The sequence below is a fragment of the Trematomus bernacchii genome, unplaced genomic scaffold (genome assembly GCF_902827165.1).
Source record: "Trematomus bernacchii unplaced genomic scaffold, fTreBer1.1, whole genome shotgun sequence".
In the NCBI taxonomy this organism is placed as follows: domain Eukaryota; kingdom Metazoa; phylum Chordata; class Actinopteri; order Perciformes; family Nototheniidae; genus Trematomus; species Trematomus bernacchii.
The window spans coordinates 15,299,884-15,444,062 of NW_022987973.1; the positions used below are offsets into that span (position 1 = coordinate 15,299,884).

Sequence of the window (144,179 nt, forward strand, 5' to 3'; positions counted from 1 at the left end):
ATGTGGTAGTTCAGAGGTAGACCAGAGGACATGAATAAACAACATTCCAGATATTTCAAAGGAAAAACATGGAAGACCTCTTCAAGAACAACCATGTGTGCTTGCACATTCAAATCCGCTGTTTTCAGAAGAAAATGCCTCTACATAAATTATGTATAAACCTACATGTATACTAACAGATAGAAGTTGACATGATTGATATATACATTTCAACCTGCATAATTTAAAAACCCATAACACAATTGCCCCTATCCGACAGTCATTTTTTGTAGTAATAATCATCTTAAGTTGTTAGACAAAAAAGTAGCTAGAGGCCAATAAACTAAAGGACAGTCATCAGGTGATGTTTTTGACTCATCGCAGTGCAATGTGTGTCATACTGTGTTTCCTGTTATGGGTGTATTCATATGAGTGTGTTTTAAATCCAGCCTGACATTCCAACATTGAAAATGAAAAAAAAAAAAACATACTGCAATTTAAAATAGAATAGAAAATAATTCAAATGATTTGAATAAAAGGAAATAAATCATGCTGGGAATTTAAAAGACACTGGTCAATTGTGAGGGAGTGTAAGCAATGTGAGCCAACAAGTGTTTTGTTATTTGGCTCTGATGTAAATAAGATATTCAAATCCTCAACTGCACTTCCTCCCTGGTCAGTGATGAGCTGGTTTGTTTACTATGCAAAGCAGTCATTTGACACCGGTATCACTCCACAACTGCTTAGTTTTCGAGAATAAATTCTAACCATCTCAAAGTCACTTTGTGAAACACCAAGACAGACCACAAGAGAATGCAGCGCCAAGCTAATTACACGAGGTCCATTACCATTTTAAATCCTTGGGAGTTTCTTTTGAAAATATATTAAACCTGCATTAGAAGATGAACATTGTTTCTGCTGTAGGAAAATTGGTGTTTGATTCCATAGTGATGGTTCAGTTTATCCCAGAAGACATTTCAAGCAGGGAATTTGACTGTGTCCCGGTAGGTTGCTGCTCTGTTTCCGTTGTTGTTGTTCATCTTCTTCCAGCCTCCGAGTCTCCCTCGAAGGCACTGTTGTCATAGTGATGCTGAAGTCTCTCTGGGTCAGAGCTCGTTGGGTCAGTCAGTGGGACTTCGTACATGGGCTCTCCTCCCATCACTGTGATCACAGTGACCTCTGGTGGTGCATTGGTAGTAAGGCTCTCTTTTGTTTCCTCCTCAACTCCCAGGGCCTTCAGGATGTCGCACTTACACATGGGACAGGTCCTCCTCTCCAGCAGCCAGGGCTCGATGCAGGGTTTGTGGAAGATGTGGTCACACGTAAGCACTGTCACCACTTCCCCTGCCTTGTAGGATTCAAGACACACGGCACACATGTTGGACTCAGAGTTAGTTTCCTCATCCCCTGACTTGAGTTTGCGTACTTGTAGACGCCCGATTGCCTTTTTAGCTTCAGACTTTAGCTTCCTTTCAGAGCGCCGGTGCATATTCAAATTGTAGAGACGATTTGCAGAGATGAATACAAAGTAGGCGATGGAGGCTGCTGTCACAATGAAGAAGGAGATGGACAGGAAGTAAAGCCAGTATGTGTCCATCCAGGGTCCGTGATCTCTGCCTATAGCAATTATCATCTGCACAACTGTCCCATTCTTCACCAAATTAACAACTTCCATTCCCTGAGAATTGCCAATCATAATAGCCACTATGCCATCTCCTTCTGGGTGTGACATCTGCATGGTGTTGTTGCCAGTGCCATCCACATTATACACCACCACACCAGAGGCTCCTTGACGATAGGCAGCATTGATCTTTCACTGAAGGTGCAGTTGCCTCTTTTTACCAGGGCTATCCAGGGCAGGGAGCTGTTGTTTGGATTGTAGACAGGATCTGAGCTACAGCCTTTGGGGTCTCCCTTGGGAAGCGTAACAATGCCTGAGGCTTGCTCCAGGGGAGAGTTACGACCAAACACCCCACACTCGCAGATTTTATCCACAGTCACATTGTTGCTGTTAACATAGCTTATTTCCACTTTGGCAGTCCAAAACGAGAAGGCAGCGGAGTAGTGAAAAAGTCCTGACAAACACAGCAAAAGCAGCAAGCAGTGTTGTGTCTTCTTACCCATGGTAACGTTCTTCTTAAAACAACAGGAAGCCTCCGTTAGCTTCTTTAGCTTCTTTAAAACTCCTTTGTTAGTCCCAGTTCCTGGTTTGTCCGAGCAACAGCGGTCTGAATACAGCTACAGTTTCACCTAGGCTGCGGTCTACTGTAATCTGATAGCCTTTAGTAACACAACACCAGCTATGCGTCAGCCACTCACCTATCGTTATCTTCCTGAACCTTGAACACTGAGCACTCCCTGCAGAGGGCAGGCTGCTGGTATTCAACAAGTTAGGTTACACAAAACACACAGACCTGTGCTGTTTTTCGAGAGCAAAGGAACAAAATCCGAAAAGTCAAGGTGCGATAAGCATAACGATAAGGATAATTCCATGGACATAGGTCAATAAACAGAGCAATCTTGTGACAGAGCTCCGACTTTCCCTTGTGTAATGATGAGCAAAGCAAAACGACCAGTTTTTCAAGCTTGACTCGTTTCCTTCCCCTTCTGTGGCTGAGATCACCGTTGTGAAAAGCAAACTGACAAGAATAACTACTCTACCTCATGGTTATTTATTTATAAAGACAGACAGTCTGCTGTGACAATTCATTTTAACAAAGGCACATGAAAAGTCACATGAAAGTGTGAGTCAGTTTACATTTGTGCACATCATACAGTATAATAAAGTTGTCCCATGTGTTTAGAAACGTAGAGGCACTTCAGTTTTATTCCACACAGCTACATACCAGTGACAACTGAGATGGAACAGTGCATTGTTGAGTTTCCATTGTATCTTCTTACACACAAGTGAAAGCACACACACACACAGAGAGGCTTCCAATGACAAATGACATGGAGGTGTTTTTCTGCCAAGCTTGTTTTTCACCTTTGTTCTCCAAAACATACACACACGCAAACGTACACACAGCAGTAAATTGAGCACACTGTTAACCCCTTAATACCGTATTAACTGCAGAGAAAAGCGTTTTATTTGTGTACCAAGTTGGTGTGAATTTAGGAATCACACTATAAGATATCCTCTAAAATATATTCTCTAAGACTTTTTGCTTCAATACTGGCATCTACTGGTTGGATAAGAGTCTGGTCAATGACAATAACAAACTGCTACTCTCGCTCAGAAATACAAGCCAGAAAACTCACAATCATGAGAGCTGATATAATATGTGCATGCATTGCAATGAATGCAGATGGTATCTCCAAATATTTTGTAATTTAAAATCTAACAGTAATTGGGGGGGAAATGGTGTTGTTGAATAAAATAAACTTTAGAAAAACTATACTGTGAAATAAAAATGATCTATAATTAACTGATATTGTGAAAAGAAGCAGGATGAAATTTGTGCTTGAGTTTTTGAAATATATATATAGGGGACATTTAACAATTTCATAGTTATGTTACATATGTTGTCTGAATGTATATAGTGATCATTTATTTTATACTTAAATATTTGTATCGATTTGAAAAACTTCAGCATGACATCCAGGATGGTCACAAACAGCTACACATTTCTTTAAAGGTCCCATGTCATGGCCATTTCTACTGATCATCATAATTCCATTGTTGAGTAGAATAGATTTACATTGTTCAATGTTCCAAAATCACATTGGTTTTCTCATACGGCATCTCTGTATAGTATGTGTATTCACTCTGGGTGTTTCTCAATGTCAAGGACGCTTGGTAGCACATGTCTTCCGAGTCACTTGCTTCAGAAGCGAGGCAAGAATCCTTCCTAGCCTTGGAAAACGAAGAATTGTGGAACAGGCTAACGGGTGTGCAGGTGTGCGTCATATGCGAGGCCCCGCCTTAAAGGGGACCTATCATGCAAAATGCACTTTTGTACGTCTTTTATACATGAATATGTGTCCCCGGTGTTCCAGGGAACTCACCAAGTGTCAGAAAACACAACCCTCTCTATTTTCCTCCATACCCAAATCTCTAAAAAAGGGGCTGCAACGGATCTGATAAAAAACTGATCCAGATTGGAACACTGTCCTGACGTCAGGACGGTGGCGCTACGGCTTTTGGGCCAACTCCACCAATCAGGAGGAGACAGCCACGGCCATTGCCGTTCGAAAGCGCTGGAGACGCTGTAGTACATATGTCAGGCCAGTAGATGGTGCTGTTCTCAAAGAATCTGCCCTTGCTAAAACAGAGATAAAAAATGTCAAATTGAGCAAAATGAGGCATGGCTAAAATGCATGATCTGTTTGGTATTTTGAAGAAAAAAAAAGTATAAATATGCCTTATATAGGTATGGTCCTACACTATATTATTCAAATATAGCATGATAGGTCCACTTTAAATGGAGCGTGATTTCCGCCAAAGATTTGGAAATTGGTCCCTGCGCAAATCATTGTGGGGATTTTAAGACCGCGGAGTCTACACATGTGCAGCCTCGAAATTTCTCGCTACGAAGTACGCCGGGCTTGGTAGAATTCCAAGTATGCTGGACATTGGAACAGTCCTTCGGCGGCACTCGATGACGTAGTATGCTTGAAATAGTGGCTCTGGAGCAGCCTTCCTCAACATTGAGAAACACCCTCTCTGTCCTACACGCCTTGTTGGAGCTCCTGCCCCCCCCCTCCCTATGAGCCCACTGTGCTCGGATGTGTGTTTATGTGTTACAACGGCGTTTGTTAGCAACCAGAAAAGGACACCAGTAATGACAAACAGATGAGAATGCTGCGTAGGGTCTGGGTGCCGTGTTGGCGGGACGTTGCGGGGCTCGCTGCCCCGCCCTTTGAGGCTCGAGGAGCGGACAGTGTGAGCTGGATTACTGGTGTTGTTTCCTGGTTGCTGCGTGGGGTCTGCAAGACAGAGAGACACCGCGGAACTCAGCCTGAGCACACACACGTGAGTGTGTGGCAAACTGTGAGTGGAGATCCACGGAGCCAGGGCTGAGAAAAGATAAGGCTGAGTATGGCTCAATTCCAAACCACCCCCTACACACTATCCCTACACACTAGAGATGTCCCGATCCGATCACGTGATCGGGGATCGGAGCCGATCATGTGATTTTCAAAAGATCGGAATCGGGAGAAAAAAATCGGGGATCGGGATATTTTTTTTTTTTTTTTTATAAAATATTTTTATTTTATTTAATGTTACAATACAAAAATGACCATGTTCACGTCTTAAAGTCATCCTGAGGCCTTAGTTTTGGTTTAAAATTACACAACATCATGTATGTGTTGCTTCTTTTGGGCTTGTTTTCATAGACCTGGTTGCTTATTTCTCTCAAATCTGGCAACAGAGTGGGCGCAGTGTCTAATAGTAGCAGTAAGCTAACGAGAGGCTACGTTCAGCTGGTGACTCGGGAGTCGGGACAGAGAAAATGTCAGGAGTTTGGAAGTATTATAAAATTGAAAGCGAAGGCAGTGCAACAGCCAGATGCAATGTTTGCAAGCGGAGGTTCCGCGTGGTGGAAAGAACAGAGCTACGTTCAACACGACCAATCTAATACGCCACCTGAGAAACAAACACCAACAACAACACGACGAGTACACAGCGGCCACTCAGGTAACGGCACTGAAACAACCGACACTTTCAGAGACTTTTAAAAGGAAAGAGAAACTGCCCCAGAACAGTGAAAAGGCCAAAAAAAGAACAGCCCAGATAGCTGAATTCATCGCGTTGGATGACCAGCCGTTATCTGTTACCTTTTTTTTCTCTTAATGCATTGCATAAAGATCGGATCGGGAAATATCGGTATCGGCAGATTGTCAAAATCAAATGATCGGAATCGGATCGGGAGCAAAAAAAGGTGATCGGGACATCCCTACTACACACTATCCCTACACACTATCCCTACACACTACCCCTCCGTTTGCGGTCCGCCACATTAAGTGCTGTTCCAAACCAACAAGTGTGGAGGGGGAGTGGGTTATCCAGCCCTCAAACAGCGAGTCTGCATCGGTGCTGACTTGAGACCGGTCACTACCTGACCGGACTCAACGCTGTGTGTGTCCGTCATGAAACACGCTGTTTACAAACAGTTCCAGCAAACATCCACTGATAAATTGCGATGTGCATTTTATTATAAAGTTGTGTATATTTACAGACTGTTGCAAAAACTAAGAAGCTTATAAACATCAGGTTTAAAACTAAAAGAGCTTTACAAAAATGTAACACAATTAAAGATGTTTGGAGTTTTATTTGAGTTATTAATTTAAATGTTTTGTCCAAGAGATGCTTGATTACATACAGTTACGGCATTTCCTGTTTCTACCGGAGAGAGGGGAGTTTGTCCCAGAGCTTGCCGCTGTATTTACCACCTCCATCTGACAGGAGGGAGCCTCATTTAGCTGTGAGTGTCACTCCGACACGGAGTGGGTAGGGTGTGGTTTGGAATTGGGCCTGCACGTATGTGCGGGTGGGTGGATGTGTTTCCGAGACAGAGTGGGGGAAAGGGAGGAGGAGAGATGGGGAAGCTCTGAGAGAGATGGGGTGTGTGTGTGTGTGTGTGTGTGTGTGTGTGCGTATTTTATATCCACAAAGGCTAAAAACATGCTGCTCAAATGCATTAATGCTTAACATAGACGCACTGCAATATTACATGCATTTAACGGCATGTCATAGACAACATGTTTTGTTTTTGTGAGATTGAATGCTGGAGGAGAGCGCTTGTTTAACAGAGAAGTTCCTGAGATGGCCTGAATAGTTGTTAGAATACAGCAGTTACAGTACAACTGGTGTGTGTGTGTGTGTGTGTGTGTGTGTGTGTGTGTGTGTGTGTGTCCGTATCAGTCCGTGACGTCACTGGGCCCAGAAATACTTTTTCCCATTGACTAACATGGGGAAAGAGACTTCTGTAAATCAGCGGATAATTAACTACCCAGTATGAACTATTGTATAGCCCTTATTAGAATCATTAGGTCCTTAAAGTTGTAAAATGCACTAAAAGCTGAATCTAGATTTATTTTCTCTCTCCATTCATTCTAGTGAGCCCGGGGGGCGGGGCTTTAGGGGCGCATGCTCTATGACTGCACATACTGGTTCTTCTGCTCTGACAGCCAGGCATGACGGGTAATCTGTGAAGTTTCGCTCTCTCAAAAGTTGGGCCATTTTGTCCTCATGCGCCAATGAGCAGCTCTCATAGGAAAGAACGAGACCCTGTATCCAGTTCATATTATACATCCATGGGCAGCATAGACAGGTCTTTTCTGTGTTAGAGTTTTACTCGCTACAGGGTGTACTTTGAGGGTTTGTGACTTTGCAGACCGTTTATATGCAGAAAAAGCTACATAACACACAAGGGGACAGGTAATAACCAGAAAAGCATGACATGGGACCTTTAATGCCAAAACGTAGTAAAGAAGACAAACAAGTGTTTAAAAAAGCCACAAAACAAATCTTGTTATACCACATAGGGGCGCCATTTACTCACTAGTATATATTATTTGAAAGTATACAACAATGTTTTGACTCAATATTTGCTATTGCCAAAGCCACCAACAACAAGAGAAGCATGTTCAACCTTATGTGTTGAGGTAGTGGTGTAATGCAGTCAAAATGCAAAATACACTTAAGGGCATTCATGGGCTACAACTTGCCGATTTCAGCAAATGTAATCTTCACTATTCAGTGCCAGGTCATTGAAAAAAAAAAAAATAAGCAAACAACATACCACTGTTTCGCAGGTCCATTCCTGCAGTAAACACAGAGTATATATATCCATTTGTTGAGTCTCCCCTGAGCACACATGTCCCCTGGTCTGTGGATTTAGGGGAAACTTGGGGCATGTCCAAACAAGCCCGACCTCGTCATTCCACACACACCCCTGTCCCCATTTCATTCACAAAATGCCTCTTTTAAAGATTATAATAAGAGCCTTAATATAAGTAATTTAGTTGGAATAGGCTTTCAAAACAATGTCGCTGTAAAGTCACCTCGAAATCTACTGTAGGCTATATTGTTATATATTGTCATATCAATATAAAGTAAGCAGGGTTGGAAGAGTACTAGAATATTATCCTTAAGTAAATGTATGTTTAAAAAGATGAACTCAAATACAATTATTTTTTACTTTAGCAATGTAGCCTATTTATTAAAGTAAAAAAATAGGTCGGTTAAAATGTACTAAGCAAAAGGGAGGTGAGAATATAGTATATAATTATTTTACATGATATACATCCAGTCAATTGATTCTGAAATGTTGTAGAAATATTAATTTTAGCAGTTTTAAGGAATCATATCGAAAACAGCCGCTTCCATGCATGTGCAATGTAGTTGTGATGAATCACAATTAACAATGAAAGTAGGCAAAACAAAAACACAATTGCAAGGGGGAATGGATGGAACCCTCTATAAGGCAAAAGAAAGCAAACAAATACAACTGAAAGGTCTACATGCACATCATTGCACAATGAGACATAATAACAACAGCAGACTTCCGGATGCAACAAGCAATATTAAACCACATAAATTACACGAATTGTCAACTCTTAGAATCAACAGCAAAATAAACCATTGTCAGACATAAGTAATAAACAGTGTGGCACATGTTTTGCACACACACGCGCACAGACACAGCGCTACGTTGCCTAGCGACTCTGACGTTCCCCTGCCATGAATGTGTGTGTTGTTGTACTCACCTGTGTGTGTGTGCGACTGCTAGTCTCGTGTTGTGCCTTGCTAAATCCTCCTCAATATGCCTCCGGTCCAACTTCTCTGTTCGTTCATTCGAAGTGCGAAGTATAACCAGGCCTCTCAGCCTCTCTCGTCCCAACACAGCAGAAAGTCCTCACACACCTCACTGAAGGCAGAAGTTAGGCCGCTTGAGTTAACGTGGATATCCCCGCATGTTAGCATTTAGCATGTTAGCCAGGCCACCTGTCGATTCCCCGAGGTGTGTTTCATTTGGGCCTTAACCTTTTGACAGCGGTTTGAATTAAGTCACGGCTTGATTAAGGTGTGCACACATTTCCCCAAACTGCTAGTCACGGTTCGGTTGCGGAACACGATGTTTATTACCCCGATGAAGGTCATTGTTTTGTCTCGGTGTCTTTGGTTGACGAGCAGCAGGCTTACGGTCAACTACTGGTATGAAACTTGGTGAAAGGGTGGAGCACGGGCTAATACAATGTTGGTGCTGATCCGAATCAAGAGGCGGATACATGTGTGCTGCATGTGGTGTCGGAATTTAACCGCGACTTGGAAAATTCACGCACAATTCATTCCTCGCAGATTCTTCCATCAGTCCCAGTCATTGCATGTCTGTCAATTGGGCTTCGAAAAATGTGTCCAATTCAACTAAATGTTTTTTTGTGAGTGAAGGCCACTGGCCAGAGCTAAATTATAGATTGTTTGATTGTGTAATTACAAGGTGAGAGAAAATAAATCCACATCCTCCTACTAAACTTATTTTATTTACTTTTCCCTGTTATAATAATATACTTACTTGTATTACAACATTTGCATGTTAAAATATATGCTAGATATCTTTCCCAGCCTCAAGGAAATACAATAAAATAAATTGATTCATAATTTTAAAAAACTGAAGATTAGATAAAAATGTATAAATTAATAATGTTGTGTGTAATATTTCAAATTTAAATATAAAATGAGAAAAAAGTTTACTTTGGAAATTATTTGTCACAAAAACCTTTCTAAAATTTCTAAATTATAATAAATTATTTTAAAATGTTTAGTCAATAAAGGTTTCCTGCCTAAAATAGTTGAAATAGAACGTAAACTGATATTTTAATAAATATTGCAAAAAAGGGCTCCAAAAAAGGCATAATATAACCTGGTGTGTATTTTTTCAAGCACTACAAGATTCAGAGTTTATAAAGTACAATTCTTGGCCATTGAATGTGTTATTTCTCCAAACACATACAGTAAAAATGCCTGGTTTTGAAGCCTTCAAATGGTGCAGGAAAAGGACTTTACATTGTATTATACTTAAAGACAGGACTATTCAGTTAATTAAGAGAAGAGAAAAAAGGAAAGAACATTGTTATAATGGGTGATGTAACATTAATGACAGACATAATATGAGGTCCTTGGCACTCAGACTCTATATAGAGAGGGATCATTTTGTGATCATGGGGCATCACCCTTACGGCCGTGTGGACGCTGCGTTCATCAGGACAATATCATATGGAGTCAGACACAGGAAGTGTTGACTGGGACTGATGGAAGGATGAGGCTGATGAGACTGAAGAATCTGCAAGGTACAAACTAGCGGCAGAGGCAATAATCATATATTAAAAGACAGCAGCATCATAAGAGGCCAACAAGAGTGACAAGGCAAGGCTTCAAGGCTTTTTTATTGTCATGTGTGCATAGCTACAGTGTAGTTATGACAATGAAAATCTTAGGTCACAGGCTCCTCCAACAGTGCAACACAATAACACAGATAAAATAGTACAAGTAAATACAATATAATATAATAGAACAGAATATAATAGATCAGTGCAGAATAGTCAGTAATTGGGAGGGTGTGTCACTTTGCTGAAGCATAGTTTTTTACCAGCTATCCAGGCCAGTCTCTAAAGACTATCCAAGGGGTCGGCATGTAAATAGTAGCATGACCTTCAAGAAGTAGAAAGGGGTGGTGGCTGAGATCGGATTGAGGATTATGAATTAAATTTAACAATGAATGGGTTCCAGATTGCATCAATATCAGTGGTTTGTTTTTTTATGCCGGCAGATAATTTTTCCATTCAAATGTATTCCATAAGCAGGTTTTTCCAAATTGTGATATTGCTTGTGTCGTGATTTCCAATTCACGAGGTTAGTTTTTATTGCAATGATTAGGGCTATGGACAGAATTCTACTTGATGTAATGTTGATGTTCACATTGGAAATGTCTCCTAGTAAACAAAGGGATGGAAGAAGGGGGTTGTGGCAGTCCAGCAAAAGAGAGAGGTTGTCAGTGATGTTATGCCAGAATTGCTTAAATATGCATTCCCATGGTGCATGCATGTAGGTGTCTGTGGTGTTAAGTGAGCAATGAGACAGATGTCAGAATCCTCTCCCCCGTGTAGTGCACTCTGTGAGTAATCTTATATTGTATGAGGTGCATGTTGGTGTTGGTTGATATGGAGAAGATGTTTCTGCAGATTTGGGACCAGAAGTCGGCGTTGGGGGTGATCTGTAGATCTTTTTCCCATTTATTTGAAGGGATGGACATTGTTAAGTCTGCAGTATGAATTAATTTATATATTTTTGAAAGCACTGTTTTTTTCTTGATTTGATTTTGAATATTTCTGAGGGGGGGGATAAGAGTTCAAAGTTTTGCTGGACCCAGAGCCCCCCCCCCCCCCAACCAGAAATCAAATATAAACCCTATGGGAAACAAAATAAAGCCGCGAAAACTGGACTACCAGGTCCTCCAGGCTAAACATAAACACATCTGCAAAAATATGGCCTACAGCTCAAAATGGCAAAGAGGTAATGTAGGGAGGGGCCGTTTCTCAATCGCGAGGATATTGGCTTCCAAGCCAATATTTCAAGGATGCTACGTCATCGAGTGCCGCCGAAGGACTGTTCCAATCTCCAGCATACTTGGAATTCCACCGAGGCCGTGTCCTTGGTTTGGGGGAAATTTCGAGGCTGCAGATGGGTAGACTTTGCGTCCTTAAAATCCCCACAATGCTTTGCGCATGGACCAATTTCCCCAAATCTGTGGCGGAAGATGTAAGGCGGGGCCTCTCATATGACGCACACCTGCACACTTGCTAGCCTGTTCCACTCTTCGTTTTCCGAATGCCAGGAAGTATTCTTGCTTCTGAAGCAAGTGACTCGGAAGACATGTGCTACCAAGCCAGCATCCTCGCGATTGAGAAACGGCCAGTGTGTCTCCCGGCGTTAGGATAGGCGAGACATCCTTCTCCTCCAGCTTCTCTCTATATATACACACAGCTGAGTGGAATTTGGAACACCTGGGCAGAGGCGGAGCCAGGGGCAGACCAGGTGCACCTGGGCAACTGTGCCTGCATTGATTTCACTGTGAAATTCAAAATTACCTTATTATATCGTGAATATTACAGGTAAAGACTGTAAAGTGGTAAAACAGTAATTTATTGTAAAATATTACAGCTAAATATTGTGAAATCATGGTAATATTTTACATTGTGTCCAGTGATATATGTATTGTATTTTTTGTATTTCAAAGCAAAATACGTCCCTTTAGATAATGATTGTTACCAATACAGAATTATGAGAAAAGGCTCAAAGTTCTCAGGCAATTTTTAGGTATTTATTCAACTAAATCATGAACTATAAAACAAATTAATCTTGACATGTTGGCAGAAACCCATACTCACACACTTTACTGTTTCACCTTGGTTGCTGTTACGTTCCCTCCAAAATCTAGGGGTACGAAGGGGAGTAACAAAACACAGAACGACCAGCACGAGAAAAAAGAGAGGAAACTGATCTCTTTGTTCACACATGAGATTTAATTCAACAATAATGGACAACCAGGTCCCACACAGAGACCCAAGACGACGTGCTGCACCCATGCAGCCAGAGGAGAAAAGGAGACCCACTGCAGACTTCCTCAGGTCCTTTAAGGAAGACCCTGATTGGGGATTGGGAGCACCTGGGAGAGAGGCTGCACCTGGAGACAATCAGGCTGCACCTGGAGAATCAGAGGGAGAGAGAGAGAAAGACACACACACCCACACACACACACTACGGCACGTAACACCCCCCCCCCATAAAACCAAACAAGTGTTTGGCCACAGTTACCAAAAACACTCAGACCACTGGACATGAATCGTGACCCACTGCAATCGCAATCTCACCCACAGCACCGTACATCGGCCACCACCTTATCTGCTCCCCTCTTGTGCTTGATGACGATATTGTATTCTGGGTGCTGGTCTTTTGACTTTTCCGTAGACTGCTTGGAAGCTGCCACCTGCTGCTTCCAAGCTACACACCCTGCCACTAGATGACCAGGATCAAGACAAAAGAAACATAATCTCTTGGGACCTCGAGTTCTGGTCAAAACACAACCTGCAAACACCTTCGGATGAGTCTGAGCTAGGTCACCACCTGCAGCACCAGGAACTGAAACGTCTACAACCTCAGCAGTAGGATACACTTTACCCCCGGCTATATCGTTACCCATTATGAAATCCACTCCGTCGACAGGAAACTTGGGCAGCACAGCAACTGGAAAGAAACCAGTAGCCAGTTTAGACTGTACCTGGATCTTGTGAAGAGGTGCAGGCACACAACCCATCCCAATACCTCTTACCACCGCACTTGCCTCACAGGCAGACTCAGCACTCAAGGGCAGAACACTGGCAAGAATGAACGACTGTGAGCCACCACTGTCTCGTAACACCGTGACCTGCCGCTGGTCCTCCACCTTTCCTGACAGAGAGACAAAAGCAGTAGAGATGAACGGTTTCAAACACTCATCAGGCCCTTTGTTAACAGTGGCCCGTCCACTATGACACACTGCTGTAACCAATCCCACCCCTTCTGGGTGCTTGCCAGCCGCTGTCTGCTCTCGCTTCCAACCTGCACAGTCTGCTATCACATGACCTGGGTCATGACAAAAAAAACACACTCTGTTTAGCCTGGGATCTAACACTGGAGCACTGACACAGGGAAGAAAAGGAGACCCACTGCAGACTTCCTCAGGTCCTTTAAGGAAGACCCTGATTGGGGATTGGGAGCACCTGGGAGAGAGGCTGCACCTGGAGACAATCAGGCTGCACCTGGAGAATCAGAGGGAGAGAGAGAGAAAGACACACACACCCACACACACACACTACAGCACGTAACAGTTGCTTACACAAATCAATCGCTGGAACAAAGTCTCTCAATTAATCAAAGTGTATTTATATAGCCCAAAATCACACATTTTTGAGAGATTTGTCTCAGGGGACTTAACAGTTTGTACAGAATATGAATACGCAAACGACTCCCTCTGTCCTTAGACCCCGGAGAAAACCCTTACACACACAGCACTCCTAACCTATGGTCGATATTGTGAAGTTTCATTTAATTTCCATCTTTATTTCGAACAGATTAAAAAAAACAAATAACAAATGTGAAAAAAAGAATACCGTATTGTTGCCTCTTCGTCTCCATCTTCTTTGTTCCAAGATTTCTTCTCGACAAGAAGGTCCTTAATCTCCTCTATCTTATTTTCTAATTAATCCTTGTCTTCTTTAATAGTTTCCTTTAGAATCTTGTTTTCAGACTGCAGAGACTGTATTTTGAGGCTTTGTGAGAACAGCTCTTCAGCAAACAGCTTCTGCTTATATTTTGACGCATCTTCTTTCGCCTGGAATTTGCTGTCATACTCAATTCCCTCCATTTTGAGAAATGTGTCTAAATTAAACAATTTAGTTTCAGCAGCAAAGGGTTAGCCTTGAAATATAAAGCTGCCAACCTCCAGTTGCTGTTGTTCCTGGAGTTGGAATGTATTCAACTTTTAGCCCAATGTTTAAATTAAATAGAAAATGTTAACGTTTGTTTACTTTTCTTACTTGCTGTAAGAAGAGGGGGAGGAAAAGAGAGGCTCCGTTTATTATTCTTATATTATTATATAGAGTCGTTATCAATTTGTTTTAAAGCTCAATAAATAACAAAGAAGACCTCTGACCGGCACTTTTCTAATTTTGTCCGGAAGATTTAAACTTTAACGGACATGTTGAACGGCGAAAAAAAATGTTAACGGAAACTCTGCCGCACGGTCCCCTCGTCCTTTGGAAGAGGCGGAGAGGTGGGTGTTTTTCATCTGCTGGTGGACTATCGGAGAGATTTACAGCAGGAACACACGCCGTCCACCGTGGAGAATAAACAGAAGGGCAACCATGGCAACCATGCTCCGGGGTCTTCTTCGCTGCTTTTGGTGTATTTTGTGGCGGCAGCAGCGCCACTTACAGGCCCGGCATATGTACTACAGCGTTTCCAGCGTTTCCAGCGTTTCCAGCGTTTCCAGCGTTTCCAGCGTTTCCAGCGGTCTCGTGTGAACGGACACGTTAATTGAGCCGAATGCGTGTGAACGGAATACTTTTTTGAAAACGCATACGGTGCGTAAACGCAAATGTTCCCGTGTAAATGGGGTGTATCTTTTTTGTCATTAACCTTTTTCGGACTACTTATTAATTTATTTTGGTGACGATCCGACCTCCATGCTGCTACTCTGGTTCAAACAATATTATTTATCTCGACCTCCCCAAAAGAACCAAAATCTGACACGGTGTTTTTTAGCTGTTCTGTCGTAATTTCCTGCGATCTTCTTCATGCAGTCAATCAAAAATGAATATTAATACGGGGCGTTTCTTTGACTATTCATAGGCAAATATGGGCGCTACGTGAAGCCCGCAAAAGCTGCGCCACATTTTGAGTTGATTGTGATTTATAAAGGGAAACCGGCGTAGGACGTGCCGCAAGTCCTACGCCGGTACGCAGTGTTTTATAAATCGGAAAATGTCTGTGCGTATTTATTTGCTTTGTCCTACGTAAGCAACCTTCCCATGTGAATCCTACGCAAGGCTTTATAAATGAGGCCCCAGGCCCGTACCTAAATTGGATAATATATTGATTTCAAACCATGTCAGTGGGCATAAATGATATTTGAAAGTGTAATGCATGAGAATCAGTTGATTGTTACCTATAACGATCCACATTATAATCTGGACATGCAAAAAATAGTTTTATCCCTCAACAAAGTGGCTTGAATTTGTTCTCAGGAGGGGAGTTTGACAGAGAATAACTGAAAAGTACACAGTAAAGTAGGCCTACTTCATTGTATTGTTGGTAGCAGTCAAACTAGTACTGAGTCCAAAAGTGTCAGTTTTATTAAGAACTTATGGTAAAACATATTTTTATAGACGGCTGACTTGACTGCAGTGTTCTGGTGCACTCCGACAGCACTGAGCACTACATCGAGATTAAGATTAAACACATTTATTTCAGATTTGGGAACACACACATATACCTATGGAGTTGGCCAGATGTGTAAATTACTGTTCATGGTCATTTGAAAACAAATGCCAGTGTCGGACACACACAAACACACCGAACTTTTTTTATAACGTCTTCAATCGTTTCATATAGCAGAGTAAAAAAAAAATGAATGGAAAATATTTTAAGAGGCAGTAATAAAACAGCAACACGTTTCATTTGTTTACTAATCCTGACAGTTAATTTGTAGCCACAAATCCAAGAAAATCCATTTTGAGTTATCTCTATACTCTAGTGAGAGTGATAAGATCAAGCATCAATGTATTGTTGTAAGCTTTTGAAGATGTAGAGCTTCAGCCTTCAGGCCTTTAATTTTTTAGAATTATTCAGAGGGATGTAAATTGGTGTAAAATGTCTGTTACCAGAAAGAAAAGAAAATGTTAACAGTATAATGTGTGTTAAGGTGGTGTAGAATGAGGCTACACCCCTGACGCCCCTCAGGCTGGAGCATGTTCCAGTCGACTGGAATGAATCGCAACTCGTGATCCCCCATTCTCAGCAGCGCCAGGCCTTAAAAGATGCTTTCCCCCCAATAATCCCTCTCTCTCTCCGCAGCTTGTAGTGTAGTGTAGTGTTAGCTGCAGCTTCAGCCCATATTCACTATTTTGCAGGCATACAGTCTTAGAGTAAAGAAACATATGGGTCCTTGGAATAATTGCTAATTTAACTTCTTTTGTTTTTTTAACAAAATTGAAAATGAATAAGGTTTCAGCTCTGCAAAAAAAGAAAAGAAAAGATTTTATACCTTACTTTCTAGGATTTGTAATATTTTTATATTGCACCGTCCATCTTGTATCATTTACAGCTCAAACTGCCCAGGAAACCCACTCTACCAGAGTTCGTCGGGCTCTTGGTAAGAAAATCTAATATTTATATATATATTTGTTTAGCATACTTTTTTGTATTTTGAATGACCCTCATACTCCGGTATATCTTTGTTTTAGTTTTCTAATCTGTGTGTACTCACAAATGTCACGACTCATTTTCACATTTAAAAAGTGTGAGTAATCAATTTGTGCCAGGCAAATGTGAGAGTGTTTTTCTCTCTAGTCCTTTTGTGTTGTTGGCACTAAGTACCATGTAACTGCCATTAAGAGTTCAAACTATCTGGGTGCTGTACTCCAGCAACAAGCTAGTTGTTTTGGGTAACAGATTTTGTCAGTTATATGTGTGTTTCCTGCTCTTTTTTTTAGAGAACGAGACAGAATGTATCTCACCACAGTCCTCTGAGTTTCCTGAGGGCTTTTTCACGGTGCAGGAGAGGAAGGATGGAGGGCTAGTCATATATTTCATGATTATTTTCTACATGTTTCTGGCTGTAGCAATAATCTGCGACGATTACTTCTTGCCTTCCTTAGAAGTGATCAGTGAACGTAAGTGACATTAAAATAATTTCATCATAAATTAACTGTAATTATGGGAGTAATGAGGATTATAAATGATTACTAGGCAAACTTCACAGGATTAGGCTGCTCAAATATTCTATTACTCTAAATACGTGGACAGAGTTTGTAAAAGTCCATTCATGTTATATGCATATGTTTAAATGTTTGGACAGTGTTTTAGATTTGTATGAATGTTTTCATCATTAATTAATATGTCAATTATTTTCAATCAATCAGAAAAAATGTTTAGCCTATAAAAAGATTGAACAAAAAGTAAAAAAGGCCCAAAACAAGAAGGCCCAAAGTTCATTTTCTGTCTGACAAATCAAACTCACAGGAGTTGCAAATAACAATCCTGTACGATATATTGAAATACCATATACTTTAGACACAATACATATGCAAGCATGAAGCTTCCTTTATCATTGCCTGGTAATTTTTTAGCTTGTAGTTTGTGAATTTGTTGAATTACATTTATTATAATCAGGTATTTCTTTAAGTTTATACACACATGTTAATTGCCATGTATTCTTGGTGTTTCCTGCGTCCCTCAGGTCTGGGACTGTCTCAGGATGTAGCAGGAGCCACCTTTATGGCAGCTGGGAGTTCTGCACCTGAACTGGTCACAGCCTTTCTGGGTAATCGTGCAGTAATATAACAATCATTACAACCAGCATCATCTTCACTGTCACAATGTCATTTCCTCACCCAATGAACTGTGACTCCACCACCATATGTGAACACAAAGAGGCAGTGATCTTTTCATTATTTGTTTTACTTTCAGCAGCTTATTTGACACTTCTTCTTCTTCTTTTAATCAATGATCTGCATTGTTCCTGTCCTCAGACCTAAGTTGTGCTCTTTATGTTTGTTAGGTGTGTTTGTGACAAAGGGAGACATCGGGGTCAGCACCATCGTGGGATCAGCGGTCTACAACCTGCTAGGAATTTGTGCGGCATGTGGACTCTTGGCCTCTATGGTACATTCTGACACAATCACACACTCGCAATATTCAGACAGAGATTAGCTCAGCTATTACCACTTGTACATAACAGTGGCACCTTTACTGGGTCAAAGCGGAAGAGTCAATGTGAACATTTGTGTTGTATAAGCTGTTAACCATTTATTTTTGTTTCCGTTATCAGGCCGGACGCCTCACCTGTTGGCCACTGTTCAGGGACTGCCTAGCATATGCCATCAGTGTTTCTGCTGTTATTGCCATCATTTCTGATAACAAGGTGTACTGGTGAGTGTGCTCTACGATCTGGTTACATGATCTTCAGACCTTAACCCTACATGTCAGGTGGTTGTACAAGACAGATGTGTATTGCTTCTTGTGTCACTAAAAAAAACACATCAAAACAGATCACAAAACAAGTATAGTGAAGTACTATGACTCAGTGCCTTTTATTGACAGTACAGAGCAATAAAGGACCCTTAAATAGGACATTATTACATTATAAAAAGCAAACGCAGTATCTCGAGTGTTTATGAAACATTTCCACAAGTACTGGAATTACTTAATTGGTGTAGCACACAAAGACAGTGTTAGCTTACAAAAACCACACAACTCATGATATGGAGTTTCATAATAGCTGTAAAATAAAAAAATATATATATCAATACTAAACTGCAATAGACATAACCATAAAAGTAGATCAAACAAGTAGTAGACCCAGTAAACGACAAGCTAACAACTTTTAAAATAGAGACATTCTGTAACAACTTCAAATTTGATCCCTTTAATAATGTAATTCTTGTTATTTAAGATGTATATTTTTTAATCACCTGCTTTATTGGTTATTGCCGGAGCTTTAAACCACATTCCACAGCCCTCTTCAGCTGGTGGGACTTGCTCAGATGTTTAAGTCACATGACCAAGTTACACTCTCTGAAGAAGGTCATGGGTTTTTGTTTACCTCCTATACAGTAGCTGTCCCCAAGGTCAAGATTGAAAGTCAAAGCTGAGTGTACATTCTGTTTACAGGTACGACGCTGCCTGCCTGCTGCTGGTCTATGGTGTCTACATCGTGGTTCTGTGCTTTGACCTGCGCATCAGCGAGTTTGTCCTGAGGAAGCTGAGCCCCTGCTGCACCTGTCTGGGCCACGGATCAGCTGAGAAGACTGAGACACAGACTCTGCTGGGCTGGAGTAAAGACACCACTCTGCGTGTCCACAATCGCTCCAGAACTGACAGCGGGATCTTCCATGACGACTCGGGATACTCCAACTTGTCCCTCAGTCTGCATGGCCTCAATGAGATTCCAGAAGGTAAACACACTGCTTATTGCAATGTTTTTCACTGTTTTTAGCATGTCTACCTGGAGTCATCCACCTGTCGGTTTGACCTTCATGACCCCTGATGATCTGACATAATACGACTCATAACATTGCTTGTCTGCTTGGGTTCCAGCAGAGCATAAAAGCGTGTTTGCTGTGCCGGAGAGCGACCTGAAGCGGATTTTCTGGGTTTTGTCTTTGCCCCTCATCACGCTGCTCTTCCTGACCATCCCTGACTGCAGGAGGAGGTTCTGGAAGGGATGGTTTATGATAACCTTCCTCATGTCAGCTGTCTGGATCTCAGGTTTCACATACATTCTGGTCTGGATGGTCACTATTGTCGGTAAGATCATTGTTTTCTCTCTTTTATTCTATGATGAGCTTGTCAAAAATCTGTACCTTCCCCCAGTGTTTTCCCTTTAGTTGTAGGTATAAATCATTCGGTCACGCACCAGGCCTTTGTGGATCACAAGTGTTTGAAACTTGTGAGAAAAAACTGTCTGATTCGCAGAGTAGAATCACATGTTGGTCTGCTGGCTAATTCCTGAGATGCCATTGTCCTAGAAAGTTAAGAGGGGGGTTATTGTAGCTCCAGTGAGGCATGTGCGTAAACCGGGATTACTGCCTGCTTCACCCCTAAGGAAACAGTCATGTGAGCCATGGGTATACACAGAACAACCCACAGGCACAAGTCTAATAACATGTAACTGACCTAGAGTCAGGCTGAAAGGACAGCTCCATCATGTGATGGTGGTAGGTCTACTTAAGTATAAAGAGATTATTATCCCGTAGTTGTCAGATAGGCTCCTTCAAGGAGAATTCAGTCTTATGAATGCAGGCATGAGGCCAAAGTACAACTCGACCATACAGTACGTTATTGATAATATTGGGAACACTTTCCATGTCTGCAGTTACAGTAGATGTCAAAATGTGGTTAATATTTGGGTATTACTGGAGCATAGGAGTAACTAAAAAAAACATTACCCACAATGGCTTCGAATCATTTAAAGCTGCCATTGGAGATACAATTATATGTTTTTAAAAGCTCAAAACAAGTTAAGTTAGTGGCTAATTTTAATTGTCTAAATGTGGAGGGGATGCACTCATTCTCAGGTTATGCTTGGGGAATTTGGTCTTGTGACCTCAGTATTTCTAAAATCCTGCTATGACCCTGGCTCTAGATTATTGAATAACCCTATACAGTAGCAGGGGTGCCCACACTTGTTCAGCTTGGGAGCTACTTTTAAAATGACCATAGTAAGGATGGATGATAGGCTAACTTTAAAAAAAAAAAAAATGTAAAAAAAAGAAATGTTTCTTTTTCTTTTTTATGCCATGTGATCTACCCACACTACCTTTGCGATCGACGTATTGGGCACCCCTGCCCTATAGCAACAGTTAAGATCAGCTGATGTTCTCTCTTTAGCTTTATGTTGTTGGAGGGGGGCTCATTCTTATTGTGTTCTTTTTTTAACAGGGGAGACCCTTGGCATTCCTGATACAGTTATGGGACTCACTCTGCTTGCTGCTGGGACCAGTATACCTGACACCATAGCCAGTGTAATGGTAGCCAGAGAAGGTAAACATTTCCTTTCTTAAACAATTCTACACATGTAAATGGAAAGTATGGTTTAGGGCCTTTAGGCATTAACTTTGACCTTTCCCATCAGGCATTTTAGAACTGAAGAACATGTAAATACTTTCTATACATCCATTCTGTATGAAAAGAGACTTGAACTTGTTTTCTGTGTTTTAGGGAAAGCTGACATGGCCATGTCCAACATTGTGGGCTCTAATGTTTTTGACATGTTGTGCCTGGGCCTGCCCTGGTTCATCAAGACTGCCTTTGTGGATACCAACAACCCTGTAGAGGTCAACAGCAGCGGACTGCTCTTCATTTCCTTCACGCTGCTACTTTCCATCATCTTCCTCTTTGTAGCTGTTCACATTAATGGATGGAAGCTGGACTGGAAGTTGGGAATCGTTTGTCTTTTCTGCTATATCCTGTTTGCCACTCTGGCCATCCTGTACGAGCTGGGGATTATTGGGAATAATCCCATCAAACTGTGTGGTGACTGAGATCTGATCTCCCCAAAACTGAAGCCATATTTAATTACAGACTCAAACATTCCAGAAACAAAACTAATTTGAAGCAAATGAAGCATGGTCACATACTTTCAAAGATATTGTGCCATGGAAGACGTGTGCTGGTCACATCTCAAGAAGAGGATGATCTCCAGTAATAATATAATGTATTTTTAGCTAAAGGTGGATGTGTGCCAAAGATCATTTTGTTGTGTGAGCCTGTCCGATCCAGACCTGCTTTATCATACAAGGACCTGTTATCACGTTCTGAGAAGTCTTCTCTTACTCAAGGCCCATAAACAGAAAAGAGGCTGCACAGGAGTGGCAGCTGACCACAGTCAAGAAATAAAAGTATCAACTAAACTCATTTAGCCCTGTCCTTCTTTTTTAAGTGGGCGAGTTCAACAAAGAGGCAACATCTACACAACTCTGATAAGCTTCTATGAGCAAGCCTTTATTATCAACAAACCTTCCACTTGCCTTAGATTACCTAAAAAGTCAAACTACCATTATCTAAGTTTTTATCAGTTGTGTTTACAGCTAATCTACAAAGCCCACATGGACTTTAGACACTGATTTAAACTGTGTAACAATTGCAATATAATCAAAAGTGACTTCTATATACTGAAGCACCTATCATGGAGATCTGGGAATTTGAATAGCTTCCTGTGATTAGTGTTGGTATTCACGCCTGATATAATCCATGCCCATTCTGTTCTCACTTTATTCCAGTAGCTGCCTTTGTGATTACTGTGGAATTCCCCCACTGCATGGCAGTGTTGAGCAATTATGCTGAGCAGATTCAGGTTCATTTTACAGCTGTAAAGAATTTAGAGACTTTGATCTCAGGAGATTTTACAACCACCAGGTTTAAAAATTAAAAAGTTTATTTGTTCAAGTAACTGCCTGAAATTAAAAAGGGTTTACAAAACAAATACTAGAGCTATATAGTATATATAAACAAAACAAAAGTGGACACATGTAGATATGAAGTAATTGTGTTTTTAAAACAAAACAAAAAGATCATTGGCAAGGGGGCTGAATGTGGAAGTGTGTTAGCGGACTTCTACAAAAGCTTTATGCGTTGCGGTCGATACGGACGTCCACCTCTCGGCCATTGATCTTGGTTCCGTTCATCAACCTGCAGGCCTTCTCGGCGCTCTCTGGAGAGTCGAACCTCACCGTCCCACAGCCCTTTGACTTTCCATTCTCCATCTTGATCTCTGCGAACATTACCTGGCCTGCAGTAAAAATACAAGTTATTATGAAATCCATGTTTGACAAAGTGTTGATGTTTATCCTGTGATTTTTGCATTCATAATGAAATGTCAAAAAGAGTCTTTGAGTATCATGTAAATAATACAAAAGAGATTCAATTCCTTCTAAACAAAATACGTACCGCAGTGACTAAACTTCTCCTTCAGCTTTTGCCATGTCAGATCATAGGAAAGCTGCAACACACAAATAAACAAAGACTATATGTTACAAAATAACATATTTCAGCCTTGGAGAATCCTTCAAAACCTTCCTTTGAAGGGCAGCACCAGTCAATTCATCAACACACCAACCATGAACAACTCTTACAGCATCATTACCATTTATATTAATGCCCGGCAAGCATGGGCGGTTTGCCATTAGAGCATAGTCATAAAGAAAATGTATTATGTACATCAATGAAAGTTTCATTAAATAAGGGGTGAGGTTTAGAGATCTCGGTAATCCAATCCTATTTAACGGAAGTCTAATTCTCTTCTAGCAAAGTTCTCAATAATCTGACACACACTTACATTTCTAGCAAAGATCTGACAGCCTCCTTTAGACCCAGAGCCCCTGTCAGACATTCCTCCACCACCCATGTGGCCCGGCCCCCCACCTCCATAGCCACCAAAGGCACGATTCATGTCCATCCCTGACATGCCCATGCGGTCAAAGCCAGAACCCATCCGGTCCATCGACATGTTTCCCATTCCACCACCTGAAGTTATCAAACACACACAGGGACACACGTTCTGAGAAATTAAGGGAGCAATTTACATTCATGTAGTTGTATACTTTCATACCTGCATATCGTAACTGACATACACTCATCATGATGCCTTTCATCCACCTCACATTGGGCTTTTCATTCCTTTAATCCAAAGACATTTCACTGAAGTGTGTATAAACCAATATAAACGGAATTGGTATTTGATCACTTGAAAACATTAGTTGTCACAGAGTCCAATGTCACAGTGACACTGTTTGCACAAGAAAATCTGACTTTGGACCCATACCTATTAATAGTCACCAGACAACGCCTTAAAAAAAGGGTCCGATGAGAAATTATTTAAATGATCTTGTGAATGCACCATAAGAAGTTTCTCAAACACCGGTTATTTTGTATTATGTGTACAACTCCAGGGGCCGATTTTAAATCATGCTACCACAAATGCAAAGCTGCTTGTTTGGGGTTCACGACCCTTTTGAGCCTCCCCAGGCACACTTGCTACTTTGGATTATGCGCGTGAAGCAGTGCAAAGGGCCAAAGGGCTGGCTGAATCATAACAGAAATCTGGATTTTTTTTTTTTGTACAATGATGATATAAAAATAAATGTTTATGATTTAAATCCTGTTGTTTGCATGCATCAATCTAATACTATTCCGTTTGAATCCAATTGCATTCACACCATAAATGGTCACATTATATCATAATGTGAAACAGCATTATTCAAGAACAAACCATGAGAGTTCTTACACAAAAGACAGTTTGATTGATGTGTTGCCATCATCTGCATACACGACTAAATTAGATCTGTCTCATGCTTGTAGAAATGCAGTTCCAAAAGTATGTCTTCACTCTGTGCTCACACAACATGCACATTGTATTATCTCTCATGCCTGTTGTGATAGAAATCAGGATTTCTTTTTTTATTTGTACAATGATGATGTAAAAATATGTTGTCTTATTCAAAGTCTGTTGTATCCATGCATCAATCTGCCTGTCTGGTTGGCTGCCCACAAGCATGAATGTTTAGGCTTTCAGTGTGAAGGTATACAGTGTGTGATGCAGAAGACCATTGATCTTACTTCACTATGCACCGTACACCAGTGTTCAGGAACTTTAGGTTCAGTTTAAGAACAACACATGAGGAGAGTCAATCCCTGTACTGAGTTCATCAGTTTCTCCAGGTCATAGATGTAGCTTACAAGTAGCTCTAGGCCAGTGTGTATGTATAGTTTTAGGGGAGGAATTCATATCTAACAGATTTAGAAAAAGATGTGGATGGAATATCTCATGTACCTAATCCAGTCCCCATATGCCCCATGCCACCACTGCCCATGCCTCCTCCAAAACCTCCACCTAAAGAAGAGAATGCAAGTGGGTGCTGATTAGTTTAGATCATGACACAACATTTTCAAAGCAAACACAGAACCCTATCACCCTATATGAAGAAAAAAAACACAAAAGCAAACTAAACCACATCCACTCAAAACCAAACTTAACAGAATAACTTTTGTATTGCCTACCCATTGCTCCAAACGAATCACCAAATCCTCGACTCATTGGCATGTCACTGTGGCCAAAGTCTCGATCCATTCCACCCATTCCTGACCGGTACATATCTCAACACAGAGAGAAATGTAACATTAGACATAATGGCCAATAACACAAATGTACAAAGCAATGTTTGTAGAACAACATCCTGGCAGATCTCATCTCTGCTCAGTAGGAGTGAATATGCTCACTTACCTCCCATCCTGCCACCTGGCGCCATGTCCCTCCCTCCAAAGCCCCCTGTGTTGCCCATGCTCTCCATGCCCCCAAAGCCGCCACCACCACCACCACCACCACCACCACCCATTCCTGTTGAAAGTAAAACCAAGTTTCAGCATTGGTCTCTCCTTTCCTCTACAAAAAGATGACATTAGTCTTTCAGCAGAACCGTACCTCCTCCAAGTCTGTTCATTCCACCATAACCTTGAGCATCCATGCCTATGGAAAAAGATGATATCAGTCAGGCTATGCCAAAGCACATACTGTATCCATTTATATCCAAAGGGTATACATCCACGTAAAAAGGTACTGTGTGTACCCTGTAGTAGTGTTAAAGTCAGCTGGTAGGAGCTTTGCTCGTCTTATCGCTTTAACCCACATTGAGGTTGCTGCAGGGTCAAAAGATGAGCCATGAAAATGTCAACCAAGACTTGAACGGTGAAAAGGTGTATGTCGGATTGCCGGGATTTATTTTACAGAATGGTGTTCAAAATGCTGCCTTATGGCGTTTATGTGTTGGGCAGGTAGTGGAGATGCGTCTGATTGTCTATGATAAGCATTGTCTTAATAAACAGACCAGTTTGCAACACACTATGTCATGTGCATGCCAAAATATAAGTACAACATCTGAGAGATGACTGACCTCCTGGCCCCATGGAGCCCATTCCTCCTCCACCACTCGGACGGTTGGCATTAATAGGATGGCCTCCTGGTCCCAGTCCCATGCCAATTCCACCTAGGCCCCCTACAGACAAAATATACAAGAAAAAGAGGAAAGTTTGAACTAAGTAAATCACTAGTAACAATGGTACCTTACTTAGTATAAGAATGAATACAAAAACGAAATAATTAATCAATGATGCTAGGGACAAAACACATTGAGAATGTGGTGTTCTTAATACAACATTTGTTAAGTTAATTGTGCACAGATGTATCTTTACACGATCTGTTACTGCATCAGCAATGAACCAACTCTAAAGAATGGATGATGTACTGCACAGGGCATTTTTAATATCAAAAAAAGGTACACAGACATTGCTGTAAGGTAGAATAGATGTTATTTATTCACCTGTGTCAAGTCAATTTTATTTATATAGCACAATATCCCAAATCAGCCTCTGGGGGCATAACAATCTGTACAGCATTCAAAACCCTTTATGCATTTTGACCTTCACTTCGGTTAGTAAAAAAAAAAAGTCTGATCGAATATGAAAAACTCCTTAAATAAGGGAAAAGAGGATGAAGCCTCAACACGAGCAAATGAGGAAAAAATAAGGGGGGCTAAAAGCCATCATACTTCTTTCTCACATTACTGTGCAATATATATGCAATTTTACTTGCATCGTATTTGTTCCCAGAGGATATAATGGCGCGTTTCCACTACAGCCCGCAGCCCGGTTTAAGAGGGCTGTGACGTCAGCGGCCCGTCTTTGGTTGCGTTTCCACTTGGCCTAGTACCGGCCGGCGGGTCCTAATTCACAGTTTTTCTGGCCTCATAAAATCGTGGGGCCAGGGCCAGAGACAACGAGGCTGAGTCGGGCTGAGTATGCTAAACTAGAGAGAGCGTCGCTGGCAAGGGGGCAACAACTACAACAAGATGGACATATTTGACCGTGATTTAATTGTAATACACGTTTCAAAATGATGCCGAAGTAACAACATACTGATACCGGTTAGTAAAAACCATGAATTAATGCTTTGTCAAGTCTGCAGACAGACGGCAGGCAAAAAACCTTTTAAAATGCTTGTTTTCTAGATGGAGATTGGCTAAGCTAACGCAGTATATGCCCCGACCGTCCACACTCACAACAACGACCTATACAGACATAAATAAAGCAGCGACTGTATTCACCATGACACAGGCAGTCTGTGGTTTGTACTTGTTTAACTTTTGTCTAGTTTCTGAACATATATGAGGAGCTGTGAGCTCTGAGTGCTAACAGCTAACGGCTGTGTTGTTTTTCTGGGGTCCTCTGAAGATCACGTCACGGCTCCGCCTACACTGCGTTACTATAGATACTGCCCCAGTTCCTAAACTGTAATGGAAATGCGCCATAAAGTGAGCCAGTCCTAACGAGGCCCAGCCATACCGAGCGGGGCCGAGCGAGGCCGTGTAGTGGAAACGCGGCATTATACCTCTTACACTGACAATGCTGTGCGATTATGGCAAAAATCATAATCACGATTATTTGGGTCAATAATTGATATCACGATTATTAAATACGATTATTCATTGACTTTAAAAACATCCATTTATTGAACTTTAAAACAAATACAAATAATAATTTGAACAGTATCTTTTTAACTGTTGATTACCCTGAACGTATAATTCAACTGAAAAACCAATACAAAAATAAATGATACATTTATATTTACATTTAAATAAATAATATCAAAATAATAAATACCAATAAACAAGATCAACAAATATTTTGGAGCGCACTTCAACAAGCTACTAAACATATGTAAATATGAGAAATACAAATAAATTAGACTAAAATAAATTAGATCAAATATGTTGCAGTGCACTGTCACAACCAAGCAAAGCAAAATAATCGTTTTTTTCGATTATGTTGTTTTCGTAATTGTGGCAGGCCAAAATCGTAATTGTGATTAAAATACGATTAATTGCACAGCCCTAGTTTCTACTATACACAATTCACTGAGCATATTACTATGAATGTGTTTAATATCAACAACCGAAAGGGAGACAATGAATTACTCACGTGGTAACTGAGGAGTTTTTTCAACCGGGCGGAAATCATCTGGGGGGACAGATTTCTCATCCTGTAAAACCACACAGCACAGGTGTAACTTCATTTGTACAGAGGATGTGAGAATTAATTTTCACAAGAATTGAAAGAATCATACCATTTTCACATGCATCTGTCTGTCAAACAGCATCTGTCCATTGAACATGGCTGAGGCCAGAGTCAAGGAGGGATAGCGCTAAAAAATGTAGAACATTACTTCGATTTACTAGTGTGCCCTTGTGAAGGATACATATGGCCTGCACAGCCTCCAGAGACTGCTCAAAAGTAACGGTTCCCATCCCGCGGCTCTTGCCGTCTTTATCTTCCTTTACATCGGCTCGTTTCACCACACCACCCATCCCAAACACCTCCTTCAATTTCTTCCAGCCCACTTTGAAATCCAGCTGCAAAACATCAGATACGGATATTAGTACTCATCATGATTAATCATCACTATCTAGATTTGGTGGTTGTCTATTTCTATGTTCTCACATTGGCCACAAACACAGTGGTGCCCAGTCGTCCAGCCTGCAGTGCATGGATGATCTCAGGTGGGATGTTAGGGTTGTTGGCAATGGAGTGAGGGATGTTGACCCCCCCGGGCCCCATCTCCTGCCCACGCCCTCCCTGTTGAACTCCACCTATGCGCTGCAGCACACGCCGAGCGTGTTCACCATCAGGGTCCTTAAAAGAAAATACATAACAATTTATTTCCGTTCCTGGATATTCTGACAAATCCCAAATCAATCAAGAATCAATAAGGGTTTTTGTACTAATAATGGCGCATTTCCACTACAGCGGCACGGCCCGTTTTTGGTTGTGTTTCCACTAGGCGTAGTTCCGGCTAGCGGGTACTATTTCACAGTTTTTCTGGCCCCATAAAATCGAGGTTCTTAGCGGGCCAACAACCAGGCTGAATCGGGCTGAGTATGCTAAACTAGAGAGAGAGAATCGCTGGCAAGGGGGATACAACTACAACAAGATGAACATATTTGACCGTGATTGAATTGTAATACGCGTTTCAAAATGATGCCGAAGTAACAACATACTGATACCGGTTAGTAAAAACCATGAATTAATGCTTTGACAAGTCTGCAGACAGACAGCAGGCGAAAAACCTTTTAAAATGCGCGTTTTCTAAATGGAGATCGGCTAAGCTAACGCAGTATATGCTCCGACCGTCCACACTCACAACAACGGCCTATACAGACATAAATAAACCAGCGACTGTATTCACCATGACACAGGCAGTCTGTGGTTTGTACTTGTTTAACTTTTGTCTAGTTTCTGAACAGATATGAGGAGCTGTGAGCTTGAGTGCTAACAGCTAACGGCTGATGTTGTTTTTCTGTGGTTTGCATTGAAGATGACGTCACGGCTCCGCCTACACTGCGTTACTATAGTTACTGCCCCAGCTACTAAACTGTAATGGAAACGCAGCATAAAGTGAGCCTGGCCTAACAAGGCCTAACGGCCCGTCCACACGGCGGCGTGCGTTGAAGCTTCAACGCTTCTGCCCATTCACTTTGAGTGGGGTGACGTCACGCTTTGCCGAACTGCATTGTGGTTCCGTCGCTTCGCTTTGCTCGCGTTGCTCGCTTCAAAAGTTCAGCAATGTTCAACTTTTGAAGCTTCGACGGAAGCGTCAGGCAATCAAATCATATGCCAGTACAAGCTCTAGCCAATCAAACTGCGTGCTTGTGTGTCCGGGGCGGGAGATTCATTTGATTGGTTGTTGGTCGAGTTTCAGACACCCCCGCCGGCAAGCTGCAACGCACACCACCGTGTGGACGCTGCGTAACAAGGCCTAACTATACCGTACTAAGTCGAGCGAGGCCCTGCAATGGAAATGCACCATAAGACAATTGTTAAGTGCAACTCCATGGTTCACTGCATTATTTGGTGCAATTTCAGCGTCGTTAGATCTTCACTAAACATTTTATCAGTTTTTTTTTTTTAAACGTGTAGGGATACACGCTACAGAAAATCAGTAGAGTTTACAGTATAATGAAGTCAAGTGTCTGTGAAATGAGAACCTCAAATCAAGTAAGAGAGTAAAAATGATAAATAACACTATATATGTGCCACGACACTAAAAATGCATTTATTATTACGAAAAACAAAAGGATAGTTTCTTGTGGCCGAAACAAGACGTTTTTAAAGACAATAAAATAATCAGCGTTTTCTGTTTCGCAGAATCTGCTCTCACCTCCTTGATGTTGAGTGGCCTTCCACTCAGGTCATGCTTATTCATAGTTTCTATCGCCTTCTTCACAAACTCCTCATCTTTGAACTCCACCACACTGTTGAATCAGGGAAACAGAGGACTCAGTTAACTCCATGCAAGTGTAACAATGAAAAATACCATCTTTTAAAATGTAAGTTGATGTCTTACCCACAACCCTAACCAGGTGGCAGCATAGGAGTTCAGGGAGCACACGTATCCAAAGTTGAGGGAGTGAACAAAATACAGTTAAAATCCAAACAAAGCAGTGGAACATTATAAATCTGAAGTATCAACATGCTTCTAATATTTTTCTAAAGCGCACGTCAGCCATATTTTGCCCACGAGCTTGAGCCAGCAGGGGTTTGGTTGTGTTAAAGTATATTACAAATATTAAAAGGTTAATAAGATCATTTTCCAATGTTGACAGTTAATACTTTTTGGATAATAAAACAATAACGGTTTAAATTATTACGTTTTGGTAAAAACATTTAGCACTAATGCCTGAACACTTTTGATATTTTTGAACTGGACACAAACACAAATGTAGAAAAAAATACTTTAACATGTTTATTTATTGCATTGTTTAGGATTGAAGTTTTACCACTAGCGCTATCCACCTTTACTTCTATAGTATGCAATTTAATAGAAAAACATAACAATAGAAAAAACACTACAGGATCTTTCAAGAATGTTTTGTTCCTTTGAAGAGAGATCTGTGCCATATAACATAATTGTAAAATAAGATTTTGAGACATGAGGGTCAATAAATAAGACAAATCACACAACCCACATTTCCCTTTGGAAAATGGCCAAACGAACAAACTTTTACACCAATTGAAATAACAACAACAAAAAGCAAAGGTGCACTCTTAAATGAGTTCATTATGCTACTTTACCAAAATCAACAGGACATCTCCCTCTTTAATGAATATCAATCATTAGCCATCTATCAGGCTCTAAACACAACCCACAGTATCTCCAGTTCAGTAACTTAGTAAGACCCAAAGGATCAAAACCTAAAAGAACACTTGATTAATGAGAGCCTGCTGAGGGCATTTAAAACCTCGTGCAGCAAATTGGCCACATCACTTACCCTTGACTTTCCTTCTGCATCCTTAAAGAGCTCCACGTATGTAACCTCACCAACTACATGAGACATACAAAGGAAAAATACCAAAAGAACAAAGGAATTTAAGTCACCAAGTCTTCAAGTCGCTGTTGGCCTTGGCAATGCCGCCAAAGATGGAGATGTCCAATTAATGATCAACAGTCAGCCCAGACCAACATCCCACCAGACAACACCATGCCTTTCTGGGCAGTGACTGAGACACCATAAGGCCAAGGCCAGAGAGAAACACAGCTACATTAAACCTGGGAAATTCAAAGAGCTTCAACATGATCAGTTTCATCAACAGATTCCATTCATGGCATTAAGAGTTTTAAACTATCCTTTGACCTTTCAAAAGGCTTATTGAGGCCCCATAATTCAAAAATGTAAAACATTACAATATTTTCATTTATAATCAAGATTCACCTTGCAACAGATGCAACAAAATCATTCAACACTCAATTCTACTACTGGTGGTTTGAGGTTACATTTTGGAGCTGACAATGCCATAGAACAAGTGACAATGTAACTAATTTCATCTTCCATTTCTCAAAGACATATCAATCCAAACTAAATTGGTGTCCATCCAAATACATTTATTAAAACTCCAATACCTTGTGTCAAACTATGTTGGTTCCCTTATATATGCGATAAATACATCCAAAAAAAGCTACACACTAACTGACTACTGCTAGAAGCAGGATGCAACATCTGGTAATGGAGGGAAAGAGGTCAAAAGCTTCTGAAAACCTGAAAAGTGGAAAGAAGATGAGACATTATCCCCATAACTGGAGACATTACCTTTCTCACGCATTAGATCTTTAATTGCCTGCCACTTCATATCATAAGGGATATTGCTGATGAACACCCGATTCCTATGAGCCCCCTTCTTTTCTCCACCATGTTTGTCTTTGTAGGGATGGAAGCGGTTTCCTCTTCTACTCCCAGAGGACTTCTCTTTACCATCATGCTTTTCTTTGGGAGACTTAGTTTCTTCAGCATTCCTACAAAATGCATAATGTTAAAAGTCAGAGAACAGTCTTTCTCAAAATCCACATTCAGAGATCACACAGTGTAGTCTGTACTTTGAAAGACCTGTCATACAAACATACTTAACATTTCAATGTGACACTACTTACCTTGAGGACACATGTTCATAAAAGGTAATTAGGTAGCATAAAACAATCTAAATACAATTTGTATACAGAACCATGAATGGAAAAGTGCTCAGACACCTTCACTATGAATAAAAAGGGGAGATTATTTTTGCTTAGAATTTGCCTTTGAAAAAATGTGTAGTCACTGAGCTGAGTAATGTTACATGAATTTCAACACTTATTTGTATGATATAAATGATGATACTGCTGGGGAAAAAACATGTATTGTTACAAAAGTAAACATAGTACTCATGGTGAAATACGCACTTTATATTGCCTCCTATTTCTTAAATTAACACATTGTATCTAATGGAAAAATAACCATCAGATAAAGTGTGAATAGAAAAACAACACAACGTTTAGCTTGCTAGCGTTGTTCGTTTGCACCATAGACTGTACATTGATTTGCACTAGCTTAGGGTTTAGCTAACTTAACCCCAGTTAGTTTTACATAATGAAACGTGTTTGAATAGACATTAACAGAAATGCTTTGGCCAGCTGTTAATGTCATTTGGGGGGAAAAGGCTATAGGGTATTTGATATCCATCTAGTTGGAGGTGTAAACTAAATTGACAAGAGTCACCTCCATATATTCCTGCAGAATCAGATTAGCATCCAGCAACGTTAAAGGTTGGCCCATTGCACCATGGTTAACGTTATAGCAACAGCATGCCATTTTGATTCATGAGTTAGAAATTATATATCGCGTCATATGAGCTACAAACCCACCATATATCACACAGATACATATAGATTACAATTGACAACAGATGTTCAAAGAGGCTCGTTCGCTAACAATAGCAAGTTAGCAAACAGGACTCCATTTTAGCTAATCCAGCTAACGGTTGCACTAGCAGGGCGGACAGAATAATACATAATGTTCACTCACGTTTTCACACCATTGGGTGTTTCTTCAGATGCCTCTTCAGATTCGGACTTGACGGATACAGAAGAGTCCTCTTGCCTTGGCTCCTCGTCAATAATTACAACATCTTCCATGTTGAGGTTTGCCCCAGACAACGCAAGATGCCCCGCTGTCGCTACGCAGTTTAAAATGTGGAGTGAGATTCGTGCCTGCAACGCGAGAATTGGGAGCTGTTGCCCGGCAGCCTAGGTGAATGCATGGATGTATAAAGGCTGAATGGAAGAAAAAAACACTGGAGTCCGTGTAATTTGGCAAAAATAAAAAGGGAATATTTGATTGAAAAGATTTTGCACGTGATTGCAAAGCAGCATATGAGGGATACAATGTACCACAGCTGAACATCCTCTTATGAGATATTAAGGAAACATTTTAAAAGATCTTGTGTTCTCAAATAGCCTATATATCTTTTTACTAAACACTACCCAGCCATCAGAAAGCCATAGACATGTATGTGCAACCATCAAAGCAGTCAGATCCATGCACATTTAAAGAGTAGACATGTTAAGTTTCAACTGACCCTGTAAATTCCTGATTACTCTGCAAATGTTGTTATGCTTATGATATAGTGCAACATTATCCAAGAGGAATAACATAATTTTCTTTATACAATATGCTTCAACATTTGTAGAGAATTTGCTCACCAAATGTGTGCAGATTCCAATACCAAAACCAACCATTTCAATGAAACACCTGATCTTTTAATAAATCTGATGTACTGTTGTATAGAAAACCTTTTATTTTTTTAGAGAACTTGTTGACCTTATTTCTTTATTTTTTTTCAATAGGTACCTATAGCTCTTAATGTAGCAGGAAAGTCTCAAGATCTATCTGAGAAAAAAATAACAATCAAGTAAATGTATTATCAGTTTATTGACCTCTTACATTTATCGAGTAATACGTGTACTGAACTGTATGTTACATATTAACTTCCCTGCTTTGTTACGGGTCAGCATGATCCATGGTTGTAATTGAGTTTGCAACATGTCCTTCTTTGCACCTACATTGACTTTTGGCAGTAATGGAATATAATATTCACTATGATTTCACATGAACATAAACATTCTTGTGTTTTCTATAGCTATGAGGGGGCCCTTCATATTAATACAGGAAGAGAGAAGTATTTATCAGAGTCCACAATGTTGCTCTTTTGAAAGTAACCCAGAACAGTGAAACTAAATAATTGCTCTTGAGAGGGCATTATTATATTACCTGAGGTCCTTTGTGATTCTTCAACAGGCTTCCAAAGGTAGGAGAAGTGGAGTGGTATTCAGCTAGTTGCTATCTGCAACCTCACCACTAGATGCTACTAAAACACATTGGTGCTTTCTGAGATTTTGCTCAGAACATTTTTATCGTCATATTTAATGGCTTTACTGTCGACTCCTGCCACATTTCTAATCACTTTGGAAATCTGTCTTTAATTACAATATTGCAAATATTTATATTTATTCTAAAAAGTAAGACCTCCACGTGCATTTAGTTAAGTTGTCGGCTACAGGATGATACAAATTGCAGCAGTAAGGCTAATGGGGAGGCCCAATAAAGTATTATAAATATTAAAATCTTTCAAAGCTAACTTAGTACTCTCTTGTACAGATTGTATATCACTCAGGGGTGGGGAGTAGAGTTCAATTACATTTGAGAGGATACCGCTAGAGCAGTTCATATAATCCTCGTTTTACAGTTCTCAATATCAGTTTGCTCCTGACCTGTTGTCTGGCTTAGATAAAAGAGTAACAAGCTTTATCCGTTTGTCCTATGGACACTCAAGTATTTTAATACGCTTTATGCAACAGGTTTAAATGGCCTACATTCATCTTCCAGTGCCAAGAGAGTCCAAAGCACATCTGCTCTTGGCACACATATAAAAGAGTGCTTACAGTCATTTTAAAGACAATTAAGAAGGAAATACTATTGTAAGTCGTTGAACTTCTGTATAATTTCAAATGAATGGACATATTCAATCATCTCTGACAGCAAATTCACTGTTTTGGATTGCTAATAATAACATACTCATTAAAAGTGTCTGTAAATTGACCATCTTATCACTGATAACCAAACACTATTGGGCTGTGACCTTGTCTTTACAATTGATGAGGGCAATGAGGTATAATGTCTTACAATGTCATGGTCTTTGCAGTGTGACATCTCTTCATCTATTTAGCAACAACTGTCCTTGAAGTAAATGGGAGATATAAATGAAGTAGCTGGCTTCGTCGACAAGTCACAGTACAGCCAAACTAACTATTTATACCCAAATACATTCAAATATTAACAGCACAGCAGGGCTACAAGAAACAAGGAAAATATAACTTTTAAGCGAATATAAATGTGAATAAGACCTTTCTCCTCTCTTTCAAACTCCCAGGGAATGTTTCTGCTATTGACGTAAAAAAAACTAAACAATAAGTGAAATAAGCTTCTTTTCATCCATTAGAAATTGCTTCACATCACACACCAGTGATGACCCTCTCCCTCATGGCTTGCCTTATCCTTGAATCAGAGTCACTGCACCACTGTGATTAAACCGACATGGCTGATGTGAATTTGCACTACATCGAAACAGATGGCCAGACCCTTCACTGCTGCATTGTGTTACAGTGGGCAATCAGATGACCTGCTGTCTGTTTTAAAATACTGCCTTTTGTTTACTAAAGTAAGTCTCTTTTCTCTCATCCTGTCCAGGGAGCTTGCCTTCGTAAGCCTTTAAGCAGAGGGGCTAATTCAATTTGACCACAGCACACTGCATCAATTAAAAACACAACATCAAACCGGGCTTAAAGAATAATGCTGTGTTGCACCTAAAATACCTTTGCAGCAGCATTTACTGACCAGGATCAGTGAGAGGCAGCATCATATTGTCATTTTTAGAAATGCCAAATAAGCCAATAAGCCAGGGGAGGGGAGAATGAAGAGAGAAAAAAAGAAGAGGTGGATTACTTGTTTGCTGCATCCGTCCTGGTGTTGCTGAGGAGGGGTATGTTGTGAATGACAGAAGTGAGACTAACAAGTGGTTGCCATGCAGCAGGAGCAACGTGCGTGCTTCAGGAGGGAGACATAGAGAAACAGAATGATAATGAGTAGGAGGCAGCAAGAAAAGGAGCATGAGGAGAGGAGCTCTATCTCTAAGAAGAGACACATATCATAGCTTGATCCAGCCTCTCCCCTTGCTTCTCCGTTTCTTTAGCTTTTTGTTTGGATGAGAGGTCACCCTAAAACATCCAGTATGTCAGCGATGGATGGTTTAATGGATATGTGTCTCAGGGCTGCACGAAAGAGGAGTTGTTCGCAAGAAACAGCAGCAACAGGTCTGTGAGGATGGAACGATAATGACGGTGAGATGGCTGCTTTTTCTTCCTCAGACATCCTTACTATCTGTCAATGCAGTCTCTGTCTTTCACCCTACCTCCCTCCCTTCCTCTCTCCTCCCTGACTCCCTCACCATGCATACTTGTGCAGTGTTCCCCTCATTCTACTTCCTTCTCCCTTGCCTGTCTATCCCAGTTCTGTCTGTATGTACCCTCACTCTCTCACTCAAGCCCCCTCCCTTGCTCTAAACTAAAGCCACTTGCTGCTTGTGTTCATAGGAAAGATTAGGGATGAAAAATGATGACAGAAGCAGACTTCCACTTGAGTGGCTACACCAATATTGTGAATTAGTTTTGTCAATCACCGTCGCTTTCTTGTTTAATGGAATCATGCCGTCTGGCAGGCATCTGCTCGCACGCAACAGGTAGAGAGCCCTCTCTTCTAAACCAAACATACATCACATCATCATGAGATTTTACGTTTTCATTGATACTTCAGCGCTTTGCCTATGTTAAACAGCTGGATATGCACTGCGACAAACTGTAATTCTATCCTGACTTAATGGAAAGAATCCCTGGTATTGGCTCTTGTTATTGAACCCATTTTCCTGCAGTCTCTTTGACTCTTCTGTTCATGTTTGCTTTTTGTCATTTTCTGCAAAATTCCCAGAGGCGCAGAGTGAGAGAGAGATCGAAGTCTGCAGGCAGGCAGCAGTTTGATAGCACATTAAAAAGAAGCTATTTTTAGATACCTGTAACCCTTCACGTTTCATGGTCAGCTCATTGAATTGTGTATTTTCTGTATTTTCTCTTTCCGATATCTGTTATTCCCCCAAAGCTTACACATATTATGCATTAAGCGGTATAATATTCAAATAGGTTCTTCAATGGATTCTCTCTGCCCAATAGACAGCACTAATCTGAAGCCATCATGTAATCCCTGTCCAGGTAACATGCAGGCTTCTAAACGCCTGACACCTTCAGAGGTGAGATGAGGCAACTAGATGTTGGTTTACCATGTGTAGTGTCCACTACAACCACTCCCTTGCTACCATGAGCGGAAACGACATGATGGCGCACTCCCTGACTCTGGAGCAGAAGACAGCGTTTGCCTTCGTGGGGATGCTGCTGGTGTTCCTGGGGCTGCTCATAGTAAGGTGCTTCAGGATCCTGCTGGACCCTTACAGCAGTATGCCCTCTTCCAACTGGGCTGATGGCATTGAGGGGCTGGAGAAAGGGACATTTGAGTACGCTCTCACTTAACACAGGGAAACACACATCCATAGATTAAACTAAAATGCTTAGAAACACAGACATGTACACATATGGACGCCAATACACTTGCACATATTCAAACACACACAAGCCACAGCCCTGCACAATCACTGCACCTGACACACCTCTCTCTGTGATGGACCAAACTAAGAGACTGAAGCTGTGTATTTTTTGTATGTGTGTGCACTTTTGGTTCAGGGCCAGTGTGGATCCTCTCTAATGTATGTGATTACATGTCTGGTTTGCGTGTCTGAGCGAGTGTGATGCAGATGCTGTGTCATTTTCATCGCCCTTCTGCCAGGGGGTCTGCATTTCAGCTCATCGATTTACACAGAAACGGCTGAAGCTCCCTTTAACCCATACTTACAAGTTGAATGTCTGTAGAGGATAAGAGGTGAATGCTTTAGAACAGTGTGGGGAATTAGGGTGCAGTGGGATTATTCAGATGTATTTTGAAGACTCAGGGACAAGAATCCTTATGTGAACTCACAGTGGGAAACAGAGCGGTTGCACCTCTGCATGCATAGCTGTTCTGCACAGGAATGTGAATGGTTGGATACAGGGTATTGTGTCAAGCTTGTGTTTTGTGGACTAATCAAATCCAATCTGTTGGTGATCCAAAGGAATGCTGCTGCTGCTTAGTGTGTGTGTGTACGGGATGGTCCGTTCCACGGACACATGCAATGAAATGCAACTGAACAAACTGTGATTTACATTATGGTGTTACTGTTTCTAAATGATGCAAAACCAACTCTCAGAGTTTGGACTGCTGTTGTATTTGAGTGATGGTATACCGTATGTTGCCACGATTACATGTCTGAGTGAAAGAAACTGTTTAGACAGTATGTCTGTATTATGTTGATTAATGGACTCTCAATTATTCAGATTGTTAAGCGAATTGTTGGCTGATGTGATCAAGCCAAAGAACTGTTAAAGGGGAAAGAGGATTGTAAACTTAAAGGACTCTCTAGCTCTTCGCTGCTAGTTTTCTAATGACAAGGATAAACTCTCACTACGTGTCTGCAGAAGAAAATGTCAAATGGAAAAATGGGCTGGGATGTCTGTCAGCCCTGGACGTGAACACCCTTTTCTCAGCCATCTTCACCATTTCTCACCTGCTCTCTTGCTGCCAGACAGAGGAAGACAGGAAAGTCCTAAACAGAGATCCTGTAATACGGCAGACTTGTCGAAGTCTAGAATGTTCCTTTGCTAATTTCTACGGTATACGGTTTCTCCTTAGTGCTGTGAATCTGCCTTACTGTGACCTTCAATGGGTTTATGTGCCTTCATCTAGAAACATAACAGCAACTGTGTGTGTATATGTGTGTGTCCCAGAGCGTGTGTATGGCATATCATGACGACAGATAGTTCATCTCCTGACCTGGTGCTTGCACAGATGGTGGTAGATAATTCTCCATGATATAGATTTGATTCAATGATGTAAAATAAATAGAATTTCTTCACTTTGAAATGTTTTTTGTCAAATGTTTGCTTTTTTAAATCTGTGGATCACGTTTAACAAGGAAGTAATGTTCGTATCTACATTAAAATGTAGGTCAGAGGCAGAGTAGAGGCTCACAATTCCTCTTGATGGAAATGTGAAACTTTTTTAATCTTCTCTGCTTTTAAACTCTGGCATTTGTTATCCATCATCGATGTGGCCAGTTCACACCCAGAAGCCAGGACATCATCCACTCCTTTCTCGACACGTCATTTGTCAGGAATGCAATCACTATTGCACCATTGTCTTTGTCACCTATATGACATACTTATCTGAAATCTATTTTAGTGGAAAAAAACGCTGCCATTTTCCTCCTGTGCCTGGAATCTCACTAATCTTAGACGAAGAACAAACCAACTTGTAAAAAGGGGTTATAAATCTATCAAATATTAACAGATGTGTCTGCTTTGCTTTCAGTGTGTATGTTTGCGGAACTTGATTTATATAAAGATAGAGAACCTCATCCCATCATAATTGTGAGTCACATTTTAAAAAGGGCCTACAGTAATATCATGCTTATTTAGAGTAATATTCCTCTGCCAGCATCGAATATATATCAGGAACAATATAAACGATAAGAAATATTCATATTTTGTTAACTTCCTTCGTATAGAGACTCAGAATTATTAGGATATTAATGCAAAGCAGAATCTTACTTACATGACCAATGAGTCAACTGAATAGTGAACCTTAGCTTTGCTGGTTATCAACCATCAGCTTTATTACCTGTGGTCTTCGGACCTCACAAGAATATGTCCTTGATTTGCTGTGATAAGATGAGGAGATATAATGGCCTTTCTATTACCCAAGTTATCCAAACAGCTCTGTAATCCACTATTAATGCAACTTTGAGTACCGTAATATACCAAAAATAGCTTGAGGTGATCACGTCAATGAAATGGTGAATATGTTAGCCAATATGTTTTTTAAATACTGTTAGTATTAATAATAAGGCTATATTTTGTACTTCAGTTTAATATAACTATAAAAATAACACACTACAAAAATATCTCCTGATAAAATAGATTCTACCCCTCCTGCAGATGTAGAGAAAGCGGAAAGGAACTGTCCCTCGTCAAATACCGTTTCCTGGTGTTAAGCTGGACACAGGCTTGAAATCTGAAGCCAGAGCTAAGGCTGAGTTGGATTTTAGACCCTGTTGAACACATTTTAAAACCCATATGGGTGGATAAATCAATGATTAACCTAGATGTCCCTTACTGCGTCATATCAGTTATTAGTGAGACCAGTATAAACTATTATGCTTAATAATTTACTTTTAACTGATTTGAAACGGACCAAAATATATTCTAGTTTCTTTAATAACACACTTTTTAGCAGATTTCTTAAAAAAATTATTCGAAAAAATGTCTTACATTTTTCAATAAAAAAATATATGTAAATATTATGGATAATTATCAAATTGAACAATTCAAAAAAGAGTAAAGGTGCCTTTTACACAGCAGGCCACAGTCAGGCGTATCAGTGTTGAGTCCAGGCTGTGGGACTTGACTTGCCAGCCTTTAACCCTACACCTAGAGTTATTGACTGACCTTTGCCTTTATCATTTAAAACTTAATGAGATTTATTTATCTATCACTATAAAGATTTTAGTTTAACAATTGTGATATGTTTAATAGGTTTTTCTATAACAAAGCATACATAATAATAAGTGACTGGAAATATTTAATTGTATTTGTGATTGACAGATAGGTATATGCTGACCGGAGTGTAAGCCTGAGATGTGCATCAACTATTCAGCTCTCTAGGATGTAGTATTCGGTATTCGGACTGCTGGTATCTGCACTTTTGCTTTTAATCACTTTTTCATGTTGCAGTGAACAGCAGGGTTGAGGAATTCTGTATTGGGATTTTATCTGCATATTTTGAGCCCTTTGGACGTTGTGCAAATTACCTTGTTCTGTAGAAATTGGAACATATGCAGCTGCTGCCAAAGATTCAACATGTAGGCTCAACAGATCTCAGGGGAGCACTGCACTCTGAATTTATTCACCTTATTCTCAAATTCAGACTATGGAAGTGTCAGCAGGGCCTGAGGATCTCTATCTGCAGTAAGACAACTGCAGTGTAGCACGAAACAAGACTCAAGAACTCAAAATAACTCCATATCAATCTGTGCTCCTAATTGTGGATTCACTTAAGCACTGTGATAATGTACACTTTGACATACTTGACTTATTATTTTACTGCTAAGCATTTGTATTTTCTACTTTATTATTTGACTCCACTATAATTATCTTTTAGTTACTTTAACTTTAGTAACTTTGCAGATTCAGATCAATAACACTTAATCTAATCGACATACAAATTATTATGTAATAGCCTGTTACTTTACGATCTAAGAACTTCTTCAACCATGCATCAGAAATCTCAGGATCAATGTCACCATAATGACCTGCTGCAGTCTGATTAAGACAGAGAAGTAAAAGAAAAGCAGAGGGTTAAAAAACCCAGCTGTATATTACATTCCATGTGGAAAATGTTCTTTGTGAGCATGACTCAGTCAGCATTGTTCTTGTAGAAAATCGCAACAACGTTGAACTACTGTGTTCTGAATCTGATAAGCATTGTGAAATTGATTGCCTCCTTTCAATTTGCACATAAAAGCAAGTGCTGGAGTATTTTTCTCAGCCTGCAATACATCCAAGGTCAGATTTCAAGTCATAACTCTGCCTTTCAATGTGTGCATAAATCACTGTGGTGTATCAGTAATAAGGAAGTTTACCTGTTAAGAGAACATTTAAAGGCACTTTAGAAGTCATGTGGCAATAAAAAAGTGCCTCCGGCATATTCCTGTAATTCATGGTCTAATATTAACTCCCATTTTCCTCATGAATACAGCCATTTCTTCTGTGTTAGCCGACCCAACAACTTTACCTGTGAACACGTTGTGGCAAAGAGAATGATTAGAGGAAATGTTTATTCAATCAGTTACATAACTGTTATGGGCACAATATCTAAGATTAATTTCCCTCTTGTTATCACACACATCTATTGATAATATCCTATTGCTTATGTGCTCAGCCAATTTATTGGGTGCAGCTCAGAAGAACTGATTCACTCTAACACAACAATCCCTTTAACCAATCCTCCCTCCATGAAAGTTGTAATGTTGTTATTGAGTAAGTTTAGAGGGGGGGTTGATTTACCTTAATGCACATTTTGGAGGTTGTTGTTTCTTGTATTGCTATTGAACTATATTGGGTTTTATGGAAAACATAATAATCTTCATAGAATTTATCACAGAAACAGATCAAATTAGTTTTAGCTTTGTCCAAAACAAACTGGCATATATGTTATTAATATAAAATTCCCTATCATCCCATATTAGCTTTAACTTTTTCTTCCCCAGTAATGCACCCTTTGAAGAATCTGTAACCTTGAAACTTTTCCTACATAGTTTTATATTCCTCTAGTGGATATTCCATGTGGATATGTCCTGATGATTCATCTAAAGGGCCAACGGGTCTGAGGAAATACTATCCATAGCCCCATATATATTGCAACAACTGGACTACATGTGCCTGCACACCGACAATAATATTAGTAATCAATTCTCCAGAACTCAGGCAATGAGCGCCTTTATCTCTCGTTTGGTGTTTATGACTTGGTTAATCGTTAAGCAATGCCTTTGTGTCCCCTGGGATGGAGCAAGGACATTTTTGACACCCCTTGTTGAGTTTTCTGAGGGTTGATCCAGAGAGTCAGCCAATAGCTGGCAGCCAGTGTTTGACCCTGGGATGCAGGGTATAAAGGTAGGCCATCTGAGACAAACCCAGTTTATGTACCACAACTTGGGAGCAGCAGAAGATATTTCTATAACCCTACCAGCATATATTTCATTTCACAAGGTCAACCACACCAGTTGATGCAGTGCTCTGCTTTTTGAAACACTGTTGGATGACTGAAGACTTTAAGACCCACACTTCTGTTTTAAATCTGAGAACCTCCTTCAGTATTCCTGATGGAGAATCTCAACAGGGGAGAGCACGTTAACTCCGCTTATGATTCTAATCTGGATGAACCTCCGGTGTATGAGGAGCACCGGACGGTGCGGCCCTCGGTGGTCAGTGCCTTTGGTCACGACACTTTGGACCGGCTGCCCAACATTGACTTCTACCGCAATGCAGGCAGTATGAGCGGCAACCGGGCTGTGAGACCATCTCTGCAGGAGCTCCACGATGTCTTTCAGAAGGTGAGTGCTTGTATTTCTGTGAAGTTGGTAAATGTGAATGACTCAGGTCCTCTTCATATATGTTATTTTGTTATTTTTTCCTGAAATACATGGTTTGCACTCAGCCTGACCTTCTGCAGAAAGTCTTTTACAGCAGTTTTTCTCCCTGAGTCCTAATTTCAATTCACTGACTATTTTACTGCAGCCTTTGTTCTGCGTCTCACCTACACAGTCCATTCACTCAGGTCAAAAACTCCAGAGGAAATCCGATCTTTTACAGTTGATTGTTCATTTAAACGTCATGACTTTCAGTGTTGACTGTTCAATCATTAAATTAAGACCGAAAGACTTGTACAACTACAAAGGACACCGAAAGTTACATTCTGGAGATCAACAGCAACTGACACACTTAAAGAGCTTTTAGTGCTTTTTTATTAGGCCATTATACTGCCTTGTGTTGCAAAAGAGTTGGGGTTATAGGTCATTTGGGATTTAAAAGTTGAACTACATTAGCATTTCTAAACGGTAAAAGAACAGACAGATGATTGAGCATACTTTCTCTGCACATAATGAAACTATGTGTCATTCCAGTTTAAAACTGTGCAAGGCAAAAATGCCATACATCACCCATCATCATTATCTTGACAACATGTTTTATTCGTCTGAGGAGAATAAACAAAGGTGATTCATAGTTGTGTTACTAAAAATATGATGTGTTTAATTCTTAAACTATATACAAATGAAGTTACATGTTCCAAGTAGTCTAGTCTCAGATTTTACTCAATAACTACTGCAACTAAAATGTTGTCAACTTGTTGCCATAATCTCTGTCTTTCAGTAAATGAAACACATATCAGAGGTCTCACTAACTAATCTTCATAAAGTTTCTGCAAATGCTTTATCAATCTTCATTCTCTACAAACCAGCATGGTTCCTCTCCGAAAAGGAAAACACACCGTCCATCTCTTAAAATGATACCCTCTTTCGAACTTTCTCATACATTGAAAAATGTACATTAACAGCAATAATGCTAAAAGCACAATTATCATAAACCCATCCCAGTTAGGTCTATTTAGACACAAGTTTACATGTTTCCTTTCCCTTACATTTTCCCAACAGAATGGAGCGATCTCTGTGCCGGACACTGTGGAGGACGATGAAGAGGATCTGGAGTCTGCCGTTCCCACTGACAAAGGACCAGTAAAGTTTGGCTGGATAAGGGGCGTCCTGGTGAGTTATGTAGGGTCACGATGGACTCCCCGCGCTTTATGGAAGCAAGCTCTTTACATAACTGTGACCTGGCAAGAGGAGGCTATGTGTGTCTATAACACAGCAGGGTCGAGGGGGGCTCTGGAAACTGAGTCTGGGAGATGTTTGCATTTACTCCAGTTGCTGGTTGATGATTTGTGCTACTGGCACGAAGATAACCCCAAACAGTTTTTGTGCTGCTTAGTTCTTGTACTTAGCTAAGTTCTTGTAAAGATGCTTCTATGTTGAAGTATGCAACTAATTAACATGAACTTGTTTCCATTTGTCCTTCTGTTTTACAGATAAGATGCATGCTGAACATCTGGGGTGTCATGTTGTTCATCCGTCTGTCCTGGATCTTTGGTCAGGCAGGCTGGGGTGAGTGAGATAAGGATATGTGTTTGTCAGAAAAGACAAGTTACTTATACAGTTATATATCTCGTGCCCAAGATATATATTACAAAAAAACGTAATCATTTGATGTTTTGAATTGCCTTTCTCGCAAATGCAACCCATAGACATACAGATATATCATTCCTGACAGATACTCAGATGTAACCTAATTCTAAGTTTAGACAAATATTAAGGATAATAAATAGTCCTCCAGTCATTGGCAAGACATGATTGAATAAGGACAGTTTGAAGTAAACAAAAAAATGTTAGGTCCATAATGATCTAAACTCCCTGAAACTCTACTTAAAGGGCCAGACAAATATGTGTATGTGTGTGTGTGTGTGTGTGTGTGTGTGTGTGTGTGTGTGTGTGTGTGTGTGTGTGTGTGTGTGTGTGTGTGTGTGTGTGTGTGTGTGTGTGTGTGTGTGTGTGTGTGTGTGTGTGTATATTGAATGGCTTTATGATTTTGTTCATAGCTGAAGAAAGTATCGATCGAACAGCAGCTTTTATTCATGCAGTGTAACGTATAGCCTCCAGGCTCCTCTGGGACTTTGACTTTCTCTGTCTTTAGAGGTGACTGTGGGGAGAAAGGTTTCATTTTGCAATGAAAATGTGTTATGCCTACGTATTTAATATAGTGCTTTAGTAAGTAGTTATTACAATGATGTTGAGCTTTTATCTGTGTGCATTTCAGGTCTGGGAATTATGGTCATTCTTCTCAGCTGTGTGGTCACCACCATCACTGGCCTTTCCATGTCTGCCATTTGCACTAATGGTGTGGTCAGAGGAGGTAAGATAATGCAACATTTTCCTAAATACTTGATTCCTAAATGATTGATTACTTATACAACAGAGCCACTGTGAAGGGCTGTTAAAAGATTGTTTATAAATGTATATAGCCCAAGATAACACACACACTCATCCTGACATAAAGTCTTTGACCGAGAGAAGGGAGGACCGTTTATAGATAAAGACACATGGCTCAAAACGTACCTGAATGTCACCTCTTAAAGCCCTTTCTCTGTTTTAAACTTGCTCTGACATTAAATCAATAAAGAAGTGATGAGGCGATTAATCATCCACCAGTGTTATCTATAATGTGCGTGCTTCATTTTGTCATATTAGGAGGGGCCTACTACTTGATATCTCGCAGTTTGGGACCAGAGTTTGGCGGGTCGATTGGATTAATTTTCGCCTTCGCCAATGCAGTTGCTGTATCCATGTATGTGGTGGGATTTTCTGAGACCGTGGTCGAGTTGCTCAAGGTGGGTGATGTTCAGTGAATGTCTTGTAGAGATGTCTCTCACACATATTTGACTGTACACTTATCCTTGCTCCTTCTCCCCACTTAGGAACATGCTGCCATCATGGTGGATGAGATAAATGACATCAGGATCATTGGATGTATTACGGTGGTGTTGCTACTGGCCATATCAATTGCTGGAATGGAGTGGGAGGCCAAGGTGGAAGATAATTCTGGTTGTTGGATAATCTCTGAGTTTGTTTCAGTAAAACGTCCAACCATAACTAATCTGTTTTAATCTTCTGTCCACATAGGCCCAGATTCTTCTACTCATTATCTTGCTGGTGGCTATAGTGAACGTATTTGTAGGAACCTTCATTTCTGCAACCCCGGTAAAGAAATCCCAAGGCATCTTCAATTATAACTGTGAGTTTTACAAAACAATACACATTCATAGGAAAAGGTTTGACTTATTCACAGAGTACTCTTTACCTAAAGATCCTTCTCCTTCTCTCTTCCCATTCTCACAGCGAAAATCTTCTTAGAGAATTTTACTCCAGACTTTAGGGAAGGTGAGAGCTTTTTTTCAGTGTTTGCCATCTTTTTCCCTGCTGCAACCGGGATCCTGGCTGGAGCCAACATCTCTGGAGACTTGCGGGTAACTTTTTTATAGAGAGGTTATTACTTACAGTCCATGCATTCAAATCAGTAGGTGCTATGGATGTGATTTCGAAGCAGAAGGCCTCAGCGGATAAAATAACGTTGTTTTGTATTGTCTGACTCATTGGCTAGAATCAGAAACTGTTCTATTTTGATTTTGATTTTTTTTGTATTAATATCTCTTCATAGTCACCATTATGCAAGTCATGTCTTTGTTTTACAGGATCCCCAGGCAGCCATTCCTAAAGGTACCCTGCTGGCCATCCTGATAACTGCTATCACCTACCTGGGTGTAGCCCTCGCTGTCTGTAAGTAGGGTCATATTTTCTTTGTTTTGTAATAGAAAATACAACCATTGGAAATAAGGTATTTATGTGAGGTCATGAACAAAAACCTAAGCAATGCATCTGTTCTTCTCTCTAATTGGTCAGCTGCCTGTGTAGTTCGGGATGCCACAGGAAACTTAACTGACATCATCACCAGTTCAATACCATGCAATGGGACCTCAATCGTTGCTTGTGAGCTTGGATATGATTTCTCTTCTTGTGCAGAGACTAAATGCCCTTATGGCTTGTTGAACAACAATCAGGTACACACTCTTTTACATTCTATCTGCACATCACAAGGAGCTCTTCTTGCATTTTGTAATACTTTCCCTGGTTCAGATGATGACCTTCGTGTCTGGGTTCGGCCCCCTCATCATTGCTGGAACGTTCTCAGCCACCCTTTCCTCTGCTCTGGCTTCTCTTGTCAGTGCTCCTAAAGTTTTCCAGGTCAGTTACTCACCACATTTTTGTAAAAATGACTGCAACTGCAATGCAAAGTTTTAGAGGAACTCTGCAATGATTTACAACTAGAGCATTGATTTCAACTTCTGTCTCTTGTCAGGCACTGTGCAAAGACAACATCTACACCATCCTGCACTTCTTCGCCAAAGGATATGGCAAGAACAACGAGCCAATCCGGGGCTATGTGCTCACATTCTTTATTTCTGTGGCCTTCATTCTCGTTGGTCAGTTAAATTGTCTTTCATTTCTGTCAACTAAAGTATTATACTATTTCCTTAAAGGTTAAAACAAAAACATTTCAAATATGAACAAGAAGATCTATCTGCTTGTTCATATTTCATTAGCAGGATTGTTAATGCTAGCAACATGGCTAACGTTGCTATACAAAGCAAAGCAAGAATTAAATGTAAAAATCCCAAATAACAAAAAATCCTGATCTCAGTGTTATGATAAAGGCAGTGTTGAACACCTGGTAGCATTTTAAAGAAGGCAGGTTTTAAAAAGACTTTTTTTATGACTGTCCATCTTGTCTTCTTTGCCCTGTCTGTCAACGGGCAGAGTTTCCACAGTTAATGTTACCGGTTGTTCTGCAACCTACAGATAGCTACTGTAAGCGTGTTATATGAGTTTCCCAGTTAGCAAAAGGAGAGACTAGGGTGGGCAGTGATTCGATAAAAGTCTAGGTTTTTTTTAATGAAAGGTAGACGCAACCCAGACAGACAGAAAGGCATCTAGAAACCAACACTTTTAGCGAACCAAACTTAACGCAATGTGCAATCAACATTAACTTTATAATGATAAATTAATGCAACAATGTTACCCATAACCACCAAACTATTCTTATGCATTGTAAAATAATCTCAGCTGAATTACAATTAGACTGAATGTTTGCCTTTTTAATGTCTTTGCAGGTAATCTCAACACCATCGCTCCTATCATCTCAAACTTCTTCCTGGCATCTTATGCTCTCATCAATTTCTCCTGCTTCCATGCCTCCTACGCCAAGTCTCCAGGTGGGTCTCTACTGACAAAGAAACTTATTAAACATTCTGTCAGTAGGCTGAATTGATTCTACATGTTTCCATCCATCTATACCTCAGTTTATTTAAGTAAAAGTGATTGTGAATATAGCAAATCAAAACACCATCAAAACCTGGTTCCAGCCATAGGACAGGATATAATAGGACTTTTAATGTTTGAAATTCGAAGTAAGATTAACATTACCTATCACGTTTAAGAGAAATTGACTGTACAGTCTTTTCAATCACTTGTCCATGAGCCTGAAGTTACTCAATGTGTTTTTTCTTTTGTCATGCTTTTTCCAGGTTGGAGACCGGCATATAAATACTACAACATGTGGCTATCTCTGGTGGGCGCATTGCTCTGCTGTGTTGTGATGTTCGTTATTAACTGGTGGGCTGCTCTTCTCACATACGCCATTGAAATCTTACTATACATTTATGTATTAGTCAAGAAGCCAGGTGAGCTGCATGTGCGTGTTCGCATGTTTGGACATACATTAATGATGCCTGCATGCTCGATCTAACCTGTTGGACTTTCATTGTCTCCCCAGATGTGAACTGGGGTTCGTCCACGCAGGCGGTGACATTTATCAGTGCCGTCAGCAACGCTCTGTCTCTCTCTGGTGTGGAGGATCATGTCAAGAACTTCAGGTAAAGGTTTACATTGCACAACTGTGCACTTTATTTGGTACACTTGGACAATCTAATACAATTCAATGCAATAGCTCTGCAATAAATTCTACCTTGATAAAGTTTATAATGATTAGTTCTTGTTGACAAAAACTGAAACTTTAAGCACCATAAAGGTAAATCATATGCAGAACTGTTCTGTGGGATTATATTGTACTTGTTGAACTGTTTCCTTATCAATGTGACATATAAATAGCTGAAGTATTTAAATAAAATGACATTCCCTGAATCCCAAACATTCCTAGTAACATCTTCATGTCTCTCTCAGGCCTCAGATCTTAGCCCTCACAGGTTCAGCGCGGGCCAGACCGGCTCTCCTGGACCTGGCTCACTCCTTCTCCAAGAACTATGGACTCTGTCTTACCTGTGAAGTGTTTGTGGTAAGATTACATTGTTATCTCATTAGTGGCAAATGCAATGGATCTTACCAAGGACACACATATTATCTTTTCTCAAATCTTCATTTATATATTAACCTTTTATTCAAATCAATATTTACACACTGAGCCAATTTAAATTGCATTGAGTGCAAAATTCACATGAAATGGATATTCAAGGAAATAATAGGCAGGGAGGAGGAAAAAAGCTAACTGTCTGGTTTCCTGAAAATACAGTTTAGGGTCAGTTGTGTCTACTGAATATGAAAAAGTTGTTTTTCATCGTCTTACTCTCTCGAACACACTCACACAAACACTTCCACTCACATAAGTATGTATGGTGTGATCCTTTCAGGGCCCGAGATCAGAGGCCCTCGAGGAGCTGAACTCTGGCATGGAGAAGAACCAGCTGTGGCTTAGGAAGACCAAGCGAAAGGCATTTTACGCTGCTGTGGCTTGTGACAGCTTCAGGGAAGGGACTGAGAGTCTGCTGCAGGTCAGTATGGTCATGATAACAACACATTTCCTCAACTGAAAATGGAAAAAGCCAGAGCTGATACCCATAACAAATCCATCCGCTTAATGTGTAACCTGTGAGTTTTGATCAGAGGGAGACTGGGAATTCAAACTTTGGAGAAATAAGATTTATTGACCCATTTCATCCTCACCACATCGAGTATCTATTGCTGTGTTATGACTCTGGGACTGTGTTAGGGATCTGGCAGAACATTCGTAGCAGGTAGAAGAGGAAAGAGTTAATAAGAAGCAGAAAAACAGTCTTATGGCTCTGGCCATTGTGCTTTGGAGATAAGGCCCCGGTTCATTGTCAGGATGATTTACTTCAAACAGCACAGCAGATTAAAAACTGTAATTGATTAACACCGCATTGGACGAGTCACTGCAGACAAAGTGAGATCTGCTCAGTGATCTGGTCATAATTTCTGGCAGTAAAACAGCTCCACGTCCTGCTTGTGTAGGACATGTTGTCTTGAGTTGTTTTCTTTCCTTCACCAGTTCATGAAAAATCCAGGTTTTACAACCGCAGGGAAACATTGTGCCTGTGTTGCTTCACTTAACTGATTCAAGGTTTTATCTTTATGTTTTGAGTGTTGTGCTTTTCCTTCCAGGCTTCTGGTCTCGGCCGTATGAAGCCAAACACATTGATGGTAGGCTTCCAGAGAAACTGGAGGATTGCAGGCGCAGAGTCAGTGCAGAGTTATGTGGGAATACTGCAGTAAGTCACAAATAAAGGAATACAAGCACATAACACAATAACGTTACCAAACATTAAAAGAATATAGGAGATATGTGCCGCACTGGTGTCCTGATTGTCTTTTTTATGTTTTGACAGCGATGCTTTTGACTTTGAGTACGGGACAGTATTGCTGAGGATGAATGAGGGCCTTGATGTGTCACACATTGTGGAAGCTGAAGGTCAGTATCTACAGGAATGTCTGCATTAGTATGACAATTATGTATACAAAGTACAATTTAAGCAAATTGCACAAATATAGGTTAGGGTGAAACACAACAACTAGGGACTACGGATGGAAACTAGCTCAAAGCTCAAATCCGGCTCATTTACATTTAAAAGCATTATTTTGTTTAAAATGTTCATTAATGTGCACTGTCCCGGTTCAAATAAACGATTAAAAATGAATAAGGAGGTGGCTTCTTGACAGAAATTAAACAATAAATAAACGAGTAGAGTGTGCACGGCTGTTGGACCTTTATTCTTACAACCCACAACGGAAAGAATAACACTGATAAGCCAGGGCACTTTGTTCTGTAGATTACTAATTATTTATGAAGGTCAGGTAGTTAACAGATATGATGGTAGAATAACTACCAGTTATCTGCCTCTGTAGAAATGATTACAACAGCAAAGATAAGCCCTAATAATGTAACACAATTATGATGTCTTTATCAAAAACAGGCAATGTGATTCTGTCTTTCAGAGGACATGCTGAAGGCAGCAAAGGAACAACAGGACAATGAGATGATGCAGAACGGAGGGAAATCAAAAGGACTGTTCAGGAAGTCCAGGAAATCCTCTCAGCAAGTGCTCGCAACAAGAGGTATATCTCTCTAGAGGTCGCGCCTCTGCGTTCAAATCCTAGCTGACATTTCAGAAAGGCTTCGATCAAAGCTATCTGAAGAAAAGTTAGCAGATGTGTATGGTCTTTTATTATGTAGGGAAAGCAGGTGTCTACCTCACTCTGCTTCTCGTTGCACTGAGATACCCTGCATTTAACAAATGAAACAAATGGCACACATCTTTTTTTGGAAACGTTCCCTCACTCCCATCGAGATGTAATTGAATCAAGCACTCCCACTAAAGATGTCTCTGAGGGTGTAATCCAATAATATGGTCCCTTTTGTTCCAGTTTGAAGAGCATCCCTTAAGAGCGGCCCTTTAACCCAGACAGCAGTGCCTCTCCGTCGATCTGTCTTTGTCTCTACATCACACAAACACACGCGGGCACACACACACACACACACACACACACACACACACACACACCACACACACACACACACACACACACACACACACACACACACACACACACACACACACACACACACACACACACACACACACACACACACACACACACGCACACACACACACACACACACACACACACACACACACACACACACAAGGCTGCGACAGTTGTTAGTATGCAATCTGGATCCCATTCATTGTAACATTAAACCTGAGAGAGTTGTAGAGTCAGCTATTAATGTTGATTTGAGCTAGTTTTCCTATCCAACTTAGCTCTCCGCACTTTGCCAATATATTAAATTCCCTCCTGCGGTTCTTATCCCTCATCCACTTCTCGTTTCTTGTATTTTTTTTCTCTCAGTGTCAGTGTGCGGCCCTCCACCCCCGCAGGTTGCCAAGATGAATGAGAGGCTGTCAGAGGCCAGTTCTCAGTTCCGGAAGAAACAGCCTAAAGGAACCATTGATGTATGGTGGCTGTTTGATGATGGAGGTAGGTACTGGTTCCCCTAGGCAGCCTGCCTTTATGCTTCTTGCCATAAAGATTAGATTAAGATTAAAACCAATATGTGCAGAGACACATCTAATTTCCTTGATACTAATGCCATACAATTCAAATTAATCCTGAACAATACAACATAATCAAATAGGACAGAAAAGGTAAACAAGAAGTCTTCAACTCAAGATCTGTTTCACAACCAAAATCTAATCATTTGTGTCCTGCCTAAACTTGATCTCTCCTCCAAATGTGCAGTTGCTTTGTTAAGTGTTTGAGAGGTAGCAAACAGATTCTGATAAATGCAAACACATTACATTGGCAAATGAGACACATAAAATACATATGTTTTAACTGGATTAATTGGTTTCACAATTTGAAAACTGCATCTCCCTCCCTTAGGTCTTGCCCTGCTGCTCCCATACATCCTCACCACCAGGAAGAAGTGGAAGGACTGTTCATTAAGGATCTTCATCGCAGGGCAGCCGGGACGCACTGAGCAGGATAAACAAGAGTGAGTCAAATATTTTAAAAATAATAACAATGGAGATAATATTTAACATTACCTGAAAGTAATTACCAACAATCGTTGTTAAATTAATCTGTGTATTATATTTTGTCTTTCAGGATGAAGTCTCTGTTGCAAAAATTCAGAATTAAATGCACTGACATCAATGTCATTGATGACATCCATGTCCAGCCCAGCCCTAACAGGTAATTGCGTTTTTGCAGTTATAATACTGACAGCAGACCAGATAATAGGTCTGTAATAGGCTACAGTAATAATCAAATGTAATCACCTCACCCTATTTACATATTATACAATTTTTAAAGAAATTATATTTTTCACAGTCAACTCATGTTCTTATCTGCTTTCCTCCAGCTTGAAGAAGTTAGAGGAAATGATTGAGCCTTTCTGTCTGCATGAGGGGTCTAAGGACACTGCTCAGGCTGAAGCCATGCGAAAAGAGCATCCATGGAAAATCACTGATGAAGAGCTGAGCTCCTTTGAAGAGAAGGTAAAACCACTAACACCAAGTTAAGACTTATATAAAGAAAGAGAAATGTGTATTAGTTTGGTTTTGTTGGTGCATTTAACAGCAAAGTAAGGTTGAAAAGCATTGTTAAAAAAGTTTCTGCTGTTGTATTTCAGACCAACCTCCAGATACGACTAAATGAGTTGCTTCAGGAAAACTCCAAGTCAGCCAATCTGATCATTGTGTAAGTAGAACAAACTGTCACTGAATAACATTTATAGTGCCAAGTTTGGAAGAAACAGTGTCTTACATACTCTCTATGCTCTCGCCCTGCAGGAGCATGCCTATTGCTCGTAAGGAATCTGTGTCTGACTACCTCTACATGGCCTGGCTGGATATCCTGACAAAAGACCTTCCACCAACTCTGCTCATCAGAGGCAACCACAAGAGTGTGCTTACTTTCTACTCCTGAGCACCTAGTAGGATATAGGTAGCTACAAAGAAAACAAATAGTAATACCTTAATGATGGACCATGTTCATAAAGCTAACCATAACCTCAGATGATGTTATTCAGTCCTCTTGACCAAAACCACAATCTATCACATGCATTTTTAAGTTGTTAGCCGGAGTATTTAGCAAAGGTATTATTAAGTCATTTTCAGTCAAAACACTAAAGATGGGTTGCACTTTGTGAAGTTTCTGCCAGCTTTCCTACAAAGGAGCCTTACACAGTGCTGCCTGGTGATTTTGTATATATGCTTTCAGTGAAGAGCAAGGCTAGTCTCAATAAAGGGAAATTTATTTCTGATTTTGAATTTAAAAATGTCAGCCTGAATGTGAATTCAGAAGCAGAGTCAAAGTTTTAAACACACTGCAGCAGTGGACAAGTACAGATTTTATGGTTTAATCTTCAGATATAATATAGATCAAAAAACAAAAAACATTCTTGGGCTTCCTAACTTAGTCACCCCATTGAAATGAACAAAGGCAGTGACACATGTCGCTTTCATGGTGAGTGACTGTGTAACCTGCTGCAGTCATCGTAAAAATGTATGTACATAGTAGATGTCTGGATTCAGAAGTTTCTCAGCAAAAAAACCTGCCTTTCATAAACAATCATTAACATCTATTCTTTTGAAACGCAGTAGTAATGGTTTGATTCTTTTTCTAACACTCCTTGATATTCACTGGGTGTAAAATACACTGTTCTCATAAAGCTGTTTACCTGTTCCACATTATGTTTAATGTTACTACCACAGCACACTTTTTGTCTGAGGAAAATATAGTGAATGATTTTAAAGGAAGACTTCTGTACATTTTAACCTTTTCTCTATCTTCCTATTTAAATATCTAATTGTGTGATAACCTGAAATAAAGGATTAATACAATTTTGAGCTGATCATATTTTTGTGTCTGTCATTTAATGGGTGATTAGATGAGATAATGTCATATACCTTGTCCAGATAAATGTGTCAATAGCTCGTTTTATGTAACTCTGAAGTGAATTATATATTTCAAAGTTGAACATTACTGCATGACGATTGTTTTGAGAACACTGTTACACAAGTATAAAGTGTAAGCATTAGCAAACTGCAAGTTTATGCAAGACCAGCTACAAATAGCCTATGATGTCTCTCCAAGACAGAACAATCTGGGGGCATCTGGTACGGCTAATAGAGACATTTGGACACTGCATTTAATATAAAAGGTTATATAAAATAGTAAGACGACATTATACAAATGTATATAAGGACAACATATTAATCCTCCATATCCTGTATGGCAATGCTGATATATTCCCAATAGGGGCAGCAATGCACTTGAGATCTGGCTCTGACTGTATATTCTCATGTAATGATCAGTAATGATACCAGATCATAGAGAAAAAAAGTCATCCAAATGTATTTGCTGCACACTCGGATAGATCTTTCCATAAGCATAACCTAATAACATACATGAATATTGCCACAATAATTGCTTTTAGTGACTTCTGTTTACTGAATCTATTTAATTACAAGACAACGAGACAATCCATAGACACGTTGAACTGACAAACGTTTTTTTCGTATTTCAATAAATATATTTATAACCAGAATATATTTTTGTTTCAACATTGCACTGTTGCAGTGTGAGCGAGCAGCTGCATGACAGGGGGAGGAGCAGGAAGTGCAGAGCAAACAGCTGAGCGGATGTTAGCCTGCAGACAACCTTAGCAAACAATATGACACGAACGTTGCTAAAGCTAAGGAACCTTCATCTACAATGCTCTGCGATGTTTGATGCTGCTCCACGTTTCGTAGGAAAGACATTTCATATTCAAACAGTCGCTCTTAACAAAGGCAAGCTGGACCTTAGGATGGATAACGTATCTATTAGCATGTCAAGTGCTTAATGACGTTAGCTTTGCTAGCATGCCTAGCATTTAGTACATGAAACCGGGATGGTTTTACTATGTTAAGTTCTTCATCTGTCTTGTACTGAGCTCGTAACACCCACACTACGTCTGCTATATTCTGGTGCAATGCGTAAGTAAAGTGAGGCTTGATATTGACCTAACATGTTCCTGTTCTTTAGTTACATATCATTGTGACGGGAGGAGGCGGTTGTTTACATTAGCAGCTCTCGCGAGAACTTTGTGACAAACGGGTTGGCATAGTTACAGAAAATACTTACTTACTTTCCTTTATGTTTATTTAATAGGTTTTCCACCAAAGGCATTCATGACAGTTGTGTAGCTTTTATTGTTGGAGTTACTTTCATTACACTTGCGCGGTATAATAAAGTATCTGTTTGGAGTTTGGGTTGTCTCTATATGGCGCTGGGTTGTCTAGGGGAGGGGCTAATTTGGCGGTACTTCCAGCGCGGGAAATTCGTTTTAAATAGTAGTAGCGCGAAGAAACCGAAGAAGCTTGAGAGGTTGTATACCTTGTAGTAGTCGGCTGTAGTTTTGTCTCTTGGTTAGTAAGTAGTACGTCTTAAGTCCGTATAAACAATTTAGTGTACTATCCGTTTTAACTGTACAACTTTTCCATCATGCCCGCTCTAGAAGTTAAAGATGCATCTACAATTTCTCCTTCGAAGAGGGCAAGGACCGAGACAAAGCCTGCAGAGGAAAGATCTGTCCTCAGGTTTGCAAAACTCTCTGAGCATGCTACCACACCGACCAGAGGCTCAAACAAAGCAGCGGGATATGATCTCTACAGGTTGGTTTTGCACTTTGAATAAAATGCTGAATTGACTTAATGACAATTTAACGTTTGCGTAAATTAGGTTTAGTATGAATGTTGTGACCGTATATTCCTTAAAATGTATGTTTAATGACTTGGTATACATTTGTTAAAATCCAACTGTTGCTGTCACTTAAAATGTTTGAGAACAATAAGCTCATGCATCTACATAGGTTGAATTTACTTGCTGAATGTAATCCTGTGTAAAAAAAAGTATTTTATATATTGTCATGTAAACAGCAAACTATATTTCTCTACATTTAAACAGTGCCTATGATTACACCCTTGGTCCTATGGATAAGGCCATTGTGAAGACAGACATACAGATAGCAGTTCCTCATGGCTGCTATGGGAGAGTTGGTGAGTGTTTGTCATGCTGATGCATGTATGTATATTCAAGCTTAGATATGAAACCAGTTGCAGAACAACACGTCTTAACTATATCTTACCATTTGTTTTACTCAGCACCGAGGTCTGGACTGGCAGCCAAACACTTCATTGATGTTGGTGGTGAGTCTTCACCTGTTTCGTCTACTTGTACTGAGTAAGTGTAGTTTTAACCTTTTGTCTTGCAAGTCATTTTAATTTCTCTGATGTCTCTGATCTCCTCAGCTGGAGTTGTAGATGAAGACTATAGAGGAAATGTGGGAGTTGTGCTCTTCAACTTCAGCAAGGACACATTTGATGGTGAGTCGTGAAATTAGTGACGTACCTGAGTAACTTTTTTTTTATCAGCAAAACGTAACCTTAACCCATTCAATTTGTATTTTTGAGAATTCACTATACCAACAGTAAACAAAACTTGTTGATTTTCAATCTTCCCTGCTTGATTCTTTTAAAATTCATTTGTGTGAAATGGCAAGTATTTTTTTAATATGCACACTGTTAATAAAATATAATTGCTTCTCTGATTTACATACCAAAGCGGCCTATTTTTTTGTTGTTGTTGCAATTTTACAGTTTGTGTAACATTTCAACTGGCTAAAAGTGATTTGAAAATAAATTGTACATTGGATTTTTATTACAGCCTGCATTGATGTCATGTAATTTAAGATATGCAATGTAAAAACCATTGTCTCATCTCTTGCTATTCATCTTCGCAGTAAAAAAGGGTGACAGAGTTGCTCAGCTGGTCTGTGAGAGGATCTGCTACCCCGATCTGGAGGAACAAGAGGTAAACTGCAAGAACAATATAAATGCGTACATGCACTCAGTTTGATTAAGAACACTTTGCTAAGACAAATGCAGTTGTAATACCCTGCAATATATCTGAGCTTCATGAAAGTTACAATGTTCAGCTTTATTAGAAGGTTGGTATTTATTGAAGCAGGTTTTTTTCGATGTCCTCCGATTTAGTTTTGAATCATTAAATCTACTTTCTGCCTGTGTTCTTTCAGACGCTTGATGAGACAGAGCGTGGTGCTGGAGGTTTTGGATCAACTGGACGCAATTGAAAGCTCCAACTAAAGGTGGAGATGTACATGCTGAATATATTAAATAAAGTTTTGTTTTTGTATTCTTGAGTCTTTATTTACTGGGACTGTCACATTGAGTTCTGTCTCATAAACGTATTGTCTGATCCTCTTCAAAGTTAAACAAATCTTCAAAATCACCACATGGGGGCAGCACAGGACAATAATTGCATCTTGGTCTTATAAGTGTCACTCATCAACAAATTAAAGCTCAATTCATAGGTGTGTTCCAGAGATTTCTGACATGAAGCAACTGTCTGTAGCTGAATGTGATTACAAAGTAAATCTGGATTAAGGGGAATCACAGCAGTGAATACTTGTACACCAAAAATATGTTTTTATTGTGAATTTACAACTAAACCCTCACTGATGTGAACAGAGAACACAGACTGGTGTCAGGCTGGTCCGTGGCAATGCAGCACTGATTGTATTTGTGAGAGAATGTGTGGCCACTAAGACCTCAGTGCATAATCATGAAGGCCCAGGTTTGGCATTATCAATGTGTGTGTGCAGGTGTGTATGTATACACAGTTTACAAAGGAAGTAGTTGGTCATTATAAGCACCATTACAAACCCCTCTATTCCAGGGGCTTCCTCTAGTTTACAAATGCTTCATAGATTAAAAGTGGCATCGATTATTACAGTATAAACACAATTTACATGTAGTATAGAGAGCAGACAGGCTATGAAGCTAGCTGTTACTGTTGCAAAGACATGACATTTTCAGAATGACCAATAGAATTGTATAATTGTTGACTACTGAGTTTTGTATAGTAATACAGTGCATTCAGATGTCTATGTAGTTGGGTTGCTAGCACCAGTAAATATGAATTATTCTAGTCAGTAGGGAAGATGGAAAAGCATAGTTTAAATATGCAGTAGGAGTCATTCAAGCTCAGACATGGCTACATCTCAATAGTTCATGGTTGATTCCTTTCCTCTCCTAAACATTCCCATAACATTCTTTCATCTTCACTCCATGAAATTAATAACTATGGAAAGAAGAAATGTGTTTACTTTCATGTATGCAGGTTTGGTCGGTTATTTACCTGAGGGGAGGAAATGAATTCATCGCAGACTATTGGGACTCACTCTTTCCTCTCACCTAAGCTTAGTTCTATAAAGTTCTTTCTGCAGTCCTCATGCCCTTTCAAAGTGGCACTTGATTCCACATATCATCTTACAACGTTAAACCCTAACCTGAAAAACCATTCACAATCTTTCTAGTGCTTCACACACTGCTGATGTTGTGTGTTAGGGCAATGTGTTCTTCATTTGACTGAAATCTATCATATCGCCTTAATCAGCTGGCTTTTTCCACAGAAATTGTATCTATGATATGTAGAATCATCTTTGGCAATCTTTTGCATCTTTGTATCTATGATATGTAGAATCATCTTTGGCATCTTTTGCCAACCCTCCTTCTTGTCTCTTTGGTGGCGAGCCGATCTCCCTGTGGGAGCAAGTAGAAGTTGCCCCTGACTGCTGATCCAGAGTCAGAGATGTTTTAGCTTTTTTTGGAAGTGTGAGCCTGACACTGAATTAGCAGCTGCCAGCAACATCTGCCTGTCTCAGTCTTGTGATGGTTAATGAAGGACGATCTGCACCCTCATCTTCAGTATGTCTCCCAGCTGTCCTGTGAGGTAGTCTTTATCGTGTTGATCCTCCAGCTCAGCCAGCTCCTTCTTCCTGTACGTGGGCACGCTGCTGATCTGAAGGGAGTATGCCCCTGAGAGCAGGGCCTTTTTCTTGCTCAGATGCAGGTAGCTAACGCCCTCTCTCTGATTTATCTTGAAGTAGCCTTCTTCATTTCCGTAGTCAATGCTGTAGCGCACATGGTCACTGAGCGCGGATAAGGCCGGGGTGAACTCCAGGATGTGGTCGCGGTTGCTCAGGTCGCTGATGTTCAGGTGGATGTGCAGCGTGTCCTCGATGTCCACACTGGCCAGGCTCACCATCTCCTCAGTCAGCTGCAGAGAGAAACGTGGTCCAAGTGAATGAAGTGGATAATAACACGTGTCCTAAACAGTATGTTTTCTGTTTTCTTATTCAAAAGAGCAATAGTGAGATCCTTATTTTTCAGATTCAATCCCTAACATGTTAAAAGATGGACCAGAAACGATAGAGAAGGTTTTGAACACTTTTCCAGTGATAAATACTGAAGCCTTTACTACGCTTATTATTTTGTTGGCCTGAAATTTGGAAAATAGTCTGGAATACGTTTTTTAAACAACTCTTTAAGTTTGAATTGTTGATGTATTTCTGTGTCCTTATTGGTAGCTACAGTGGTGCATATTGCATTCAGGCAGACAGGTCACCTGCGAGTTGTCCTGAGGATCCTCCTGTGTCGAGTTGGTGCTGCGGCGTTTGCGTCCCTTCTTGGGATATCCGTTGATCTTACATTCATAGCAGGCCTCGTGGGACAGAGAGTTATCATCTGCCTCACCTTCCGGTTCAGCACTGGAGCCGTCACTAGTGAAGCCCAGACCTGTGACACAGTGCCTGAAAACAAGACAAAGCTGTCAGTAACTTAGAACCATCTACAGAGAGATTTCTCACAGCCAGAGATGGCAAAAGTACACACATCCTTTACTCAAGTAGAAGTACAGATACTCATGTTTAAAAATACTCTGGTAAAAGTAGAAGTACTGACTAAACTTCTTTACTCAAGTGAAAGTAAAGAAGTATGGGCTTCGAAATGTACTTAAGTAAAAAGTGCCCATAACTACCAACTATTTTAAAGAGTAACTGACCTCCCTTTATATTAATAGAACAATAATGTCATTGTGAGCTAATAATGAATGTTTCGATGCTGAACAATGGCAAAATGACAAAGTTTTCATTGGAAAATTTCACAGGAAATGATGGATACATGGATCGTGTTAAAATCAATAGGCACGCAATGACTCTAAATAATAATGATCACTCCACCAAACACAGATCAAAACTAAAGTAACGAGCCTGTTTTGAAAATGTAAGAAGTAGAAAGTACAGGTATTTGTGTTAAAAATGTAAGAAGTAAAAGTAAAAAGTCAGAAAAATAAGTAGTGGAGTAAAGTACTGGTACCAGAAAAATGTACTTAAGTACAGTAATAAAGTATTTGTACTCCACTACTTCCCATCTCTGCTCACAGCCATGCATTAACGTACCCTTGTCCTGCACGGAAGTACCCAGTGGGACATCCACAGAGGTAGCCCCCGTCCGTGTTGGAGCAGCCGAACTTGCAGGGGTTTTGGCTGGTGGAGCACTCGTTGACGTCTGAGCAGCCCGCGCCTGTCTGCTCGTAGTTAAAGCCGGTGGGGCAGAGGCAGCGGAAGCTCCCCAGGGTGTTGTGGCATGACGCTCCGCCGCAGATCTGGCTGGTCTGACACTCGTTCTCATCTGGGTCACAGGAAGTAAACAAACAAGAGGTCATTCCAGTTAAAGGACACACAATGCTGGGAAAGCTGGCCATGAATGTGTAAATATGTGGAGGGATTCAAACTAAAAATAAAGCTTTAACTAACAAAAGCTCTTCATTTAGGGGCATACACACACACTGTACCATACAATTACTTTATCTAAGCCTGAATTATTTCTAAATATGTTCGTCATAGGTTGTATTTTAAGTGTGTGTATATATAATAACTTATCTTTTGAGCATTTATTTTTAAAAACATTTCCTTTCTCATGACCTTACCCCAGCAAGGGAAGGGTTGAACTTCCAGAGGAAAGGAAAAACATTTTTGACATATTTATATCTTAAGAGTGACAGGAAAGACATGAAGAATGGATGACTTGTTTTAAAAAGGCTCGAGGCTGGGCTCCAGTCCAGAACATCAAGGCTGCATGGTACGTATTTTGGCAACAAGGCATCAGGATGTCCCAAAAGGAAATAATTTGTATATTTGCAAATAAAAAATAACGGCAGTATTACGCACCTACACACTGGTTCCACTGGTAGTGCTGCAGGTAGCCTTGAGGACAGCTGCACCTGTATCCACCCACCAGGTTCTGACAGCCATGCTGACACCTGTGGTTTCCATCACACTCATCCATATCTGTGAGGGACAGACACACAACAAAACTACAGTAAGAGCCTACTTTTTGTAATGAAACAGCGGATACTCAAGTTGTTAAAAACTGTTGTCAGACCTTCACAGCTTTGTCCATTGGGATCTAACGAGAATCCCCGCTGGCAATCACAGTTGAAGCTCCCTGGAGTGTTCTGGCAGGCCCCGTTGGAGCCACACATGTTGGGGTCGGATGCACATTCATTGTTGTCTACACAGAAGGAAGGTTCACACAGGGGTAAAACATCTTATTATAGCTTATTATATGCTGATTTGAAAGTGGATAGTCAAATTTGAGTCGACATTGGTTCCATTCTTTTTAAGGGCCGGCCCATTATGGACTGTTCATACAAATGATCTCATAGTCTGCAAGGGTTTAGGAATACAATCTCTCACCTACTGATTCCATTTCAGACCAAAGGAAGTAATAACAAACATTTGAGTGAAATTGTGAATTGTTTACTTTGGGAATAATTGTTTGACAAAATAATCTAGCATAATGTCCATTTACAAGTTTTTCCCGGGAAAGAGTCATTTAATCACAAACATGTTTGGCTGAAGTGACGGAAAATCTGAACCTAATTAGGAAATTCAAACTATTTAGCAACACAGACCCAAGATTAGATCAGTCCGTCAACACAATCTGGAAATGTTTCTTTCAAATGCAGAACATAGTGAGTGTAGTATCAAAATAACTTTTTTTTGGAAATAGATCGGATTCACTGATTTTGTTTTACAGCTTGACCACTGTTGGTAACTGCCAATTAACATTGAGCTGTGTCTGAAGGGCAAGCGACAATGAGAAAGATGGGAATTTGTTGTAGCTTTTTAGATAGCCATTTTGGGACGGTGTGTTTGATAGATATCATCATCATCATCATCAGCTTTATTTAAAGAGACTCTTGGTAATATGGACAGTCAGGGATTTTGTGGCACTTATTGTTCACATGGATTTACGCCTTGATTTTAAGAAGGCATTATTGTCAGTCAGTTTTAATGAATACAGCTACCTTAAATAACATTATATTAAAGAAGGATTTACACTTCTTTATAGTGGCAGTGATAAGGAAAAGGTGTATTAGAAAGAATAAAAGGTCTTTATAATAAGTCTTGGCCCTTGAGCACCTGTCCGGGAGGAGTTTGGGTTTGGTTTCCTACACTAAAGCCCATCAGCAGTATTTACTGAAGTTTTCCTAATGTCACACCCATGTTTCTCCAACCTCCTTACTCTGAAATTAATAACACGTCTGCTGTATGTCATTAGTCTGCTGTTGCTCCTTTAGTCAAAACTGAGGTTTCCCTGTCCCTGATTTCATGTGAGGTCATGGGAGCTGCTTTATGGTCTGGAAAAAAAAAGCTTGTGGTAGTCATGGCGATCTGCTGCAACGTTCCATAACAAAGCATTGCTAAGCTGCCATGACTCCAAACTGGTGCAGCCTAATAAGATCAGTGTGATATCAGCCGGAGTCCATTAACGGGAGTTAGCAAAGGTTGGACAAAAGGCTGGTTCAGGGCTCCTTTATGAGCTTGGCAAGAAGATACTTTTAGAAATTACTGTGAGGGAACATACTGTGTGTATTTGACATGATGCTTCTGGGAATACACAGACATTTGCATAACGACTATTACAACATTTTTGGGATGTGCAGTGCATCTGTAATATGCATATGTTTATTTACCTATGCAGGCTGTATGATGCTGGGTGAAGCCAGGAGGACATTTGCAGGTAAACCCTCCGATAGTGTTAACACACAAGAACTGACAGTTATGCTGCTTTGTCGAACACTCATCCAGATCTGTAAAAAAGAGAGTTGTACAATATCAAATCTGCCATACATTAAAATAAAGTCATTTTACATAATACATTTTAGTTGTGGTGGAATTTACTTAAATACTGTACATAAGTAAAATGTTCAGGTACTTTCATACAAATGACAAATATCTTACTTTTTACAATACTACATTCGTTTTATAACTAATGTTACTTTTTAATTTGTGGATTAATAATACAAAATATAAATCAATTAATAATGATGGTGTAATAAAATGTAAGGGTTAGTGTTAAACTACCTAGCAGAAATTGTAATGAGATCCACATTTACCAGCTGCAAATTATAGCAGTGAACAAATCAAATGCATCAATAATTAAAATCAAATAATATAATGTGTCCTGAAAAGGGCCTTTCTGCATAATAGGTACTGTCACTTTTGGTATATTTAGATGACAACACTTTTGTACTATTAGGTAAGATTTTAAATGCAGGACTTGTACTTCTAGTAAAGTCCTTTTACTTCCTCTTCTGCATCAACATACAGTGGTTGGAGCTGTGTAAGATACTGTATGCTGCTATTTGCTGTGAGTACAAATTCCAGTCCTTCTACAGTCAGTGACCTACAAATGAACTGCAAATGAACCAGACACCGGAAACACAGAGGGGGACTGAAGGGGGGGAAACTACAGCTATGGTAAATAAAGTTGAAAGAGGACCTGAAAAACACCACGAGCATGCACTTGTTTAGACTCACAAACAAGCCTGATAAACAGAGACACTGCCAGATGCACGGTGTCACAGGCTTTGATGCAGAGTACAGATTCACTAACAAACACATTGACACTAGCAAGTCAGTGAAGGAGCGTCTTCACACAGTGATTCACTGTTCTGCACCCTGCTGAACTCAAGTAATGTGGACTACTTTTGAATATTTAGATCTTTTTTGCTTTGTGTCACTCACCTCTGCAGGTCTTTCCATCTTCCTGTAGGATGTATCCACGGGGGCAGGAACAGAGGTATGCTCCCTCTGTGTTCTTACAGATGAAATTACAAGGCTTTGGTGCTTGTATGCATTCATCCACATCTAGAGAGAGAGGGAAAGGGTGATAGTGAGACAGTGAGAGTTTGATCCTGAAGCCAGAAATTCCATAAGTGGAGATGATGAGACAGACAGACGCAGACTGCATTTTTTAGAGGAGTGTGTGGGCAGTCCACCCACGTAGTTTCGGCTCTTTACTAGACAGCAGGAATGAGGATGGGAGGTATGCATGGGAGGAAAAGAGTCCATAAAGTGTAAGTGCTGGAGGTTAAATTAAGCCTTACCCACACACTGTGTGCTGCTGATGTCAGTAGTGTAGCCGGTTTTGCAGGTGCAGCTATAGGAGCCCAGAGTGTTGAGACACTGACCGTTCTTGCACAAGTTGCCCATCACACGACACTCATCAATATCTGTAAGGTAACAAGGAAAGTTAGCTCCAGATAAACTCATCACAACTGAATTACAAGGAATATTCCTGAGTAGGAACAACAGTGTATTCTTGGTCCATGTCTTTGTTTCTTTAAGACAATATTCTTTGCCAAACACAACCTAATTATTAAACGCATTTAGTTGTGCATCAGTGTTGTGTCAAGTATAAAAGTTTTGATTTTTACCGGCAAAGAAAAAACAATGCTTTACAAGTGATTAAATCAGCAGACAGCAAACAACAGGCATCTTAAAGGTCCCATGTCATGCTTTTCCGGTTATTACCCGTCCCCTTGTGTGTTATGTAGCTTTTTCTGCATGTAAACAGTCTGCAAAGTCACAAACCCTCAAAGTACACCCTGTAGCGAGTAAAACTCTTACACAGAAAAGACCTGTCTATGCTGCCCCAGAACGCCTCGTTGGAGATATTTCTTTTTCCATTTTATTCTTCCTGAGTACAGTGACGTGACCATACCCAGGTCCAAATGGACCAATCCGTGGAGCTCCTCACACACACACACTCACTCAGCCTTGTCTTTTCTCAGGCTGTGAGTGTGTGGCGAACTGTGTGGTGAACAGCCTGGCTGTGAGTGTATTTGTTTGCTCAGGCTGAGTTCCGCGATGTCTCGCTGTCTCGCAGACCCCACGCAGCAACCAGGAAACGACACCAGTAATACAGCTCACACTGTCCGCTCCTCGATCCTCAAAGGGCGGAGCAGCGAGCCCCGCAACGTCCCGCCAACACGGCACCCAGACCCCACGCAGCATTCTCATCTGTTTGTCATTACTGGTGTCATTTTCTGGTTGCTATCAAACGCCATTGTAACACATAATCACTGATGTTCCGCTGTAACGGCGGTGGACTCATCAGAACATAGTGGGCTAGCTGACCAATCAGAGCACAGCGGGCTCATAGGGGGGGGGGGGGGGGGGGGAGGGGGGAGGGGGGGGGTGGCAGGAGCTCCAACAAGCCATTTAGGACAGAGAGTGAATACACATACTATACAGAGATGCTGTATGAGAAACCAATGTGATTTTGGAAAATTGAACAATGTAAATCTATTTTAGTATACCTCAACAATGGAATTATGATCAGTAGAAATGGCCATGTCATGGGACCTTTAACTTAACACCCACCGTATCAGTGGTTTCATGCAAAATGTATTCAGCTGACAAATTTAAAAAGCATATCAATACATTTTGTACTTTTCGCGCAGTCATTTACCTTGGTGGTTTACAACCCAGAACGCAGAACATAACTCTAACCTTGTTAAGATAATTCATCATCTTGATCATGTCACTGCTTTATTTTACGTTAAGATACTTTATGATCATTGATGAGTTTAGAAACACTGCCTGCTGACACAGGTAGATTTTTTATGATTCTTTGTTTATTGTCTTCAAGGTTTATTCTGCTGATATCATAGCTAATAAATGCAATGATTTTTCTAGAAATGAGTTTTAGACTTGAATGCTGTAGACTCCATTGAAACAAAGAAAGGTTTTCAAAATGAATACAGCTGTCTGCTGCAAGTTACAGAACTGAATATAAACCAGAATCTGTATAATAACTAAACATGTAAACTTCTAGTGGCTCGTAGTTTTGGTTTACATCATGCAAAACTACCAGCATGGTCAATCATCTTAAATAAAACACTTTCTTAACTAGAATATTGTCATGGAAATATCCACATTCATCAACTGTGGAAAATGTGCAGTCAGTTTTTAATCGATTCTCAGTTTTTCACAGTGATCTAATTTGAACTCCAGTCTCCTCAGCTGTAAGATACCTCTGCCATCGGTGGTGTACCCGGGTCCCAGAGGACACATCTTCTTGTACTGAGTGGTCCCGGGCAGGGGGCAGAGCTCACAGCTTGTGCCCCAGCCTCTGCCTCCGTCACAGCAACACTCGGACTTGGTCACCAAGTTCCTGTTGCTAGAAGTCATCTGACACAGGGTGGTCAAAACCTCAGTGAAGCAGAAGCCTTCTCGGTTATCTGGAAGGTGGAAGAGGCAGAAAAAGTCATGCGAGACAGAAGACAAATAAAGAGGTGGGCCAGAGGAAAGCAGACCAAACCACCCAGACACGACCTGGCCTCGGAGAACTAGACGATAACACACTGCTCTATCACTACTGTCTGTAATGAGGAAGATAGCAATATAACCACAGCGCTCACGAAATCTCCCTGGTGGGTTTCTCATCAAATTCGACACATCACGTCTATCCAGAAGTATATATTTAGATTAGGGAGGAAGGCTATGAAAGGATTTCCTCTCCACTATCTTGACAGTAACAGACACATGTTTTTTAACAAGACAGTGTCATGGAATAGCTACATTTACTTTGACATGAAACAATTACTTGTACGCCTAGTTAGCCAAGATTCAATAGCATATCATCTTTTATCCAAATATACAAGTACATAAATGTATGTTAAGTCTTTAAAATTTAAATAATATTTGAGTGTTGTCAATCTGAGAGCTATTTTTTTCTCTTTAAACCCATACACATTCCAGTGGTTAGACTCCTGAACTGTCCATCCTAGAATTATATCCCATTTCTTCATCTTATTCACTCGGAGGTGTTTGAAATACAGAAACAACATGCCACTAAGAAGTGTTTTCTTTTCAGTTTTATGGATCTTTTATAAATAAACGTTGTGTTAGAGCACAGTAGGTTACGTATGTTTAGGGGCAAAGTGAAAACAAACATACAGTATGAGCAGATATATACATTTCTAATAATATACGTACCGATACATTCAGTCTGTGTGGGGTTAGCGACGTATCCTTGGTCACATCTGCAGCGGAAGCTTCCCACTGTGTTCTCACAACGGCCATTCTTACAGGTACCTGGTTTGGCTGTACACTCATTCAGATCTAGCAGAACAAACAAATCAGGGAGAAAGCCTATAATAAAGAGACCAACATCTCACCTCAAACACAAATGATATCTCTCTAAATGATTGTATAATCTTCAAATCCTGTGGAAGGGTTTATTACGAAGAGTCCTGTTTTATGAACATTTTCTAATTTATAATGATGCAGCTGGTTGCTTGTATTTTAAACCAATATTCAGAACTTAACATTTGATCTTTATGGCGAAAGGATAAAGTATATTCACAAGAATTGTACTCTTGTTAAGTTTCTTAAAAATCTATTGTATGAATGTCACAAATTAACTTATTACATGGACAGGAAGTGGAGGGGGGGGGGGGGGGGGGGTTAACAGCACTTAAAATTGAATTAAATCCAGAATACACAACTGGCTTTTTACATGCTACATACAGTGTATCAACATAGTTTTTATTTTATGCACAGTGAAGCCAAGATTAAAGGCCATAAACATGAATTACGTTTAATTATTTCCCACAGGTGGACAGTATGATATTCTTACCAATGCAACCATCTCCGCCGGGCTGCCGCATGTATCCAGGGGGACAGATGCACATGTATGTACCAATCAGGTTCTTGCAGGTCATGCCTCTGCTGGCACAGTCATCTATACCGTCCTCACACTCATTCTGATCTAGAGAGCAAAGAGTAAACTCAGAATAAGATAATGCAAAACAGTGATGTAAGTAACAGACGGTCAAACAAACTTCAGCCCTCAGGAGTTTAATGTTACCGCCCAATCCAACATGGCTCTCTGAAGTGCTAACAGGCGTGCACTGGGAGGGTTGGTGGTCTGTTTGGAGCTTTAATGTAAACAGTGACGCTACAGACACTGACAAGTTCCTCCTGTCTCAGCGCTCCCCTCCAAATACAACCGTTGCTATGGTGCCCAGCCTATCTGAGAGAGCGGAGGTGTAAACAGTGACTTGGCCGGCTACAGTTTCCAGAGAGTTTAAGGTTGCCTGAGACAGAGAACTCTTGAGGGTCTCACAGAGATATTGTGTACTATAACTTTATAGACGGGGCCAGCATGTCTCTATGAGGTGCTTTTCTAACAACACTATTCAGTAAATGGAGTGCATGAGTGTATTACCTTTACACATCCTCTTGTCATCGCGCAGCACGTAGCCTGTGGGACATTTACACTCGTACGAGCCCACCACGTTAACGCAGCGGAAGGCACACAGCAGAGGATTCTGGGAGCACTCGTTGATGTCTGGTCAAGGGATAGAAGGCAATGCCTTACAGTATAGTAGTATAGTATAGACCACAACGACTGCATGATGGAAGTGCAGACATAATTGTACATACCTTCACAGGTCATCATTGACCCAGGCTCAAAGCCGTCATCACACGCACACTCAAAGCCACCAACAACATTAGTGCATGTGCCGTTTCCACATGGATTGCCAATGGCACACTCATTAGTGTCTGTATTCAAGAAAGTCACAAAAAACTCCATTAAGCGCGTAAGTATAAGAGTCATAGAACATCTACTTAGTACCTCAGTAAAGTATGATAGCAGATAGGGAAACAGTGAACCTGCCTTCACACTTGACTTTACTGATGTCCAGATTGTATCCCATTGGGCACTCGCAGCGGAAAGCGCCGTCTATGTTGATGCACTCGCCATTGATGCAGGGATCATTGAGGCATTCATCAATATCTACAATAACAAAAACATCAACACCAACTTAATTACATCCAGCACTATACCATAAATGTAGGACAATGTCAAAGACACACAAACCTTTTGGGTGGTCATCTTTCCCCTGTTCGTATCCCACATTGGGACAGAGAAGAGGATAACCCTCTGGAAACATAAGAGTCATGATGAATAACATTAAACATTATTTTGTGCAAGGTCTTGTGTTTCCCATATGTGGGTGTATGTGATAAGAAGTGTACACACCCTCTCCGTCGGTGGGGCAGATTTCACAGGGGTCTCCCCAGCCTTGACCTGGCATCATAGTGCAGCAGCACTCCGCCTTGGAAGTGTTCTGAGGCTTTGGAGCCTGGCAGTGGCCATTTTCAAACCTGGTGTAGCAGTAGTTCACACGGATATCTGAGGGTTCAAAGACAGAGGACAAGAAGAGCGAAGAATTAGAGGGACTGAAAGATTACTGAGTCGTACAGTGCACAGTGTTATGCTTACCGGTCAAACTTTTAAATAACTGTGATTAATAAGAGCTACATTTAAAGTGTATGGGTTATTATGGTTACTTATTATTAGCAAAGATATCATTAATAATATTTTAACTGTATGTTGTTTGACACATTTTAACATTTTATATACCGCATTAAGTACAAGGTAATGATTACCAAATGATTTATAAAACAGCTTAAAAAAAACATTCGATATGCACCAGATATTAGTAACACTTACAATAGTTGGTTTATACACATCCATAAACATTATCAGGATGGATATTAAACTTCAACATATGAATATAATACATTGCTAAATGGGAAATAATAATTTATTAAGTATCAACAAAATTAGGATAATCAATACATTTTCAATGGTTAATAGCTGGTTTCTGGTCATTTATGTACTTTTTATAGATATTTATAAAGCAAATCATTTACAAACATCTTGAAGGTCTCTTAGAGGTTACCAAATAATTAGGTTATAATAACAAACACTCAATAAAACATCTTCAAATATTTACAAATGAATACACCATACATAATTTTACAATACATGTCATTTTTACAAGACAAGACAATAACAAAGTATGTTACTGTTGAACCACATTTTCTAATTTTTCGGGTGAAGTATCGACAGTGAGGGCAGAGGTTGGCTATAATCCTGAATGATCTGTGTTTGTTAGACTGGAGCCACACGAGAACGGTAACGCAAACGAACCGAATTCGATATCAAAAAAGTCTTCCGTCCACACGCAATAGGCACCAGAAACGTGTCCGTTCACACGAGACCGCTCGAAAGCGCTGGAGACGCTGTAGTACATATGCCGGGCCTGTACGTGGCGCTGTACTTCTGCCACAAAATACCACCTCTCCGCCTCATCCAAAGGACGAGGGAACGGTGCGGCAGAGTTTCCGTTAGATTTTTTTCCCGCCGGTCAACATGTCCGTTAAAGTCAGAGGTCTTCTTTGTTATTTATTGAGCTTTAAAACAAATTGATAACGACTCTATATAATAATATAAGAATAATAAATGGAGCCTCTCTTTTCCTCCCCCTCTTCTTACAGCCCAGCAGGGGCATGATCGTATAGGGCGTAGACACGGAGCCGTTTGCCCCCCCAGAGCGTCTCGTCCGCAGATCTACCCACCTTGGGAGCCGTTATCGTTATCGTTTTCTGCGTTTCCATGTCGGCCTCGTGTGGCCGAACCGTCTATATGGTAGAGAACTGTAGCGGATTCCTCCTGAACGAGGAGGCACTTACTCATAATGAGAAGCATATGGTCGCGCTCTCCTGCTAGCACTGGCCTTCACTGAACTCAACACAAATAAGCTTTCTGACCACCATAGATCACACACACATGCACACACACCTGGCTAAGAGGCAAAGATCACATACATGAGCACCTGGTGCTGTGAGGAGAATGTCAAAGAGTGTCATGTTACTTTCCTCCATGAAACTGATTTGTCAGCCTTTCCGTGGAAGAGATTTATGGTGCTCTGTGCACGGCTGCCGAGCAAGTGTGTGTGAGTGCACGCACATGTGCATCTGGATGTATGGATATGTCATTCTGACTTTGTAGTTTGTTCACTGAAATATGATACAGATGTCAAAAAATTGGGATCACTCGATAGATTCCCCTAAATTGTCAGTGCTATGCAATACATTTAAAAATGAGATCGAATTTCATAAAAAATTACAAATAAATAAATAGAAAATTAAGCTCTGAAATAAATCACACTTAACAAGCTTTGACATTGGTGACACAAATCTAATGGTGGTGGGGGTGGTGACAGATATTTGGAGGTCATGATTTTGGACATTTGCACAACCACTACAGCATTATAATTTAAAGCGTATAATTGATTAGGGACTGGAGGCCTAGTGGTTAGACACATACTGTATACTTCACATCATCGTGGATTCATCTTCTTATTATAGACACATGCATTTCCAAACATTTGGTCTACCTATGTTGTAAATGTATTATCTTTTCGATTTACACACGGCATCTATTGCACGTCTGTCCGTCCTGGGAGAGGGATCCCTCCTCTGTTGCTCTCCCTGAGGTTTCTCCCATTTCCCCCTTTAAACTGTGGGGTTTTTCTCTGGAAGTTTTTCCTTGTACGATGTGAGGGTCTAAGGACAGAGGGTGTCGTATTGTCATACTGATATTCTGTACAAACTGTGAAGTCCACTGAGACAAATGTAACATTTGTGATATTGGGCTATATAAATAAACATTGATTGATTGATTGATTGATTGACTGTATACTGTTATCGCAATATCTCAAGCATGACTCCAGCCAGTGACTAATGTTACTCTGTCTCGCCCTGTATTCTTTCACTATATGGTATCAATAAAGGCAAAGAAAGCAATAATATTGACTAAATGTATTTGGGCTTTTAATCTGTCACTAAAATGGAGCTTCGAGTTTTTTGCACAACATTTACAGTGCATCAGTTGTTGGCACTGATGTTCTTGTTAAAGGCTCTACTACAATATGTAGTAAAAGAAAAATATGCAAGTTAATGTGAGATCCAATGTTAAAGTAATTAATAGTCACAGGTTTAGTTTAACTGCAACGAGTGAGGTGAAAGATTCTCATTGTTCTTATGACTTATGACCAAGCAATCATTGGCCATCAATTTAATTCCAAGTGTATCTGTCTCCCATCATGTTTTTTAATATAAAATAATTAGTTGTTGTCATCGGGATTTTTGTTCATTTTCTTCATGTCTATCATCAGTTTTAATAAAATAGCAAAGGTTTTCTCAGTGGGACAGGGTTTGTCTCTTTTACTGCCCACGTAGCTCACTCTCCACCCAGCCCCTCCTGTTTATCCCCCACCCTCAGTCCAGCACGTCTGACACTGGAGAGAAAAGTGAAATACAAACTGTAACTGATGATGTCATCACTTCAGTGTTTGGAGGGGGAACTCCCTAACAGAGGACGCAGCACGCCCCCACCCAACCTAAAGACACACATATGTACATAAACACACACACACACACACACACACACGTGAGGAAATGGAAAAGTGATCTGTTCAGAGCCACCCTTGGCCGGGTTGAGGCAGCAGCAGCAGAACCAGCTGGAACACAGTGTGCTATCGTGAAAAAGCAGGAGCAGTCTAAAAACCTCTGACTGCTGCTTTGTCTCCACTAGCACTTAGAGACAGACTAAACACATACACTAGTATTTACACTTTGAACTTGATGCATAAGATAGTTTGATAGCCTCTTTTCCCCCTCTTTCTCACACACACACTCAAAATTACCTAAACATCTGCGTCCGGAGGCAGAGACCTGGAAGCCGTCTGGACACAAGCAGGTGAAGCTTCCTTCATTGTTGGCGCAGGTTCCAAATGTACACATCTCGGGCGACAGGGAGCACTCATCAATATCTGGTACAGAAAGAAGGACGCAATCAAACACCTCATGAACATTTAAAATGTATTTAAGAGCCTCACCCTGCAGCGCTTTATTAAATACAGTAGGTTAACTTTACTATCATACTGCGAGCATAAAGTTATACGAGAGGGTCATATTCTAACCAAATGTGATGAAACAGAATGTAATCTCACTAATGGATAGTTCGACAAAGTCGTATTAGAGCTTTTATGTTACATGTTCGCTCATCTCAATGACTAGCTGCTGCTGTTACTGATGCTGACAATTTAGTGCTGCTCCTCCCTGCTTCCAGGAACAGGGCACAAAGCAGGAATGTGTTGAATATCTCTTCATCAGCCCCACTGTATAAACAATCAAAGTGTTCTGGCTTGAGCCCACTCCCATGTGTGAAAGGAGAAGATGGGTGTTTTCTAGCAGCGAGGCAAATGAAGAGAAGAAGAAGTTTATTCTATTCTTGTTCACCTCAGCAGAGTTTGTGCATGTAAACTGGTGTTATTGAATAGCCTGAGGTGAGATTCAACCACAAATGTAGATATTTTATTACATGAAAAATGTATGTTGGATTTTTTATGTCCAAGCTTATATTTGTTGATCGTGATGCAGAAAGGCCTTCAGGCTGCTGTACCTTCACAGGTCTCCTCATGGAGATAGTAGCCCAATGGGCAGATACACCTGTAAGAGCCATCCAGATTCACACAAGTTCCAGCACCGCATGTGCCTGGATTCACTGCACATTCATTGATATCTGAGAGAAAAGGGAATACACAAGGGTTACACTGTAAAGTATACTTATTTCATTTAGATTAAGAATGAAAAATGGTGGCTCCTTACCTGTACAGAGTCTGCCGTCTTGAGTGAGCTCATAGCCGTCGTTGCACACACAGAGGAACGAGCCCAAGGAGTTCAGACACTGCCCGTTTCTACACATGCCCCTCTGCGTGGAACACTCATCCACATCTGATCAACACACAAACATAACAATTAGTCATTTGCTTTATCCTCTTTTCCTAACTCACTTCCAAATTTGCCGCACGTACCTATGCAGTCCCCGTTGTGTGAGTTCTGGAAGCCGGGGTAGCACAGGCAGTTGTAGGAGCCCACCGTGTTTTTGCAGGTCCCGTTGCCACAGGGCTGCCTCTCACATTCGTCCACGTCTGAAACCAGAGGGCGTCGTCACAGTTTTACCTGGAACAGCACTCACATTACATGTCCAACACAAGGGAGATCATAGCTTACCAACACACATGGACTGGTCCCGTGTTGTTTTGAAGCCGTTGGGGCAGTGGCAGCGGTAACTCCCCAGCATGTCAATGCAACTACCAGGATTGCATATACCAGGGTTCTCATTGCATTCATTACGGTCTGAAAAAAGAAGAAAAACAAGTATCACACAGTGTGAAATTCAAAGCCAAACCACAACCATCACAGCCAAGTGTTAGTCTTTAGAGTCCTTATAAAGTAGCAACATTTATAAGTCAAATGACTAAAGGGGAGACACAACAGGTGAATTTGTCTAGGTTGATATATATATAATACGGTTTTCTGTATTGACAGTTTTCTGAAATGTTATGTTCAAATATGGAATTAAGGCATTATCTTGTGCTACCCTTCGGTAAAATCAGGAGAAATCTGCAGAGGCAAATAGATATTGTTAAAAAAAAAACGTTGGATGTTTTCTAGCTTTTCACTGTTCACACTGTTATAACTTAAAAGGCAGTTTACATAATGTGTTGAAAGACATGGAATAATTCACTGAAAGTATTTTCATTTAAGAGTCTGGCTACAGACAGATAACATTTGAGGAGATCCAAACAAACCCTAACATCATACTGTATACATTACTTAAATCCTGTGAGTAATTTGTTATGATAACATTACAGAGATAAGGTTTTTAGATAAATATACTGTAGGTCATGAAACTTAACTCTGTTGCATTATCCAAGAGCAACATCATAATTATTAATGGTTTTAAACAGTCATTAACTCATTTTTAATACCAATACCATTTCAAAGTATGCCTTGCAGCATGCTTAATTATTTATTTGTTAATTGTGTTATTTCCTTTTTTTCAAACGGCTGTATTATAAATCACTGCCTTTAATAGATTGTGGTCATCATTGTTTCCAGCCACAGCTTCAGTTTGCCCTCACTGGGGTCCGACCGGGGTTTGTTGTTAGGACTTCAGGAAGAAAAACAGGATGTGGATTTAACATTTGCTTATCGGGGAGGATACTCTCCAGTCTGACAGTGACATGTTTCAGATATACAGCAGCACATGTTCAACAGCTCAACACATGCTTCACATTCTCACTTCCCTAATAACAAGCCCACCATGAAGAGTTCCTCCTCAGCCCGACTGTCACTGCCTCTGGTGCTTTATCTTTGGCTGGCAATAATGTGCAGTTTAAAGACTTTCGTGTGACTGACTTTGATTCAATAGCTTGAGAAGGCAAAAGAGAGTGTAAGGCCACAGGAGGATCCAGAGAAGTCAGACTCATCCTCATGGAAGACAGAAGTGTTTTGGCTGCCTTCTCTAATCTTTTCTCTAATCCTGCTCCATGTTTCCACCTATTCTGTTTAATCTCTACTGAGGCCTTCAGGAGATTGGCTGTGGGTTGCGTGAACAGTGACAACAATGCATTTCACCAGTCATTTACTGTATAATCTGATGACATCTTTCACCTTTATTTGGTTGATCACCACCACAGCCTTACCTTGACATTGCCCAGTGGGGGTGAAGCGATATCCGGGTTTACACTCGCAGCGGAAACTTCCGGGGAGGTTCAGGCAGGCCGCGTTCTGCTGGCACACCGGCCCGTTCTGACACTCATCGATATCTAACCACAACAGCAGGAGAGAGCAGGGTTCAAAACGGGTATAGATTCATGTTACTACATGCATACATTTACTCAAGATGCTCAAAAATTTGTATTTTACTGGAGTATTTCAACTTCATGTAACTTTTCTACTGAACTGCAGCTCAGAATTTTAAATCTTACTTTTTAATTCCACCACATGTATCTGACAGCTAGCTGACTAGATACCAATCAGATTCAATTGTTTTATCCCCTTCCTGTCGAGTGAAAACCATGTATCTCCAGATGATTTTGAATGTTTGTGATGAACAGGAGGATGAAGTGTTTCTTTATGTGCTGAGAAAATCCTTTATTCTTAATTCTTCACTTTATAAGCTAGATAAACAATTTGAAATGCCTCTTGGATCCACTGGGAAATGCACAAAGCTAAAAGCAGGGCTGTTTTCCTGGTGAAGAGTGTTTTTTTTTTTTAAATATATGGTTTTCACAGGACAGCAACGCTACAAACATTTAATGATCTTATATTTTGCATTGCTGTAGATTAAACTACATAAAAGCATAAAAAAAAGGTAAAATGAGCACAACCTTAGTCATCAACCACAATAAAAAGCAATCTACACATTAATGCAGCATATATAAAAGCAAAACAATGACAAGATACAGTTCACTGCATACGGCTTTATATAAGTACTTACTTACTATACTGTATGTAGATTATGCTGATAATACTTTCATATTTTACTAAACAATGCAAAGTTCCACTGTGGTATTAGTAATTTTTCTAAGGTTAAGGATCTGAGAACTTTGTCATCACTGTAATTATAAAGAGACTGTCTTTTATTAAAAACCTGAGATGAATTCACTAGATTTTACATTTGTCATCACTTTCGGTCTAACCTAAATGTAAAGAAGGCCTTACCTTCACAAATCAACAGCTTGTCGTTGTAGATGAAGCCGATGGGGCACTCACACCTGAAGCTGCCGATCATGTTGATGCACACGCCGTTCTCACACACTCCTTGGATCTCCCTGCACTCATCAATATCTAGCAAATGAGGGAGAAACAAGGGACGAGGTGAGAACAAAACAAACCTTCCTTTTCATCACAAAAACCTTTGATGGGCAGATCTTACCAATGACCCGTCCAGTGGTGATGTCGATGTAATATCCTGGTCTCTCACTGCCGCACAGGATCGCAAACGCATCTGATTGGACATAAGACTTTAGGTTATTAACGCTCACTTTAAGTATCTTATCAGGGCTCCTACAGCTACATTTTCTAAATTTCTTTTTATACTATTCAGAATCAAATTCAAGACTTTTTGAACCAATGAAAAAGTAAGATGATCTACTGAAAACAAAAATAATGTGTTTCACTTTCCAGATCTTTGTAACATTAAGGGGGAGAGGCATTCGGTAAATTATTAAAAAAATAGATACGATTTCTTTTTTGTGGCATTTATAAGATACATTTTAATAGTAATTTAGGAGGATTATTATTTCTTTACATAACTTTTATTTGTATTTGTTGAGCACTTCCGGCAATTGTCACATGGGTGTGGTTTGTGTGTTTAGGTCACCTGTTGCAGGCCGGGTTGGTGAGGGTGCGCTGATACTTTTTCTGTTGACCGTTTGGTCCTAAGTTATTGTTGTTTTTATTTTGTTTATTAAGCATCGTCAACATTTCGACTTAAGTATGGGCTTTCTTCTTGAAAACATGTCATAGTCTAAAGCCAAGTTTAGCCTCTTGGCGACTCAATTTAATTGGATTGGAGTCAAGTAATTAAGGCCTTATTTTTAGAACAACAAATTAAATACATTTTAAGTTTTAGCACGGGAACCCTGCTTAAACTTTCTGCACATACGTGTTTGAGACCTCACCGGTACTGGGCACGGGACACTGTTCACAGGGTTTATTCCATGCGCGGCCAATGTTGTAGGAGCAGCAGCACATCTTTTTGGTCATGTTATAGGTCAGCTCTCCATCACAAGTTTCGTTGTAAGAGTAAAAGTTCCTGTAGCAGTAGCTCTTCCTTATGTCTGTGTGTCAATAAGAAAGAAAAAGTCACTGCATGACTGCATGTCCCCACCATTTTGCTGATTGATAACGTCATGATAGTGCATGTGCAGACCTACCCATGCAGTTGTTCCCTCCATTGACCTGCATGTAGTCCACAGGGCACATACAGGTATAGTTCCCGATGGTGTTGTAGCACTGGCCTGGGCCGCAGATGCCTGGTCGTTCACACTCATCAACATCTGCACACAGAGAAAAAGAGAAAGAAGCAGTTCATTGTTTTGAGGAAAACATAGTCTGATGAAAATGTGTTTAGTTGAGGTGCCTATGTTACTTATTTAAAACGTATGACTTAACTCCTTTGTAATTGTTGATTTGTTTAACCGTCACTTACTCTGCTTTTACTGCTGCCCATGTTTATGTTCTTCTTAACGTTTGTCTGTGTTTCCCTTATAACGTAATGGATTTACCTTACGTCATATTTATTGTTTTGAACTTGTTCTTTGATTTTAGGCTGCCAACGTCACACCTGGCTCAGGCCGACAGATGTAAACTAGCCTCCTGCCTAAATGTGGCATATATACAATCATGTTAAATGAATAAATAAAAGAAATACACTTGATACAGTAGGATGACATGTAATCTAAATTAAGGTGGAAAGGTGCAAAAAGGAGTATTCCAAGACACTGATTTAATACATGGATGATCTACTTATCTGCAAAGATATTCTGATCATATTTTTTGTGTTTTTATTGTCTGTACAAAAACCCAATATAATCATCATCTTTTGTGAAAATACTGTACATCCAACATCGCAGCCACTACAGCTAAAAACAAAATACTAAATATACTTTCTCTATCCTAAATGTATTCTCCAATAACATTTCTGCCAGACAGAAAACACATTTCTTGTTCCTCCCTGGCCAGCTAGCAGCTGAGGACATGGTGGATGTGCAGTCTGGGACTTTATAGCGCAGACGCCCGCTTTTGTTCTCATGGCCAACAAACACACGCTAATTAAAATGCCGCCAGCCACATGTCATTGTCTAACCCTTACCCCCTCCTCTCCTCTCTTTGTTCCTGTTTCCCTTTTCTAAACACCCTTCTCATTTATCTCTTTTCTCCCCCTATCTTCTATTGCTTCATCTCTCCCTCCCTCCGTCATCTCTGGCCTGTCTTCGGGGGACTCAGTGTTCTCCCCTGAGGAGAAGGCTGACCACATCAGAGCCTCGCTCCTCTGGACATAGTTAGGCGTTCAGCTGCCTCATCATCCACACTGAGCTTTGCCGGGTTAGCAGCAGACGGGGAACTAGAGCAGAGACATATTGAGCCAAAATGAGCTGCTGTGTCGTATGCAGGATAAGAGGGTCCAACGCTTCCTCGTCTTTCTGCTCTCAGTGCTTTTTCCTCCCTCTCCATGTGTCCTCGCTGAACGAAGGCCTTGACGGCTGAACTCAATTTCCTTCCAACTGAAACCTCCCAAGGCAAGAGCTAGAGAGGAATAGGTCACCTGTGTGTTCATGTGTTGGTGGGGTTGCCCATACCTTCACAGACTCTGGTGTCAGCGTTGAGACTGTATCCTTTCTGGCACTCGCACTGGAAGCTGCCAAAGGTGTTGATGCACTGTCCTCCCTGGCACAAGCCTGGCAGCTCCTGGCACTCATTGATGTCTGCCAGAGGAGAAAAAGGTAAAAGTCAGTGGGCATTGTGGGTGGGAGGATGTGTGTTATCAGTGTGAGTGTCTGTAGGTGTGCACAATGCCTCCTTTCTTATCTCCTTTAGCATAGGGTTCACTGCACCATAAAGGACAGGAGAAAATGCACAACAGTAGCATTTAAGTTGACTTGAAAACCTCCTTCTTGGGAGGTTTGATTCTGTTTCTGCTACTTGAATTGTGGAGCATTAGGTTTTCAGTGTGCTCATTTTCTATTTGTGAAATGAAGTTGCTTAAACATCCAAGTTTAGAGGGTTAGGGTAAATTGACATGTGGAGTCAGATTCTCTTTTCACTGTTGTTTTCCTTCTTTCTAATTTAACACAAATCCTGGACCTCATTACGTTTTCAAGGAAAAGTGATGAAGAAAAGACATGGGAAGTCATTCCTTTGACTAATCAACTGCAGCCATGATAGCATGTGTGCTGTCTGACCTTCCAAGATGACAGTGATGGGGTTTGGTCTGAAGCCTTCTCCTCCAGGACACAGCGTCTTGTACTCAGCTGTAACACAGCAACACAACACATTAACAAGCAACAATGACACAACAGAAAACCCACAGTCAAGGTGGTTTCACTTCAGGATTTGACAGTAACGTTTTGCTGATGGTGAGATGTTGAGTTAAGTCTCTCTCTGTTGTGCTTTTTCTGATCAGCGATCTCAGATCACAGTGGACCTGACATGACTGCGGCTTCTTAGAATTACAAAGCACAAAGAGAAAGTTTTGTTCTTGTCATATAAGCAAGCATTTCCTCAAGCTGCAAGGGATGAGTCATTCCTTGTAATGTTTTAAAACATCTGTTGGTAATTTCTAGTAAGTTGTACAAAGCTGTCTCATCTTTACCAGTAACAACAATTACAGCAAACACACACTCTTTGCATGTTAGGAGCAGGCAGCATGTAGCCAAATGTTCGCAGCTAACTCGAACCATGGTACAAAACAACTTGTAGAAGGGTTTGACAGGATTGTTGAATCCAGTAAACCCTGAAATGACTTTTCCCGATACTGACATTTAAAATCCATTTAGCGTTTACATCCCTCCTCACTTTGTAGTCAAAAGTCTACTCTCATCTCTACATATCAAGTGATGGAGGACAAAGTTGGGAGAATAAACAATGAGAATAAAACATGTTGGTCTCAAGGAAAAAAAAACACAATCGAACAACAACAATTTGGTCATTCAATAGAACCATTACATTTGTTTAAATATAAGTCAGTGTATTAAGAGTTCCGTGGTTGAGTTGGATTGGTTGAAATATAATCACGTCTATATTGCACAAGTTATCAAACAATAAAAGAGATAGTCCAAAGATACTGTAGTTTTGAGAGTCATTAACGAATACATGCCGTAAGAGAGACCTTTTTTTAAGTTATCAATGTAGTCTGAAATTACAATAAACATTATATTAGGGTGTTTAGGCTCATTTGTAAAGTGTCAAATAAGATAATCATGTTCCCACAGGGAGGGAGGGATCAGTATCTATATATCTTTGCAGTGGCACCTCTGTATATCTTGGCTTGAACTGAAACATAAAAATGAACATACATAAAGCAGGCAAAGTCTAAATAATGATGGGTTGACTCACTTGAGTTGAGAGCGGGGCAGGATTCACACGGGTTCCCCCAGCCCTGACCCAGAGAGCAGCAGCAGGACGCTTTGGAAACACCAACTCCAATCTCATTGGAGCAGTCCAAGCTCTCTGAAGCATCTCCACGGGAACGCACATCCAGGTAGCAGCTTCCAGAACGAGTGTCTGTGACACACACACACACACACACACACACACACACACACACACACACACACACACACACACACACACACACACACACACACACACACACACACACACACACACACACACACACACACACACACACACACACACACACACACACACACACACACACACACACACACAGGTGTTCAGGAATAGACATTGTGTATTGCCCTACTTTAGAATTAGTTGAATGATACGTTGAAATCCAACACCAACAATGTGTGTAGAGAGAACTTGTTGAGTCTAACCTACACAGCCCACCCGGGTGGGGTTGAGCTCAAAGTCTGCAGGACAGTTACAGAGGTAACTTCCAGGGATGTTGACACAGACTCCATTAATGCAGATGGTCGGGTCTGCACATTCATTGATGTCTGAGATAGAAAGACAAAGAAACAGTTTCAACAATTATATCTGAGAGTCTTCAATCGCTGTCAGTAACACGAAGAGGAGCAGGAGTCTGTATACCATGGGAGATGAGAGCTGTTCACTTGTGTTGCTCCACTTATTTTTCAACCATTCAAATCTCCATAGCTTGTTGGGGCATAAACTGAGCTTCATTGTGCCGGCGGTGGGAGTGGTGTCTTACCTGTGCAGTTGCCTCCACTCCTGTCCAGTTCATAGCCAAGACTACAATCACATCTGAACAGTCCTGGAATATTCTGGCAGCGTCCATTGACACAGATGTCAGCAAAGGTACATTCATCTATGTCTGTAAAAGAAAACAGAGAAAGAAAAAGTGATAAAGAGAGAGAGAGAGAGAGAGAGAGAGAGAGAGAGAGAGAGAGAGAGAGAGAGAGAGAGAGAGAGAGAGAGAGAGAGAGAGAGAGAGAGGCCCAGCTGTGAGGGATTAGAGGATCATGGGATCATGGTGGAAAATTGGCAGCCAGCAATAGGAAGTGAAGGCCGCTCACCTCTGCTGAAGAATGACAAATCTGGGGCAAAAAAAATGCCCAGACATATCCAGACAGACGCACACATACACTATCAGAGCAGCAGCCAAGGTTATGAAATTCTGCTCTTCCACATCATTAGACTCTGCATAAGTCATTACTGTCCGGACCTGCCTGAGTTGAGGCAGGGAGGACAGGACAGGTTATTTCAGGATGTTTGACACATCAGCACAAGGAGGTCAGTCTGCTCGTTCAATTGAATCCAGCAATGTCTTATCAGTGGAGGCATGACTCACACACGCTACTTGGCATGAAAGACTCTACAGAAGCTCAGCTCAGGATTTTGGAAAAGATCCCTCCTCAGCTATTTTGGTGAACATGTAATCACCTCGATATTTTATTCTATTCAGTTATAATATCCCTGAAAAGATGTACCTAAATAGGCAAACCTGGATCTAATGTAAGCAAATTATCAAGGTCATGAACCAAGAGAAATGCCTGAAAAGTGCCTGGAGCTTTGTCTCAAACAAAAACTTTGTTTGGTTTACAGACCAGTCTACACAACACATATCATTTCAACCGTGAAAATGACAGGCATTTTCATACAATTCAGACTATATGACCTGGTTCCACTCCATTATGAGTAATGGTAGTAATGTAAGTCTTTACAACGTCTATACTTTCTTAAATGATAGTAAATGTTTGATTCAATGAGTGGAGGAAATGGGGAAAAATAGAGTTCCTTATACCCAGTTCATAGTTTTTCTGTCTCAGGAAAACACAACACTAGCGTAAAGAATAAGAAAGTTGAAATATCTCAAGACAATATTAAAGGTCCCCTATTATACTGTTTTTCATCAATATATTATAGGTCTCAGATATGTACAAAACATGTCTCTGAAGTGTTTGGCTCAAAATACCAAACAGATCATGCATTGTAGCATCCCATAAACCCCTCTGTTTCAGCCCTGTTTCAAAAGGGCTGATTCTCTGTCTGTTACTTTAGATGAAAATAAGGAGCCACTCCCCACGCCCCTCTGAGAGATATTTGGTTAAAAAGAACACAATGGTGCTCTAGGAGGAGATTCAGGTGATAAGGGGGGGGTGGGGTGGTGTTACCTTGGTTGGTGATTGGCTAATGGTTACACAAGCCAAAAAATCGTTATGACATCATAAAGTGGCCAAAATCTGATCAGCTCATTTTCAGACAGGTTTTTATATAAATGGATCAGGACAAAAAGTGAGCGAATCTTTTTTCCTGAAACTTTCAGAATCTCTTTACACAGAGGGGAAACATGTTTATGTATAACAGACATGAAAAAGTGGATTTTGCATAATAGGTGACCTTTAAAGTCTGAGCTAACTTATCCTTGTGTCTATAGTATTAAGAAGACTGAGCCAAGATAGACTATGATTATAAATCCTGTTACTGTATATAAATGTGCTATGAGGTGTAATTGCAATGGCAGTTACCATAATGTTATCTGACAAGAAAATGTTGGCAGCAAAGGTTTTCATAAGCCTGAAATGAAAACCAATTATGAAACCAAAAATGTTTTTGACTGACTGATACATTTTTTGCTAATGTAGGCACTGAAGAAAGCCACATTTGAAAAAGGAAGAAGGCAAATATTGTAAATCCATTGTTGTTGTCAGTCTTTTAGAAATGTTCTCACTACTAAAGCCATTTAAGTCTTGGGTTTATTGTGTGCTTCCCATTTCCAAAATACTATCTCATGAGTCCCATTGAAGGCATCTGTTTGTTTCCCAGACAGAAAAACAGACAGTCATTCACCAGAGTAACACCAGACCAGATTAAATCATAATTTAGGATGTAGGCACCAATTGCGATGTCTGGAACTCAGATAGTCTAGCAGTGTCGTTTTGTCTTACCCTCGCAGGACTTCTGGTCAGGAGTGGGTATGAAGCCCATGTCACATTCACAGCGGTATCCTCCGGGGAGGTTCAGACAGTGGCCGCTCTCACACAGGTTGCCGTTGTCTGCACACTCATCACTGTCTGTAGTGGTGATCAAACACACAGGCCGTAAACACACAATGCACATCTTTTAAAAAACAAAAAATGTGGTTTTGCGTGTGACCTGAGCAGTAGAATCCATCTCCAGAGAATCCCTCCTTGCATGCACAGCGATATGAGCCCATGGTGTTGAGACATTCAGCGTTGTTGTTGCACATGTGTGTCCCGTTGGAGCACTCGTCCAGGTCTGAAACACGACAACGTCCCATCACATGATCAACATAGATACAACTCAAATTGTTGAGGAAAGGATAAGCATTGGGATATTTTCTTACTGTTTACAAAACCCATTCAATGACCAAAAACAAATGCATCTATAGAACATTATTACTTCTCAACCATTTTGTGGCACTCATAAATTAATTGCTAAATCATTGCCACTGACGACATAATAATAAAATAGCTCAGAAATAAAGATTTTTGTCGGCTTGATATTTCCTAAAACAGCTGGGCACTGTCGTTTTTAACAAACCCTGACAGGGGTAAATAGCGCATTTGTAGGGGGAACAACAAATACACATGTATATTCAAATGTAGCACAATACTTAATAATTAGACTTTGGCTACTTGTGAATATGATCACTTCATTGATGGTTTTGGTTATGTCAGACCAATTTTAAGCAAATCTTAAACCCCCCTTATGTTTGTTTGTTGAATGAGACATTTATTTACAAACACGTTTTTCCTCACCTTGATATACTAAAGATTATAAAGAAGACGTGCATCTTGGAAACTGTGGAATTCTCTACACAATAGTTCAAAAGGGTTGTTGAGTTGTCATCTATTATGCATCATGAGGGAAACCACTACATATAAAAAAACGATTTCAATGGACCCATTGAGTGTCGGCCATACCTGTACATTTGACGCCATTACCAATCCATCCTGGAGCACAGTGGCATTTGAAGCCGCCAGCTGTGTTGGTGCAGGTAGCTTGTCTGTCACAGTTATGGGCTCCGATCTCACACTCATTGACGTCTGAGGGGAAACAAAGGAGAAGCCATGTAAAGAGAAATTCTTGTAGACACTGCTCTGATGGTCTGATGATTTGGGTCTGCATTCTCATTCCAGTGGGGTTCTTGGCATTGTGGAGCGAGTTGATGCTTGGTTTGAATCACATAGAGACAGCAGCAGGAGACGACAGGACTAAGTCTTTCTGGGTCACTGTCTTCATCCATGTATTTCAGAGCAGAAGGCACTGGGCACATTCTCATGATCTCTGATACTAATAGCCTTCCTGCAGAGGTTTAATGAGCACACCCAATCCCTGGATTTTCATTGTGCAAGTGTGTCCAGAGAGAAAGGCCAGGAGGGAGAACAATATACCAACGCCAAGGTCTTATTCTGTCAAAACTAGAATTTCTGAGATTTTTGTAGGCAAAAATTTCCATTTTTGCACACAGACACCACACCTCTCACATGAGGCTTTTTTAACAGCCCTCTTTTAATGCTCATGTTTGGTTTGCTCACCATCCCAAGTTTGGACATATAATCTTACTCAAATATCATTTCTATAAAAATGCGATGAAGTAATGTGCCAACTTTACAAATAAACACTCCTTGAAGATAAAGTCATTATAATTACATCAAAACTCTGCCAATGGAGAAAATATCGGGGTACTTAGTCGATAATGTGGTTATAAAAATACCTCCCCAAATTTGATAACCCATTGTATGTGGATTTGGATTCTAATAAATGAACAGCAATTAATGAGAACAATTAAATTGGCTACTATTAAATTCTGTCCTGCCAAAAAAGCTGTTGACATCCTGTAGACTGTAGAGTATAAGCAATAGGCATCTCCATGAAGCAGCTGGCACTGATAAGATGCTGTGAATGAGGCTCATGTTCCTCAGGCAGTTCTGACACGATTGGCTACATGGCCCAATGGAAAAAGCCTGTATGTTGCTACAACAATGAGAACTGCTCATAAGAGCCAAAACAACCCTGAGAAACACCGACCCAAACAATACCTGGCCCTGAGCCTGACTGAGTGTTACAGCTTTGATATAGTGATGTACAAAAATGTAAAAACAAATCTTTTCAAACAAATCTTTTTAGTGGCTGGACCAGGTGAACCTGTTCGAGGGGTCATGGATTCTCAATTTTTCCCACTTGCTATAATGCCTGCTATTAGTGAAGTCGCTCATGTCTGAAGTTGTACATTATGACCGGTACTGCATTTAAGATACGTTTTATGGAATAGGCAGAGCTAGCAGGTATCATATCGAGTGTCACAGAGAAACGGACGTGATATTATAAAAAATATGACGTTTTTTTATAGTTTTCCATGTATCAACTCAAAATAACACATACTGTGAAAAGAGTGGGTCTGCATATCACTACTGTGTGTGTATGCATGTGTGTGTGTTCCTGTACATCAAGGGAATCTATGCTATGAACTCGATCAAGATGTGAGGACTTATCAGCCAGTGAGATACACTCCTCTGAGTGTGTCTGTCTTTGTGAGGGTAGTAATTCAAAACACTGTCAATTAGAGATTAATGCTGCTGGTTTACAGTCTTCCTGAGGAGAGGGTACGGTATATTTACTCTACAGATGATGACAGGCCTTAATGTAAGGGTTTGGAGCAAACGAATCTCCCTGAATTACAGATGGAATTAAACACCATTTCCTTCAAGCCTTTGATGACAGAGAGAGCACCAAACACACACACACACGTTCTCTTGTGGAAATGTAAAATGCAAACAGAGGTTGTTGCATGCGAGAAGCATGTCAGCTGTTACAGCTGGTGTCAAAGAGGAGGCTTGGTTTAACTAGGACTAATGTTTGACAGATGAAGAGCAACAAATTAAAAAGGGATAAAAAGGGATAGCAGAGAATTACACATCTGCCTACCTGGCTGTCCAACTGTCTCCTAGTTTGCATACCTGCCTGATTGCCTGTCTGTTTGCATCTTTGTCTGCCTGCCTGTCTCGGTAGTAGCAATGGGATAGGCAGGTTTTATATCAGATCATGTGTGGTCATGTTTCTTTCAAATGTAAAGCACATTGAGTTTCTTTGCAAGGATATGTCTTATGCCTGCTAGGATTGGTGCCTTCTTGACAACCCAAGACATAGCTACAAACCTAAATATCTGCCGATCCAAGTAATATTAAGCATCTTGAATATCCACCGTTTTCATCTTCTCCTTTTGTCTTTTTATAAACAAGCATCATATGAGATTGTGTCACTTTTGAATACATCTGTAGCCACAACACAATTAAGAGATAATTGTACAACTTATAAGCAGTGTAACTATATTACGAGTAGAGAAGGGTCATTTAGTTAGCAAGCTAACTCAGAAATGTCATTTAAACAACAATATAGACGGCTAACATTAGCCACCATAAACTACTGATCATACCAGACTAATTAAGACTGTAGAATAAAACCCCCTGACTGTGTTGAGTTTAATAAAGTTGTATTTTATTGCCTTTTTTTGTTGCATAGCCTTCCTTTAGTTGCTAACATTTTTGCACAGTTTTGTCATGATGCTTAAAGCCTTAACCCTGATCCTCTCTAGCCCTGTAAACTCCCCCAGAACATCTCCACCCAGTGCTAACATTTCAGTACACACGCAAGGCACTAAAGTACTCAAATGTACAAACAAATACCCACACCCTGCCCACTCAGGGTTTTGGATTAAAAAAGGGAAACCATTCTTATGGGAGACTCATCATCAGCTGGATCAGGACTGGCCTCATTAAAACTCACACAGGAAGATGCATGCCAGCCTCGCCCCATAGGGCATACTGACAATGTCAACCAATTCATTTTGCATTTTTGTTAGAACATACCGGAGGGGGATTCTCTCCAAAAAGTGTAGCATGTTTGTTTCCTTGTCTAAAACAAGACATCCTGCCTGCCTGTGAGGAATTAGTGTCTTGATTCTTTGGTATTTTGGGGCTGAAATTCCAAACCTGTGAATCAGAAGTAGCTGCAGCACCAGCTTTCTCAAAACAAGGAAAACCCTGTATGGTGATTTTAATGGGATTAGAATGAGCAAGAGTGTGTGCGAGTGAGGGAGTGAGTTTGAATCATACTTCAGACAGATCTGTTTATTTGCGTCTGAAGGAAGACGTGCTTCTGCTGACTCATTTCCATCATGGCGACGAGGCCAGATAAGGTCACTGACCAAGTTCTCCAAACTTTTAAGTGAGCATGTAAATCAGACTTAACTCTGACTGAACGAGGAGTAAGTCCAAACTAGCAAAGACTCTACCAGCCGTAAGGACTTTGTATTTATGTGTTCTGGAGGCCTTTCCAGGGATTACGTGCTGCAAAACTCTTCCAACAATCACGTAATGTTTAACTGAACTTAATGAAGGGGCAACTTAAGAATAAACAAAGATGCAATGTGATGCATGCTTCGGACACAAGATAGTGATCTCACTGCTCCTGCTCCTGAAGCTGATGCATGTGAGTGTGCGTGAACATGTTTGTCGTCAAGTCACACAGGAGCTCTCGAATGAAGATGATTAATTTAAGAGCTGTGGTTAGCCAGACAATCACCTTACATCCTCTAATTTCTCACCCTTCTATTTGGCTTGCTTTCACTTCACACACGGGTAGGAATACTTAAATGTGCATTTGTTTCGCTAACCTGTGCAGCCTGTGGTTCCCTTGCGGACCGAGTATCCCGGGTCACAGTGGCAGATGAAGGATCCCTTCGCGTTCTCACAGTTCCCACTCAGGCAGATGTCTGGATTCAGCTCACACTCATCCACATCTAGACAGGGGAGGGAAAATAAGATTGGTTCAGAGACAGAGCAAGAATTTTAAATTGCTGAATATAAAAACAAAAAGGGAAAAGTTCATGGCAATGAATTATCTTTTGTTGGTTCAGGCCTGCCAAACAGGTTTTGGTTAAGCTGTGATGTATGCACATGAGTCACAAAAGAATTACATCATGAAATATATTAAGGCTTTAAAATGCATTTACTTTCAATAAATACACCAATAAGAGAGGATGTGTTTGTGCAGACCCGTTTAGAAGTCCTTACATCATAGATGGCAGGTTTTTGTTTTCTCACTCAGTGGAACCAGACTCCTAAATGTCAAGAATTCCTCCCTGCTCAACCCTACTAACTAGGGATGGGTAACGAGCCCCGGTATTAAAGGGGCCCCGGGGCTGAATTATTAAAGACCGTGGTACCGTTAAACTCCGACGTTATCGGTCTTTTTATCGTTACTGGAGACATTTAAAAAGATATATGTATTATTGCTAAATAAACATTATATTGCAGTCTTAGTGTCGCCAACTCTGTTTCTAACATGCAAAAAGACAAAAAAATTAGTCTATGATGTATTTTCGATCTTTCCAATCCAGACGAGAGATCTCTCTCTCCCGTCTGTGTGCGAGGGGGCGGGGCAGTTACACACACGCAGCTGCTACATGCATGCAACACACACACACACACACACACACACACACACACACACACACACACACACACACACACACACACACACCACACACCACACACACACACACACACACACACACACACACACACACACACACACACACACACACACACACACACACACACACACACACACACACACACACACACACACGGCGGAGATGGCAGAGAGAACTAAGCACTCCAAGGTGTGGTTCAACTTTACCCGTCTCGATGTGGACAATGCTCGTTACCAAAAGTGCAATAAGAGTTTAGCAGGTAAGGGCGGTAACACGAGCAATTTGTCTAAACATCTTGCAAAAGTGCACCACATTAAGACGGAGAAATGCACCGTTTTCGACTGTCTTTCTAGTAGCGCTGTAGCCCCATCCACGAGTAACGTTTCCACGTCAGGTATGTTATGTATGCTAGCACCAGCACACAGAGTTAACTCAATTATACAAACATGGGTTAATGATTAGAGGTAACTGAGTTATTTATTTTTGTTAAAGTTTCAGCTATTCTGTTTACAATTCTGTCATCAGATTATTTATTACGATTTGTTAAATACGATTTTGAATACACTGTTGTTTCTTTTGATGTGAAATATTATTTATTTAATTTAAATAAAAAGCAATGTTCATTTTGTTTACAATTTGTTTAGTTACCTTTTTTTTCTCCAAAAGAACCGATAAGATTACCGTTAAAGGACCGGATCGATAAGCGGTATCGATAAAAGTAGTAGTACCATCCCTACTACTAACACAATGTTCACTGTCTTGTAAATCAACAACAACAACATAACACTTTTCTCTCTCACACACACACTCATATATCTGAGTCATTATGTGTTGTTTTGTTTTGTCTGTCTGACTGGGTGTCTGACTGCCTTTTGTTTTTGTTAAGTTTGTTTTGCTCTGTTCTTCTTTGTAAAGCGACCTTGGGTCTCATGAAAGGCGCTATATAAATCCAAGCTATTATTATTATTATTATTATTAAGTCTTGTTCTCATGACTCATGTCTTGGGTAACCTTTCAAATAAGTTTTTGTAGTATATCTCAGAAAACCCTCTGGATCTTATAAGGGCTGAGCTGCAGACAGGTATACTGCTGCAGTCTTTTGAACAAAAATGTGCATCCATTACCCAGGCAGGTCTTCATATCCTCAGATGACATGAACCCGTCATAGCACAGACACTGGTACGTCCCTGGGGTGTTGGTACACTGGCCTCCATCACAGATGTCTGGGCTCTCCTCACACTCATCAATATCTGGAGGTTGAAAAGGGAGAGGCAAAAAAAAGTAAAGAGAAATGAGAGCAGACAAAGTGCAGAGGACAAAAGAAAAAAGCTCTTAGTAGTATTTATCCAGGATTGAAAGTTGATGTATTATTTACCATACAATTATTTCAAAAAGAACACATTACGATTATATAAAACAATGCTAGGACTTTATTTATCCCGAAGGAAATTATTGTGCCAGAGTAACAAAGATACAATAAACACAGCACCATAATAATAAAACTGTACACTAACAGTGCAGTAAAAAAAAGTGAATTGAATAGCTACAAGAAACATAGACGGTCAAAAAATGTATATAAAAAACTGTAAAGAACTGTACATTGACGAGCAGTATTGAATAGTGCAAAAAAGTAGTGGCAGATACGTAATTGCACGTTATTATTGAACATTATTGTTAATATTGCATATGTTATATAGCAGAGAGTGTTTAGCAGAATACCGAACAATACAATATAAGAATGTTTACTTTGTCACATTATGCTGAGCAATGGTAAAGTATTTTTAGGCTCTTCTTTTGCACAAACTACACTGAAAATACCCATGTGCTGCTTTGATCTATATCTGAATTTATCTCTGGTAATTAAAGGAATATGCATCACAGGAGTCGGTAAATACATACAGGAAAGCCTAATGTAAAGATACAACTTGACTACCCTACGAGGAAGAAATATCATGAATTGATTAATAAGCACTATCGACCATTATTTGACAGCATTTTGGACCTAACAACAAATCAATCATCAGATTTAACCTAACCTTTTTTCTCTGCCATCCAACGTTTGCTTTCTTTGAACATGTGCCAGTCAAATCACAGCAGTGATTCTCTCTCTTTGTTCCTGCTCTTAAATCAGCGCTCTCTGAACCCAGCCTTTGAGTAACTTCTCTTCTACCACATGTGCAATCTTTGGAAAATGTTCTGACAAGTCAAACCTATCACTGTAAGGCAGTTTTCTTTAGTAAAATGTGGTAAAACTAAATGTCAAAGTCAACAAAGTTTAAGTGTGACAGACGGATATGAAGCTACTCACCAGTGCAGGTTCTCAGATCGGGCATCAGGGCGTATCCACTGTGGCAGCTGCACTCATAGCTCCCCTCTGAGTTGGTGCAGAACGTCTCACAGCCACCATTCTCAATCGTACACTCGTCGATGTCTGAGAGGCAGAAAAACACAGGCTGTAACATACCGCTAACATTTATTCTTCAGATAACCACAATGACAACAGAAGGAAATAATCAGTGAAATGTTCGATACCCACCAACACACTCCACTCTGTTCTCGGTGGATTTGTATCCAGTGTCACAGGTGCACTGGTAGCGGCCGATCATATTGACACATTGTCCGTTCCTGCACAGCCTGTCACTCAAGTCACATTCATTGATATCTGTGAAAAAACAATGCAATTGTCTTACATATCGTTTTAAAATCAATAAGGATAACCGACATTTAAAGCTGAGGGCACCAGTATGATGTTTGTGGACATGTAGCTGGAGTAAATTAGGTAAGTCACATACTCCTACATCTCAATCCAGTGCCATTTAAAGTGCCATTGAGCCAGGCACCCATCCATTGCTGTCAGCAATTATTTTCATAATTGAATTTGTTCAGAGGATTCAGTGTTTTATGGTGATAAATAGGACATTTCCAACAAGAAATCTGACATAATTAAGCACACTATGCCCCACCCTATCATTATCACCATTTGAGCACTTGTTACTTCATCAGAGATAATGAAGACCATTGTCTCAGAAGGGAGAAGGGCAGTTTTCAGTAATGCTTTCATTGTTTTTATTACTTTGGGAGGTAATAAAGAAAATAAATGAGTGTGAAGGGCAGTGGTTAAGTATTAAGTCATGGACTGAAATCTTCACACGCTGCATTAGGTCATGAGAATGACACACAGTGAATAATGCATGATCAGCTCAACTCTATAAACTAAACATTGGGGGCTGTGAAACTATAGAAAGCATGGGAAGAGTCTTTTGTTTTTGTAGGAAGAAAGTTCTGTAAACACAATTGGAGTCAAATACTGTAGGTGCTTAATTGACCAAACTGAACTGATACTGAAGGAGCCTGCTTGTTATTCTGCACATTCATTATAATGTAACTTTATAGAAAGTGCAAAAAGCTGCCTATGTTAACACAACAAGATGGCTGAATCTTTGTCAATTATCCAATGAGAGCGAGAAAGAAGGATAATGCACCCAAACTAAACACAACAAATAAATCAGAATAAAGCACAATGTTACATTATTGTAGATTCTACTGGTACCAAAATACAATTAAGGAAATAAGATGACTATTTAAGATATAAATAGAAACATTTGAAAAAAGTTTGGAGAGTTTGCTCGGATCTCCTCTCTGATGACATCATCACTCACCTAGACAGGCTGACCCGTCGGGGGCGATCTCGTGTCCATCGGGGCACAAACACTGGAAGCTGCCCTCCGTGTTCAGACACTCACCACCGCGGCACAGCAGAGGGTTCCTCTCACACTCATCGATGTCTGTGGAAGAACAGCATAAAAAGATTGGAAGAGTTGCTATTTTTTGTTAAAAAAGAATTGTCATCAATGTCTGATGACAAGCAGGAGATATATTTTCCAAAATAGTGAGACTCCAATTTAGGAGAGACTGTGGGAGAACATAGAAGGTATTTTATCGCTGTTTTCTAAAATTGCACAGTGAAAAAATACGAGCAGCAGCTTCAAAGCTGGAAGTGATGTTAAGAACTGCCACTTACAAACAAAAAGCTTTGCTAGCCCACTGAATGCAGCTCTGCAGTTTTTGCCACAGCCTAAAAGTAATTTCTCAGCCAATTTTTGTCTAATTGCAGCTTTAGGCCAACAAAAGTATTGAGACTCTCCATTTTGTGTGTAGTATTTTTCCCAAGAATTAATCAAATGGTCTCAAAGGAAGAACAGAAATAGAGCATTAAGTATTTTCACAGATGGCAGAACATTACGACTTAGAGCTGGATATAAAAAAACAAATTGCTGGGCAGCTGATGGTGTCTCTCAGATGTCATAAAGAACAATTATCTTTTAGGACTTTATGGAGCAGTTTTTCTATTCTCATTCTCTCTCACTTGAGGTCAACTTAAACACACACACACACACACACACACACACACACACACACACACACACACACACACACACACACACACACACACACACACACACACACACACACACACACACACACACACACACACACACACACACGCACTCATATTATATTTCAGATGACATCAGCCGTCTAAACAGTGAGTTCCACGTTCGGCATGTTAGCCTAAGCACCTCATCCAGAGTTTACGGCCCAGGAGGGAGTGTGAGGACAGGGCTGGGTTGTGATTAGAGCAGCGTTAGTGTGGAGGCTCTATAATTGAAGAACTTTAAACTTTAAACTTTAAAGTTCGGCAAACCTCTGGTCTAAGATGCTGCCACTGAGTGTGTGAAAGAATTGTTGACCAAGTTTCTCAATCACGTTCTCAAAGACTAAATGATTTCATTTTAAAGAGAGCTGTCTCTGGATGTAACTGTACCAAATAATCTAATGCTGAAGGTTCAATGCATGTGTTTTAAGTGTGTTGTTGTGTGAGGATTCGACACTCACCCATGCAGTTTTTCATCATCATAAAGCCACTTTCGTATCCTTCGAAGCACTCGCATTCAAAATCTCCGGCTGTGTTTATACACCTGCCCTGCCCACACAAGTCCACAGAGATGCGGCACTCGTCGATGTCTAAAGGAAAGGAAGGATCAAAAAACATCTGTTTAAAACAGCACAAACATTCACGCATGCAGTGAGCCCCTGTATCTTTTTTAAAATAGAAGGATACCATTAAAGAAACCTTATTTGTTGCCGTGAAACATGAGATTTCACTCTCAGTAACAAATTAATTGAACACAGAAGAGAGGGACTGATAAGATCCCTAGCAAAATCATTGAGGCTAAAATACATATTATAATGTAAGGCAGACAAAGCATTAAATATTTGGACATCATTTACTACATGAAAGAAAGGCTATAAAAGGACATTAAAGGGGAAGATGATTTAGACAGACTTAGCTCTTCAAGCAGATTCTTCTAGAACTAAAACCATGATTCCCCAATGTAATCCACATTGTGAAACACTTAACACAAAGACTGGGATCTCATTCATATGAGGTTAAAAGGTCCCAGATATAATTTACTTACTAAGAGCCTATAAATGATTTAAGAATAAAGCCAATGAACTGGCGTTTAAATCTAACATGATGTGTTCACATTTAAGCAGAGCACATATGCAGCTAACCAGACTACAGGGACCCGCTCCAACAAGTCAAAGGAAGCCAGGCTCCCATTAGACTGAAAGAGCTCAAAGTAGGCCATGGCTTTACACCACTTTACTGTAATTAGTGTTAGCAGAGGGATTCAGAAAGAGTGACTGGTGAAGAATCAAGCAGACAGTGGAGCTGAGATATAAAGCAAATATTCTAGGCCAAAAAATCAGGAACATGTATGTCAGCTCTTAACATATTATCAAGACTGTAGGTGAAGAGCTAATTCATTCAGAGATGTTTTAGGTATTTTAAGATGTTTTAGGAAGATAAATCAATAATCTTTCAAACTATCAATATGATGTTTAGTTTCTAAAATGTCAGAAAATAGTGCAGTAGGCCCGTCACAATCTTCAAGAACCACAGTAGGTAAAATAGTCCTACATTCCATTTACAATGGTATTGAACAGAGTTTTTTTTAGTTTATCAATCTGTTGTTGTTGACTGTATAGGTATTCAGCTGATTGCTATAGTACAACTTACCAGTGCAGTTCCTCTCATCAGAGTCCAGAGCATAGCCGTTATCACAGCGACAACGGAAACTGCCGATGGTGTTTCTACACCTTCCATTTGAGCACAGCGTGTTTATCATTCTGCATTCATTTAAATCTAATGTATAGAGCAGAGAGATAAAGGCAAGTTATAGAGTATTCATGAGACACCACAGGCAGTTGTGCAGTGTGTGGAGGGTACAGTACCTTTGAGGAAGGGTCTGCCGTTGATGAAGTCGCCCCTGTGCGAGAAGCCTGGTCCACGAGGACAGAGCTGGTTGTATTCTGGAGTCCCTTTCTCGGGACACTCGTCACACTCAGGGCCCCAGGCTACACCCACGGAGCAGCAGCAGGCGTCTACTCGCTGCTTACCAGAGATGGGAGCCACACAGCGCTCGTCCTCATGGGTGAGATAACAGTGCTCCATACGCAGGTCTGGAATCATGTTGGATGCATTTCATATAAGAATACGAAGTGGTATTCATTAAACATCTAACACATGATGAAATAAATGATTTGTTTAAAACAATGACTCAAATATCACGGATGCTGATGATGATGACCTAAACTTTTATTTTCATGAACAATGTACGCTAGAGGGGGTAGGACCAGAAACGTGTTTAAGGTTCTTCTTGCCCCTTTTGAACATGACGGAAACTATTAAACTTGTTTTATTTATACCGTGAACGTTTTTTTATTTTGCTTCTCTTTGTTATAATCATTATTATAATTATTATTGTTTGTTTTGTTTCTAACATGTTCAATAAATTGACTAATACAAATCAAATAAAACACATGACATATAAACCGTACAATTATTTCAATACCACTACATGTAGACAAGGTCTGCACAAAATCTGAAAAATCCTGACTTTCCAACATTGTTTTTTCTTTCACAATATATTACTCACAAACCAAGTGCAACCAAGATCTCCTAAATCTGAGTAAATGTTCAAGCAAACAGACGCCGTTGTCATGGAAAATGAGAGTATTATTTTTTTATTATTATTTTGTTGTTTTGTTTCCCATTGTAAAGCGTCCTTGGGTCTCTTGAAAGGCGCTATAAAAATTGAAATTATTATTATTACACGTTTTTTGTTTGCATAAAGTACAAAGAATTTGTAGCATGGCAATTTGAATTTGCCTTGCCTGACATTGAACGTCCTGCAATGTGTCTACTGCTCATATGACATATCACGTATCACTGTAATACACACACACACAACCTACCAATGCACGTCCTGCCGCTGATATCCACAGTCATTCCTGGAGGGCACTGGCAGAAGAAGGAGCCCGGTGTGTTGATGCACTTTCCATTGATACACACTCCGGGAAACACTCGACACTCATCCACATCTGACAGTGAAAACAGAGCCACATCAACAACAGGTTCACTGTTTCTCATTACTCAAGTGAATTGCTGGGTCTACGTAGCAATCAAAGCAGATATTACCTTCACAGATATTTCCTTTGACCCTAGCAAGGCCTTTACCACAGAATGGATCTGAAAAAGAAGGACACACAACACATTGTCAGTCAATGCGGTACACTCAAATGTGCAAAATGGTGCAAAAAGGTCACCTCACCTTTTTCACATTTGGCACACGGGCTGTTCCAGGCTTCTCCCAGTGTGGCGCAGCAGTGGGACTTTAGTGTGGCCCCGTTGATGTTGACCTCACAGCGATTATTGACTATCTTAAGCCAGCAGGTGCTCTTAGTAGTCTCTGTTTATATGAAACAAACCTTTCTAGTTACTCACATTGTGTATGCAGTTGATCACTGAGCAAAAAAAGGGAGAGAAATACTTCATTTTAAAACCAAATCAAACTATTTGTAATACTTGATACTGTTAAATAATGTTGACTTTGAATTAACCAAACTGGGAGTTTCATTCACAATTTTTTTTTATGTTAAATAAATAAAGATTTTAGTACAGTTTTCCTGTAATTATATACAATTTGAACCCTTACCTATACACTCCATCCCAGTGCTGTCCAGTGAACTGCTGGTTGAACACAAACACACAAAGGACCCCAGGCTGTTCTTACAGTCTCCGTTAATACAGGGGTTGGACAGACACTCATCCACATCTGTCGGAAACACAACAACAGCAGATTATTGTAAATCTGATACAACACACAGCACTTTCCGTGATGTAGTTACAACAGAATGACTGAGTCTCTAACCCTCGCAGACGTCTGTTTCGGGATCAAAGACGAATCCTTTGGGACAGTGGCAGGTGAAACTGCCCGGTGTGTTCCTGCACTGACCGTTATCACACAGCTGACGGTTCATCAGACACTCATCAATATCTGAGGAAACAGAGAGACATCATGACACATATCACACTGGCTCTTCATACTGTATCAGGGCTGTATTATTTTATAGAAGACAAGGACATTACAGAGCAGTCAACCTACCGACACAGTTTTTGCCCGTCAGGTCTATTTCAAAGCCTTCATTGCAGGTGCATTTGTATGTCCTCAACATATTCTCACACACTCCATTCTGGCAGATATCAGGGTCGAGGGCACATTCGTTAATATCTGAGAAATCAAAGAATAAACTGTTCAACATCAAAGCAAAGATGAGTAATAACCAAATGTAATTATATATGTAACCATTGCGTTGGTTACCTCTTCCATCGCCGCTGATGCCAGGGCCACTGGGGCACAGAGCCAGGAAATCAGCTGCAACAAAACGCACAAACAGCACAGTTAGGTTGACAAAAAGAAGAATTAAAAGTGTTTGAGAAAATGTCACATTTGCCAAAATCCAAGAATTCTCCAAGCACCACATCTAATACCATGTCATTATCCATTTCTACGCTTTCTCATTTAGCCTGGATGTATATAAAAGCCTTCTCTTTAATGTGGTGCAGCTCTGGCGTCTTTTGATATAGAAACTTTAATTGGCAGGACTAATAAGAAGTCACTGGATGGTGTGTGTGTGTGTGTGTGTGTGTGTGTGTGTGTGTGTGTGTGTGTGTGTGTGTGTGTGTGTGTGTGTGTGTGTGTGTGTGTGTGTGTGTGTGTGTGTGTGTGTGTGTGTGTGTGTGTGTGTGTGTGTGTGTGTGTTTATCAAATCCAAGCTGGTATATCAGAGAAGAGGAAACTTTTTGTTCTGGTCCTCCTGACTTTGACAGGTGTGTTTTAAATTAAACTCAAGCAGTGTGTGTGTGTGTGTGTGTGTGTGTGTGTGTGTGTGTGTGGTGTGTGTGTGTGTGTGTGTGTGTGTGTGTGTGTGTGTGTGTGTGTGTGTGTGTGTGTGTGTGTGTGTGTGTGTGTGTGTGTGTGTGTGTGTGTGTGTGTGTTAGGTGGGTGTTAGGTGCCAGGAGGCGGCTCCATACTGTATGTGTAACGGGTGGAGTGATTTGAAGATCCGTACCAGAGCTTTCTGGTGGGCAGGGTTGGCAGGGCTCTCCGTAGGCGTACTCGATGCTGGCACAGCAGCACTCTGACTTGGTAACAGCTCCAAATAACGGTCTAACACACTGCCCTCGCATGTAGCCACCATAACAAGAACTGCGCATATGTGTATCTGTTTCGGACAGAAAAAGACAAGTGCGTGTGAGAAACAAGGATGATGCAAGAGATCTGGAAAGAGGCAAAGCAAAGCAGAGAGAAATTGAGGCGGGAGTCCACAGCTCTAATAAACAACAACACTGGCAAAACAAACTGTTGATCTCCTTCAGTGATTTGACGCACCCTCCTGTGCTGAAATCATTCTGACGAAGAAAACTCACCCAGGCCAGACCACAGCATTTCAACATTTAACACAATACACAGTGTCATTTGGGGGAAAATAGGAATGTTTAGAAAGAAACATAATCAGGTCTGTTCTACTAGTGCCAGTCCAGGAAATGGGAGCACGAGGAAACAGGAACACATCAACGCTCATTAATGATAGTGAGTGTGTGTTGTATAAGCTGTTGGTAAAGTAAATTATAGCGTGATTATACTGTAATTAGGAAACTTTGAGCTACTATGAGCTATCAGTTTCTTAAAAAAGAGGGATAATTTTGACAAAAGCTTGTTCTAATGACCAGTAGTAGAAATTAGTTTTATAAACAGAGAAATAGTTTTAAAAAACAGAAAAGTAAGTTTGTATATTTTCTGTGCAGCACAAGAGAAGAACTTTCCCCGAAGTTTCAGCCAGACTCAAACAGGAGGACACATGCCGGATACTGAAAGAGGGAGTTTGTTTGTCTTGCCTGTAAGTTTACTGTTTGCCATGGTCTCAGAAATGAACACATTCCTGAAAACAAAACATTTACTCACCAACACAGACCCGTCCATCCAGGCCCACTGCCATCCCAGCCATACACTCACAGCGGAAGGAGCCCTCCGTGTTGATGCAGTGGCCGTTCATACACATGCCTGGAGTCTCACACTCATCAATGTCTAGAAACAGATGCAGAAAAAATGACTTCTCTTTACAAAATAAATGGTAAGAGGAAATTCACAATTTCCTGCTTAAGCATTATTAAAGTCCTCAGGTGCTTGATTCATTTAAACAAAGATTGAGCCTGAACGTCTGCACAGTTTCAGTTATATGACCTCAACTAAGAAAACCTTATTTTCTTTCCCCTTGATCCCATCTGCGTATTACAATCATTATCATAATGAGCGTAAACAATGATATTGCATGCACGAATAAGAGTGCGTGTGTTCTGTCTGGGTGTGTTGTGGAACAGACTGCAGACTGTAGATATAAATGATGAGGCCCCGGGGCCCCTTTAGACTACACATTTCATTAATGACTGCATACATCAGGACACTTCACCCACTCCCTACTCTCCTATTTATTTATTCTGCAATGACTTAACCAGGTCAGTGTCTCAGAGATCTAACGTCTGTATCTGAAGCCATGTGGAGCACAATGGCTGCAAAATACTTGTTTTCAATGGAAATGGTTTTGTACTTTTACTGTACATTTCATTAATTTAAACTTTGTTGCATAAGGTTCCACTCATCATTATAATATTTGACAAAATGGTCAATCCAAAACAATTGTGAGGTGACTCACAATTTTGCAATTGAACAAGTTTAAGGAGATCTGTCTGTTAGGATCTAAAAATAGGCGGGGCCCAACAATGCATGTCCAGCTGGCCTGCCGGGACACTGGGGGACTTTTCCAAAGCTTGTAGAGGGGATTTTGGCTTGTTTGCTAAGAGCCACTAACATGCAAGAGAGGTAGCCATCTGCAAGCCTTGTCAAAAGTTGAATAACTTAAAGTATCTTCTAGTGTTGTAGCCTGGTATGTTAGAATTTAGAGGTGTGTTGGTAATAATCTGTGGCTCCTTCTGACAACCTACCTACACACATGCGTCCATTGCCGTCAAGCAAGAATCCAGGTTTGCAGATGCATTTGAAGCTACCATCATCATTGATACACAGTCCATTGAGGCACATGTTCCTGATCAGACACTCGTCCTGGTCTGTGGATAAATAGAAACAAATGAAAATGCAGTGGTTAAAGACCCAATTGGGGTGGGGTCTATTCACAACACATTTGCACCAAGCTCTATAATTATGGATTTTGGAGCACGTTTGACAGTCATGATTTTGAATAAACTCTATTCCTATAACCTAACTCTCAAGTGTAAATAATATAATCTGACTAGAGATTTGACTAGTGTGTATAGCTGTTCCTAAAGCCACAGTGGAAAGCTGGTGAAATCTGGGATACCGCAGCACATTTTCAGCTTTTGGAAGCAATTTATAAATTAAGTTCCTAAGCTATTTGATCATCCATGGCTAAAGCAAGTTTGCAAGATTTGCAAGACTTAACAGCAAACTCAAATTAATGGAAACGAATAGATGCCTGCATGGTAAGCAAGAATAAATAAAACTAACATATGAATAATATGGAAAAAGGTTGGTAGTAATATAAAATGATCATATTTTGTAGTTAATGGGCATACACACATAAAAGCAATACCGTGATAATTTAAGATGCTGTCTATTACGTCCATGCCTCCTACAGGCATTGGTATTAAAACCACCCATAACAAATCCACGGTCCATTAAATGTAACCATTACATAATACTGTATTAATTACAGAAAAGTACCCGTGTCTAAAATCCATAAATGTGATGTCAGTACTTGACAGACCTTGACAGTTTTTGCCGTCAGATGTAATCTCAAATCCAGCATTGCAGACACAATGGAAGCTGCCCACAGTGTTCACACAGCGGCCGTTATTGCAGATGCGACCGTTAGCAACACACTCATCCAGATCTGGCAGAAACAAACAGAGTGTATAGTTAACACATACATCTTCGTGATTTGGCATGCACATGTGTTTGTGTGTGTGTGTTGTGTGTGTGTGTGTGTGTGTGTGTGGTGCGTGTGTGTGTGTGTGTGTGTTTGTGTGTGTGTGTGTGTGTGTGTGTGTGTGTTTGTGCGTGTGTGTGTGTGTGTGTCTGTGTGTGTGTGGTGTGTGTGTGTGTGTGTGTGTGTGTGTGTGTGTGTGTGTGTGTGTGTGTGTGTGTGTGTGTGTGTGTGTTACCTCTGCACTCTGTCCTGGTTGCAGTAGTCTGGAATCCAGCAGGACACTGACAGATGTAAGACCCTGGGGTGTTCACACACTCTCCGTGTGCACATGGGCTTCTCTCACATTCGTCATCATCTGGAGAAAAAACATAAAGCTCATAAACCTTCTTCACCTTCATGTTCCTCCAGTTTAGAAACGTGTTCCCTATTCTATCAGGAACTTACCCAAGCACTCTCCTCTTCCATCCAACCTGAAGCCCATGTTGCACTCACAACGATATCCAATGCTCGGCATGGGGATGCACCTGCCATTCAGGCAGAGGTTACGGAAGGCCTGACACATGTTGGTGATGTTCTGCGTGAGGATAATCCCGGATCCTGATAGAATAATTCACACAAAAATGTTACCAAAAAAAACATACCAAAGTGTTTGCGTTAGTTGGTTTAGCTTTTTTTCGTCATATATTCATTTTGAAGGAGCTTAGGTAATTATAAAAGTATTAAAGAATGATGTAACACATCAAAATTAATGGTACCCATAAGCAAATCAATATCAATCTGATTGGGGAAAGAAAGTTCTAAGTTGTTTGATCTTCTTAAGAAATGCCCAAACTGTGCCAAAATGCCTTGCAAAATGGTTTTGAAGGAAATGTTATTGCGGAAGATTAACCAAAAATAAACTCTATTCGTTTAGATAATCCTTTTCTGCACATATTAAATCCATGTATTTGCTGCAATACCCAGAGGTTATAAGTAGCAGTGAATGTTTTCCATCATTGAAATATACTTGATAGCTAGAGTGTTGTGCATGCTCAAAACTGGAACACACAATAACAAAAGATCAGTTTGAGGTTGAGTATTGCACATCCATTGATTAGGACCAGAATAATAAACTATCTATGCACACATACACTTTTAAGACATGCTGTGAATGTGAATCAAACAAAAGACAGCAGAACCATACCTGGTCGAGGCTGTAAAGGTAGTTGTCCTGGAAATGGGAATTGTCCTGGGATCACGGGTACCTGGCCAGGATTTTGACCAGGATACAGGGGTAACTGGCCAGGATTTTGACCAGGATACAGGGGTAACTGGCCAGGATTTTGACCAGGATATGGAAGTGGGTAGATGGCAGGGAGGTCGGGACTCCCTGGGACACGACCAGGAACCACTCCATTGTTCCCATCAGGTATCTGGATGCACAGTTTCTGGTACTCTTCTAAAATGACGAAAACCAATAGGAGGTAAGCTCCGTGTTGAGACATGGAGACAGATAGCTGAGAACAAGACATTTAAAGCATTGTGATGGTAAATGGCCCCACCTGATCCACGAAAGGGACACATTTCCGGGGAGGATCCGTCAGACCAACAGCGTCCACTATCACAGCAGCACTGCATTTTGGTCAACAGCTGCGAGTTTTGGTTGGCGCAGCGCCCATTCAGCACGCTAGCGTAGCAGTACCCTCCACGAGAATCTGTGGGAAATAGCACAGCATGAAGTTAAACTAACCATGATGTATGGAATATGGCATGTGTTGTCTGCATGTTGAGCAAATTGGCAGGAGAACAATCAAAAGCAGTTGCTTCAGATTTTCCATCATTTGGACGATGGAAGCCATTTCCAATAGTCATCAATTCCTATTTATGAGAACCTTTCCTACATCCTGCAGTTTCTGGCACTGTGCAGCAGCATGACTAACACTCAGGTTCCCCATTAACATAAATATATCATGTCGTGTTTCACACCCAACCCATCCAGCGCATTCACATGGAGAAACTGACTGCCTATACCATTGATTGCTTGGTTAACTTCGACAAGATGACAGGCAAGCAAAGTGGCTGGAAGAAAAACAGTTGGGCCCTGTCAGGGTCGGAGTGGACTGTGCTGCATGGGAAACAGACTCAAATGTTTGGTACAACAGTTTTCTGGAGCAATAGACTCAGACATTCCTTCCTCACAAACATCCTCTCCTCGGGGGGTAATGTGAGCGAGTGTTTGCATAATATGTTTGTGTGTGAATCCAAGTGTGTATGCATGCGCATGTGAGTCTGTGCGTGCATATCTAATGGACTATTCTGACTCAAATTCCTCCGTAAAGTAGGTCTGTTTTTGGTCAAACTGAGCTGAACTTGAGAGCTTTGCAGCCTTTTTTGGTGATTATGTGTGCATGTGTGTGTGATACACACTCTTCACTGTTCACACAGTCTGACAGACACAAGCATATTCTACTTCTTCCAACTGTGTTGTCAAAAATCAAAGTCAGAGGAGTTTACCTCACTCTTCATGTGTCCTCCTCAGTTTAAAGAGAATATAGCTCATTGTTGTGAAGCTAGAAACAAGTGACTACTGACCTAAATCCTACCAGCTGGAACGTTGGATTGTTTTCAGCTCTTTCTGCTCTTAGTCACAGGCATGAAGGGAGAAGAACCAAAATGGGGTGGAAAAAGGAAAAAAGAAAGAGGCGGCCCCTTTTTCACTCAACTTCTTTGTCTCAAATTTCATCTACCCTAGTAACAATGAACCAAAGCAAATACAATGAAGTTGATTATACTTTACAGAGGTGTGACAGCTAGCGTGACAGATGGCTCACCTATACACTTGGATCCATCCAAAGATGTGTAATATCCCTGGGGACACTTACAGATGTAGCTGCCAACAGTATTAGAGCATTCACCTACACCACAAAGACCTTGGATGTTTGAACACTCGTCCAGATCTGCAGAGAGCGGAGGAGAAGACAAAAAACGATCAAGTATTTTTTCCAAACATTTGAGATTGCTTCCTGTTTGTTAAAAACTGCACAGAAATCCTAACTGTTGGGGAAAGCGATTAAACTGAAATATGAATGTCTTCAAGAGTGACTAAAACACATGTTGGCAATGACAATGGAAATAAGGCATTGTAACAGGATATTAAATCCAGGGGCCTCTGTAGCTGCTCTTCTGTTAGCACCATTGCTCAAAGTCTGTTAAGGAACTGTAACGTAGACCTGTTTAAAATGTCTTATACAAAGTCAAGAAGTTTTCCACCAATTATTTCTGGCCATAAAGTAGCACATTAGCCTCAATAAGCCACTGGGCATAACAGACCAAGTAAGGTTGTAGCAGCAAATCCCCTAAGTGCATTGAATTTAGCAATGGTGCATTTTACTGCTCCTTGATTCAGCTATTTGTGTGTCTTTCAGAGTTAACATAGTCTCTCTTTACACATGTACACAAGGGGAAAGCCTCTTCTACGCATCACAATTAAGTATTAAACAGGATTACTGGGAGAAAGCTGAGTGCTGCTTTGGTTTAATTAAACCTGTTTCAAGGGAAGGGCAAAGTGGCATATGTGTGGTCTTTCCCCACAAAGTAATAATCAGAATACCACAACTGAGGTAAAGTTAACCATAAATAGACGGATATGGCTTTTAACTCTACTTTCACATTGTTCATTAAAAACTTTTAAAATCATTGATTCCACCCTACTCTGTAATTCGAGTTTACACTGAAAGTCATACATTTCGCAGTTTAATGTGATGGCTGTTAATTCTTACCATCACATTTCTGTGAGACCTCGTTGAACTTGTGCCCAGCGGGGCATTTACATTCAAAGGATCCCACTGTGTTGATACAGTTTCCTCCTTGACAGAGGCCAGGGATGGCCTGGCACTCATCCACATCTGTACATACAAAGCATACAATTATTTCACACTCTAACACACACACATGGGATCACAGACTCCTGTAATGTACAAAAAAAGGAAAATGACACAGAGATGGAAATGCAATTCAGTACAGGGGCAGGAGAGCAATTTGAACCTAGAAATCTGCACATGACTGGATAAGCATGGATTTAAATTGGGTCTGTTTTAACAGTCTGGCTCTGACTTTCCTGCGATCAACAGAGTGACAAGGGAAAAGAAAAGGGAGAGAGAAGAATGTCTCCTGCAGGAGGAACCGAAATTAAAGCCAAGTCGACCAAGGAAGAGATGGAAATACAGAAAGGAAAGGTCTAACGTCAAACAGAAGGTTATAGTCGTGATCATACACAATGACGTTTGTGTATGAAGATTTGTTTCATGAGGGTCGATATGTAGTCATCAGAGAATTGAGCACTAGGTTTTGGGAACTTTTGGGAAAAACTTGTGACTGATTTGATGATCAAATTAAATGAAATTAATGTATTTGACAGATAAAAATGTGGGTCTCAGGCTAGAAAGCCCCAGGAGGCTGTGACCTGATGCAGTCAGAGCGCTGCATGTTCCTCTGGGTTCTGGCTCCGATCCGCCTCCCCTGCAGAGGTTCTGCTGTTGTTGGGTCTGAGGCAGACAGGCAGAGGGCCGTCTTACCAGGAATGAGCTCTCCCACGTGGCACCGCCACTGACCCGTGTTACTGACTCTGACAGTCCCGCCACAGTGTGTGTTTGCGGGCATTCCATACACATGTGGGAGGCACTGCCACCCACCCCAATTTAACCCAATTAGAACTAATCCTCTGGAGAGGGGATGATGGGTAGAGATGAGGGAACGACAGAGGAAGAGGGGTGAAGGCAGACAAGGAGGGGGAAGGAGTTAAAGCGAGCAAATAGAAGGATAGAAGCAGCACTTTTCTCGCTGAAGGAGAGAGGAGGGAGGGTGACAGAGAAAAACACAGACAGAAAACAGAAAAAAAGACAGAGAATCTGTGGAACAGACTTTACCTTGGCACGCCCCGGAGCGGTGATTTGGTATGAACCCTCTTCGACAGGGGTGAGGCTGGGCAGGGCACATCTCGCAGGGGTGACCCCACGCCCGTCCCACTGTGGCGCAGCACAAAGTCTTTGTGCACACAATGCCTGTGAGCTGGCCCTGGCACATCTGGTTGTGCACCGAGGCGAAGCACGGCCCGGTGCGGTAATCTACAAAGCCAAAGCAGGAGATTGTGTTGGAAACTTTACTTTGTTTCTCCATTTTGAGTACAAACACAATGCTAAATTGCAAATATGATAGCCGTTCCAGCACCTATCAATCACTTCTATTGGTGGAAGTCCTTTAGATTTAAAACTAGTTTTAAACAAAGCATTTGTGAAACATTTTATCCAAAACTGTGAAAAGAGAGCTAAAGCCAAAGTTGATAAAACCTCAAACATTCACTGTGAGTTAAACACTTTATGGCTTAAACAAACAGAAAGGTTTAATCTGAATGAAATGCAGCTTGTCTACGACTCACTCAATTTATGAGTGATGCCAGAATGGACAGTAACACACACCATAAAGAAAGCATTGTCTTTTCCTGGCATTTTAATCGGTCTGGCTCTCAGGTGCATTGTCATTTATATGTGTATGTGTGTGTGTGTGTGTGTGTGTGTGTGTGTGTGTGTGTGTGTGTGTGTGTGTGTGTGGTGTGTGTGTGGTGTGTGTGTGTGTGTGTGTGTGTGTGTGTGTGTGTGTGTGTGTGTGTGTGTGTGTGTGTGTGATAGAGAAAAGCAGAGATAGGGAAAGGGTCTGGAAAACCTTTTAAAGTTGTGTGGGGGCGGCTGTGGAAAGTAATTGAAACGAGCTAGAATAAGCAAAGAGACACAGACAATAAAAAATCTGTCTGGTGCACATATTGTATGATCATCGGTTCTTCAGTAACATGTATTGTGTTTTAAGGTAATATGACTCATTAACCTTGTAGTGTGCTGTTTTCTATCTTTTATTATTATTCACAATCGATGGAATAGGTCATCATCCCTAAGGCCGGCAGAGGCTGGGCGTGTCTGTGAAACACAGTAGGTGATTTCCCCACAGCTACAGCAGCCTAGAGTTAAAACTAAACAGCTTAAATAAATATGAGCTCAAAAGTGTGAAGAAAGTCCCTCCTTCGAGATTTCTTCACCTCTCCTCAAAATGGTTTAATATTCATTCCCTTGATCCCACTGCTTGCATGCATCCACCTTCCACTCCACTCTCTCCAAACACCACTCCTTAGTTGCATACTCCCCACTGATATCAAAAGATCACTGGAACTAATCAGGTGAAGAATTGTAAGATGGCGAAACAGAGATAGGGACGGAGAGAAAGAAAGGGTGAAAAACTCATCCCTCCCAAAAGAATCTGGCCCAGATCCAAAAGCAAAAATCATTTCCACATTTCACGGCAGACAACAGACAGCGAGAGGAAAGAGGGAGACCGGTTCCAACAGCGCAGTCGTTTAAAACAAACGAGACATTGTGCGTTTCCCGTGCGGACCGGGGCCCAGCCCAGACCCGTCACGTGCCTCCACGGTCTCTCCGCCTCTGGCTCCAGCGCTGTGTGAAACAGAACTGGGTCATCTCTCCCTCTCTCTCACTCCCTCCTGCTCAGCCTCTACAGGATACCAAATGCTGTTGATTCTTTGTCTCCATCCACCCAGCGGGAGAAATGAATTAAGGACATTTACTCAAGTACAGTTTTTTTTGTATTTATTTGAGTGTTTCCATTTTGGGAAACCTCTTTGTTACAACATTTCAGATGGAAACTTTGTACTTCTGAATCACCTATATAGTTTGAGAGCTAGCTAGAAGTGAGTTATTGTTATTTTGAAGATTTAGTTGCATGCTAAACACAAGATCAAGTCTGATAATATGATGCATTGTAACATATATATATATAAAGAACTCACACGACTTGAGCTCAAAACAACACCACATGTTTTTCTTAGATTTTTTAGACCAGACAAAATCCAAAAAGACTTGGAACTTGACTCTGCCCTTTACACAAATAACTCTAGACTTCACTTGGACTTGGACGTTTTTTGACTTGGTCGCAGGACCTATAGTGGAATATTTTAACTGAAGTAAGGGATCTGAGTACTTATTCAACTGTTGCTTTAAACGACATTCAGCTTTAAGACAAATAAACCCAACCAGTTGCCAGGTAACTACTTAAAGCCTACATTACGTACCTTACCTACAACAACAACGCTGTACACCTTATATAGGAAAAAGCAATGACAGGAGCTACGGAAAGTTTTTACATGGCGCCCGTATAAGGTGAGTACAGCAGACAGAGTAAATAACTCAGGTTTATCTTTTCCTCAGAATAAAGTTTATATGTCATTACTTTCAAGCTGCCACACATAATCCATATGACATAATACCTGCTCATTACGGAGGAGCGCAAACACTAAAAAACTAAAAGATCTGAGCATGAAATAGAGCAAAGACAAGCGCAGCACTTAAACAGTCAGCTGACGTAAACAGGGAGAGGCGGACAGCTGTTGGAAGAAAGTGGTGTCATTTCATCTGTCATCTTACTGTCTCTCTGTGAACTGCATACAGCTGGGGGATCCACCCATGTCCTGTACATCTGGGAGCAATCACATGTGTTCACACACAAATGCACTCTAACACACACACACAGAATTTCAGCCAATGTCCCAGCCCCTCACCAGCAGTCTAGCCAGAGATGATCTCAAAACAGACCAAAACTTACACAAATGCTTCACTTGTTTTTGCTGCTTTCTGGTAGCTGCTTCAAAAAACATGCATCTGACGGAGGGCGGATAGTTTGTTTTGACTCTCATTAGCAGGCTTGTCTGTGCAGAGGTTCAGTCCCTTTTGGAAACACAATTGAAATGCTGGACTCCTCAATAACCAGTGAGTTTGTGCACAACAACAGCCTCGATGTGAAAAGGAGGGAAGCCGTCGGGAAGAGGGTCAAAAGGGTTTCCTGGATTAACTCTAAAATGTTTGGACACTTCTTCTGGCAGATGGTCCTTACATGCCTGAGCATGTGCGTAATTTGTGCAAATGCACCCGTACGTTTGTGTATGGTTCCATGCATGGGTTAAAGGGTCTAATATCTGGGTGGGGCCTTCCTACTTGGCCCGTCAGCAGATTTCTCCATCCTCTTAGGACTTACAAGTCGAGCATGCACACATATGCACACACTTGCATACACACACTCAGTTAAGTTGTGGGATAGTTATCTTCTGAGGTTTGCACTCGGCTAGAAGAGAGTGATGGGGTAAGTCAGTGATGCATTAAGAGGCAAGAGAGCCTACTGACTGTGTGTAAATCACGTATTGCCATGTTTAGTGCAAATCTTTCACCATCATCCCAACTGATTTCAATGGAGTCACAACGAAAGCTCGACCTTACAACTTCATAGCTACATATTTGTTCAGCAGGAGCAAAAATTCCTGCGTGCAATCAGCTGCAGCGTGGCTGGATCTCACCAATCCCACATTCCAACCTAAATCACATTTGTAACCAACAAAAAGCGCGTTGATATCCCAGGCTGCATTTTCACTGCAGTCAGCTGTGCCTGGTGGAGGGGCCGCTGGCCAGCAGATCACCAGCCACTTGGTAGCACACAGCTCTGCAGTGGTGGTGTGTTAATGTCGAGCCCTGATTGCTCCAGGATCTTTCCACATCCAAAGAACCCCCTGAGTCCTGAGTCCAGCTACCTCTCCCCTGGTCAGAGCATGTGTTTGTTGAAAACCTTGTGTTCTTGCTAAAGTGATAAGATCAAGCCATAATTGAGGCACTGTTCTGTAAATTGCATTAACAACAGTGTGGGGTTGTGCATGTGCTCATGTTTGTGTGAGAGCACAATGGCTTTCCCTTGGGAGGTGGTGATGGATACTAGCCAAGGAAATTCCAGTGAAAGTAACTTAACCCAAAACATGACTGTAAACGTTGGCCTACTTTCCTTACCTCTATTAGTACAACCAAATGCAAGATGAAGGACCAAATAACTGATCAATTGACAGGGCAGAAAATATTATAATGTTCGATTAGTACGATGACAATATGAGGCATGTTTTCTAAATAAGAGTACCAACATATTGTTTTTGAAAACATTTTGGTTCCAATATTCTATAGGTATTGCGATACTAGAGTTATAGTGAATTATTATGGCCACGACAAAAGGTAAGCCTGTTTTACTATGAAGTCCTTATCAGCAAACGTAAAAGTAAATACCAGTGGAAAATCAACATTTTAAAACTAGATGGGGTTCAATCTTCTTTCCATTCAACCAGAAACCAAAACAAAAGACACCAACAGCAGAGTGTTTAAGAGGTTCCTTGTAAACATCTACAAGATACTGTGTGCTTGATTTGATTCTCACAAACCCTTTGGCCAAGCTTCCACAGGAAAGGGTGAAAAGCAAAGTCACAGCATGTACAAGTGTGCTTCAGCAGATAAGCGCTGGCGCTAACCCACCAGACAACATGATAGTGTCCTATTAGTTGCAAGATTGAAGAAAGCACTAAAGTAAAAAAAGGACCAATCCACACCGAACTGACAGGCCCCTCAAGCATGGCCTCGTTAAAAGGGATGTTACTAATTAGGAGCTCTGCTGCTAATCCAAATATTAGCTTTACAAGGTCACCCCTTTGACCTTTTCAGGTCATCACCACCACAGACCCCCAGCACATACATAAACTGCATACACATTTGACTGCACATGCACAAGTTTCACTCACAAAGTGCAAAGAGCAGGCTGCTCTCGGTTTGCATGTGCTTGTATACCTTGAATCTTTTGTTCACATGTGCCAGAGAGCAACCACAGGAGGTTGGGAGGTCTTCAGCTAACAAAGACATCACGTTCCCCTGGGTTGTGCTTCAGAGCAGATGTGGAAAAATTGGTCATTTGGTAGACCAAGCTTGACATGCAAATCTTCCACAACAAACCACATCCATGGAGCCGGTGGCATGACTAAGCAGGAATTGTCTTTCGTCACAAAAAACCACAGCCATTCAGCACAGAGTCATATTTTCACAGAAGCAGCACATAATACGCTTTGAAAACCACTTCCACAGTTGTAAGTAGTGAACGTAGAGTAAAGAGACTGCATGTGTGATGTAAGATGTTAGTGTGGCGTTCCTTACCTCTCTCACACTGAGCCCCGGTGAAGCCGTAGGTACACACGCATTTGTTGGGGGCCACACACCTTCCTCCATTAAGGCAGCCATTCTCACAAACCGCTGGAGAAGAAAAGAGAGAAAAACAATCTCTGTGACCTCACAAAACACATTTTAGACCATTCCTCAAGTATTCATATGGTATTTATGATAATTTCACTCAAATGAAATGAGTACAAAATAATGACGTGATGACATTTTGGAGACGTATTTTTCATCATCAATTATCTTGGTAAGTACAAAGTTATTATAACTTATAGGAAGGATGGCCAAAACTACAACAAGCTAGCAGCTCTGAGGGGCTGATCTTTGGCCGGCCAGCTTGAGCTGAATGTTTACTATGTTTAATTATAGCGCTTTCACAGGAACATGCAAACAATCACAAAGTAAAGGCTCAGGGTTCAGCTTGATAGCATGCTAACATTTGCTAATTAGCAATAAAAACAAGCTAAAAAATGATCCTTACGTTGCCCACAGTGGTTCCCCACGTAGCCTTTCTGACACTGGCAGTTGTCCTCAGCACATGTTCCCCCGTTCATACACCGAATGTTACAGTTCTGGACTGTGGGCACAACAACAGAATTACACACAAACAGACACACAGGGTTATGTTAAGAGTTAAATTCAGAGTACACAAACATACGCTGCATATTGGATTTACAACATAAACATAATCCACTCTGAACTCTTAAAGTCATGCTGGGATATCATTTCATAGAAATTTATGGTGTGCAAACAGATGAGCACATTGGGTTGAAGCGCTGTGAGCTGCAAGAAGAGCAACAATGAGGAGATGTTGACTATGGACCTCTTCCAAAGCACACACACACCCAAACGACTCACACACACACAAACAACCTACAGTACGAAATTGACCGGTATTTTCAAGAACGTGATTGCAACATAAAGTATATCGATTGCTTAAAGCAGTTTCAAGGTTATTTTTTCAGGAAGTTTTTGGCTTAGTATCTCATATTTATATACCATGCTAGTTAGTGCTCATTACTCCTGATGAGGAGATGGAAAGGTAGGAAAAAAATGCAAAAGCCATAGTGCGGTTTGAACTACAGGAATCTGAGCCAATTAACAATCTTTTTCATATCCTACAGAGGAAAGCTACATCTACGACTGCATGGTTTTCATCATCCGTCAGTGCTTGTCACTATTGTTCCTGCAATAAATGTTTTTCTTCAGATTAAAACTCCTTTTAAAAAAAGCAAAAAGCCAGGGAGGTAGTAAACGCCGTACTTTCCAAGAAACGCTTACTTCTGACATACACTCCTATTTACATAAATCATCAACCAAGTCAAATACCAGTTAACTCCCTCATCTATGTACACTATATTATAAACCCATCAAGCAAGCTTCAAAAGAGTTCACTCCTTGGGAAAATGGACGTGCAGATTAATGACCTGACTTGGATCCACAGGCTGGGGAGATCTGGCCGGTGGGGCAGGTGCACATGTTGGGTCTGGAGCAGAAACCGTCTCCACATGAACTTCGGCAGATCGCTGCAAAGAGGAACATGTCACTTGGTCAAAAAACTTAAAAAAACATCCTTTGTCAGGTACAATATTAATCAGCAGTCCAATGCTCACTTTATAGTGCCACGATGTGTCTTGAGAAATGCTATGTTGTGTATCTGTTGCTTACTGAACTCTAATGTATAATATTTTAAAACTCATACAGTCCAAATATGACCCAAACTTCCTTTTAAACGCCATCATTGCCATGCTAAAGAAGCCCACTTGGTTGCTAATAATATGTTCCAGTGTGTGTTTTGAGTTGGCTAGAGGTTTTTCGCTCAGTTGTTCTTTTTCCCACTAACTAATGTTGGCATGGTCCCCCGCCCCTCTCTCCCATCAGGTAGAGTCCAGCGACTGACCCCTGTTCCCTGAACCCCACTGCTAAACAATGTCATTAGAGCCGCAACAGGCATTTGTCCAGCCGACCAGCCAGACTGCAATCACACAAATCTACAGCCTCTCAGACTTTCCTGTCTACCAGGGGGAGAGAGGGGGAGAGGGAGAGAAAAGAAACAACCACTGCCAGAATACTAGGGGAAATGGACCAAAATTAATAACCAAATTCCCATTTATTTTATGTCATGTTAAGAGCTCTGTTAGCAACATTAACTCATACTGATATACATTTATTGGGTGATTAAATAGCAATATTTGAATAGAAATCTGTGAAGTGTTGGCAGTCCGTTTTTGAAATCACTGAATAAGTGCAATAAAAGGCAACATTAAATACTAGGAATAATAGTGCATTTGTTTCCTGATATAGTCATTTGATACTGTTCAAGAATGAGGACAAATTAATTTCTTATGCTGTCAATCAATAAATATTCAAGACTGGTTTGCACAAGTCAAATTCCTGTTGGATGTTTTCTGCAACAAAGAAGATAGTTTCAGATAATGACACATGCACTCACTTTCCATCCCAATTATATAATACTGTGACTGGATGGCGCCAATAAACACAGCTGGACTCTGGAAACTACCACCAGTGTCAAAGATGAAGAGCTCCAAGTTCTACCTGAAGTGAATTGACAACAGAGAAATGTGTGATACTTACGAACAATGCACTGGTTTCCTCCAGTCAGAGTCTTCCAGCCTGGGCAGCAGTAAGCGTTGTTCCTTGATCCACACACATTAGGTCTGTGGAAAATGCAGGGTAATTAATCCATGTCACACAGTTCAAATCACTCAAATCAAGTTAATTTTATTCATACAGAGCATAATCACATATTTGTTTTCGAGGGCTTTACATTCTGTTCAACATGCAACACTCTCTGTCCTTAGAACCTCGATAACTGATATACCAACTGAAAGATGACAATATTCTGTCCAATTTCTATAATAAGCAAACACACAGCTTCTCCCAAGTTACTGAAATTAAGATTTCACAGCCCTCTAAAAAAGCATGTGTTTTGCTTTTGACGACATAGTATGAAGCCAAACCTACATATGACCCCTCATCATGGGCGTCATAAAAAACTTCATCAAAAGGGATTTTTTTCGCTTCCTTTTTAGTTAGGAGGCATCAGACAGAAACTCAATATCGTTATTGGCACAAATTTGCCAAAAATTCCTGGATCGTATTCTAGAGAAGAATAAGTCTAGACTAGGCAAAATGTAAGCATTCAAACATATTATTAACAAAAGAGGTCATAAGTCAGTATTAGCATCGGATATGACAAACTGGTATTGCTCCATCTTAACTAGCATTTCACAATAAAGCAGTTGAAAGATAAACTAAAGAGTGTTCAAATATCTAGTGACCACTTAGATTCCTCCTGTGATCCCACTGTGGGATCTTGAACCTTAGGTTGGATACCAGTGGATTAAAGCATGTTACAGTATGTTGTGCTAGTGCTACTGCTACTGTCAGACGTGGCCTAGCATGCAGCACTTGGCACTTCCCAATAAAACATTTTTTGTTGATGGATGAGAATATTAGGCTGCACAAGGTGTTGGAAGAAATCTGATGCACCTGTGAAAAAAAGCATTCCATCTGACATGGAAATAAACGCCTGGGCCATCCTGCCACCTACAGGTCTGTGACAGGCCTACATATGTGAATGTGTAACCACCCACTGAGCATGTGTTGACCCGGGGGGTCAGAGTATACTGTACAGTGTAACTCTACACAGAGCTAGGCGGAGAATAATGAAGCCTGTTGGATCTCTGAAACATTCTTATTACTGGTAAGTCAGCGTGACACAGTATGCAGCCATATGCACTTCCTGCCTCTAAACCCAGATGTTCTGATAAATTAACTTAAAGCATGTCAAATAAAAATGCCTGTGGAGAATGCTCATTGAGCTGTCTACTGTGTGACCTTCATCAGCTGTTTGCTGTCATCACTGGACACAGACGTGCTTTCTCTTCTTCTTTCTCTCTGTCTCTCTCTCTCTCTCCCTTTCTGCACATGCACATGCACACACACACACACACACACACACACACACACACACACACACACACACACACACACACACACACACACACACACACACACACACACACACACACACACACACACACACAACCTCTCCAGCAGTGACCCACTGTGTACAGCTGCAGATGTGATTTATCCATAACTGGGGTGTGGTGTTTTTGGCCAGAAAGAGGATTAGGCTGTTAGTCTCTCTCTCTCCCTCTCTCTGCCACAGCCACACACGACCAATGGCCTCCTTTGTTTGGATTTAATTTATTATTGCAGTCAGCAGGAATGTGATATTCTTGCCAGTATTTAATTACTAAACGTTGCTCCAAACTTCCCATCACCGACAATGTCACCCATGGGTCTTAGTAAGCTTTATTGCATATTTTTGAAGGAACAGCAAGTCCAACGTGAGAATGGACACCTGCTCTTACTGTACACAAACTGTTAGACGCTCACTTATATTCAAAAAGCTTGAAGGGAAACTGGCATGCAGGACATTGGAGAAAATAAAAAATGTTCCCAAATTGGACTTAGTGGGATTATCATAGTCACATTACCCTCTGAGGACGTCCGACCCTCCCCTCCTCTTGGCCCTGCTGGCTCTGGAGTCGGTCTGCTTGGCCGTCGGCTCGCTGTCCTCGGTGTCCACCACCTCTGCAAAGTGTCCAAGCTCAGCGAGAGACAGCAAAGCCACCAGAGCCACGGCCAACTGCAGCAGCCGTCCTCCACACTTACTGTCCGGCATATCCACTCTCAAGTGTATACAACTCCAGCCCTCGGTAGAATAAAAGTCTCCTAAACTCGTTTCCTAGCCTCGTCGACCTCTGCAGTCTGGAGTCAAAGCTGCAAAACAATTAAAAAAAAGTTTGGAAAAGACGCAAAGGGGAGTGCAGGAGATGCTGCGCACAAAAGAAAAATGACGCATTCTATGACTTATACCGTTATTAGGTAAGAAGCTGATAGTCACAAAAGAATGCAGTGTAACAAAAAATGAAAAACGTGCAAAATTGCGCACGAGAGAGTCGTTACTTTACCTTGTCTCCCGAACAGGAGATTCGCCTCAGACCCGACAGAGGACTTCTTAACTCTTTCCTGCTGATATTGCTGAATAAACGTTTAGAAGAAAACTGTGGAGAAGAAGAAGAGTTACTCAAACCTTTCGCTAAGCTGCTATAAATAGATGCGCATCGTAAGGTTTGGTGTGTGCTCTTGCGCATCCAGTTGTGTGTTGCCTCTGCACAGATAAGTTAGAGGAGCTGATGCATTCCTGAGGATGAGAATGGCAGAACTCACTGTGGCTCTCTCGCAGCGCTTTCCTCATCCCTGCTCTGATCAACTTTCCCCCAAACTTTTTTTTCTCCTTTCTTCCCCTGCTCTCGCGATACAAAAGCTGGAGAACAAAATTGCACAAGAAAAGCTGTGTAAATCTTTCGCTTGATATCTTAACGGTTACATTTGAATAGACCCAGAGAAGTTTGAAAGAAGAAGACAGAGTTTATAAAACCCTCTAGAATCTGTGTCGAAATTTGGTCATAAATAATATAGCCTACTATGAGATATTTTTAGTAGTTGCATTTTCTTTCTTTTTTTAAATGCACCTGTTCACTATTTAGGCTACTGTATATTGTGGCTTGTAGCCTACCACATGCTAACAAGGAAAGGGAATACGTTGTAACTAATAACCTGTAAGTGTTGATGAATGATTTACAAACTCAATATATCAGTTATGAGCCACTAATAATAACAACTGATACCGAGTTTTGATGCTTAGGCTGGTTTTTAGTCTTCGGTTTTGCTATTTATTAGTTATAAATGTTGGTATATCAGTTAAAAAGTGGTTGTGAGTTTATCACTTTCTCTAGATTGATTTCTCAGATATCAGTTCTTCCTGATCATATAAGAGAACTAAAAAAGAATATAGCTGCTGCTGCAGGAGAAGAGTGCAGGACTGCAAATGGGAGTCTCCATTATCTCTAAAAGTTTTTGATAAAATGCTTGTTTACTGTAGAAAGAGGGTTCCAAAATGGGGATTATAGCTAATGTGCATTACACTTGTCAAACCCAGAAGTCAGGGGCATTTAAATAGATACACAAAAGCTCAGTCTTGTCTGAATAAATACATTTGTTTTAAACAGTTTGATTCCTGTTAATTTAGTATTGAATAATGTCCTATACATATGTACATGTGCCCACTGTATTATGAGGAATTTTGTCCAGTGCAGTGATAGATTTCACACACACACTGCTTCATGTCTACAGCCACACCCAGCAAACATAGAGTCAGCCTGGCTGCGCTCTCCAGTATGCTATCACTCCAAAAACTCTTGACACTGTATATTCAACAGCATTCGTTTCCACTATCAGATTCTTTCCTTTTTTCCACCATTAATATTATACACATTCTCCTCTCACACATGTCCGAACACGGCCTCAACCTGCACTTACATACCATATGTGTTGATGTTGCTCATTAGATTCTCAAGTTTTGATCAAGACAAACGTTACACAAAACATGATCACAGGATGTTGCATTGGCAAAGTTGAGACAATTGATTTTCTCATGTCGTTGAACCACACCGCTGTGCTTTTCAGACGCAACACTCAGTCCCTTTCTGCACCTCCTAAAGAAAATGGCAGTGACCTGCCTGAGCTGCTTTAACAGGCGTCTAACTTTATGTAGTACTTCATCTGGTGCACAGGGTAGTATATATATCATTGTATGCCACAACTTCTCTTTTCCATCCACTGACACTCAGGTTGAGGCAGGCATCTCCACTAGCCTCGCTGACATCTCCAGTTGGATGTCTGCCCACCACCTCAAACTTAGTCTCAACAATACTGCTCTGCTTTTTTTCCCCTGGAAAGTCCTGCCCTCTGCAAGGCCTCTCCATCACTGCTGACAAGACCACGTTTACTCCTGATCCCACTGCCAAGAGGCTTTGTCTGCCTCAAGACAACCAACTGTCAGGCAGCAGTGCAACTACATTTGAATCCTGCAGATTTGCTTTCAATAACCCCCATCCAATTCTACATTTTCTAACCAGTCACCTTAAAAAGTATCCTAATTTTCATATAGTTATGTCCTGTTTAGGCTACTGCAGCTTTTATTACACACCCTCCCAAAGCACGACCACCAAAATATTGGAGGACGCCCTATCTTCAGTTTCATTGGTTTCTCAATTTACTCCCTCTGTAAACTCCCTGTCCCCCTCCCTTCTCATGACCTTCTTTAAGTGATTTGAAATGATGATGCTTGCTGCTTCCATATCTTCATGTCATGGTCCAACATTTCTGCAGCTCTCCTGGTTACGGCGTCACCAAGTTCGCAATTCATCTTTTTGCTAGCTGTATAATGGAGGAAATAAATCCACATTTTCATCTGACTAGATTTATTTTTCTGCATTTCAACCTCAACCTCACTTCTAAATGTAAATATTTAATTGCTGATGACAAAGAACTTCACTTATAAGATCCAAATACTCACATAAATTAATCAGAACTTTATCACTAAGTTATCACTTAATCACTTTATTATTAGTGTTGAAAACAATCAATGCATGTATTTTTATTTTATTTTATATATCATGCATCATTTCCTATTTCGTAGAACAAAACAAATATCTTATTATGCAGATAGGCCAATTCCAGAATAGTGTATATTATATAATTTTATAATAATTATTGCCAAATCAATGTGTATCTAATTTTATTGTTGCAGATTGTTAATTTGGGACTAGTTTCATTGACTGTATACATATGAAGCTTTGTAGATTTCCGTCTGACAAAGTCTTATCTTCTTTATTTTTGCTGTAGAATAAAACATTATTAAGCCAAATTAACATGTTAACTATACTTTGTATTATTAATCATGATCTTTAACTTAAGCACAGTACTTGTTACTGTTATCTGTATTGGTTTCCAATTGTAATGACCCTTGAGGCAAATTTATGATTTGTGATATTTTGCTTTATAAAATAAATTTGACTTGACTTTCCATCAATGCCAACATCTATTCATACCTACGTGATTTAAGAGGCTCGACCAGAAACTACTTGTATAAGTCAACAAGATACATTCATGATTCATGTCAAACCTCCTCTATGGACTTATTTGTTTGGATGTAGTGCTCTGTCACAGACAAGTTTCTAAAAAATCCCCAAATTACACATATTGTTGCAGCTCGCTATTATTCAGATTCACATTACTGTTCTCTTCATAATTAAAGGCATATATTAATAAAATAACTGGTAAGTAAGTTTCGTGTCAGAAGATTGTAAATGAGACCAGGAACTTATCTTAATACTGGACTCGTCAGATAAGAACATCAGTAACTATAACATGCCTTGAGGTGAGGAATGAGAGAGTCTGGGGGAGGGAAGTGGTCACTGTTGATTGGATATTTTTGACAGTAAAACAGCCGCTCCCTGGTCGTGTTGGAGCTGCATCTTTTCTCTCTCCAAAGGATCAGCCTCTGAAACACAGCGAGTCCTGGGCGTGAGGGGCTGAGGTGAGCGTGCAAAGTGGTTTGTGGTGTGTCCAGTGAGTCACAGCTCACTGGATTTCAGACCCTTGAGGTTTGGCATTAACTTGCTTCTATTGCAGCCTTGCAGATAAGTGTATTCATCCGAGTAATATACTTAAAGAAAGAGTTTCACATGTTAGTAAATATGCGTATGTGCCTTGCTTTGAGTAAAAAAAAAAAAAAAGATACCACTATCATGACTTTATGTTTAATATTAAGCTAAGGAAAGCAGCCAATTAATCTTTATGTATGCAGAAATGCACCTAGTGTCATGCTATTTAGTGACACGAAGTATAGCCTTAAGAATTGCAATGAAGTTGAATCAACATTATGTGTATTGAAAGTTTAATTTCATAATATAAAAATGGTCTTATTTGTTGCATGGTAATTATACAGTATAACAACAAGCCATTACCTCATCAGTAGGATTTATCAAAGTTAAAGTTTGACATGACATTTATTTGCTTACTTGCCGATACATAAATGAGAAGATGTGTCACTTTAATAAGAAGCTCCAGCCAGGAGGCAGCTGGCTTACAAAAGCCAAGGTATACAAATGTCATGTTTCAGTTTTACAAGTTTTTGATAGAACAAGTTAATCCGTGAGTTTGAGACATGCTGGAAGTCAGATTTTTTTTTAACCTTTGAAGTGATCCAGACCATCTCTTTCTAGCCTTTGGGTTAAACTGATGGTCTTCATGTTGAACTGTTTCCTTGCAGTAGGTACAATTACTTATTATTTAATGCTACTTATTCTCCTTAGCATTACATTTGTGAGTGCAATATGGCTCCTTTACATTTACCTGACAGCTATAGTCAGCCTTGTATTAATCAGTCTAAAATGTCAGACTTTTTACCCCGACATTGAACCAAGACTTTGGGTTATTTGTGTTGCCTCCAAATTCAAATTGAGATTACTGCAGTGAAGTCTCTAGCGTCATTTGATGAGTCAAATAAGAGTCATAAGTGTTTGTGAAATGGAGTCCCTTTAACACATTGGTAATAAGAAGCAAATAATTTAAGGCCTAACACTTTGGATGACAAGGCAAAGATAACACCACTAAATACAAACACATGTGCACAGAAAGGGACGTCAGAGCTGAATGTACTGCAGGTTTGTTTCTCGCGAAGCTTTAAGTCATGGTTCTCGTCAACATGATGTAGTGTGGGAGAAAACTGATGCCCAGCAGAGCAGGGTCACCCTCTGCTCTTCCTCAACACAGAAGAGGTGTCATTTACAGTAAGACACCACCTCTCCCAACCCACCCTCCTTCTTCTTCCCCCCACCCACCTCTGCGTCTCATTCCATCGTTTTCTCGGTTAATCCCCTTACTGTTAGTAACTGAGCATGGGTTTCATTTTGGGGAATGTTTACTCCTCTTGCCTGAAATGGCTGAACTAAAAGCCTGAAATAGTTAGACTGAAACAGAGTTTGGATAAACATTTCAAAGAGTGTAGTAAGATTTTTTCCGTGGAGTATTTCAATACCAAACATGAGGCAACTCATTTATTATCATCTAATAACAACACAACTCGTGTACTATAATTGCCTTGTTTCTTGCTGTAACCTTCCCCATGACAGAAGGTAATTCTTCTCTGGCTACGTCACATCTTTCACCAACTCGTTTTCTGTGTTCATGTGTTTCATATACCCAAGGCAGTTTTTAAAGTTTAGATTGAGATTGTCTCTCGCTGTGCTGTGAGCAGTAACTGTAGCGAGACTTTCTCACACTGTGTGTTGTCTTTGGCTCCAGCGGCCACGGTTCATTTCCTTTTGTCTTCTGCAGCACAACGGCTGCCAATATTCATGTGAAATATTTCAAGAAAATGAGCTGCAGCAGAAATGAGTTCCCCCATCTCCCCCCTGCTCACTCTCTCATTCTCTCTGTAATGGGGTCTGAATCTGGAGTTTGGCCTGTTGCTTTTTCGTCATGAGGATAATGTAATGATAGAATTCCATCAACTGTTTGGGCTTGGCCCTCTATTATCCCATATGGTCTCCTTCACTTAAACACACGCTACACATATACAGTGCACTGCTGCAGTACAAAATCATACATAACCACAAAATAACTTGCAGGAATCCCTTTTCTCTTCCAAATGGATCATTTTCCTAGGGTGTACCTAGGCACGGCATGAACTTATTTTCCTCAAAATGCGTTTCCTCAGAAGAACAGAACAGAATTTTCCGGTTCACATAATCTTGTAAGAGGTCCTTTTCATGGTGAGGATGCCTCCTTTAAGCCATAGCTTTGAGGAGGAGGACAGGAGGCACGCAGGGCCGACAGTATGAGTCATCTCTAAGTGTCCTGGGAGCAGAGTTTAATAGCTGGTGTATTCACCCTTAATGTTCTTTGGCCGTACTTCTCTGGCATCACTCCTGTTCGAGAAAACAGGATGTTGAATTGGAACACCCCCCATGAATGGAGAAAACTATTGAGAAAGCCCATCACATCCCAGATACTCAATGTCACCAATAAACACTCTTAAATTAGCTTGGGTGCACACCCAGGGGAGTATGCGCACATTTTTAAGTGTAGTATCTCTCATAAGTACGTCAGTCTAAGCTACCACCAGCAGCAGCTTAGCATAGCATAACGATTGGAAACAGGGGCATAGCTAACCCTGTACAAAGCAAAAAAGAAAGGCAGAAAATATGGTTATTGGTTTACACACGGCATCTATTGCACGTCTGTCCGTCCTGGGAGAGGGATCCCTCCTCTGTTGCTCTCCCTGAGGTTTCTCCCATTATCCCCTTTAAACTGTGGGTTTTCTTCGGAAGTTTTTCCTTGTACGATGTAAGGGTGTAAGGACAGAGGGTGTCGTATTGTCATACTGATATTTTGTACAAACTGTGAAGTCCACTGAGACAAATGTAACATTTGTGATATTGGGCTATATAAACATTGATTGATTGATTGATTGGTGACAAACTCTTGATTTTTAGTTCTTTGTGACAATTTCCCCTTGACAAAATCTCTAGTTGGGGCTTTAATTATATTCCTTGCAATAATTGTGCTCACATTCTTCTATTAACTTTGGATTATATAGCATAGCTGTGACTTACAGTAAGAAGCTGGTGTTATCGCCGTGTTTGTGCTCCTCCATTCAATCTAGAGCCGTAATAGTGGTGAGCAAAAGGTTTACAGAGATAACCTTTTTCACTTTGTGTTCACCATCAACATCAGGCTGCCATACTGAAGGTTAAGGCGATACTTTCTTAGGCCAAAATGTAATAGAGTCATTCCTAGCATTTGGTGCCATTTCAGCTAGGTTAATCAAAAATAAAAAACATAATTTTCCATGTTTTTTTTAATTTAATCTGAATGATGGCTTGTTAAAGTATAAGAAAAATATTTTGGTCAAGCTCAGGATATTATGTTTAAAAACATTTATTTTTACAATCCCCAGTTACTGTGTGTCCACCCTGTTACTGTGAAAAATAGTAACAGGGTGGACGGTAACATGGTGGACATTTCATGCTAAACTTGGCTATTGCTACATACATGTGTGATGATAATCAAGCTAGCACTTGGTGACAACAGAAACATATATTTGATGCATGTACTCTGCTTCTTGAAGATGATTTTCCCACTCAAAATGTATCCTTCTTCTTGAATCATACAAATAGTAGAATAGTAAAGGGGCGTGTCCAGAGGGACAGTGTGTGTCAAACAGGGGACACACACTTTAAAAAAAACTTTAAACAATAAAAATGAATTAATAACAACAATTTAAATTTGGTGAGGAATATTAGCAAAAGGGTTATACAACAGTGACAAAAATGTAGAATTTGTTTGTATTTCTTTGATTTCTTTTTTTATATCTGTTACAGAAGTTGAGCAAACAAGATTGGCGACACAGCAATTTGGCCTACTTGTGCTCAAATCAGAGTAATTATTTAGAATTTTGAATATCCTGGGTAAATAACATTGTTGTTTTATGGTAGAGGGGGGATAAACATTTAAAACCAAGCTTTTCAAAAATAAGCATTACCTTTTAAATACAAAATATATGATATAATGTGTTGGGGACCTAAATGGCACCGAATGCTAGGAAAGACTGATCAATCCCATTAGCTGCAATATCTACATAGCCAGAGTAGCCTGTGACCACAAATACACTTTATTTGTGAGGAGGCACCCATAAGCTACGACGATAGCTAGCTTGAGAGCCTACACTTTAACCTCCTTAACACAACTTCAGAGTTTCTTTTACCTAGCCAGGTTGTTCCCCCATGCGTGGTGTCAGTCTTAATGCTATGCTATGCTATGCTATGCTATGCTATGCTATGCTATGCTATGCTGTGCTTATTATGCTATGATATGCTATGCTATGCTTATTATGCTATGCTATGCTATGCCACGCTATGCTAAAATAAGATGAACTAAGCTAATCTCTCTCTGCAGTAGCTTCACATTTAACATTTGACACATCTTGTCAATGGTATCAATATTTTCCCAATCTTAGCAATACAGAATATATAAAGCCTACTATATTTCCCAAAATGTTTAATTATTTCTTTAATGAAGCCTACTTGAGGTAATTCCTTGTTTAAATACACTTGCTCTGCAATAAATACTAACTCTTTTAGTGAACAAAATGTTTGTTCTTACACATAATTGTTGATCCAACCCTTTTTCTTTTTTGAGGCTGTAATGTGTTATATTGAATTGTAATGTTATGTGTCATTTTGTCCACACACTGTTTTAATGTAGGCGACACAGATGTATTCAGGGTCTGTCCCCTGTGGGGCACAGTGGATTGTATTTTTGGCTTGAGCCATCCATCCAGGCTGGTCTACCGCCCACTTATCTCCCCTCCACATGTGATTTATGCAGAGTCAGTGTCCCCCCACACAAATCTGACCATCTTAGGGATGGAAAACATTCCCTGTTGAGTTTTCTCGCAGAGGGTTCGCCGCCACCATCTGTAAGAGACTCAGCACATGTAAAGAGAACTATAAACACACTCCATGCAAATAGACATATAGAAATATATACTAATACACAGCCTACTTACGTTTAAATGTCATTGATTTACACTAGGTCAACAATACTGATGTAAATACACACATTTGCTTTTTCACTCTAATAATAATAATAATAATAAATGGAATTTATAAAGCGCCTTTCACGGGACCCAAGGTCGCTGTACATGGTGGACAGACAAAACAAAACAGACAATGAGGAGCGAACAAAACAAGAACAAAATAAAATAAAATAAAGGAAACTCTATTTAACAAAGTGGAGAACAGAAGGGGTGGGGAGGAGGATGAGAGAAACTTAGAGACAATACTTACATACTGACGTTAAACAGGTAATATTTTCATATTTAGCGTGGTCACCATCTTTCGCTGAACAAACACAAAGTGCACCTCATGGCAAAGAAATTCGTTTTTGCAGGTGTTTGTTTAAGCATTGGACAAACTGAAATGTTGGCCCGAAGATTGTGCAAAGGTACAGGTCAGAGGTTTACCAACGTTATTGAAGTTGATCTTCAAGGTGGCTTGAATGTCTCTACAAAATGTGCTGTGAATGTATAAGATGCTCTAGATACTTTTAACAGTGAAACATTTGACCTGCTGAGGCACTATGAAAAGTAAAGGCATCATTAAGTACGTAATATTAAGATCCTCGTTAAAAAATGAATGTCTCAACAAAATTCAAATCCATCATATAATTTAGATATATCAGTGTAGGACAAAGTGTTGGAGCAAATGTCCACTGAGCTACATTGCCATCGAGTGGAAGGCTAACAATACTTTTAAAATGCCATCACTTTTCTAAACGTTTATTCTCCTGACTTTAAAACCCATATGAAGAGAATTATTGAAGTTGTAACCCTTCCCTTTGACACAAACTAAGCTATCACATTCAATGAAGATGACGGAAATGGCCATAAAGCAATGTTATTACATCTAACAAGGAACATTTGTCTGGCTTTATATGTTACTGTTGGCTATACATGAATATTTATGTATTCCATTTATTTGACAAAACGTCATTCAGAGTCAAATAAATGTACGGTACGTTATCATACAAAGTGATGTTAATGTTTAGGGTCGAACACTGTTTTATAAACAATAGAATACCAGAAATCCAAACACTTTAGAAAGGAGTTATGCATATAAAAAAAACAGGTTCTAAGAGACCCACACTAAATAATAATGTCTTATTTTAAGGAGCCTTTGAAACATGTAATTGGTTCGAAAACACATTTATGAGGAAATTCTCATAAAATTGAAAAAAGTATCAAGATGATAAAAACAATATAGAGTATTTTTCTGAGCTGTTAAAGAGGTCGCAGATTCTCTAGGAAAACCACCAACAGAAAGTCTCAGCATGACAAATATTCACTGAATTATCCCTCCTGGTGTTTGTTAGAATCCAAATGTTGTTCTCAGCCTCTGCTTGAAATCTAAGGGAGAAGTGTGCGATGCCGGCCAAAGCATGAGGAAACGGCAGAGGAATGGAGAGCGAAGAGAGACCTACACTGGAGGGAAAGTTGCCTTTTGAAGTTGGCCAACAGAAAAGTTTTGATTCAACTCTCCCACATCTGCCTGCTGCCTCGTGCAAGAATCCTGGAATCCCCCACCCCCTAATCATCATCTCGTCACACACACACACACACACACACACACACACACACACACACACACACACACACACACACACACACACACACACACACACACACACACACACACACACACACACACACACACACACACACACACACACACACACACACACACACACACACACACACACACACATACAAATGTAGACTCGATTTCAATCCACCGGCACAGAGCATGAAAACAAACAGTTCGGAGGAAGTTCTTAAGCCAAGTGGCAGATAAGCATTAGTGCTTGCTGAACATGAACATGCAAACACCAATGCACACATGCACAAACTAACGCAGACACACACATGCACCAAAGACATAAGCTAATGGCATGAACTGACACTGACCTAGTTTAGGCAATGAGAGAGAGAGAGAGGAAAGAGATGATTTGGAAGAGGTAAAGAAACTGCAGGGCATTTTGTGCTTGAGGACGTGCATGCGTGCGTGCGTGCGTGCGTGCGTGCGTGCATGCGTGCGTGCGTGTGTGTGTTTTCCTGCTCAGAGAGGCCTGCCAACAGCCAACAGTCCACACACCCATCCGAGTCATGCTAAGCCGGGGTAGAGGGCTGCGGCCTGAGAGTAAAGGGAGGTAAAAGCAGTGCTGAGGAGTGAGACGATCACTGTGGGGATTACACACACACACTCATCTATTCTGCACTGACTCTGGTCAACAGAAACTTACTGTATAACCATTTATAAGACACTTCAGGCTCGCTCCTCTGCACAACATGCCCTCACTAGTTCCCGACTTGTGGCGACAGGAAACAGAACCAGGCGCAAAAACTAGCCCGTCTCTTTGTTTGTGAGCATTTGTTTGCAAAGCTCACATGACTCACTCGTCTCCTCCTATGCGTCGTCTCCGGAGGAACATACGTGTAGATATTGGCATGCCAGAAACTGCTGCCTGCAACACGGCCCAGTCAGTGGCCAAGTCTTGTTTTGTTTCCTCCCAGATTTGAACTCTGTGTGACTCTGATAACATTGAAACGAGGAACAATTTCATGCTCTCGTACTCTGGGCGCTTTTTATGACTTTAATTGTTCCATTAAGGCGCTTTGGGGTCTGGGAATGCTTTGTCACATGCGCAATCTGTGTGTGTGTGTGTGTGTGTGTGTGTGTGTGTGTGTGTGTGTGTGTGTGTGTGTGTGTGTGTGTGTGTGTGTGTGTGTGTGTGTGTGTGTGTGTGTGTGTGTGTGTGTGTGTGTAGGTGTGTGTGTGTGTGTGTAGGTGTGTGTGTGTGTGTGTGTGTGTGTGTGTGTGTGTGTGTGTGTGTGTGTGTGTGTGTGTGTGTGTGTGTGTGTGTGTGTGTGTGTGTGTGTGTGTGTGTGTGTGTGTGTGTGTGTAAAGTTAATGCCCTCAAGCTCATCAGCACTCAAGCTTATTTTATAATGGCATTCAAAGAGTTCAGGCTTTTTAATGCGCTGGATCTGAACCAAAGCCACAGAACCTGGAGATTATGCTGAATGTTTATCATTTCCTGTTTCAGAGTCATGTCATGTCAGTGGCTGGGTTCAAGGAATGCACACACATGTACTAACAAATGCAAACAGCATGTGGTTGCACAGATTAAGATAATGTGTCTACTGTAGTTTCAGATGCAGACTTTGAATCATCAGGGCCTCTAAAAATTAACCTGCCGGCAAAGTGATGTAAATCCTTGAAGCTTAAAACCTCTCAATGTCTAATCTTGAAAATTAAAGTGAGAGCTGTGTAATACTTTCTACATCTATTACTGGAGTTGATGACTTTAACGGTAATATGTTAAATTAGGTAATCAGAAAAGGATGTTACAGGAGGTCACAGGGGCCATTCAGTGGTAGCTACTGGACATTATACAGTGGGATTAGTTTAGGGATTAGAGTGATGAGGGTAGAAGTAGTAGGGAGTCTAGGGACGAAGGGGTTGGCGGTTCAAGTCCTAATGGGACCAAAATACTGATTGTGGACTGGTAGCTAACCCCCAACTGCTTCACAGCGCTGGAACACCTGTAGCCCTTTTGCTCGGCCACCTCGTTAATAGTGCATGTCTATAGGTGTTTGTGCATGTGTGTGTGTAATTGTAAAAAAGAAACACCAGAGTGAAAAACTGAATCTCCCCTCAGGGATTAATTAAGGTCTTAATCTGATGACAGACCTAATGGAGTTGTTATAGATGTTGTTGGTAAGGCTAAATTTATCTTATTTTGAATTTGTAATGCATCAAAACAAAAACAAAAGTATCTTGTATGTAAACCTGATCCTAATCGACTTTATCTAATCATCAGTCCAAGAACCAAACATGTGCAGTGTTTGAAAGAGGACAGAAAACACACTAACAAATATCCATACATACAACAATATTTTTTTCAGTTCTCTTAGAAATTACAAAATTACACTATTTTTGGTCAAGTACTCAATAATTGAAGATCCTCTTCAGCTCTAAGAGTTAATCTACCTTTTATCTATCTTTAAAGACATTGTTGGTATTGTTTTTTATTACCTTTCAAGCATAATTGCTCAAAAATGGACACAGCCTGTATCTGCTCCACACCTGTGTAACACCACACAGGTAACCGGCTGCTGCTTTGACATGAATGAGGGGTCAGAGGTCAAACAGTGACCTCACAGGTGTGTCACATTTGACCATCAGCAGGCCTCACAGGTCTGAAAGAATGGCATCACACACTATGTCATTGTTGTCCTTGGTGAGTTATTTTTGGGCGAGGTCGGTGTGACTCAGAGAAAATCTAGGGGGACGTAATAGAAGCAGAAAAATCCCTTCACTTGGTTGAAGAATCACTTAATTTAACACTTATGACAGCTTTCATAAAAGTTATCTGACTTTTGGTTTGGAGGAGAGACACTTTTAGTTTGTGTTTGTTTACTGACTCAATCAGATATGATGGAGATATCACTATCATATTAACTTGTGCATAAAGTGTGTAGGAAAGAGCAGAGATAACATGTCAGACATGTTCATTTCCTGCTCTTTGTAACAAGTCAGATAAGCCCTATTTTTGACACCCGAAAAGCTAGGGATTGTGGGAATTTATGTGAGATTTGTGATTACATTTGACTTATCTGAACAGAAAGGCTTTAAGTGTTGTTTTTCTTAAGATACTCAGTGTTCTGCAGAGCTGCTTCTTTCCCCATCAGCTGCCAGAGGTTCCCCGATCCCAACAAGCAGCGCTGAGGGTGATTAATGTGGGCGAGACCCTCCAAGCCTCTCAGAGGACGCTGAGGGCCACAGCCCGAAAACAGTCAGCTGCATACTTTCAGCACACAGTCATCTTTCACTGCACCAGAATCTGCAAGTGACAGGCAGCTGAAAACTGAGAGAGAAGTGTTGCAGCAATTATTATAAGCTGTTTACTTCCAGTCATTTTCACCGCTCTTTCTGACATATATGTTTCTAGAACACCGAAACACAACAAAAAGCAGGATGTCATTGTATCAGTGGTTTGAGATAAGATGTATTTACTATATTCCACCATAAACACACATCATTATGGAGGAATTAAAAAACCTATTTTAAAGTTTTTAGAATTTAAAGAAACTAGCCTAGAGAGTACTTGCTTAATCCAAAAAACATATTTTGTTGTTGGCTGAAGAGCAATAAACTCTTGTAAAGACTGAGAGCACCATCTTGTGGCTAAATGTATCCAAGCTAACAAGGTTTATAACTTGATTTCCTAAGTGATTATTTTACCAGGTGTGGGCTCTGGTGAATGAGTCTTTTCAGGTATTGATGACAACCAAGTGAATTTTTTGTTTTCAGACAAAAACCTTAAAAAATCTGAAAGGAAATGTACAAAAACCAGTCTGCTGAGGCAGTTTAAGATTCTTACCCTGAAGTTGCTGTGTAGTTTTTGTATGATGTCTTTACTGCTAGCACCACACTGTCGTGAAACATGCAGATTTTTGCATTGCATTACTTATTGTATATTTGCCTTATTTTCTCCAACAAAAGTGCAAATCGGTTTCTGTACATTCTGGTTACAAAGCGATTTTTATTTAGAATGTAAAAAACACGTTAAATCAAAAGTCAAGCATGGGAAATGGGAACACAAAGCAATAACACATACAAAACAAACTAACACAAGACAAGTTCAGCATGTCAGAAAAAGATTCGGAAAGTCTGCCAACATTCTGGTAATTTCCTCCCGACACCAGTGACTGTGACTGTGCTTAGACTTTGAGTAAACACAAACAGATTCAGCCTGAGAGAGAGAGAGACAGGATGTTCTGCAGACCAGCGGCTGTTCACAACACAGGGCGAGGCACAGTGTGCACAAGTGAAGAATTTACTCAAATGTTCAGGAAATCAAACAATACTTTAATGACAAAAAAATATAATATTTTGGGAAGTGATGTCACATGTTGATTTTTTTTTAAGTTGATAAAAGTGATGAAAGCTGTGGAAACTTTTTTTTGGCTTTGGCCCAATGTTCCTCCACTTCAAAACCGTTGACTTCTACTAATGTATGCATGTGACTGTCTATGAAAGTGCATGTGAGTGTCTTTGCAGGATTGGCTCTTTCAGGCACAGCTCACTGTTTCCAGAGATGATTGGCATCTGGTTCTCCATGTGGAAACGCACCAGGTGACCAACACTCAGAAACACCTGATCACGGGTCCGCACCTGCTCACACAAAGACAACAAGGTCAAACATTAGGGCCAGCTGCTACTCGCCTCTCCTCATGCTGTGTGTGTTTGAACATCACAACTCTGACCTGTCCGTGTGGATCGACCAGCAGCAGGTGCCGCACGGTGGCTCCCTCCATCCCGCTGAGGACATACTGACCAGAGGCAGAGCTGCTCTCTCTGACCAGGAAGTCCCCACTGCAGGTGAGAAGCCCCTCCGCCTGCTCTCTGCCTAACCTGGGATGAAGAACAGAAGAGTTACTGAGAAAGGAATAGGGAGATATATACGCTAGCAGACAGACACATTGAGTTGTAATTCACTGGTGGAGGAGCATGTTGATAACCCACCTGCCGTGGAACCAGCCTTCTTCCTGGAACAGGTCCTGGATCCGTGTCCCAGAGAGAGCGGCACACTGTTCATCACCGACCTCAGGTACCAGTGAGTCTGATGGAGTATAACAAGGAAAAACACAAACAAGAATAAGTTGGTTTTACAAAGTATGAACAAGGATTAAATCTTGGTTTATAATTATTTTTGCACCAAATATTTAGCGTTATAAAAATTGGTCTTTCTTTATATCTGATTTGACTCAATACTGCTGGTATAAGTATTACCACTATTAAGTACCCAACTCAAAATGGAAGTTGATGTGTTTTAATGGATGCCTTTAGATATTAATCTGAGTGAGTACTTTCAGGAAAAAAAGGTAGACTAAACGTAGTTGAGTTTCGTGTTTGAACCACTGCAGTCTCAATGTTAGAGCTGCTATCTTGGGAGTAAAGAAAGCTTGCTGGCCCCATCCTTTATTCTGGTCTGTACTTTTTCCCATTGTGGTTTAATCTAATATTACTGGTTTCCTAATTTTATTTTATGTATAATCTTTTTGAATGGTGCATAAACAAAACAGTTATGACCTTTTAACAATAGCACAATGAAAAGATGGGGGAAAGAAATGGGCTGATGTGAACTTGATCAGATACATAACAAACTTATTAAATTCACACATGTAATTAATTCATAAGCGTTTATTAAGAAATTATAAAATAAACTTTCGCATGCAAAAAGTTCCAATGTATGTCTTTACACACATTCACAAACATCATATAATTTAACTTGGAATGGCAGAGTTTTACCTGCAGGTGGAGCTGGAGCTCCTCCTGTGATGGAGCAGTTCTCATACAGTGAAACAGGCTGAGCAGAACAAACCTGCAACAGCAATACATGAGTCATACACACAAGACAGATGTGTGTGTGTGTGTGTGTGTGTGTGTGTGTGTGTGTGTGTGTGTGTGTGTGTGTGTGTGTGCGTGCGTGCGTGCGTGCGTGCGTGCGTGCGTGCGTGCGTGCGTGCGTGCGTGCGTGAGTGTGTGATGGCTTAAAGGTTAGAGACGTGTGATCATGTCCTGAATGTCGCTGACTTAATTGCCAAAATAGCACAATAATTCTGGGAAGTTATTACCAACAGCCGAGGTGACCTTGAACAGGGCCTTTTAAACTCAGATGCTTCAGCAATTTATTTTGAAATGTGAAATTGTCTTTGGTTGAATTAATTTGCCATAAAAAATGAATTATGCTGTCCACAAAATAAAGATATGATATGGTTGGACTTGATCAGATCGAACTGCTGAGAACTGAGTAGACCATCCTCGTGTTGAACTCTTACCCTCTGTATTTCGGATGGATCTTGTTTATTCTCCTCCCTTGTGATGCGCAGGTCCTCTATCCCGCCAGTGGGTGGCGTCTTTCCTGGGATCACATTGTAGTAGTCAGAGTGCTCCCTGACTTCACCTTCCTGCTTGGCCTTCTGGTCTGTTATCGTGTCCTCTGGAGCACAGTTTGAAAATATCCTCACTGCTGACCTGCACACAGAAAGTCACATCATGAAGACATGCTGAGTCTGTAAACAGCATCAAAAAACCTTTCAAAACCACCACAGGCGACCCTCTAATCCATCGATACCGGCTTGCATTCACTGTACACAGACTGTGGTTTATTTGTAATTGTATGTGTTTCTTCTTTCTGAATATTTTCTGGTGTTTTGTGAGATCTTGTGTTTTGACATTGAGGGCCACCGTAGTTTATGTATTTTTCTCCTCTCTGTGTATACATGTAAAAAAAGACACACAAGAAATCACAGCCTCTATAAAAGGAAGGCATGTTTGATAGAGAAGGGTTTTGAGGTCCGGTCCTAAGGTGGCCCTCAAGGTAAAAAAAACAAAGTAATTCCATAAAACAAGTACATTAACATACCAATAATACAGCTACAATAGACAAATGGATAACCTGGGATTGTTGGAAAGGAGCGATGGCCCGTTGCTGAGAAGTTGGCGGAATCGAGCCTCAAAGGCCTGACCGATGCTGTTGATAACCTCGCCGGCACGACCCCGCGGACACTCCAGGATGTGACATGCTGACGGGGGGGTAAAAGGAGAGATGTGAGAAGTTCAGAGAAGCCAGAGAGTCAAATGGAAGCTAAGCTCATCATTATAGAAAAATAAACCATCTCTTACCTCTCTTATTGACAAGGTCTTTGGCCACATAAGCAATGTAATCTGCCATGTCCTATCATAAAAGAAAGAGAAAAATATAAGTGAGACATAAAGCAAGACTATGTGACGTTTGCCAAACAGTGGCCGCAAATGACAACCATGAGATGATAAAATAAACATAGTGAATACATACATTTTAACAGTAGCACAAGTAGATCAAATAATAATAAAGTCAAACTCTAATTAAATAATTCCACAGCAGTGTCTGTTTAAAGTTTGCTAACATTAGCTAACATTATAGTCACTATACGGTTCAGAACAAGTTAAGCTGCAGCAGCCCCTGAGTGTATTGAATTAAGTAAGGATTCCTTTTATTGCACATAAATTGAACTTTCCATTTGTAACGGTAAGAATGTGGTTCATAAATTACATAACTCACTTTAAAGGTATTTGCTGTATTTTTCAGTATGTGCACAAGGTCACTCATAAACCTCCTGACTGTCTTATTATGTGGTACGGTTTCTAACCTGTACGCCTGGATCAGTAATCAGCCTTTGGATTCATGATTCCTTCTTTATATAATCATTGGAAAACAGCAGACGTATTCAGTTAATGGTCATGTGTATGTTTTCCCTGTTTAATTAAATCACTCCCCATCAGTGGTTCTCTGATACTAATACAAGAGCAGAGTCAGCTGAATATGTTTCACCATAAAGCCTCTGTGGCAGATTGATTTTAATTCACCCTCATATCTTCTATGTGTCCTAGCCAATGGAGCTGAGGCTTAGAGCACACTACAAGATTATTTTAGCTAATTAATTAAACTGCAAACTATAATCCTTTCCGTAGCTTCGCTGGTCTTGTGTTTCCGAGAGAGAAACTGCATTTCCTATTCCCTGAAAAACGTTGGCCAGCGCAACGTCGCAGTATGCAAATAGCAATGAAATATTACAGTGTGTACCCAACTTTTGAATTCACTGTTTGTTTAAAAATGAAAAGCTTAGTTTATGGACACGAACCAAATCACAAATAACAGTTTTTTGTCAGTCAAGCAGTTTATCAAGCAGGGTTTGACCTAGACTGCATTAACAACTGACATGTCCTGCTGGCTGTTCAGACATCAACACTGCTGCATTGATTTTTTTTTCACTCAGGAGGAATAACCTACATTCTGTATTATGGAAATCATTTGGGCATGGAGGGAAAGAGAAGGAAAATAGATATATATATATAGATAGATATGGCGAGGTGTAAAGATGGTGAAAGTGCATACCAAGAGCTTTCTTGATATGTTAGCATGTTAGCATAGTTAGGCCAAATCCTAAGAATTATTATTATCCAATCAGAGATGGATATGTACCCTAACAGTACTACATTTCATCCTGTGATATTCTGTCAATTGAATGTAATCTATTTATAATATACAATAAAATGTCTGTAAGGCAAAGCACAATGAAACCATAATGAAACATGGGGGAAACTTCTACATTATAGAGGAGCCACATCACAGAAAATGTATTATAAGGCAAGTTTAGTGCTACATTGACAAGTTCAAACAATGAAGTTGCATGGAAAGATTGCAAACAAATCAATACAAGCTTTTACATGTATTTATGTATCAATTGTTTGAATCAAATGAAAGGCTTAAGCTGTTTCACATTCTGTTGCACAGTCATCATGAGCAATTATATTTGTGCAAAAATAATTTCAATACTTAAAAACGATGTACTCGCATCTGTTTTTATATTGCAGTCATATAGTATGTACTCCTAATACACCTTTAAGGCTCTCTAAACGTTAAGGTTATCCTAAAGTCGTAAGGATTTGATAAAAAGCTTTTATTCTGAAGTTTGTGTCCAACATTTCAGTTCCAGGGTCTTGATAAATACTTGCCTTGTACCACCAATTCAAAGTTGATTAAAAGATTCAAGAGTTGGGGATGGGAAATAATTCAATCCACCACAAATAGCAGCAAACCAAGCGGTAATCAAGCCAAATCTAATTATTTACTGTGTGTATGTGTGTTTGTTTCCTTTTTTGCTCATAAACAAGTTTGTACATGTGCAAGATTAGAAAAATTAACCGTACCGGATCTCCTCCTGAGGCGAATGAAATGGCCTGCATGGGGTGGTGGGCAATCTTCGAAGAAAGAGAAGAGAGAGAAAAAACAGGGCAAAATTATTATTATTTTAATAATCTATGTCTTAATAAAAAGAGAATGTGAAAGTTTACATTTTCTTTGTTGAAGCAGTCACCTGTAAGGAGGAGGCAGCGATTAGGGTAACACTGTCTGTGGACACAGTGAGGATGATCCTGCTACCTGAAAACTGCAGGTTGATCTGACCCAGAAGAGCAGACAGTCCCTTGCAGACAGGCTGATGATGACAGAAATCTGTTATTCTAGTTCTGTCTGTGTTGATTGCAGTGTGTGTGTGTGTGTGTGTGTGTGTGTGTGTGTGTGTGTGTGTGTGTGTGTGTGTGTGTGTGTGTGTGTGTGTGTGTGTGTGTGTGTGTGTGTGTGTGGGTGTGGGTGTGTGTGTGCGCCTTACTCTTTTGGTTTTCACTGCTGTCTTGGCGGATGTCCGCTCACACAGTCTGCTGATTGCCTCCCTGCACCCACACACACAAACAAACATGTACACACACACACACACACACACACACACACACACACACACACACACACACACACACACACACACACACACACACACACACACACACACACACACACACACACACACACACACACACACACACACACACACACACAGAGACACCTTTGTAAATATGTTATCCGGTGCGACCGGCTGACATGTGACTAGCATGTGAGAATATGAGATAAAGAAAACTGCATCACAAGAAGCTCAGCTACAGTATATCAGAGAAATGAAAACACAATGAATTTCAAGACTTTTACTTTGGTATTGTTACTACTGTTTTCTTAGATAAAGGATCTGAGTAAGTCTTCCACCACGGCTTGTACTGCTTTACAGAGAATTAATGCAGTTTTTTAACGTTGTTTATTTAAAGGGGACCTATCATGCAAAATGCACTTTTGTACGTCTTTTATCCATGAATATGTGTCCCCGGTGTTCCAGGGAACTCACCAAGTGTCAGAAAACACAACCCTCTCTATTTTCCTCCATACCCAAATCTCTAAAAAAGGGGCTGCAACGGATCTGATAAAAACTGATCCAGATTTGAACACTGTCCTGACGTCAGGACGGTGGCGCTACGGCTTTTGGGCCAACTCCACCAATCAGGAGGAGACAGCCACGGCCATTGCCATTCGAAAGCGCTGGAGACGCTGCAGTACATATGCCAGGCGTATGGACTTATTTCCATAACAAGCTTGAAATACACCCTTCCTATTCCTCCTTATTTTAATCGATCTGAAGCTTCTGTTTTAAGGGATGAGCTGCCAACACTCACAGAATCTGCCCTTGCAAAAACAGGGCTAAAAAAGTGCAAATTGAGCGAAATGAGGCATGGCTAAAATGCATGATCTGTTTGGTATTTTGAAGGGGAAAAAAAGTATAAATATGCCTTATATAGGTATGGTCCTACACTATATTATTAAAATATAGCATGATAGGTCCACTTTAAGTTATTTATGATTTAAATGTTCGCTAATAAACATACACAAATTGATAAAGACTGAAGTACCCAGCAATCTCAGAGGTATGTCATTGGTCGATAACAATTCCGATTCTTTCTAAGGTGAAAGCAGAAATACATTAATGTAAGCATACTCCATTAATCCTGCATTCAAAATACACAAGTATTATCAGCAAGATGTAGCCATTGGCTGTTTAAATAAAGCTATAGCTATCAGAGAACTGACACTTGGGTCAGCGAGGCCAAACCATACAAACACCACATTCACTCTGAAGCAACACCCCGTTATCTAGGAAGTATACTTTTCATTCCAGGAATTGCCTTTCGCCTTGAAAGCGAATTGTATATAATGGATTACGGTATTTACCCCCGTCCCTCTCTCTCTTAATAAGACTATGAGAGATCATTAGGAGGAAATTCATCTAATTGGATTTTCTGCCACATCATTCAGCAGTGTTGTTGTGAACAGACCTAGCTGTGTCCTTCGGCGTTTTGGCATCCTGCACAAGTATGTCAATATTAAATGATGAAGAGAAAGCCCCGGTTTATGGAAAATTAAACATTTAATTTGATTTCCCGCTTTGAAACATGTTTTCAAATGAACCACACAATATATTTCTGAAAAGAGTTTCCTCTTCTTCATTTTTTAATTTGTATTATTGCATAGTTTTACTCCATAATCATGTCAGCAATTACATGTATGGATGTGTGTGTGCAACTGTGCATTGTCATTTGTGTGTGTGTGTGTGTGTGTGTGTGTGTGTGTGTGTGTGTGTGTGTGTGTGTGTGTGTGTGTGTGTGTGTGTGTGTGTGTGTGTGTGTGCGTGTGCGTGTGCGTGTGCGTGTGTGTGTGTGTGTGTGTTTGGTAGTGGAAGAACCTCCTACCGTGTGACTTTCATTCTCGTATCAAAGTCGAGGGTTCTCATGGACTGGGTCACCTCCACACTGCCCATGTACTGGAAAACACAACCGAACACACAAAGTTACTCAGTGATTACAGTGTAAAATAAAACACGTAGTGACAGCCATAAATAAATCTCATGTGGGCAATGCTTCCGTCCTGTTCCTCCTCAATTTAAGTATCATTAAAACATGTGAAGATGAAGAAGTGGGACAGGCTGTTGTCTGCCATTCAAACTTTACTCTCCGGTCCTACTTTATGATCCTAGAGCTGCTGTGATTGATACGGTGCTGCACTTGATTCTGGGCTATAACTATAACTCAAGCAGTGCACATGTTTGTTTTTTATGAACTTCCTGATAACCTCAACAATCCAAATTGATTAACTGATTAACTGACTGCTTAAGGAGCAGTACACTTTCAGTCTTTGATCAAAGGTTTAGGGATCACTTTGGCTGCACTTTCAACTAAGGAATAGAAACAATCTCACTAAAGTAAGCAAAGGTACGGCATGTCATGCATTTGTTTTCTCTCTTTTAACTGCATAATAAATTAATAAAATAAAACAAAAAACAAGCGTACAGGACTTTAGTGTTAGGATCAGCATGCTCATACGAGCGCAGGAGCGATGGTAACATACTGATGTTTACAGTAGATGATTTAACGTTCACTGTCTAATTTATCACGTTAGCTATTCTAAGATTTGTCCATTAGAACAAATACAATAATAAAATACAACTACAGCAGAGACTGAATTTCATTCGTTTTTTTGGGATTTGGTCATAAATCAAAGTATTGGACAAATTAATGAAGCCGCTCAATACAAAATAAGGGGGTCACCGAAGTAGTTACCATCCCCCCTGAGGGGGACATATATGTCAAACCATTTCATGCTAAACCGTCCAATAGTTGAGGAGAACTTTAACGAAAAACCTTACGATAGCACAAAATGACATGGTATTATGATTTATCAGAAATCAACCAAAGGCAGGATAAGGAAACCTTTGACATGCTAGTTGTTATAGAGGACAAATGTTTAGAATCCGGACTCAGAACAATTAATCTGCAGCAAATACATCCAACATTTTTCAATACATAACAATTAACTAAAAAACTAAAATGTTACCTTTGTGGTGCTAAATAAATCAGGAGATCAGTGACCTCATCCTCGGAGGACCACTACTTTTTTGTTTGTACTTTGTGTTTTGTGCTAATCTTTCTTATATATTTCTGAGATATTTCATTCTGGGCCAAAGTGGTGGACACACTACCATCATGTGACGTCACTAGCATGACTACAGAGATGTATTCTGTGTGTAGATATGAGAGTGGCCTTTTCCCTGTGATTTCTAAAATAATTCACAAGTTGTACTTCTGCACATTTGGGACATCTTGACATGTAGTTTATACAACCAGACAACATTTAGGCCACATGCTTGGATGCACTTTAGCCAGGCCCACTTCTATTGGCCATGAGCTCTAGCAGAGCAGACGCCATAGGCTGGAGGCAGGATGAGTAAATCCACTGATGAAGACCAGACTTAAATCAATACATGTGTGTGTGTGTGTGTGTGTGTGTGTGTGTGTGTGTGTGTGTGTGTGTGTGTGTGTGTGTGTGTGTGTGTGTGTGTGTGTGTGTGTGTGTGTGTGTGTGTGTGTGTGTGTGTGTGGGGTGAGTGGGTGAGTGGGTGGGAGTGTGTAATGTGTGTGTGTGCTTGTTTATAAAGGACAATCAAACAGTCCATTCTCATTTCCATCAGTGGTCAGCTCCTAATCACCCATGCGGACACACCTCCGGTTCTAGGACAGCTTGGGCTCAGCTGATACCGGATACACACACACACACACACACACACACACACACACACACACACACACACACACACACACACACACACACACACACACACACACACACACACACACACACACACACACACACACACACACACACACACACACACACACACACACACACACACACAGTAGCAAAGCAAATCCAGAGAGGAGCAGAGAGCCAGGATGAGTCACTACTGCCAACACAGGAAGCTCTTTCTGAGAGGGAGGGGATGAATGTACGAAAGTGAGTGTGATGGTGTGGATGGAGCACAGGGAGACAGAGTGCGTCTATTTGTGTGTGCGTGTGTGTGTCCTGTGCTCACATGAATGTGTTTGTGTTAGCACTATATGGAATTAAACTGCGTACCTGCCTTAACCATCCAGTGAGACCCTGGATACGAGGTTAGCTGCACTTTATGCACAGTAAAGATAAGTTTGACACAAATTATATTGTATTTTAGATATAACACATTTTGAAGTCACATGCATATTAGTCTGGTGAGTAACATCCCACACACAGTCTTCTACACAATAAGATTTGGATTAGTCCAGAGCAGAGTGAATTCATGCACTGTTAATAGTTATTATGTGATAAGTACCTTGATGTGATGGTGAACCACTCTGTTTGCCGTCCCCACCGCTGTACAGTCCTCTCCTGCAGAGGATGTCTTCATATGGGACAGACCGTCTCTGTGATGTGAGCAAGGAGGACAGCCAGGGGTCCAGGAGAGACTGTCCATCTGATGCAGCGTGATTGGTCTTTTTGTGCAGCTGAGGGCAGAGCGAGTCTGGCCATCCGATAGGGGCACATTGACTGAATGTTGGAAACAAAATCTCTGGTTAGGCCCTGAGCCCCACTCTGCTCTGGACAAGGGTGTGTCATCAGTGGTTCTGTCCCGGGCTCTGTTTGCCTGTCCCCTCAGGCCCTGCAGGGAAATAGGACTCTGCAATCGGATGCTAGCCACACGGGGGATGAAGTCCCTCAGTGTGGACGGGCCGTGGTGTGTAGGCGTCCCAGGATCCAGCTGGGCAAAGTCAGAGTCTAAGCAAATGTCCCTCTTTAGGGGGAGCATTCTTTGGGGCCGGTCCTCGAGAGACGTCAGTGAATCGTTGCGCAGACGACTGTATTTGGTGCGCTTCAGCATGCCTGTAAAAGATGAAAAAGAAAGTGTGACAATAAGGTATGAAGCACAGTGATTCTCATTGTACAGATTATGCATTTAGTGATACAAGTGAGGAGCTACCTGGTAAAAGTTCTTTCTGTGATTTGAACCTGGGTAAGCTTTGCTCTCTCATACTCAGGAAACTGGAAAAAGGAGAGCACTAGGACAAATAGAAATCCTGCCAAGAATTAGATACAAAATCATTACAGTAGAATAACACACGGATTGACCTGATAACTTAGATTTGACTAGCAGCAAAAAGTAAAAGGCTTTAGGTTGATTTTTTTTTGGTTGAAAAAGGTTTTTAGCTGCTGGCGTTCTCCGTCCTCGGATAAATACTGTACATTACGGAAGATTCAACTCACCAGACTAGGGATGTCCTGTGTAGTCTAGAGTCCAGTCTGCTCTGCTGTAGTCATGCTGAGTACCGTCCCATCATCATGACCCACACACTT

General features: G+C 40.6%; 8 protein-coding genes across 15 annotated transcripts in view; 4 read left to right on the forward strand and 4 right to left on the reverse strand.

Moving 5' to 3' along the window:
• LOC117471283 (RING finger protein 148-like) overlaps positions 1–2,537 on the reverse strand; it is a 2,828-nt gene extending 291 nt beyond the window's left edge. The window contains 2 exon segments of the mRNA XM_034116159.1: positions 1–1,794; positions 1,797–2,537. The exon segment at positions 1–1,794 is cut by the window's left edge and continues 291 nt beyond it. Coding sequence (XP_033972050.1) covers positions 1,016–1,794; positions 1,797–2,103 — 1,086 coding nt within the window. The 5' untranslated portion in view covers positions 2,104–2,537 and the 3' untranslated portion in view covers positions 1–1,015.
• A 14,167-nt stretch (positions 2,538–16,704) lies between these two features.
• Positions 16,705–21,786, forward strand: slc24a5 (solute carrier family 24 member 5). Its single transcript, XM_034116510.1, has 9 exons — positions 16,705–16,895; positions 17,236–17,415; positions 17,982–18,065; positions 18,303–18,406; positions 18,573–18,673; positions 19,415–19,698; positions 19,844–20,050; positions 21,185–21,286; positions 21,464–21,786. The coding sequence occupies exons 1-9, from the start codon at positions 16,739–16,741 to the stop codon at positions 21,784–21,786; spliced, it is 1,542 nt and encodes a 513-aa protein (XP_033972401.1). The 5' UTR covers positions 16,705–16,738.
• Positions 21,787–22,657: 871 nt separating this feature from the next.
• On the reverse strand, positions 22,658–33,878 carry myef2 (myelin expression factor 2). 4 transcript variants are annotated; one of them, XM_034116512.1, is made up of 17 exons: positions 33,682–33,878; positions 32,437–32,639; positions 31,621–31,673; positions 30,696–30,703; positions 30,510–30,603; positions 28,793–28,984; positions 28,551–28,704; positions 28,419–28,468; positions 28,274–28,334; positions 26,191–26,292; positions 25,722–25,766; positions 25,524–25,637; positions 25,301–25,381; positions 25,074–25,133; positions 23,580–23,767; positions 23,192–23,243; positions 22,658–23,033 (listed from the first exon to the last, which is right to left on the reverse strand). In XM_034116512.1, the coding sequence occupies exons 1-17, from the start codon at positions 33,789–33,791 to the stop codon at positions 22,870–22,872; spliced, it is 1,731 nt and encodes a 576-aa protein (XP_033972403.1). In that variant the 5' UTR covers positions 33,792–33,878; the 3' UTR covers positions 22,658–22,869. The 4 variants fall into 4 exon arrangements, with proteins under 4 accessions (XP_033972403.1, XP_033972402.1, XP_033972406.1 ...); XM_034116511.1 differs by having other exon boundaries at positions 25,301–25,396; XM_034116515.1 differs by lacking the exon at positions 25,074–25,133.
• A 2,927-nt stretch (positions 33,879–36,805) lies between these two features.
• Positions 36,806–38,288, forward strand: ctxn2 (cortexin 2). Its single transcript, XM_034116516.1, has 2 exons — positions 36,806–37,052; positions 37,974–38,288. Exon 2 carries the CDS (start codon positions 38,043–38,045, stop codon positions 38,286–38,288), a length of 246 nt encoding a protein of 81 aa, XP_033972407.1. The 5' UTR covers positions 36,806–37,052; positions 37,974–38,042.
• Positions 38,289–43,622: 5,334 nt separating this feature from the next.
• On the forward strand, positions 43,623–55,787 carry slc12a1 (solute carrier family 12 member 1). Its single transcript, XM_034116517.1, has 26 exons — positions 43,623–44,017; positions 45,116–45,226; positions 45,547–45,622; positions 46,332–46,427; positions 46,763–46,902; positions 46,990–47,100; positions 47,195–47,306; positions 47,411–47,538; positions 47,764–47,848; positions 47,972–48,129; positions 48,206–48,313; positions 48,429–48,552; positions 49,240–49,341; positions 49,654–49,809; positions 49,902–50,001; positions 50,309–50,420; positions 50,773–50,913; positions 51,545–51,651; positions 51,769–51,851; positions 52,376–52,495; positions 53,291–53,419; positions 53,825–53,936; positions 54,050–54,136; positions 54,306–54,441; positions 54,576–54,643; positions 54,736–55,787. The coding sequence occupies exons 1-26, from the start codon at positions 43,787–43,789 to the stop codon at positions 54,869–54,871; spliced, it is 3,069 nt and encodes a 1,022-aa protein (XP_033972408.1). The 5' UTR covers positions 43,623–43,786; the 3' UTR covers positions 54,872–55,787.
• Positions 55,788–56,577: 790 nt separating this feature from the next.
• dut (deoxyuridine triphosphatase) lies at positions 56,578–59,143 on the forward strand. Of its 4 annotated transcripts, none has more exons than XM_034116220.1 (7): positions 56,578–56,739; positions 57,447–57,603; positions 57,896–57,987; positions 58,093–58,137; positions 58,240–58,314; positions 58,731–58,801; positions 59,025–59,143. In XM_034116220.1, the coding sequence occupies exons 1-7, from the start codon at positions 56,622–56,624 to the stop codon at positions 59,079–59,081; spliced, it is 615 nt and encodes a 204-aa protein (XP_033972111.1). In that variant the 5' UTR covers positions 56,578–56,621; the 3' UTR covers positions 59,082–59,143. The 4 variants fall into 4 exon arrangements, with proteins under 4 accessions (XP_033972111.1, XP_033972112.1, XP_033972114.1 ...); XM_034116221.1 differs by having other exon boundaries at positions 56,581–56,700; XM_034116223.1 differs by having other exon boundaries at positions 56,600–56,925.
• Positions 59,144–59,413: 270 nt separating this feature from the next.
• Positions 59,414–119,235, reverse strand: fbn1 (fibrillin 1). Of its 2 annotated transcripts, XM_034116218.1 has the most exons (66): positions 118,970–119,235; positions 118,493–118,778; positions 116,562–116,644; positions 115,394–115,492; positions 114,448–114,543; positions 113,949–114,044; positions 108,807–109,004; positions 107,661–107,786; positions 106,713–106,838; positions 105,444–105,596; positions 105,086–105,340; positions 104,347–104,499; positions 104,138–104,257; positions 103,741–103,866; positions 102,941–103,063; positions 101,904–102,026; positions 101,011–101,163; positions 100,260–100,313; positions 100,044–100,169; positions 99,810–99,935; positions 99,594–99,713; positions 99,210–99,347; positions 99,077–99,127; positions 98,854–98,979; positions 97,831–98,058; positions 97,616–97,741; positions 96,427–96,555; positions 95,190–95,315; positions 94,067–94,192; positions 93,839–93,961; positions 92,655–92,780; positions 90,709–90,834; positions 86,957–87,079; positions 86,166–86,288; positions 85,958–86,083; positions 83,761–83,883; positions 83,423–83,545; positions 82,980–83,147; positions 81,827–81,895; positions 81,224–81,349; positions 79,799–79,921; positions 79,544–79,702; positions 78,796–78,867; positions 78,582–78,707; positions 77,561–77,683; positions 76,083–76,208; positions 75,884–76,000; positions 75,678–75,803; positions 75,472–75,591; positions 74,714–74,839; positions 71,197–71,349; positions 71,035–71,097; positions 70,831–70,950; positions 70,596–70,715; positions 70,378–70,500; positions 69,787–69,918; positions 69,144–69,269; positions 68,180–68,386; positions 66,248–66,373; positions 65,886–66,008; positions 64,832–64,948; positions 63,235–63,363; positions 63,021–63,140; positions 62,250–62,481; positions 61,418–61,601; positions 60,686–61,069 (listed from the first exon to the last, which is right to left on the reverse strand). In XM_034116218.1, exons 2-66 carry the CDS (start codon positions 118,678–118,680, stop codon positions 60,686–60,688), a joined length of 8,727 nt encoding a protein of 2,908 aa, XP_033972109.1. In that variant the 5' UTR covers positions 118,681–118,778; positions 118,970–119,235. The 2 variants fall into 2 exon arrangements, with proteins under 2 accessions (XP_033972110.1, XP_033972109.1); XM_034116219.1 differs by lacking the exon at positions 118,970–119,235 and having other exon boundaries at positions 59,414–61,069; positions 118,493–118,680.
• A 13,829-nt stretch (positions 119,236–133,064) lies between these two features.
• Positions 133,065–144,179, reverse strand: part of LOC117471585 (SHC-transforming protein 3-like) — a 12,141-nt gene continuing 1,026 nt past the window's right edge. The window contains exons 2-15 of the mRNA XM_034116697.1: positions 144,090–144,179; positions 143,806–143,902; positions 143,161–143,708; positions 140,708–140,778; positions 138,751–138,811; positions 138,457–138,576; positions 138,290–138,340; positions 136,223–136,274; positions 135,996–136,122; positions 135,376–135,571; positions 134,846–134,918; positions 134,060–134,156; positions 133,801–133,948; positions 133,065–133,708 (exon numbers count right to left, since the gene is read on the reverse strand). The exon at positions 144,090–144,179 is cut by the window's right edge and continues 52 nt beyond it. Coding sequence (XP_033972588.1) covers positions 133,565–133,708; positions 133,801–133,948; positions 134,060–134,156; positions 134,846–134,918; positions 135,376–135,571; positions 135,996–136,122; positions 136,223–136,274; positions 138,290–138,340; positions 138,457–138,576; positions 138,751–138,811; positions 140,708–140,778; positions 143,161–143,708; positions 143,806–143,857 — 1,740 coding nt within the window. The 5' untranslated portion in view covers positions 143,858–143,902; positions 144,090–144,179 and the 3' untranslated portion in view covers positions 133,065–133,564. The remainder of the gene's footprint in view (positions 133,709–133,800; positions 133,949–134,059; positions 134,157–134,845; positions 134,919–135,375; positions 135,572–135,995; positions 136,123–136,222; positions 136,275–138,289; positions 138,341–138,456; positions 138,577–138,750; positions 138,812–140,707; positions 140,779–143,160; positions 143,709–143,805; positions 143,903–144,089) is intronic.

What these genes read in the sequence shown, in the direction of transcription:
- slc24a5 (XM_034116510.1), top strand. Translation starts at nt 16,739, where the DNA reads ATGAATAAGGTTTCAGCTCTGCAAAAAAAGAAAAGAAAAGATTTTATA. An exon ending in ACTGGTCACAGCCTTTCTGG is followed by an intron (nt 18,066 to 18,302) that starts GTAATCGTGCAG and finishes TATGTTTGTTAG; the next exon opens with GTGTGTTTGTGACAAAGGGA. An exon ending in TCTGATAACAAGGTGTACTG is followed by an intron (nt 18,674 to 19,414) that starts GTGAGTGTGCTC and finishes TTCTGTTTACAG; the next exon opens with GTACGACGCTGCCTGCCTGC.
- myef2 (XM_034116511.1), bottom strand. Translation starts at nt 33,791, where the DNA reads ATGGAAGATGTTGTAATTATTGACGAGGAGCCAAGGCAAGAGGACTCT. An exon ending in CCACTGTGTTTGTGGCCAAT is followed by an intron (nt 28,705 to 28,792) that starts GTGAGAACATAG and finishes GATGTTTTGCAG; the next exon opens with CTGGATTTCAAAGTGGGCTG. An exon ending in GGAGGCTGTGCAGGCCATAT is followed by an intron (nt 28,469 to 28,550) that starts GTATCCTTCACA and finishes CTCTGGCCTCAG; the next exon opens with CCATGTTCAATGGACAGATG.
- ctxn2 (XM_034116516.1), top strand. Translation starts at nt 38,043, where the DNA reads ATGTGTAGTGTCCACTACAACCACTCCCTTGCTACCATGAGCGGAAAC.
- slc12a1 (XM_034116517.1), top strand. Translation starts at nt 43,787, where the DNA reads ATGGAGAATCTCAACAGGGGAGAGCACGTTAACTCCGCTTATGATTCT. An exon ending in AGGCATCTTCAATTATAACT is followed by an intron (nt 47,307 to 47,410) that starts GTGAGTTTTACA and finishes CCATTCTCACAG; the next exon opens with CGAAAATCTTCTTAGAGAAT. An exon ending in CTCCTACGCCAAGTCTCCAG is followed by an intron (nt 49,342 to 49,653) that starts GTGGGTCTCTAC and finishes TGCTTTTTCCAG; the next exon opens with GTTGGAGACCGGCATATAAA.
- dut (XM_034116220.1), top strand. Translation starts at nt 56,622, where the DNA reads ATGACACGAACGTTGCTAAAGCTAAGGAACCTTCATCTACAATGCTCT. An exon ending in TGGCTGCTATGGGAGAGTTG is followed by an intron (nt 57,988 to 58,092) that starts GTGAGTGTTTGT and finishes TGTTTTACTCAG; the next exon opens with CACCGAGGTCTGGACTGGCA. An exon ending in CCGATCTGGAGGAACAAGAG is followed by an intron (nt 58,802 to 59,024) that starts GTAAACTGCAAG and finishes GTGTTCTTTCAG; the next exon opens with ACGCTTGATGAGACAGAGCG.
- fbn1 (XM_034116219.1), bottom strand. Translation starts at nt 118,680, where the DNA reads ATGCCGGACAGTAAGTGTGGAGGACGGCTGCTGCAGTTGGCCGTGGCT. An exon ending in GGATGGATCCAAGTGTATAG is followed by an intron (nt 105,597 to 106,712) that starts GTGAGCCATCTG and finishes TATTTCCCACAG; the next exon opens with ATTCTCGTGGAGGGTACTGC. An exon ending in GTGTGCCAAATGTGAAAAAG is followed by an intron (nt 99,128 to 99,209) that starts GTGAGGTGACCT and finishes CTTCTTTTTCAG; the next exon opens with ATCCATTCTGTGGTAAAGGC.